Source organism: Schistocerca gregaria, chromosome 4 (genome assembly GCF_023897955.1).
Source record: "Schistocerca gregaria isolate iqSchGreg1 chromosome 4, iqSchGreg1.2, whole genome shotgun sequence".
NCBI classification, from domain to species: domain Eukaryota; kingdom Metazoa; phylum Arthropoda; class Insecta; order Orthoptera; family Acrididae; genus Schistocerca; species Schistocerca gregaria.
The window spans coordinates 263,555,287-263,699,465 of NC_064923.1; the positions used below are offsets into that span (position 1 = coordinate 263,555,287).

General features: G+C 43.1%; 1 protein-coding gene across 1 annotated transcript; it reads left to right on the forward strand.

Moving 5' to 3' along the window:
• Positions 1–13,874: 13,874 nt before the first annotated feature.
• On the forward strand, positions 13,875–117,962 carry LOC126267480 (facilitated trehalose transporter Tret1-like). The gene is made up of 6 exons (XM_049972764.1): positions 13,875–13,949; positions 39,053–39,109; positions 82,421–82,659; positions 87,752–88,160; positions 95,330–95,724; positions 117,372–117,962. Exons 2-6 carry the CDS (start codon positions 39,058–39,060, stop codon positions 117,675–117,677), a joined length of 1,401 nt encoding a protein of 466 aa, XP_049828721.1. The 5' UTR covers positions 13,875–13,949; positions 39,053–39,057; the 3' UTR covers positions 117,678–117,962.
• Positions 117,963–144,179: the final 26,217 nt, after the last annotated feature.

Consider the following 144,179-nt stretch of genomic DNA (forward strand, 5'->3'; position numbering starts at 1 on the left):
CCTCAACAGTTAAACTGACGTAGGGTCGTACGTAACCATCAAGGATTTTATCTCTGCACATATGCAAAGGCAACATTTCAGGGTCCGTAGTAATGAAATCGTTGCATCTCCGTCAAGATGTGTCAAACTAACACAGATGCAGCCTTTCTTTTCTTTTATTTTTTTAAAAATGTTAAGGAGTTCCGCATCTCTCCCAGACATACCTCGTCTTCTGCCACGTCGCAAGCGATACCGCGACACCTCTAAAGAACAAATCCCTCCATAGATCTACATTCCGCTGTGTTTGATGACACGCGTGATGCAACTTCGCTGTACTGTGCGAGCAGTCAGCGATAAACACGTGGCCCATAGCGTGGCATGCACATGACCTTGGCGATGCCCTCTGCACACAGTTACCGATAACATCAGATTTCATAGGAGAGCTCCATAGATAGATCGTTTTTACAATGAAGTCGCTGTTCTTTTGATGTGATGTTTAAGGAGAAATACAGTAATTCAACAAAAATGTGAAAAATACGAAGTTCAGAAGAACGCGAAATCCCGAAGGTGGGATAAAATTTACAGACGGGCGAAATTTGACACGGACTTCGATGCGAGATGCCTTTAATAGGTTCCACAACGAAACATTGTCTCGAAATTTGGTAGAAAATCCGAAGAAATTCTGGTCGTATGTAAAGTACACAAGCAGCAAGACGCAGTCAATACCTTCGCTGCGCAGTGCCGATGGTACTGTTACCGACGACTGTGCCGCTAAAGCGGAGTTATTGAACGCAGTTTTCCGAAACTCCTTCACCAGGGAAGGCGAATGGAATATTCCAGAATTTGAAACGCGAACATCTGCTAGCATGAGTTTCTTAGAAGTACATACCTTAGGGGTTGCGAAGCAACTCAAATCGCTTGATACGGGCAAGTCTTCAGGTCCAGATTGTATACCGATTAGGTTCCTTTCAGATTACGCTGATACTATAGCTCCCTACTTAGCACTCATATACAACCGCTCGCTCACCGATAGATCTGTACCTACAGATTGGAAAATTGCACAGGTCGCACCAGTGTTTAAGAAGGGTAGCAGGAGTAATCCATTTAACTACAGACCTATATCATTGACGTCGGTTTGCAGTAGGGTTTTGGAGCATATACTGTATTCAAACATTATGAATCACCTCGAAGGGAACGATCTATTGACACGTAATCAGCATGGCTTCAGAAAACATCGCTCTCGTGCAACGCAGCTAGCTCTTTATTCGCACGAAGTAATGGCCGCTATCGACAGGGGATATCAAGTTGATTCCGTATTTCTAGATTTCCGGAAAGCTTTTGACAACGTTCCTCACAAGCGACTTCTAATCAAGCTGCGGACCTATGGGGTATCGTCTCAGTTGTGCGACTGGATTCGTGATTTCCTGTCAGTAAGGTCGCAGTTCGTAGTAATAGACGGCAAATCATCGAGTAAAACTGAAGTGATATCAGGTGTTCCCCAGGGAAGCGTCCTGGGACCTCTGCTGTTCCTGAAACTGAAGTGATATCAGGTGTTCCCCAGGGAAGCGTCCTGGGACCTCTGCTGTTCCTGATCTATATAAATGACCTGGGTGACAATCTGAGCAGTTCTCTTAGATAGTTCGCAGATGATGCTGTAATTTACCGTCTAGTAAGGTCATCCGAAGACCAGTATCAGTTGCAAAGCGATTTAGAAAAGATTGCTGTATGGTGTGTCAGCTGGCAGTTGACGCTAAATAACGAAAAGTGTGAGATGATCCACATGAGTTCCAAAAGAAATCCGTTGGAATTCGATTACTCGATAAATAGTGCAATTCTCAAGGCTGTCAATTCAACTAAGTACCTGGGTGTTAAAATTACGAACAACTTCAGTTGGAAAGACCACACAGATAATATTGTGGGGAAGGCGAGCCAAAGGTTGCGTTTCATTGGCAGGACACTTAGAAGATGCAACAAGTCCACTAAAGAGACAGCTTAGACTACACTCGTTCGTCCTCTGTTAGAATATTGCTGCGCGGTGCGGGATCCTTACCAGGTGGGATTGACGGAGGACATCGAAAGGGTGCAAAAAGGGCAGCTGGTTTTGTATTATCACGTAATAGGGGAGAGAGTGTGGCAGATATGATACACGAGTTGGGATGGAAGTCATTACAGCAAAGACATTTTTCGTCGCGGCGAGACCTTTTTACGAAATTTCAGTCAGCAACTTTCTCTTCCGAATGCGAAAATATTTTGTTGAGCCCAACCTACATAGGTAGGAATGATCATCAAAATAAAATAAGAGAAATCAGAGCTCGAACAGAAAGGTTTAGGTGTTCGTTTTTCCCGCGCGCTGTTCGGGAGTGGAATAGTAGAGAGATAGTATGATTGTGGTTCGATGAACCCTCTTCCAAGCACTTAAATGTGAATTGCAGAGTAGTCATGTAGATGTAGATGTGGGTACACCGCGAGAAACACTTGAAGTCTGCAGGTGGCGCTGATCCATTTGATCACAACGGCACCTGTGCAACGTCCTCAATACGTTGCATAGTTTTGAGTGCGTTATGTCGGAGCTAAGAGGGGACGTGAGCAAATATTAATTTTGGTGCTTGTATAGTGCGTGCTTCGGTAAAAAACGTAACCGTAGCTTCTGGTGTTACGAGGGGCACCGGCGTCGCATACAGGGACAGCGGAAAGACATCATTCGCTACGTCACAACGCTGAGAATGTCCGTTGAGTGATCGTTATGGGCGGTCACTGAAAATATGATGACGGAAAGTATGAGCACGACAGCAGCAAAAGTGACTGAAAAACTGAATGCTGTACTCGTGAACGCTGTCGGCATCAAAACAACATGCAGTGTGCTCCACAAGCAGGGAAGTGCAGGGCATGCCGGAATTCCAAAACCACGCATCAGTGATGCAAATACCCTTAACTCGAAAATCTGGTGCCGAACGCATAAAACCTGGATTATGGAGCAATGGACATACGAGCCTTGTTTCACACTGTTTCCATCTTCCGACCGAGAGTCCCAAGAGTGAAACGTGGCGGCGTTCCGTTGTTGATTTGGGCAGCCGTACCGTGGTATTCCATACACTCTGTGGTTGCTCTGTATGTCGCATTACTGTGAAGGATATGTGAATATTTTGGCTGATCACGCCCATCCCATGTTACAATGTCTGCAACCCAATAGGAAAGCAGCAGGCCCCTGCTCACGCAGCTCGCACCGTCCAGGACTGGTTTCGTGAAAAAGAGGATGAATTGTCGCATCGTCCCTGGCGACCAGGCACCAGATCTCAATGTTATTGAGCATTTGTGGTGCTTGATCGCGATTCGTCTTCATCGTCGTTACCTGAATGTAGCACTATTCTGCAAGAAGAATGGTGTAAGATTCCATTGAAAACCATATAGGATCTGCATTTATCCAGTCCGAGACACGAATGGATGCAGCTTTGAATGCCAACAGGTTTCTCACATCGTATTACGCATGGTAATATGGTAATGGGCTGTGTTTTTTCTGCTTCGATATTTTTGTCCAACCCTTGTACACACACACACACACACACACACACACACACACATGCACACGCACGCACGATGCTAAATATAAGGTACGAAAAGAAGAATAACTGTAGCATTTGTAAAGTGTAGTGATGTTTTGACTACATCTGACTGGACTGAACACGACAGTATGTCAATAACTACTATTATAAAACTGAACATTATCCCTAGTTATCAGATTCCAGTACTGTTTGCTGCACTCGGAGCCTATAATGTTTCAAGGTATACCACCTGTAACAAGATCATGGAAGACGGAACACAAGCTGACTCGGCACAATCTGTTCCGACCTTTTTAAAAAGAAGAGCATCCAGCCATTTGCTTTAATTGGTATAGGACAACCATGAAAAATCTGAATCTGGTAATTATTTTAATTTTATTTGCTATCAAAGTTAGTTTTTGGTTACATAAAGCTTATTCTTTCAATGCCTGCTTCCCTTGACTCTAAACCACACGAATTCGTAGGTGATGCAAAACTTTATTTAAGCAGTTTATTTGACGCGACAGCACGTTGAAAACCTCTATACTGGGCCTCCCAATACCCCACTACGTCAGTCCACACATAATTCCGACAGGTTTCCCGATGTCACACGACACAGACTTTTCCCACCACCTCAGAGAGTGTTTTTCTATGCATGTGGATACGAACAATACTCTCATACTCACAAGCTCCTTCAACCGAACGGTGTGAGATGTAAAATTTAAAGATAGGTTCTTATGGTGGGAGACCAATACAATTCAACCAGTTCACCAACTGTACATGGTCATGTTACCAAGACATTGGTTTTCTGTCGACTCCTGACACAAATGCGTAATCCACAAACAAAACCAGTAACTTCGAGGGTAGGACACTGCACGAAAGCCAATACAAATACAAGGAAGTCCAGGTACAATGCAGGATCATAATCCAGTAAGCAGAACGACGTAATTGATAGTAGCTAATGCAACGGATTGTACCAGACTGACAGCTGCCTGCCAGGTCCCGTTCCTATGAACAACTCGGCCGACGTGACATGTTGCTCATGCCCCTGGTGGCAATCGTCCACTGCAATCTGTCGAGCCTCTGAGCCTCTATTGTCATTGGCCAATTGGCAGGGAGTCTAAAGTTACTATTACAGGTAATTTAGGATGTTTTGAGAACCATCAACAAATGTTCACAACCCACTGGGACACACACATTCGAGATAAGCTATCAAGGACATTAGAACACAAGAGTCGCATTGGTGAGAAGAACATTAATCACAATGAGTTATTCAAGGATTAGTAGCTCACAAGGAGGCATTCTGAAGTCAAACTAGGAAATTTATCATTTGATGCATGAAGCTCTTTGGCTAGAAAGCCTGCTAGTTATGGTTTTGATAGAAATGTGTCCGTCTTGGTCCTTCCCGACCACAGTCTGTGAGCTGTATGTGGCTGCTGCTGGATCGTGGATTGGCAGGACTCTCCAACACTACCAACGGCTTAAGAAGTTAATAAAGCGATGTGTGATCCCGCTCATCAGGAGGAACCGTTCGTTACGCATTCCTTGAAAGTGTCTCTACTTAAATTCTTGTCATTGTAAAACAGTGAGACCATTCTATTCTGAAAATACGTGACGAATAAGTTAAGTGACAGATTTGTTAGCTCCCATCAAGATGAAACGGCATGAGAAAGAAAAAAATGAGGGAATTTCTATGGGGCTCAGCTTACCTGCCTTTCCAGGCTAGTGTTCCTCCCTCCCAGGAAAAGAGGAGGCTGGTAGACAGCTGCGTGCAGCTGAATGAACAACCACTGGCTGGCTGTGATTCCAGTGGCCCCAATCTGGTGTGAGGAACCAGAGACACCAGTTGCAGAGGTGAATACTTGCTGGAATACGTATTGGAGAACAGTTTATAGTGGTATGGAAACTACCTTCGGGTATGGAAACTACTTACAAGAACAGAAGAAGGGGAGAAGGAACTGAATTTTGCGTTCATCTCAATTAGTAGTTTCGTCAAACAGTGATATGTTGCGATCGAGCCATCCTTATCTGACCATACGTGTGTTAAGTTTGTGGTTGAAATGGATGTTAAACAGACCATGACCTACAGGAATCTTAGGAAAATAGACTGGAACTCATATTGGAAAGATCTAAGCGAACGCTTAAATGAAGATAAAACTTCGGTAAGAAATCTATTAGATTTAGGGGAAATGGCAGATGAAATATCTACTTTTACAACCTCGTACTTAGAGAACTGTCCATTCACCAAGAAGTGTGCAAACAGGCATATACTTTGGTGGAAAAATATCGTGGAATTGCAAAAAGCAAGTAAGAAAACTGTTTCGCTTTTCAAGCAAGAAAGAACTTCGGGTAAAATACCGGGAGGCCCTTGCCAATAACCTCCTTGCTGTTAAACAAGCGATACTATCTTCCTGGGCAGTATTCTATAAGGAGATGGAAGGTACAGCCGCCAGAGCCGTATTTCATAAGAATACTAACAAATCCAGGAGGCACTTGAAGGAAACATGATGGTGGGTACTATACAAGGGCAGTGGGTAACACATCGGATGTGCTCCTCAACAATCACATCCCTAAATGCACTCTTGGCAGAAAACCCTGCCCAATATTCAGCTCCTCTGAGGTACAGCAGCGTGTTGTACCTGAGGGATACCATTCTTAGGAACATAAGAAGTTTCCTTGTCAGTGTTTCAACCCAGTTGCAAATTTTAGAATAACATGAAGAAACGCGCACTATAGACCGTCATAAGCAGTTCTGGCATTTTCTACAATTTTTCTTCCTTTTAGACATGAGGCTGTGTTCTGTGCAACGTTTGTACGAGTCCTACTTATGTTAGTGGTGTATAATACATTATGGATATTTTTAAGATACTGCTTATTTCTGAGTTACAGAGTTTTTTGGTCAGGAAAATTCTATATATTTTAAAAACTCATTACATAACGTGTGGAGGGAGAAGCCATGCGTGCTTCGTCAGTCGTACACTATTTTGGACTAGAAACGACAGAAGGTCTTCCACTATGCAACACGAGATATTTGCTAATGAAAAGCGTTTCTTTAATGTTTTAAAAATTTTCCCTGCCTTCAACATGGAAATGTGTGTTAGTTTCCAGTAGCTTCTATTTTGAAATGCATTTTACTTGCAAGTGGTTTTTGATACCACAACTTCTTAATTTGATTTCACTTACTGATTATTGGTGTGTAGTAGAGTAATAATGTATCTCATAGACTGTTACATACATAAAGTAGTGACAAAGTTTCCTAGATTGCAACACCCTTAAACCTGAATAGAATTTTTGTTTTTAGGTATGTGACTTTGTTGGAGCTTGTAACAGTTCTTCACATTTGAAAGAACCTTACTTTTCCGGAGTTTCGGTAATTTCATAAAAGATTGCAGGAAACACAACCTGAATGCTGTCATTTTAAATGGAATAAGGAAATATACACTCTCCGACAAAAAAGGAATAATGCACTACAAAGAAATTGTCCAAATGGGACAAAATCGGTAGATGTGATGTACATGAACACACAAAGAAATTATTAGAATTTCAGAAAACTGAATGATTTATTCAAGAGAAGAGCTTCACAAATTAAGTCATTAACGCGGTGGCCCATCTCTGTCCCTTATGCAAACAGTTTCTTTTCAAATGGTGTTGTACATTGTTCTTGTAAGCAACTTCGACGCATGAACTGTTAAGCTGTTTGTGTGATAATTCTGGCACTCGATAGCTCTTGCAGTCTTCGGACTTGTGTGAATGATATTTTGCGAAAGTCAGATGGTATGTCTCCCAGACTCGTACATTTTGCGTATCAACGTGAATGATTGTTTTGTTGTGTGTGTGTGTGTGTGTGGGGTGGGGGTGGGGGTGGGGGAGAGAAGGGGCTAGCTTCCACCCTGACAGGAAACCTAAGAGTTTCTGCAGCTCGTCCATCTAGCAGCTAGAGTTGCCTGCCTCTTTTACATGACGAAAATAAGTAGCGGCAGCCTCCTCTTGTTGGTCCAGTTATACAGCTTGATTTATACACTCCTGGAAATTGAAATAAGAACACCGTGAATTCATTGTCCCAGGAAGGGGAAACTTTATTGACACATTCCTGGGGTCAGATACATCACATGATCACACTGACAGAACCGCAGGCACATAGACACAGGCAACAGTGCATGCACAATGTCGGCACTAGTACAGTGTATATCCACCTTTCGCAGCAATGCAGGCTGCTATTCTCCCATGGAGACGATCGTAGAGATGCTGGATGTAGTCCTGTGGAACGGCTTGCCATGCCATTTCCACCTGGCGCCTCAGTTGGACCAGCGTTCGCGCTGGACGTGCAGACCACGTGAGACGACGCTTCATCCAGTCCCAAACATGCTCCATGGGGGACAGATCCGGAGATCTTGCTGGCCAGGGTAGTTAACTTACACCTTCCAGAGCACGTTGGGTGGCACGGGATACACGCGGACGTGCATTGTCCTGTGGGAACAGCAAGTTCCCTTTCCGGTCTAGGAATGGTAGAACGATGGGTTCGATGACGGTTTGGATGTACCGTGCACTATTCAGTGTCCCCTCGACGATCACCAGAGGTGTACGGCCAGTGTGGGAGATCGCTCCCCACACCATGATGCCGGGTGTTGGCCCTGTGTGCCTCGGTCGTATGCAGCCCTGATTGTGGCGCTCACCTGCACGGCGCCAAACACGCATACGACCATCATTGGCACCAAGGCAGAAGCGACTCTCATCGCTGAAGACGACACGTCTCCATTCGTCCCTCCATTCACGCCTATCGCGACACCACTGGAGGCGGGCTGCACGATGTTGGGGCGTGAGCGGAAGACGGCCTAACGGTGTGCGGGACCGCAGCCCAGCTTCATGGAGACGGTTGCGAATGGTCCTCGCCGATACCCCAGGAGCAACAGTGTCCCTAATTTGCTGGGAAGTAGCGGTGCGGTCCCCTACGGCACTGCGTAGGATCCTACGGTCTTGGCGTGCATCCGTGCGGGCGCTGCGGTCCGGTCCCAGGTCGACGGCACGTGCACCTTCCGCCGACCACTGGCGACAACATCGATGTACTGTGGAGACCTCACGCCTCACGTGTTGAGCAATTCGGCGGTACGTCCACCCGGTCTCCCGCATGCCCACTATACGCCCTCGCTCAAAGTCCATCTACTGCACATACGGTTCACGTCCACGCTGTCGCGGCATGCTACCAGTATTAAAGACTACGATGGAGCTGCGTATGCCACGACAAACTGGCTGACACTGACGGCGGCGGTGCACAAATGCTGCGCAGCTAGCGCCATTCGACGGCCAACACCGCGGTTCCTGGTGTGTCCGCTGTGCCGTGCTTGTACAGCCCTCTCGCAGTGTCCGGAGCAAGTATGGTGGGTCTGACACACCGGTGTCAATGTGTTCTTTTTTCCATTTCCAGGAGTGTATATCTCGAATATCACCCTCAGCAGTCCTTCATTGATTGCCGTTTCTTTGTAAACTGAAGGTGGCTCCCGGAGGAGCACCTCTGTTGCCTTCTCTTGCTGTTTTCTTCTTCACTGGCACTGCTACGATACGGGCAGTTACAACGCCCTTATGCACACGAAGGCTGCCATGCCTTCTGTCTGCATTTCGATTACGGAATCCGAGTCAACAGAATCGACTTCGAGTTTGCAGCAGTCATGCAGCTCTACCCATCCCACTGGATATACAGCAGAGGCACAGGCATATGATCATCTTCTGTGTTCTTGGACCAATCGTCTACGAGCACTAGCAAAAGCCCATTGGTTAGGTCAGCTACCCTGGCACCGTCCCATGTGGCCATGGTGTGGCGCAGACCACGACAAACTTTGCTGGCGTCATAAGTACGACACAGTGACAATTTTGCGTTCGCCACAGCACAGGCACACCTTCTCGGATCTCTTTCAGCCTCGGCAGCAGAGCACGCAACAGCATCACTGCACTGACTACAGCTCCTCAGACTGAACTCACAGCAGCGAGGTTGCAGCTTAAACGTACCCTAAGATTCTTCTACCGAACCTCAACCTGGCATTTACCTTTCTTGTAGTTATTTGTGGTCATTCTGCTTTACGTTGGCGCTGTGGATGGCTACACTCAGGTATTGTACGGTTGTTTCTGTTTCCAGTCATTTATCGCTAATGGTGTAATCCGACAGTGATGGAATTTTTTTCATTTCTTCATGTGCAGTATGTTATATTTAATTACTTTCGGGCTAAACTACCAGTCCACGCATCAGTTGTCGATCCTCCTCGGGTATTCCTGCATTCAGACTCAATCCTCAGGCACTGTAACCGTCCCATATACATCAGAATGGTTTGAGAATGTCCTCATGAGGTCTTCGACTTTATCCACTACATTATGTACGTATATACTTAACAGTAAACGCGCTCTAATACTCCCTTGGTAGATTCTCGTAATCGCTTTTGTATCTAGACCGATTTAAGGATCAACCCCAAGCGCAAACTTTGTACACTAGGTATATCACAATTAGTAGTGAAAGCAACCTATTTATCATACTCCCTAAATGTATATTTATTTTTAAAGATCATAAAAAAACCCAAGGAGCGGCAACTAATGTATGTAGCAGGGAGTCAGCGGTGCGGGAGGGGTGGGGGTGGGTGCCAAACGACGTGTGGGAAAACCTCGAGCTAGCCCTGTTTCCACGTGCCGATTACGTCTGGTTAACAACAAAGCGCTGAGTTCCATATGCAACTGCTAAATATAGTCACAAATCTGGCCAGGTACTCGATATTTTGTTCATTAAACCACCGTGCGGAAGTTTATCTAAGATATATACGATTGTTATCTTCTAGACGTTCTCACGCTGGTTCCTCCTTCATTCGCATTACTGCACTTTGGATGATTATCTTTATTGCAGTCTGCCAATTGAGCTTAGACTGCGTCATGCCTCTGGGAGTCCGTTTGGTCAGACATTGGAGTGGAGTACAGCAAGATTTCCTAGAAAGTACGCAATGGATTTTTGTCTGAGTTTAGCATCCAAACGAAGAGTAGGAAATGGATAAATGAGATATCAAATTGACCTGCGTGAGATCTATTTTTGAAAAAAAAGTACTCAGTTGCTTGAAAGTAGTCAGGATAATTAAGACATACTTAACTTGTGAAATGAGGGACAACAAATATTTCACAAACAGTTACTACTAGTTATATAAGTGAAGTGTCAGAAACCACACTGACGTTCAGAAAAAAAAAAAAAAACAGAACACCTTCAACGACTAGAGATAGAACGTTCATATTAACAGGAAATATACATTAATATGTTCTGGGGACAAGGACAACATCGTAACAATACTTACAGGTAAAATGTAACTGTGGCCATCGTTGTCTCTATAAATCGAAGGTAGTGGTTCAGTGTGACTTGAGCAGACGCGAAGGATGCCTCGTAGATTTATGGGCGAATCGTTCCGTCAAATCAGTGAGTTTGAAGAGGGCACATTATTGGAATGAGAGAATGTGATGCATACATCTGGGAAATTGCTGCTCACGTGGGCGGAATTGTTTCGGTAGTGCAACGGTAGTGGAACGGTTCACGGGTGCCCGTAGAACACAACACCACCCCGAGAAAGTCGGCACCTTACCCGAATGTTATTGCAGGACAGATCTGCGTCGTCCTCGGCTCTGTCGTAACAGTGGAATAATGGAACACATCGTGCACTATTAGGGGCGACAGTCCGTCGCCGTTTATTACGGTATGGATTACCTGCGCATCGTCCACTTCTCCGCCTACCTTTGACGAATGTACAGAAGCATGTTGGACGGCAATGGTGTATCGAACGACGTGACTGGGGACAGCAATGGCGTCAGTGTTTTCGGACAAATTCAGGTTCTGTTTGTCTGAAAATGATGGCCACAGGCATGGGAGCAGCATCACAGTGACTGCATTCACATGAGACATAGAGCGTCAACTCAAACCTTGTGGTATGGGGTGCTATTGGTTACAACCACAAATAACAGCTTGTGTGTGCCCATGGCACTGTGACCATTGTGACCTACGTGAATGACACTCTGCGACCTTTAGCCATATCCTTTCTGCACAACATCCCAGACGCCATTTTTCAGCAGGACAATGCGCTACCGTATGGTATCTCACGAACACATGCCTTCTTGGTATCACAGGATGTCAGCCTTTTGCCCTAGCACGCCAGATTACCAGTTGTTGTTGTTGTGGTCTTCAGTTCTGAGACTGGTTTTATGCAGTTCTCCATGCTACTCTATCCTGTACAAGCTTCTTCATCTCCCAGTACTTACTGCAACGTACATCCTTCTGAGTCTGCTCAGTGTATTCATCTCTTGGTCTCCCTCTACGATTTTTACCCTCCACGCTGCCCTCCAATGCTAAATTTGTGAATACCACACTTGTCGCCAATTGAAAAGATGTGGGATATGGTGGAAAGATGAGTGCACTACTGTGACCCAATGACAAACACCAGAGATGATGAACTTTGGAACCAGGTGAATCTAGCGTGGATGGCTATACCAGAGGACGCCATTTTCACCTTATACGCGTCGCTGCCATCACGCATGGAACAAGGTATCAGGGCCCATGGCGGGCCCTGCCCCTAGTAGGCAACAGGATACATGCTGAAGCGAGCCTGAAATGCTAATCATTTCTGCAGAACATACTAATGTACCTGTGCCGTAAATATGAACGACCTATCTCTAATCCTTCAAGGTGTTCCGTCTTTTCTGTACATGAGTGTACTTTACACATAAAAATTTACGTTGGTGTGATATTTAAAAGTCAACAAATGTTTGTGCGGAACGGAAGCAAGACTCCCCAGGAATTACACATAGTTTTTTGCCCGAATGTCCACAGTCAAACAAAGAGAAGGAAATGGTCAAATGAGGTATGAAAATGACCAGCTTGAGGTCCAGCTTTGCAAAGACAGATGTAATTGCTTGAAAGCAATATGGGTAAACAAGAAAAACTTAATGAGTTGACGGAAAAAGATTTGCCCGAATTTTCATAGCAAAACGAAGAGTGGGAAACGGACAAACGAGGTATCAAAATGACCTGCGTGCGGTTTACTTTTGTGAAAGAGATTTAATTTCTTGGAAGTAATCAAGGCAATTAAGAACAAAACTTGAAAATTTAAAAAAATGGAAATTATGTCAAATATTTCGTAAGGTGACTTATCTAAAAGTAAGAAATAAAATAAATTAGAGAAATATATCACACGCCTTCGAATGATGTTCGAAATCACGTACAGCAGATGAGGTGCCCATTGGAAGGGGATGACGTACTGATGGAAGTACACCTGTGGGGACGGATCGTGAGTCGTGTTTGAATACCTCAGTTGGTTGTCCTCCGCACCAAGACTCAGTTTTTTTTGTGAACCAGTAAAAAAAAAAATCTTGGCAGAGCACTTCCGCGCAAAAGACGCAGTTCTCGAGTTCGAGTCTCGGTCCGGCACGAAGTTTTAATTTACCAGGAAGCTTCAGCATACCAAAGATATTTGCCTGTTGAGTTTCTATTGTTACATATGTCTTAGAGCATTACATTCTATTTCTTACCTTTGGACAAATCGTTTCATAAAGCATTCAATAGGGTTTTTTTCCCATTTTCCCATTTTTTCCATATACACCTAGTGTACTTGTAATTTTCCACGTTATTGACCTCGACTTCTGAGAGAGGTATTATAATTTCTATTTTTCGAAGATGTGACGTACCAACGTACCTGAAGGTACTAAAACCGTACTGCAACTTGTGTATAACCTAAAGACGGAGATTTTTTTACCGCATGCATTACAGTAAACAGATGAATCAATACAGTGATTGTTTACGATGTTTTCTTCATGTATAAAGCATTATAAAATCACAGTCACGAATATGGTTTACACAACGAGATTATTTGTGAAAATCCTTTATACGATTTTCGAGTATTAGTAGGTTTACTGAGCAAAAGGACATCTTTCCTAGCACATAGTACCCTACGAAATTCACCCTAAGTGCAGACTTACAGACAAGTGTAATCTGCATATAGGAGAATGAGACGTGGACAAGCTAACCGGCTCCCCTTTTATAGGGCTCAAATAGTTCCACTTACGATGACATTAAACTCCGAAAACGGTTCTATAATGATGTGACAATTAGTTCTTAAGTTCAAAATGTTTCTTGTCGTTTTTGCTAATTATGTTCTTTATCTTCACATTGAACGTGAGAGACACCACCAGTGAGAAGAACCCAAAGTTCATCCAGACGATCGCGTAAATTATCACCTTCTAGTAACTTTCTGATAAGTATCAGTTTTAGGTGGTGGGGGCTCAAGGTTTACTTCAAAAAGGATGTGTCAGAAATCAGCTGTCAGTCTGCACCAAGCGTCCACTCTGAGAAGCACCCTTCAACGCCTCGTTTGGTCAAGACATTTCCAGTTGATTGGCTGTATCACCGGTTCCACTGAGCACATTCCTGCTGTGAGTTTCACTGGTTATCATACAACTTGCTTCTATCGGCTCATGAACTTAGATTAATATATAGCAGTAGAATACAATATTTCGTCAGTAAAATATAGTCTAGTGGATGACACAAATAACACTCATAGTGAGTGAGTAATGAGCATCGTAAGATCAAATGTAACCATACTGTTGGAGTATTTATTACAATAATATAATTAAAATTGAGGGATGTGCATATCTCATAGTGTGCTCTTCGGTTTCTTACAAACACATTACTCCGCAGATTTGCTTTAATCAGTCGCTTTAATCTTAGGTCAAGATTCTGAGCAGATAACAGTTATCGAGCAGAACAAGGACCACCTGTCATAAACACGTGACTTGCTTCCTCCCACTGTTCAACACAACAGCGATACCTCTTCCCTAGAACAGTTTACCGAATTCCAGTGCATATTTGTGACTATCAGTAGAGCGTAAATATCTGCGGAGTGAGAATTTTGATGCACAGAACGAGAATTCCATCCGCAACGTCTCCTGCCACTCAGGTCACGTGATTATGGGACGGTGCAGTTTAGCCCGTATAGCGCTTAGCGTATTTTGGGAGGTATTACTTCGCTGCTACAGGTAGATCACCTTTAGAAGTACAGTGAAACTTTGTAAATGGGTTTTACAGACATCTTAACAGTGTGATACCAGGAACTGAAGGTGACTTAAAAAGATACGAAGGGTAATCGTACTGTGCTTGTTCGATAGTGTATCACAGCTCAGATTCCACTTTATTTACTTTTTTCCGTAACGGGATAAGAAATGACAGCCAACAACATATCTTTAAGTTTTATATTACAGTTATTCATACTGACGAATGTCTATTCTACTTATGTTACAATGACACTGATTGTAGTCGGCACCGAAATGACAAGAAGAAACAACACATTTGGAACTACGAAATTGTTACAGTTAATACGGTAAGCGATTTCCACCTTCTGCTTGTCCATTATTATTTTCAATTTTTTTTATTTACCTTTCTACTTTTTATGGACAAGTAAGATATCTATAACGTTTTTTCGCCATCTCATCCGAATAGAGAAACCCTATACTACGCACACTAAATAAAGAATTCAAGGTCAATACCAGTATTTTGGAGTAATAACAAAACCAACAATATTTTTCTAGTTAGCCCATTGCACTGGTTCATACTGTCGATTCTGTTCTCATTAATTACGTTACAATGACAATTTATAGGAAATTGTCTCATGCAGAAATACTTATATACATAGAATGGTTTGCGAACCTACATAAACTAGAGTAAAACCAGACTGCCATATATAAATTTTATGGGCTTTTGAACATAGCACCGATATGTATACAGCGACTGGAAGTTTACTCAGACACACTTTCAAATTGATCTAGCACTTGTCTCATCAACACGTGGCCATAAAATCGCTGGAATTATCTCTACAATACAAGACTTTCCAGATATTTTGACTCATGTTCATATGACATTTACAATTATACATTTGTTGTACCCACATGTGAAAAGTAACTGGTCCTCCTTTCACATACTTCTCTTTACATGAGTAGCAACAACAGTACTGCACCATAGCTGTTACTAAACCTGCAACGTGCAGAAATGCATATAAAACAAGGTGAATATGTGTAACATCCAAATTTCGCGATTGAAGTGAAGCAGCTTCGTCCTAAAATCACTTTTGATGCGCAACAGACTATGTTCACTCCATAGAGATATATACTCCACGTGGCTATCTCTAGTGCTTTTACCGCCCACGCAGTGTGAAAGCAAATATCAGTGACCTGTCTCGATCAAGAGACCTCCTTATTTAAAGATGATAGCAATTAATAGAAAGTGAAACGAAATTTCAAAGAACGTTAGTCCACACACACACACACACACACACACACACACACACACACACACACACACACACAGGCTGTTTCTCGAGAAATCTTAAATACTGCAGGAAAGTGTTTATAAAAATATTCATACAAAACGGTGTTATTTGCGTGCTCGTGATCGTGTTTATAGGGTCTATTTGTACATAGCATTCAATAGTCTACACCTCTACACTTACTAAAAATATCAGCCACATTTATGCCAATTTCTTAAGTTTATAACTGATCACGCTATTGCCTCGTGAAAAAGTATTTTTTTAAGAAAAACCTTGCGAATCGAAGAATCCACTTTGATTTCTTTCGGTGTTGAACGATGAATAACGGCACAATTCTTTGTTAGTTCAAGAATCTGAAGCACCTTGTATTCGTAATCACAACTGTGCTCAGAAAGCGTATTAGTGACCAATACTCTCTTGTATTCATCATTCCATATCAAAGCTATTTAATTCCACTATTATCATATGTCTCGCTGTTTCAATCCGTCAGTTCTGTAACCATTTCTTTTAATGCGTATAAAGAAGGATTAAAATCCCTTATAGATGAGGTAACTGACTTGCAGAGTTTCGACTGTTTTTATTAATTTTAGTATGATCGTCACTATTTTTTTAAATAATATGATCGCAAATGGCACAGCTGTAGTGCTTACAAATTAAGAAACCATCAAAATTATCCTCATTTTCTGGTTACGAAAATTAACGCTTAGTGTTCAAAAGTCTCCGGAGATCGAAATGGACACTTAAATATCCTTAAACGAAAATAAATGAGAATGGATATGTGAAACATTAATGTAATTTTACAACTTTGGTAGTTTTGTAACAACATTTACGACCGTAAAGGATATCGAAGAATCCATTGGAATGGTATGAGCAACTACACTATTTCACATAATGGGCAAGTTACACTTTTTGCTGCAAAGAAATACGGAAAAAAAATTAATAATAACAGGCCGTTCATATCATTAAAGGAAAAAGTAGAATAGGAGGTAAAATTAACAAACATAGCTAAATATTCTGACAAAAGAGCATAACTTTAATTATAATAATAACGGAAACAATAATAATAATAATAATAATAGCATCAGTAATAATAACACAGATATTAACATTGTTAAATACTACTAGCATCAAAATTTTGGTACCAAAGCACGACAATTGTAAAATTTGTTAAATATGCTATCTGAACGAAAACTAAGCGCGTTTAAAAATTATGATTACTGTATGCAATGACGCAAATCGATCTATAGTTATAATAATCCATCTCACGATATATATGCACAAGTGACAGAGTGAAATTGTACTTTTAAATAAAATTTCCTAATTACACTTGTAAGTCACTACAGAACGCACTGAAAAAGTTTTATTGGTTGATGTTTGAAGAGCCAGTCTTTAAACAATGTGTGTCAACACGCACCTAGCTGCTCCAGGGTGCACATCAGTTCCTAAATTAAGCATACTCTCGCTTACCCACTAACATCTCGACTCTTAGCCAAATCTTCAGAGTTCTTATCGTTGTTGGATATATTATGGAGTTCATAAACAGTTCTAAATTGAGGTACCATTATCCATAACAGGAAAAGAGTATACCAGAATAGTTATTACTCTGTCAGATACAACTTTATTCTGGTAACAAATACTATACATTAACCTCGCTGACAGCTAACCGCAAGTTATCATTGCCAATTTAACTATGAAGTCTTTCATTACAAATTCTCTTTAGCACAACATGTGTTATGTGATTAATAGTTTGCATCCTGTGCTGGAAAAATTGACCAGTCATAAGCAATTAACACAAATATTAATTACTGATTGTTTACTACTAAGATATTTCAAATACAGGGTGATCAGAAACAGTCTGTAAGGGTGTTGCTGTGTGGTTTGTGTTGAGAGAAAATTTTTAAGAAAAAACTCGATATGTTGCACAATTTCCCAGTTGATTAGCATACAAGTTAACCAATCAGGTAGCTGAGCCCACAAGAGACAGTGTCACCAAACGTGTTCCTTGTTCGGTTTCCCGAACAAAAGAGCAATACAAAAATTGGGAATGGGGCAGTAATATGGATCGAGCCCCAGCCAACGGCTGAAAGTCAGTAACCGCGCAACTTATCGACTTTTTTTTCTTAACAATTATTTCTCAGCAGCATCTGCCCTGCAACACCATTACAAGTTTTCAGACTCTTTCTGAGCACCCCACATGTTATGAAAAAATATATCACTTTTTTCTCAAAAAAAGACGTGTGGATATATATTATATTATGTCTCCAGTTTTAATATCCTTAAAATACTCCCTTATTAATGATATGTGACCCATAAATAAACAACAATGCGATCTGACTACTTTCAGTGAAATATGAGGTAGTGGACAAACTTTGATAGCACAACGACCTACAAAGCTAAGCTAAATCAGGATAAATTCCAACCAAGATTCTCTAACTCTTCTAACAAGACTTATCGGTGTAACTGTTTTTTTCTTTAAGAAAGGTTACGAGCAATGCAGGTGTAACTGTGACGAGGGCTTACGGTACTTAGTGAATATTTCATACAAATCGGTAAAATATCATGACTGCTGAAATCAGTTTCTAGAAATGTTTTGTCTGCTCACTGCAGCCCACTGAAACACACGTGAACGCCTTGGGTTCGTGTACAAGTAAACGTTAAAGATCGAAGGATTGAAAAATTACTTCGCGAGGAAGAGAATTACGGGAAGCCTTGGATTTAAATTAAGAAAGTAGCCATAAAATCTGATGAATAACACGTGCAAATGTCCACTGGCAGACCTCGTGGTTGTACAGGAGCATACATTTACAAAGGACAGAAAAATATACCCACAGTCATAAAAAAAAACCGTAGTATTACTTCAAGTATGGGGAAGTAGTGTGCAAAGCGATCGATATCCTCGGATTTCAATGAGAAATAGATGTTGATCATCACATATGCTAACAAAGATGCAAATTGAACAACGCGCGACCATTGCTTACACCAATATACACAACTGCAAACTACAACACGTAATTCAACCTGAAAAACGGGAAACAAATCAGATTTCGAATCACAAGCAACAAAACAAAAAGAAAACTTCCATCTACAATACTTAGGAACTGACTACTACAGCATAGTGACAGACTGTAGGAATATTACCAACATGTAAGGTGGGTACTGTAAAATAATCTTCCTTCCCGAACAGTCTTTCCCTTAAAATCAGTGACAATTTGATATGTCTGTCAGAATACATCGACAAGCAGCTTATGCAAGAGATTATGTCAATTGGACTAGCCACAGAAATGACGGTGCAGGTATTTCAAAGTGCGTTTCTAACCACCCAGTTGGCCGCTAATGATAAAGAACTGAATGATGAAATTTCAAATAGTGATCATCAAACAGACTCCAATAGCAATCATGTATAACAAATACCATGGAGAAAACTATTATCAAGACAGCTCAGAAAGGTTTCCTTCTGCAATCCCCTACATTAAAAATGACGTAAAAAAAACATACGAATGAAACACACACATCACTGGTGTAATAATCTACAATATTTATTATCTGTCGCACGAGCCAGTTTACGGCTATTACTCCATCATCAGGTACAAAAATAAGTACGAATACACTACAGTGAAATTTTGTTAGATCAAAGACTCACAGCTAGCACATGTACAAAGCATCTCCATTCCCAGAGATGAAAAAAATTAATGATGAATTAGGAATAAGTCAAATAGGATTATTTCAGTATAAATGACATGTAAGATTATTTAACTAAGATACAATATATTACACATTAATTAGGAACTATAGACAAATTACAACAATTTTACATAAAAAACCATAATTGAACAATAACTTTCGTAATATATTCCAAACATAATTACAATGTGAAACATGAAGTATCGCATCATGTCCATAAAGCAAAGAAGATGAACGACATGTCCAAACCCAGGCTTAGTACTAAATGACTAGATACTCGCCACTGCTAACAACAAATTCTACTCATAATCCCAACCAGGTCAGGCTGTGACTTACCCCACTTAGTATTATGCCCAATTTTCGTTATTTCATTTACTACAATTCCTCTTGTTGTGATGAATAAAAAAGAATACCTTATATAATCACAGCAGCTTCACTCACCTGCTTAATATCACTATCATCTCTTATTTGTTTTTAATTTAGGATCTGTTGAAGACAACATTATTTTGTTCAGCCACATCTTTGGAAAATGTCACCAAAGTTCATCGTTCAATTATATTCTTTTATTTACAACTGTTTTAATTTGTCTATAGTTCATTAGTCAATTGTATAACATTTTATATTAGTTGAGTAATTTCACATCGCATTTACACTCAAATAATTCCGCTTGTATTATTCCTCGTTCTATCATCAACATTTATCATATCTCGAACTGGAGATGCTCTGCACATGCACTAGTTTAAGATCTTTGATCCATCGAAATTTCACTGCACCGTGTACTTACCTTTGCACCTGATGATGGCCTTACAGCTGAAAATCGATTCGTGCAACAAATAATAAATACTGAGCATGTTACATCATTGTTGTGTGAGTTTTGTTTATAATGAATAAAATATTCTACCAAGACCTGACGGAAAAATCAATCACTGCAATTAAAGGTGACAACACAGCACAATTATCCGTCATTTACAACAGCTTAATAAAACAAAAAGCAGTATCTGGTAAACATATCTGTTTCAACAATCAGTGTATCCAGAAGAATGTCGTTCAAAAATATGTGTGTGTAAGACTAAAATGTATGACTGCTGTTTCTAAAAACGCAGCAGAAGTAGCGCAAAAAAATGTACCAAGGAAGAAATAAAATATTGGTACAGCGCTACAGCATTGTGATCACGTGAGTACGCGTCTGAAATTCACGGACGTACGAATTTCGGCTCTTTTAGAAGCAGCTCAGTTCGATACTAGCACAAACAGGCAGCCTGGGTGGCTGACTAGAGGGATAAGAATATCTTGTAGAACAAAGTGGCAATTATATCAAAGCGTTAGAAACAGTCACAATCTAAATGCAGCATCCCATTACAAACAGTATTGTAAAGTGCTTAAAAAAGTTATTAGGAAGGCAAAAAGTATGTGGTATGCAGATAGAATAGCTAAGTCTCAGGATAAAATTAAAACCATATGGTCAGTCGTAAAGGAAGTGGCTGGTCTGCAGAGACAGGTAGAGGTTATAGAATCAGTGCGTAGTGGGAATGTCCGTGTTACTGATAAGTCGCATATATGTACAGTATTTAATACTCACTTTCTGAATATAGCAGGTGAACTAAATAGAAACCTACTCCCAACAGGGAATCATATAGCGCTTGTAGAATAAAGTGTTCCGAGACTGTTACCGGAAATGCTCCTCCATGATACTGACAAGAGGGAGATTGAGTTCATAATTAAATCACTAAAGACCAAGAACTCTCATGGATATGATGGGGTATCTATCAGAATACTGAAGTATTGTTCCATGTATGTTAGCCCAGTACTTAGCCATATCCGTAACTTTTCCTTTAGGAGTGGTCGGTTTCCTGACCGATTAAAGTACTCCCTTTATAAAAAGGGAGACAGGGATAATATTGACAATTATAGACCTATTTTTATGCCATCGGTATTTGTTAAAGTTATCGAGAAGGTTGTATATACAAGGTTACTGGAGCATTTAAATTCACATAATTTGCTGTAAAATGTACAGTTTGGTTTTAGAAATGGCTTAACAACTGAAAATGCTATATTCTCTTTTCTCTGGACGGATTAAATAAAAGGTTGCGAACGTTATGTGTTTTCTTTGATTTAACGAAGGATTTTGACTATGTTGACCACAAAATATTACTGCAGAAGTTGGACCATTATGGAGTAAGGGGAGTAGCTTACAATTGGTTCGTCTCTTACTTTAAGAACAAAAAGCAGAAGGTAATTCTCGGCAATATTGAGAGTGGTAGTGATGTTCAGCTCCAATGGGACACTGTTAAGTGGGGCATTCCCCAAGGGTCGGTGCTGGGGCCACTGCTGTTTCTTATTTATATAAATGATATTCCTTCCAGTATTACAGGTGATTCAAAAATATTTCTGTTTGCTGATGACACCAGCTTGGCAGTGAAGGATCTTGTGTGTAATATTGAAACATTATCAAATAATGTAGTTCATGAAAAAAGTTTGTGGCTTGTGGAAAATAATTTGATGCTAAATCACAGTACGACTCAGATTTACAGTTTATAACTCACAATTCAACAAGAACCGATATTTTAATCAGACATAATGGGCATATTATAAGCGAGACGGAACAGTTAAAGTTCCTAGGCGTTCGGATACATAGTAAGCTGTTGTGGAAAGCCCATGTTCAGGATCTTGTTCAGAAACTAAATGCCCCTTTATTTACCATTAGAACAGTATCTGAAATTAGTGACATTTCAACACGAAAAGTAGTCTACTTCGCATATTTCCATACGCTTATGTCATATGGTATTATTTTTGGGGTAATTCTTCTGTTTCAATAAGGGTATTTTTGGCTCAACAACGGTCTGTTCGAGTTATGTGTGGTGTAAGTTCAAAAACCTCTTGTCGACCCCTATTCAATAGTCTGGGAATTTTGACATTGCCCTCACAGTATATATTTTCTTTCATGTCGTTTTTTGTTAGCAATATTAGCTTATTCCCAAGAGTTAGCAGCTTTCACTCCGTTAATACTAGGCAGAAATCAAATCTGCATGTGGAATTCACTTCCTTGACTCTTGTGCAGAAAAGAGTGCAGTATTCTGCTACATCCATTTTCAATAAGCTACCACAAGAACTGAAAAATCTTAACAGTAGCTCAAACACTTTTAAGTCTAAACAAAAGAGTTTCCTCATGGCTCACTCCTTCTATTCTGTCGAGGAGCTCCTGGAAGAGCTAAAAAATTAAGCTAATTCCAGTGTTACATTGTTGATTTTCTTTATTTAAACTAACGACTTGTCGCCTGAATATGTTTCTTATATTTCATTTTATCTGTTTGTACAATCTACAACTGAATATGTTTCTTATAATTCATTTTATCTGTTTCTACAATCGTGTTATAATTACATGTATTGACTCGTTCCATGAGCATGGAGACTTCTCCTTAATGTGGTCCCACGGAATAATAAATAAATAAATATATTGGACAGTGAAGTGAGACAGGTAGTTGACGAGGTCGTGCACTCCCTGTACGAAAAACAGGAGGCTAAAATTAATAACTATTCAGTGGTAAATCTGTTCAGAAGTTAAAGTTTCCAGAACATGTAACTAATCTTGAGGGCATAAAAAGGACCAACGAAGAAATTAGTGTACTGGGAAAAGATTTCAAATGGGCTCCATGACAAAAAATTCCCGAATAACAACTGGAAATAATAAAAATAGAACAAGCATTCGTTGGGACATCTCCAATAAACATTCTATAGCTCATGAACTGGAAATATCTAACCTCGTTTCTGGTGCTCCACCACCTAACGAACAAGTATTAAACAGTTTCAAGAACAAAATGATGGACAATAATGTTATAACAATCCCATCAGACAAAGGAAATGCTACTGTCTTAACGAACAAATGTGACTATTTTAACAAAATCGAAGATTAAGTAAATGCTACCTTGCTCCAACAGATACAGAAAGACGCCTACACAATCCTATAATGATAAAATTAGTAGTGTTATCAAACTATGTAAAAGCATAATACCAGACTCTAATGCCTACTTCCTCACCAGTATGAATGCTGTAGCCCCGAGACTTTATGGCCTCTGTAAACTCCATGAAGATAATATTACAATCTGTCCTGTGGTGCTTTCATTCTCGGCTCCATATTAGAAATTGGCCAGAGGTTTAAATGACCTGATCAAGATCAAAATCAAGTTCAGATCTAGTCATGGATTCCTTAATTCAGCTGACTTAGTGAACAAGTTAAAAGGCATGCGAATCCGACAAAGTGCAAAGCTGATTTCTTTTTATGTTAACAACTTATCCATAATGGATCAACGAAGACTTATTTATTAATATACCTGTTCCGGAGTGCCTGAACATTGTCACAAAATTACTAAGAGTAGGTAATTCAGGAGTCACAGATGACATAAGGTTAGCTCCAGAAACTTGTGTAACATAAAATCATTTCCGTTTCAGTGATAGGATATACAATCAATTTGATAGTCTCGCCATGGAATCCTCACTCAGTCCAGTCCTTGTTGAAATCTTCATGGACAATTCTGAAAAACAGTTTTTTTGAGAATAATCCACCCTCTTACAAGGTTGGACAGGTATAGGTATGTTGATGATGTGTTGTACTTATGGACAGGTACTACCAGACAACTTCAAACATTCGTCAAAACAACTAAATTCTAAGCAGAAGAGTACAGAATTCATAATGGAGTTCGGGGGTAGCTGCATATTTAGATCTAACTACAGACGTCAGTGACCATATTGATACTTTCAAGATCTATAGGAGTCCTTCCACCACAAATATAGTAATACCGACCAGTTCTCAACACACAGTCATGCCTTTCATACAATGATACATCGCCTAATATCCATCATCATGAGTGATGACATCTTCCCAATGGGATTAAATCCAGTCAAAAGAATAGCGTCAAACAATGGCTGCCTTCCTATCTTAATGGACTCCTTAGTGAAAAAAGCAGAAAAAAGGTGTACTCTCATATTTTCCTTGTCCTTGACCAAAAACGTCAACAATGCAGTAAATGATGCACAGTTACATATTTAGGAAAAGTCTCATTGGATGTAGCCAGAAAGCTTAAATCTAGGAACGTAAAATCTGCCAGGAAGTTTCATATCAGTGCACCGCTGCAGAGTGAAACTCTCAATCTGGAAACATCCCTCAGGCTGTGGCTAAGCCTCTCTTTCAGGAGTGCTAGTTCTGCAAGGTTCGCAGGAGATCTTCTGTAAAGTTTGGAAGGTAGGAGACGAGGTACTGGCAGAAGCAAAGCTGTGAGGACGGGGCGTGAGTCGTATTTGGGTAGCTCAGATGGTAGAGCACATGCCTGCAGGAGGCAAAGGTCCCGAGTTCGAGTCTCGGTCCGGCACACAGTTTTAGTCTGCCAATAAGTTTCAACGTAAAAGTCTCATTTTATGCGCACAACACTGTTGGTTTTTTTTGCCCAATGGTAAAGACAGCTCTCCAGCTTTGGAAAAAAGAGGGATACATAAAATTTCTTGAAACTATAGCAAATTCTTTATAGGTCAGTCTCCCAGGGCAATATGTACTTACTTGAAAAAACACCACTGAAGTTGGAAACTATACTTTTGCAGATCATCTGCTTAAAGAAAGACTACTTGCAATGTGAATCATGAAGTACTACATTACACACATAAAGGAAAGAAGGAGAACTATCTTGAAATAATGGAAATTAATAAACAGATGCCTATCAACCCAAGCTTAGTACTGGATGACCAGACATTTTCCTTAACTTGGGACTTCTAACTACAGATTCTGTTAATAATCCGTCCCAGGCCACATTGTAAATTACCCCTCTTACTAACATGCTCCACTTTCCTTTATTTCAGTTACTCTATTTCCAATCGCTGTGATGAATAAAAGAAAATTACTTTCTATAATTGCCACAGGTTCACTCGCATGCTTAATATCCCTATTATATCTCATTTGTGTGTAATTTAGGATCTATTAAAGACAAGATTACTTTGTTCAGCCTCATCTTTGGAATACATGACCGAAATTTATTGTTCAATTATGTTCATTTATGTGCAACTGTTTTAATTTGCCTATAGTTCATTAGTTAATGTGTCACATATTTTATCTCAGTTAAATAATCTCATATCTGGAAATGGAGATACTCTGTGCATGCACTATACTCTGTTCATCATAAAATAAACCTGTTGTAAACATTATGAAATGTATCCTTCCGCGTCTGCTTCAATCCCATTGGATTTCGTTTCATGTGGAGCGGAAGCCAAGCTGTGGCCAATATGGTCAATTACGATTATAAGGGTACGTTTTATGCTGTTACACGCACATAGTATTCTAGTTAAAAATAAGAGTGATGAAAGTTCCTAACTTAAACACAGAGTAGTTTTTCTGAACGAGTTATGTATGATGCAAAAGCGTACTGCAGGGATTTCACTGTACTGTTGAATACTGAAGTCAATAAAAGTATTAATTACAGTCAGTCGTCAGGTAATCTCTTAGCTTCTTCCTTATCCGAATCCGAGAAATATGTTTCAGTTCTGGAACTGTCATCTGCTACGTTAAAAACGAGTCGATCAACAACAGAATCCACGAAGTCAACCAGGCGCCGCATTTTCTCTTCTTCTTTTACGACGTGCCGTTCTGCATCCATCCAGCACGTCTAACAGCTTAACAGTCTTGCTATTTCTCAGGACAAATCCGTTAACGTGGCTCCAGATCAGTTCTGTTGGGCTCATAATGTAATGGTACAGTGGCAAATGTAATAATGCAGCATTTGTATGGTGTGACCGATGCTGTGAAAATGATTATTTTCCATCTTTCTACGACACTTATTTACATCTGTGCTATAAAACAATAGACATAACGGTAACGTGGTATGACGCCATCCCAGAGCATAGACAGATTCATATTAATATTATAAATGTGCAAGTAACATTGTCTTACCTGTTCATGACCAAAACGCTAAACTGATTTCTATGAAATTTTGTGTGGAGATATCCTGAACCTTGTCTATTTTAGAAAGTCTGTAGAATATGCTTATCGATTTGAAAAATATTACCGGAATTAGGAAAAATTTGTACTCTTTGATAAAGCGTACATGCTCTTGGAGTTTTAAACTTTATCGTATTTGTAAAAATGTTGTTTTTGGTTGATATGTTGTACCTAATACGATTGAACCTAAGGAATATAGTGATTATACAATCCTCAACGTCTTTAATCCACACTTACATCCATATTAACATCATAAATGCGGAAACAGCAGTGTCTTAAGTTTTCATAACTAAACCGCTGAACCGACTTTGAAGAAATTTGGTATGGTGACAGCTTGAACCCTGTGCAAGAACATAGGCTACTTTAGGAAGTTGTACTAATTTTTCGTTATTATTAATATTTTCAAAATACGTTGTACGCAAGTGGGATGGAGACGACGCCTGTGCGGAGGTCGGCGACTCAGTGTTTATGGACTATCACTATACCGTAACAATGCGAATCCAATCTTTACTCGAGCATGGCATTTCTGAAAATTTTAAAACGATAGTTACTCCACCCGGCGACGATGGAAAGTCTTTAAGCAAAATATTATGGAGATGCAATACAAAAATCGGACGGTAAGCCCAAAAATCATATTTAAAATCATTACCTCGAGAAAGCCCCAAGAAACACATTACTATTTATTTTACGATACGCCCCACAATCTGATTTAGTGCATACTTCTAAGAGAGCTCGAGCAACAGAAGTTACTCGTACCCTGAGCTTACATATAGAACGTCAAGCCCCCTGAAGAGGTACAGACGACATTAGAACAGTCACAAGCCCGTGGCTTTTTAGACGCCTAGCGTCAAGAGTCTCTTATAGCTTCTGAGACGCTTCAAGACACACAACGGCGGCGTCATTTAATTAATGTAGAGCAAACAGGACGTCGTGCCTTTCCATGTAGAGCGAGGGTGGCTTTCAGTGAGCGTGTATATCAATATGATCCAAATCTAAAGCACTGGATACCAAAACTATAATATGCGAGCTCAACCGCGGCTGACAGCTAGTTTATATATGAATCCACTGATATTTTTAAAGGATGATAGTATTCACTCTGTTATCTCTGCCATAGCCCTCATGTTTACCCTAGAGCAATAACGCTTTTACTCTATCATCTATCCAATAGTCACATTTCTTTTTATACACCATTTTCTATGCTTTCTGTCAATACATACGAATATAGTCTCTCAATTTATATTTTTAATCGCACATAATACATCTGCGAATATTCAAAGGCGGAAAAAAATCCCAACACCGTGAAAGACTTGTGCGAGAGAAGTTGGAAGTTGGTCAGCAGGTGTGCAATCGGCAGGGCACGCATGTGGAGAGCGGTATTGGTGGGGGCTGTAGACAGATGCGGTGGGGGAAATGTCAAGTGCTGAAGGGGAAGTGCCGCTCTAAACTGACGTCTACCGACTTTTTTTATATTAAGTGAAGCCTATCCTCACCCACGCTTGCATGGTGACCATTCAAAAAGATCTACTGCCACGGCTGCTTTGGTTGGTATCTAGAAAGAATTCCACTGAAAATGCTTAAAAAGCAGCGATTTGTTTTAAGTCTGGCTTGTTAATCATTTGTAACTTTCAGAGAAGCGTCATGAGTTGTGAATTTGGAGTAAAACCTACATTTCTCTTGTTGCTATGTCAAAATTTGCTTCTTTTGCCAAAGCACTGTGGCGTTAACACAATGTCATCTCACTAACATGTTGTACAGGTGCAGTTGCTGGAGAATTGTGAAAGAGTAGTTTACTAAGTTAATTGAGGAACTGAGGAAAAGGAAGGTTTATAGATGATGAAACATCATATCCGCAGTGCAAAAAAAAATGTGTAATGTCTTTACTTATGTTGTTCCAAAACAACAGCACTTATTTTGTAACCAGCTATCAATGGCCCTAGCAAATTGCATTCTTTCATCAAAAAACTCTGTACTTTGTGGAGTAACATCATACATAATTAAGTTTTGCATAAGAACCATATGCATGCTATCATTTGGGAAAATCTCTTTTCGATATCTCAACCTATTTATGAAATATGATGAATGTTGCGGATAATTCAGGCTCGCATTATCGCTGGTCTGTGATATCGAAATGTAATATGCATCAAACGCTAAATCACAGTGATTCCTATTTTTCATTGCAAAGTTTTTCGAATATCTTGCAATGTTTTACTTAAATTCAGGTATCACAATAGCTATGACCATTATCAAAATGATGGGCACGTCATTATGAAGCTGGCATATAAAGCTGTAAGTAACGAAAAAAGTTAATTTTTTACCCATGCTTTTGACAATGATGACTGGAATACTCTCTTTGAAATTTTGAAGGTGGTAGTGGTAAAATACAGGGAGCGAAAGGCTATTAACAATTTGTACAGAAACCAGATGGCAGTTATAAGAGCCGAGGGACACGAAAGAGAATCAGTGGTTAGGAAAGGAGTGAGACAGCGTTGTAGCCTCTCCCCGATGTTATTCAATCTGTATGCTGAGCAAGCAGTGAAGGAAACAAAAGAAAAATTCGGAGTAGGTATTAAAATCCATGGAGAAGAAATAAAAACTTTGAGGTTCGCCGATGACATTGTAATTCTGTCAGAGACAGCAAAGGACTTGGAAGAGCAGTTGAACGGAATGGACAGTGTCTTGAAAGGAGGATATAAGATCAACATCTACAAAAGCAAAACGAGGATAATGGAATGTAGTCTAATTAAGTCGGGTGATGCTGAGAGAATTAGATTCGGAAATGAGACACTTAAAGTAGTAAAGGAGTTTCGCTATTTGGGGAGCCAAATAACTAATGATGGTCGAAGTAGAGAGGATATAAAATGTCGACTGGCAATGGCAAGGAAAGCGATTCTGAAGAAGAGAAATTTGTTAACATCGAGCATAGATTTAAGTGTCAGGAAGTCGTTTCTGAAAGTATTTGTATGGAGTGTAGCCATGTGTGGAAGTGAAACATGGACGATAAACCGTTTGGACAAGAAGACAAAAGAAGTTTTTGAAATGTGGTGCTATAGAAGAATGCTGAAGATTAGATGGGTAGATCACTTAAATAAGGAGGAGGTATTGAATAGACTTGGGGAGAAGAGGAGTTTGTGGCACAACTTGACTAGAAGAAGGGATCGGTTGGCAGGACATGTTCTCAGGCATCAAGGGATCACCAATTTAGTATTGGAGGGCAGTGTGGAGGGTAAAAATCGTAGAGGGAGACCAAGGGATGAATACACTAAGCAGATTCAGAAGGATGTAGGTTGCAGTAGGTACTGGGAGATGAAGAAGCTTGCACAGGATAGAGTAGCATGGAGAGCTGCATCAAACCAGTCTCAGGACTGAAGACCACAACAACAACAACCGAATAGTTTCTGTAAAATCGTTTGGGAAAGACGCCAGGGCGTGGGCATGGATTCTGTCATTGCAGTGCGTAACCGACCAGCCGAAAGCGGGTAAACAATGTTGATCTATGCTTCTGAACAAACGAATGAACTCGCCCAGCTTTTCGGAAGAAAATAGGTCACCGTGCACCGAATACCGTATCCTGCGCAGACTCTTAGCCTGTGGTCTGTGTCTGTGTTACTTTTCTTTCTGTGCCGTGTTAAAAATGGACACTGCAATAGAAAATCCAGCCATTTGCGGAGTGCGTTCTGTGATTAGCTTTTTGTTGGCAAAAAAACTCCAGACCAATTGAAATTGATCACTATTGTGATATGTAAGGAAAAATAACAATGAGTGAAATCCGACTGAGACAATGGTACACTGATTTTGAAAATGGCCGTACCAATGTTCACCGTGAGGACTGCAATGGCACGCCTAGCCTTGTGACTCACGACCTGTTAATGAAAATCAGTGACAAAATTAGTGAAAGTCGTCGTTTCATGACTAAATAACTTTTGCAAGATTTTCTCCAAATTTCAAGGAGTTTGGTGCATGGAACAGTGGCGGAGAACTTTGGTTACGACAAATTTTGTGGTAGGTGGGTTCTCAAAATCCTAACATAAGGCTATAAAAACGGTGGCTGGCTGCAGCACTGACCTCCTTCAAAGATTACGAGATCGTATCGTAGTAGGGAACGAGGTTTGGGTGAAACATACCAACTGCAAAACAAAAAGGCAGTCAGTGGAATGGACACCAATTCTCCCAAGAAAACACGAAAGTGATTGCAAACGCTACCGTGTTTTGGGACAATGGATTAACGTTGATTTCCTTGAACGTGGCACAACAGTTAACTCATAGTGTTAGACGCTGACAAATTTAAGGCGAGCGGTACAAAACAAGCGTTAGGGAAAACTTGGAGCAAAAGTTTTGTTTTTTCACGACAACGTACGCCCAAACACGGCCAACCACACCCAAAAACTCTTATGAGGTTTTCGATGGGAGGTGTTCGATCATCCACTGTACAGCCCGAATTTGGCGCCTAGCGAATACCGCATCTTCCCAGCAATAAGACATGGCTCGCTACACAACGCTTCGATGCTGACGCCAAACTGCATGCTGATATAAACCAGTGGTTGTAATCGTAGGAGGCAGATTTCTACGGAGACCGTACTGAAAAACTCGTGCCCGCTATGATTAAGTGCCGCAATTTGAATGTCAGTTCAGCATGTGCCGTCTTGTTAATTATTTATTTCAAAACGTCTGTTACATTCTGGATAATCCTAATACGAGAAATATTGAAAATTGGGCTGAACCTGTTCCGCGACGGTGGAATGTGGTACCGTATTCGGAATATTTGTTATACTTCTCTTTTGCAAAATCCTCTTTCACTTTGGCAGAAACGGTCTTGTTTCATTAAGTACGGAATGACAATGAAAAATACGGCCTTCCAACCAAGAGAAAAGTTGCTTCAGTCTGTAGTTTAATAAAACTGTTACAAGTTGCAATCAAGGAGTAAAACACCAGCTCATTTCTTCTTAAAGCATTGTTTTGATATTTGAGCCATGTATATCAAGTTACTTGGAGTACATTGTGAAAATTTATAATTAATTAATGAATAACATAGGTTTCTAATCCAAGTACAGTCTTTCTAGCGAACTAAGAACACGTTATTTGACCTCCGCCTTGGACTTCTCTTGTACAATTCCAGCAAACGACGGGGAAGTTTTTGTAACAGTTATTATTGTAGTTTAGATGATGCGTCAATTTCACGGTGTTCTATTACCACGTCAATTTTGATCAATGAATTAGACGTCATGAAGTTTCCACGACATAATATTAAAAATACAATAGTTAACGATTTACGTTCAGAGTTAATAACAAATGAAGGGTCCAGGAAAAGAAAGAACTAAGTTCATTAATTAGTTTTTTAGTTTTCGACAGTAGACGAAAAAATCGAAGAGACTCAATACTTTCTACTTTAGTAAGTGGGAGAGATAAGCTCGTCGTACTGTAAATGAGCTTTGAAGAAAAGCTGAACAGGGAAAGAAAGATCTCAGTCCACATGAAACACACAACAATCAAGCTTACTCCATTAAGTGCTGACCTAAATGAGACAGCTTGCTCCCCTAACAAACATTTGTCAAACGTTGTCGTAATTATGTGCACTGTTAACACATCAAACTTTTGTGTGCATGTCTTCATATAGTGCACCAATGTTTCTACAACTTTGTGAAAATACTGATATGGAAGGTGAGTCACTAAGTGATGTCTATAGAGAAAATATGAAAGAAGGTCACCAACGAACGAAGATAATAAAACAGCATGGCCACTTGTCCGAGGTAAACGGAAAGTTCAATTTAGTGTCTCATGAGAAGGGAGAAAACTGCATTGTAGGTTACAATGTTTTAACAAAGTACTGCAAGAAAAAGCAAAGTTTTAAAAGGAATCGGTAGATTTGCAGTATGCTTAATTATGTGGTCTCATTTCTCTACTTCCAATACAGCATAGAAGGCCTTGGAAAGATGAATGTGAAGCAAGACTTAACAATGCAAAATACGAGAACAGAGTCAGAGGACAAAAAAGGGATGCACTGAAAGAAATAGTGGGCATTTGTGGCAATGTACAGTATATCAAAAAGTAAGAGTCCATATTTAGTGTTAAATCTTCGAAGCTTTAAGAGAACTAGCCTTTATGGGTTAAAAAAATACAATTAAAGTATAACTTTCTGTGGAAATAATTATAAGTAAAATGTTCATTTTGTTCAAAGCGCCTGACACCAAAGTTAAGGCATCTTATGAAACGTAAAGACGCATATTTCATACGAACTTAAGTATTTCCTTGAGGTATCCTGCGACAGATACTACAGTACCTGGGACGAATAAACAGCCAAAGTTAAATGCCTGGAAATGGAAAAACAAAAGTGCACTGAACTAGCAGAAATATGGGATATTGAGACTCACTTAAGGATTTGAAAACTTGAAATGATTTTTACAAGTTGCAGGTTAACACGTCTTATGAGAGGAAGAAAAACGGTAAGAAGAAAAGCTGAAAGAACATAGAAAAAAAGCCACGTTTATGGATCCTGGAAGAATCTACCGCTGCCTAAGACAACTACCTATATATACTATAAACGGCAATTATCTGTGTATGCTTTTAACATCCACTGTTTATCAAATGCAGAGGGTATATTTTTCGTTTGTCTTAAATGTGTTGTCAAAAAAGGTAGTGATGTCTATTCAGTGATTCATACTTTTTCTTACAGTTATCATGACGTAGAGCTTCGAAATGTTAATATGTTTTCTGATACGTGTTCTCGATTTTTCCAAATTTGGTTTCAACAGAGGGAAGATTCTTTACTGTAAAAGTAACATTTCCAACAAGAGGATATTCATGTCTTGAATGTCATAAACACATAGGGCTTGTGAACCAGAAAGCTCACATAGAAATTCCCGAACATTGGATAGTGGTGTTCACATCAGCTCGGTCAAAGCCTTCGCTATTTAATATTGTTGAAGCTACATCTCAAACTTTTTGCTAATGGACAGCATTCTTTAGGCACTTTTAAAGGAAGAAGTGTTTCTTTCCTACAAGTCCAGCTGGAGGATTCGTCAGAGACAGAAATCACTCAAGACTTGTCAAATTCAGGACGACTTTGTGAGCTTTTAATAACGTGCAAACCTAGCAGGAGATGCATCTGCAGCACACACACACACACACACACACACACACACACACAAACAAGGAGCATGGAAGCAATATTCATGGGCAAAGAAAACATTTCGCGTATGTAGCACGTCATCTTCGTGGTGTAGCAATGTTAATGCCCAGTAGTGTAGAATACGATAACCAATGCAACTCGCGATACGACTCAGAGGCAATCTGTATTGGTGGAGCATGTATAAATATAGCTACGCTACTTAACTGGTTCACGGAGGGACGCACTGAAACAACACCAACATGATTCTCTGTCGTATAGTCTGATGCAACATTAAGTGTTGGTTGCTCCACGCAGATGTATTGTACGATACATGGGGAGCGAAACTTAAAGTCATCTGAAGCGTAATTTTTTTTTTCATGTAGATGAAGCAAAACTACATCCGATTCTGTAGGTAGTTTCTCAGTAAAACTTTTACATGACACACAAAAAATTAAAAACCGTTGCTTTGAGCCGGCCGCGGTGGCCGTACGGTTCTAGGCGCTGCAGTCCGGAACCGCGGGACTGTTACGGTCGCAGGTTCGAATCTTGACTCGGGCATGGATGTGTGTGATGTCCTTAGGTTAGTTAGGTTTAAGTAGTTATAAGTTCTAGGGGACTGATGACCTAAGATGTTAAGTCCCATAGTGCTCAGAGCCATTTGAACCACTTGAACCATTGTTTTGATATTTCTGCATGTTCTCTGCTATACAATCTTTCTCATTAGTTTCTGAGGTAATTATTCTATAAACAAATGACTTTTTGCGTCTTAAAGGCTGATAGCGCAGCATGATATTGAAATGGTTTTCATTACGCTATTGCCCATAACTATTGAGTTATTTCTAAATTAAGTAAACACAGCACGTATTTTAAGTAGGCTGTTTAGGTTTTTATGTTGGTAACGCCACGTAGCGCTCTGTATGAAAATCACTGACTGTACTGTGTGCAGTCTGTGGCTGATTGGCATTGTTGGAATATTTGGTATTGTAGTGTTGGGCAGTTGGATGTGAACACCGCGTAGCGTTGCGTAGTTGGAGGTGAGCCGCCAGCAGTGGTGGAAGTGGGAAGAGAGATGGCAGAGTTTTGAGAGCGGACTATCTGGACGTGTGTCCATCAGAAAGAGTAAATTTGTAATACTGGATATATATATACCGGGTGAGTCACCTAACATTACCGCTGGGTATATTTCGTAAACCACATGAAATAGTGACGAATCGATTCCACAGACCGAACGCGAGGAGAGGGGCTAGTGTAATTGGTTAATACAAACCATAAAAAAATGCATGGAAGTATGTTTTTTTAACACAAACCTACGTTTTTTTAAATGGAACCCCGTTAGGTTTCTTAGCACATCTGAACATATAAACAAATCCATAATCAGTGCCGTTTGTTGCATTTTAAAATGTTAATTACATCCGGAGATATTGTAACCTAAAGTTGACGCTTGAGTACCACTCCTCCGCTGTTCGATCGTGTGTATCGGAGAGCACCGAATTACTTAGGGATCCAAAGGAAACGGTCATGGACCTTAGGTACAGAAGAGACTTGAACAGCACATTACGTCCACATGCTAACACCTTTTTATTGGTCTTTTTCACTGACGCACATGTACGTTACCATGAAGGGTGAGGTAAACGTAGACACGTGGTTTCCGTTTTCAATTACGGAGTGGAATAGAGTGTGTCCCGACATGTCAGGCCAATAGATGTTTAATGTGGTGGCCATCATTTGCTACACACAATTGCAAATCTCTGGCGTAATGAATGTCGTACACGCCGCAGTACATCTGATGTAATGTCGCTGCAGGCTGCCACAATACGTTGTTTCATATCCTCTGGGGTTGTAGGTACATCACGGTACACATTCTGCTTACAGGAAGAAGTCCAGAGGCGTAAGATCAGGAGAACGGACTGGCCAATTGATGCGTCCTCCACGTCATATGAAACGCCCGTCGAACATCCTATCAAGGGACAGCCTAGTGTTAATTGCGGAATGTGCAGGTGCACCATGATGCAGATACCACATACGTCGACGCGTTTCCAGTGGGACATTATCGAGCAACGTTGGCAGATCATTCTGTAGAAACGCGATATATGTTGCAGCTGTTTGGGACCCTGCAATGAAGTGAGGACCAATGAGGTGGTCGCCAATGATTCCGCACCGTACATTTACAGTCCACGGTCGCTGTCGCTCTACCTGTCTGAGCGAGCGAGGATTTTCCACGGACCAGTAATGCATGTTCCGTAGATTCACTGCCCCGTGGTTTGTGACACCCGCTTCATCGGTAAACAGGCAGAACTGCAACGCATTCTCTGTTAATGCCCATTGACAGAGTTGCACTCGATGATTAAAGTCATCGCCATGTAATTGCTGATGTAGCGACACATGAAACGGGTGAAAGCGGTGACGATGCAGTATGCGCATGACACTACTTTGACTCAGTCCACCGACGCACGCAATGTCCCGTGTACTCATGTGTGGGTTCATGGCAACAGCAGCTAACACACCAACAGCACCCGCTTCTCCTGTGACGGGCCTGTTACGGACCCGTTTGCATGCTACGACCGTACCTGTTGCATACAGTTGGCGGTAGGTGTTTTGCAATGTGCGGCACGTTGGATGCTCTCTGTCCGGGTACGGTTCTGCATACACCCTGCAGGCTTCAGCTGCATTTCGTCGACACTGGCCATAGATGAGTATCATCTCCACCTTTCAAAAATGGTTCAAATGGCTCCGAGCACTATGGGAATTAACATCTAAGGTCATCAGTCCCCTAGAACTTAGAACTACTTAAACCTAACTAACCTAAGGACATCACACACATCCATGCCCGAGGCAGGATTCTAACCTGCGACCGTAGCGGTCGCGCGGTTCCAGACTGAAGCGCCCGGAGACGCTCGGCCACTCTGGCCGGCTCATCTCCACCTTTACAGAGTTCGAATACACAATGGTCACAGTTCCTACAACACTACACTATCACAGACGTCTGCTAAGACGATGTGCCACAGTTGGTCTACGTGCGGAGACGAATGCAGAATAACAATAGCAGCAAGCGCTACATGCGGACACTGCGACAGCTAGACCAAACCACAACAGTGCACTACAGCCACACTCGTAAACACGGTCGCCATCGCAAACATGTCCCTGCAGATGCTGCTCGCCGACCGTCGCCCGTGTTTGTTACAACACACAATTGAACGTCGGGGGTTTCAAGCGTCAACTTTAGGTTACAATATCTCCGGATGTAATTAACATTTTACAATGCAACAAACGGCACGGATTACGTATTTGTTTATATGTTCAGATGTGCTAACAAAACTAACGTGGTTCCATTTTAAAAAACGTAGGTTTGTGTTAAAAACATACTTCCGTGCATTTTTGTATGGTTTGTATTAAACAATTACACTAGCCCCTCTCCTCACGTTCGGTCTGTGGAATCGGTTCGTCAGTATTTGATGTGGTTTAGGAAATATATCCAGTGGTAACGTTGGGTTACTCACCCTATATATAATCACTTTTGAACATTATTAAGGTAAATACATTGTTTATTCTCTATCAAAATCTTTCATTTGCTAACTATGCCTGTCACTAGTTAGTCCCTTCAGTTGTTAGAATCCTTTATTTAGCTGGCAGTATTGGCGCTCGCTGTATTGCAGTAGTTCGAGTAAAGAAAATTTTTGTGGGGTAAGTGATCCATGAAAGGTATAGGTTATTGTTAATCAGGGCCATTCTTTTGTAGCGATTATTGAAAGTCAGATTGCGTTGCGCTAAAAATATTGTGTGTCAGTTTAATGTTGATCAGAATAATATAAAGAGAGAAATGTCTGAGTACGTTCAGTTCTGCTCAGCTGTTTGAAAATCAAATAACGTAAGAGGTTTACCATCACAGTAACTCACAAATTTTTCTAAGGGGAGTTTTCAGTATTTTGGAAACTTCGCAGTAGAAAATTTAGTTCAAATGGTTCAAATGGCTCTGAGCCCTATGGAACTTAACATCTGAGTTCATCAATCCCCTAGAACTTAGAACTACTTAAACCTACCTAACCTAAGGACACCTCACACATCCATGCCCGAGGCAGGATTCGAACCTGCGACCTTAGCGATCGCTTGGTTCCAGACTGAAGCGCCTAGAACCGCTCAGCCACACTGGCCTGCAGAAAAATTAGTCACTGGCCAGTTTATGTTTTGTGTATTTTAGGTCATACATCGCTGTGTACTAAAACTAGCTAACACATCGAAATTGTTTTTAACACTGCAATTAGATCCGTATCTCTTTCTAGTCTCAATTAAATGTGTGATATAATGAGAGGTTGTCTCCATCGGGGCTAGCAGCAGTACGCCACACGTCAGGCATTTCCGCCTTCTGTGCCTCGTTGTACCGCTCCTGTGGCACCATGAGTGCCTCACGGATAAACGTCGCGTAACTTTTATTGCAAATGTATTGTCGTATCGCATTTGTATCGCTTCAGTGGGATCTAATGTTAGTGATCCCCCAACAAAAGCTTAGTTACTGGGCGCGCTCTTGCCTGATAATTTCTATCACTTCCCTCAAATCTTTTTCACGATAAAACTTAAACAAGACAGTATCCGTCTATCCTTCTTTAACTCAAACCTATACTGGCCACATACTTTAATCCATCTCAGCTTTCATGCATTACTTGACTGACTTTGTAATTATCCTTTTAAGGATTTCGAGTACAGTTTTTATACCCAACACTGTCGATCGTTTCCGCAGGTTGACAAATAGTACAGAGGTAAGTCGTCATTTCTTTATCATTCCTGGTGTTTCAAAATTCAATGTCAGGCATTTGTAAGGCCGTTGGTGAGCCCTTTCTGAAGACTGATAAAAAACTGAAAGAAAGTTTACACAACAGTTAACACGATTCACAGGAAAAGTGCTTCCTGAATTAGGTGTTATTGCATCCATGCACAGATACTGTTGCTGTATCCGCAATGATGAAATATCGATATAGTGCATTGGCGCTTGGTTAGCGTCAGGAACAATAAAATTAATCACCTTTCTTTCTCTGTCCCTGTCATTAATGTTTCACTACAATCTGGTATTTCATGGTCTACGAACATATTTCCTTTTTATCGACCTATTTCACTTAAAAGCAAAAATAAAGTACATTGCACATTTCAACCAAAACTAAAATGTTTTCCCATACTTGTGTCAAACAAGCAGACACACGTTTACACAGTTGCGTTGGTCTTGTACGTCACAGTCACCTACCACTCCTTTCAGTTAAAGAGAGGAGCTGAAATGAGTCTGTCTTGCTAAATGTCATGAGACTGTTTACACTATTTCAGAAATATGTTGTCTTGTAGAATTATTAGCTTTACAACACTCTTCATGAATCCCTTAAGATCTTCGTGACTCATTTAGATTGTTGCAACGCTTATCCTACGGCGTTGATGCCTTTTATCCTGCAAATTATCTAATTCTCTTTTTGTTAAACAGGTAAGATGCGGATACCGTTCGTCACCACAAACCTGCAGTATCTCGCTGCCTTCTGGGGTGAGTTTACCAATTTGAATCTTCTTGTGGCGGTATGGTTATTCCAAGTGTTACGGCTATAAGTGCAAGAGACGGCTAAAACAAAATTAAGTCACCGTGAAAAAACAGTCTCGTTCATAGGTTAAAACACCTGCACAAGCCTCTATAAAAGATTCAGTTTGCCCTGGCAATCGTGTAATATTTCTTATGTATGAAACAACAAGGTCTAACCACTTCTGCCATGGTAATTTGGCAAGGATAGACAGGTGCACTGATCTAGTCTCTGGCGTTCTAAAATATTTTTTTAGATGTGATTCAGCTCCACGACTTTAGTTACCACACCAAACAGGTAGAATGATCCTCAAGCCAGTCATACGAGGGCTATCCGGGAAGTAACTTCCATTTCCATGTATAGTTTTGCCACGATAAGTTGACTCCTTTCAATGTGCTGCTCCAGCGGAGCAAAACAGCACTAGCTGGAGAATATTCGTTTGTCTACGGACGCTACCAGTATATCCGTATGTTCACCTCTGTTTTGAAGTAAGCTCAAATTACAGATAATGGTGTCAGCACTGCAGGAAGGAGTCGGTGCTACCTTACCCTCCTCCTCTGTCCTCGCCAGTCATAATGTCGGAGCGAGGTACTCCTCCAGAAGTTCCCGACAGCCATCGCTATAGGGAAAGGGGGAACAGCTGCTACACTTACTGACGCTGTAGGATAGTGCGCATAGGACGCCACAGCGAGAAACCTCACTGCTTCTCTTTCGTCTACAGTAGCCATTCAAAAGGAGCGCTGCAATACAAAAAAAGACGTTTGGAAGATATTCTATAATACGGAAGGCTGTTGACATTCATCGCAAAATTTGTGTAACTGGATGTCCTACATAAGACCGGCACGCCTCACATATCGGTTAATCATCTTTATTCCAACTGCTTGTGAAGTGGCGAAACTGTTCGAAAGTTGGCTACACTGTATTTTATCGGAAAATTGAGCGTAGATGCGTAAGTTGATGTGAGAAAATGATATTCTTAAGATGTTACACAAATCGGGCAATTTTTATTAGAACAGTGTATTGATAGTGTGGAGTGTTACATAAAGACAAGCTCCATCAAGGAATGTAAAGAAATGTTCTACGTGACGTGTCCTGGTAGGAAATTTCCCACGACCAGCACCACTGAAGATCTGTACAAGAAATGTTGGGCTGTAGGAGTCGCTCAAAATGTGCAGAGGAATAGGTGATCGACAGTGAGGACAATAAACAGAATTCGCATGGACGTTACGAGAATTCCCTGCAAGTCAGTAAGGACGTTACCATAGCAGGTTGGTATATCTGGTACCCCATGTACTAAAATATATGAAAATAAAAGCCTGTATGGTGAGTCTGGAGCAACAGTTGAGATTTGGCGATCAAGAAAAAAAGAGTTCATTATTGTAACTGGCTGTTAACATCGATTGCTAACGGTTACTTGGACACCTTGCTTTACTTCATGTCAGACGGGGTCTGATTTCATTTGTCAGGTAACGTAAAGCCCAGAATTACAGACAGACACTGATCCTGGAACAAACCATATATCCTGCATGAAGAACCTCTCCACGCAGAGAAGATAGGTATTTGGTGTGCTTTGTCAGACATGCGCATTATTGGCCACGTGGTTTTCAATTAAACTTTGTCAGTGCCAAACATCCAGAAATCTGTGACCCTTTGTGTGCACAGTTAACAAATGCAGATAATCTGTATGCAGTATTCCAGCAAGATGGAGGAACCACTCATACATATGACCCACATCATCAATGTGATTCTTGAGTTTCTCCCGGCGTATTTGATAATCAAAATATCCACGGGCGTACTGCCGGTCTATAGTGTCCAACGGGCACAATATTTCGATGATCAAACATGTCGCCATCATCAGGTGAACTGACGGACTGAGCTACTGTGAACGTGCCGGCACGGAGATCCGTACGCTATGGCTGCTCAGGGGGAACTGGGTTCGGTCGCGGCGGCGGACGATTTAAATACCCTCCGCCCGCGGCGCGCTCCCTCCGCCGTCCGCGCCCCGCGCCACGGTAGCGCGGTGCAACAGATTGCGACGGCGTCTGAGATGACGTCGGTGTGATGGCTCTGTCCGCCGTGGTCGTCACAACTATACGTTTGCTCGATTTACTCTTGATTAACCCAATCGCTGGTTCCCAAGCCCTGCTAAGATTATAGCCACAGTCACGGTTTATGAGGTCGTCATTGGTGCGAATTTCGATTGCCTCTCTAACAACGCTGTCCCAGTATCTCGACGTCTGTACCAGAATCCTCGTGCGGTCATACTCCATAGCGTGATTTTCCAACAAACAATGTTCAGCGACCGCCGACTTGCTCGGATACATCAGTCGAGTGTGCCTCTGGTGTTCACGGCATCGATCCTCGACGGTACGCATCGTCTGACCAATATACGACTTGCCACATTGACACGGAATCTGGTACACGCCGGCCTTCCTCAAACCGAGGTCATCTTTGGGGCTCCCCACCAGTGCACGAGTTTTATTCGGAGGACAAAACACAGTTCCGACCCGGTGTTTCTTCAGAATGCGGGCGATTTTCCCCGAGAGTGCGCCTGTGTATGGAATAAATGCAGTGCCTACCTCCTCCCTCGCGACTTCATCCATCTCAACAGCTTGTGCTGCAGTGGTTGGGCGGAGAGCACGTTGGATATGCCACTCTGAGTGCCCATTTTTTCGAAACACAGTTCTCAGATGTTCCAATTCCTGGGGTAGACTCTCTGTGTCAGAGATAGTGCGCGCCCTATGTACTAGAGTTTTAAGTACCCCATTCCTCTGTGAAGGGCGGTGGCAGCTGTCTGCGTGCATAAACCGTGACTGTGGCTATAATCTTAGCAAGGCTTGGGAACCAGTGATTGGGTTAATCAAGAGTAAATCGAGCAAACGTATAGTTGTGACGACCACGGCGGACAGAGCCATCACACCGACGTCATCTCAGACGCCGTCGCAATCTGTTCCTCCGCGCTACCGTGGCGCGGGGCGCAGACGGCGGAGGGAGCGCGCCGCGGGCGGAGGGTATTTAAATCGTCCGCCGCCGCGACCGAACCCAGTTCCCCCTGAGCAGCAATAGCGTACGGATCTCCGTGCCGGCACGTTCACAGGAGCTCAGTCCGTCAGTTCACTTGATGATGGCGACATGTTTGATCACCGAAATATTGTGCCCGTTGGACACTATAGACCGGCAGTACACCCGTAGATATTTTGATCACATCATCAATGTTTTCCCTGAAGGCAGACCGGTCAGTATAAGCCTTTAGCCCTAAGGTCCCCGCACTTAATGTCATGTGATTTTTATTTATGGGACACACTAAAAAGCAAACTGTATGTCGACAATCCTCGCACAAAAGATGATCTTCAACAGAACTTTACTAGAGAAAGTAACAACACTACGCCTGCAGAATTACACCGTGTTGCTGTTAACATCATCACACGAAATCAACGATGCCTGGATGCCGATGGTATCCACTTCCAGAATCTCTTATAAATAGGTAACAACATGTTTTTTAACGTTACTATGAGGGTCACTCCAAAAGAAATGCACACTATTTTTTTAAAAAAACATCTTTTATTCTACATGGTTGAAAGTTTTACAGTGTGTAGATACATCCTTTAGGAACAATATTTTCATTTCTCCACATAATTGCCATCCCTCTCAACTGCCTTACGCCATCTTGGAACCAGCGCATGTATACCCACACAGTACAATTCTGGACCTACCTGTTGGAGCAACTGCTTTGCAGCGTGCACAAGGAAGCCATCATCTTCAAACCTTGTTCCACTAAGAGAGTCTTTCAGTTTCCCCAAAAGATGATAGTCACATGGAGCCAGGTTAGGATTGTAAGGCGGGTGTTTCAGTGTTGTCCATCCGAGTTTTCTGATCGCTTCCATGGTTTCTTGACTGACATGTAGCCGTGCACTGTCGCGCAACAGCAAAACATCCTACTTTTGCCTATGTGTTCGAACACGACTCAGTCGAGCTTGAAGTTTCCTCAGTGTCGCCACATATGCATCAGACGGTATGGTGGTTCCACTTGGCATGATGTCCACAATCAAGAGTCCTTCTGAATCGAAAAACACCGTAGCCATAACTTTTCCAGCAGAAGGTGTGGTTTTGAATTTTTTTTCCTTGGGTGAATTTGCATGATGCCACTCCATTGTTTGCCTCTTCGTCTCTGGTGAAAAATGATGGAGCCATGTTTCATCACCTGTGACGATTCTTCCAACAAATGGATCTCCACCATTCTCGTACTGCTCCAAAAGTTCGCTGCATACCGTTTTCCTTGTTTCTTTGTGAGCCACTGTCAACATCCTGGTAAGCCACCTGGCACAAACCTTTTTTAACGCCAACACTTTCAGTATTCTGTAAACACTTCCTTCCCCTATCCCAACGTACCGTGACAATTCGTTAACTCTCTGCACATTGTCTGGAGTGTGTATAGTACGAGGCCTGCCGCTGATAATACATGAGAGCGGACTGGAGTAGGTGGTGAGAGGATGTGTGAGTCAGGTCTCGCATCTAGGTCTATTACAGGTATATGAGCCAAGAGGCAAGGTGCTGAGAGCAGGAGCTGACTAGAGATGGATGACAATATTGTGTAGGTTCAGTGGGCAATGGAATACCTCTGTGGGAGGAATGGAAAGGGAGTGGGTAGGACGCCTCTTTTCAGGGCATGTTGAGAGGTAGTCAAAACCCTTTCAGAGAACAAGATTCAGTTGTCCCAGTCTTCGGTGGTACTGAGTCACAAGGGGGATGCTCTTTTGTCACCAGAAAGTGGGACTTCCGGATGTGACTGGTGACTGAAGAGGTAACGCATAGGAGATCTGTCTCTGTACAGGGTTGGGAAGGTAATTTTGGTCTATGAGTGATAACATTTGTATATTTCGAGAGGGGCTGCTCATCGCTACCGATGCGATGGCCCCTGGTGGATGGGACTTCTTGGTATGGAATCAATAGCAGCTATCGAGGAAGAGGTATTGCTGGTGGTTGGCAGATGTAACTTGGATGGAGGTATTGATGTAGCCATCTTTGAGTTGGAGATTAACATCGAGGAAGGTAAGTTATTGGTTTGAGGAGGACCAGGTGAAGTGAATGGGGGAGAAGTTGTTTATCTTGAGGAATGTGGATAGGGTGTCGTCATCCTTGATTCAGATGATGAGGATGTCATCAATGAATAGGAACCAAGTAAAAGATTCCGACTTCTGGATGGATGGGAACGATTTCTCTAGACAGCCCATGAATAGGTTGCCACAGGATGGTACTTTGCAGGTGCCCATTACTGTACCCCCAATTTGTTTGTAGATAAAGCCTTCAAAGGAGAAGTAATTGTGGTTGAGCATATAGGTGGTCATGGCGACCAGGAAGGCGGCTGTAAATTTGGAATCCATCGGACATTTGGAAAACTAGTGTTCAATAGTGGTAAGGCCATTGTCATTAAGGATGTTAGGAAAAAGAGAGGTGGCATGAATAGTGATGAAAAGGGGCACAATGTGGTAAAGGAACAGGAACTGTGGGGAGCTGGTGGAGGAAATGGTCAGTGTCTTTTATATAGGAAGGGAGGTTGTGGGTAATAAGATGAAGGTGTTGGTCTACAAGACCAGAGATTCTCTCCCTGGGGCACAGTAACGGTCCAGTAGGGTGTCCTGGGTAGTTGGATTTATGCACCTTATGAAGCATGTTGGAGGTAGGAGTGTGAGGAGGTGGTAACATTGAGGAGAGAGAGAGACTATGGGGAGAGGTTCTGGGATGTGTCGGAGGGTTTGAGGAGAGACTGGAGATCCTGTTGGTTTTTTTGGAATGGAGTCATTATGAAAGGATTTGTAGGAGGACGAATCTGACAGCCAGTGAAGCCATTCTGCCAGGGAAACCTTGTGGTTCAAAACCACACTTGTGGAACCTTAGGCAGGAGTAAGATTATAAGGTAGGGATCAGTTTTTAAGACATGAATTGCAGTTCTTTCTACGCATGTAAGGTTAACTTGTACGCTTTGGGATTTGGGGAATGATGTCGAGGCAAGGTTTGAGATTACGAAATTATGCAAATTTAATATGGGGTGATTTAGAGGCAGTGGGGGTGTATCACAGTTGAGTGGAGGACTGACGTGAGTCAGCAGGATTCAACATTGGTTTTGGGTTGTGTCTGATTAGTAGGGCTGGTGGCGAAGAGGACCAGGAGAAGGAGAGAAGGTTTTTAAAAAGTCCAACATGACTGAATCTGGGAATGGGGCAGAAGTTAAAGACTTTGAAAGAGAGTGATACTTCTGTGGGACTAAGGCTTTTGGAGGAAAGATTCCTGACTATGTATCAGGTCTGCTTAGGTTCTTTATTTTGTATGGTGATGGGAGCTTTCTAGGGTGTGGTAAATGTAGCAGGTCTACGAGACAGGGTTTGTCAGTTTTAAGGGGATGTGGGGGAGGTTTTGAGGCTGTTGTACAGGTGGCGGATATTGATAGTCAAAGGCGAAAGTACGATGTGCACAGGTTGGAGTACTTTTTGAGGTGGCGTTCTGCATGCTTCTCTAGTTTTTGGAAGACAAGAGTTTCAATGTGTTAGACAGGATACAGGAATCTGGGATTGCACAGCAAGAGAATTTTATGGATACAGAGGAGTTAATGGTAATCCAAGGAGGTTTGAACCTGATTTACATAGTTTTGCAGGGCTATGTTGATGAGGGTTAAGGACTGGCGGAATGTGAGCAGATGAAGGTCATTGTGGAAGAAGGGATTGCTACTGGAGACGAGTAATTTAATGGTAAGGCCATCTGTGGCAGTTCCATGAGCCAGGTAATAACGCAAGAACAGTACGAGGGTTGGGTTCTGGGTTGGCATAAGAGAACTTCTCTGTATTTGAGCAGATGGAAGAAGTAACGATCAATGGTGCAGGACAAAACCGCAAAGAAATACGTAAATAACGCAGAAGGAAGTGCAAGCAAACTCGAAAAAATACGCCAAAATACGTGGGAAAAATATCAAAAAAAGACAGAATAGATGAAGTACAAACAAGATGAAAACTGAGGGAGTAGGTCGATAGTTATGGCGAAAATGAACGTGAAAACACAATGAGATCAAAAACAAATATAAATAAAAACACTATAACGTAAGTTGTAGCTTAGTGGATGGATATGTATGAAGGAGGGGATAGCAGATGTGATCAGATTAAGCGAGCTTGGATTGTGAAAATTAGAATAAGAGAGGAGAAAGAGTGAGGAGTGGGGAAGGGTTTGTAGGTTGTTGTACAAGTCCGTACGGCACACGAAGATATGGAAAATAATATGCAGAAATATATGAGAGTTACACAGGAAGAGTGATCAACTGGAAAGTCTAGGATTAATGATATCAGCGGTAGTAATGTGGGACATGAGACGCCACACCAACAACAATTACAATCACATAGCTGTGTGTTGTGCATGGATGAGATGGTTGATAAACTGTGGCTCATAAGTCACAATGAGTGGTGCGTTTTGAAAAACGACGTGTAAACCACAGGAAATGAGACAAAGACAAGGACAAACACAAAGTAATGGGTTATGAACAGTAACAAAGGAAAACAACATTGGGTTATAGGATGGAAAAAAGGCTGCTAGGCAAAATCAAAGAATGGAAAGTCCAGAACAGAATAACAACAATATTATGAAACACATAGTGGAAACGTTGAGGCACAAATAGCTGCAACAAAAACACTGCTAGACAGGTAAGGTTTTGGCCAAACGGCCTTGTTCTGAATTAGACAACATATGCATACACAGTCATGCAAACGCAACTCACAAGCACATGACCACTGTTTCTGTCTGCTGAGGCTAGACTGAGGGCAACATCACATTATGGGAGTGGCAGTCCAGGTGGTGGGGGTAAGGAGCAGACAGGGGCAGGGAGGGGGAGGGATAGAATGGAAGGGATGTCAGATGGTAAAGAAGAAAGTAAAAACACTGTGGATGTGTGTGTGAAGTAAAAGACTGGGTAATGCTGGTGTGCGAACAGGGAAGGGATAGGTAGGTAAAGGGCAGTTGCCAAAGAAGGATGAGCCCAGGAGGGATAAAGGAATGTAGGACATACTACACGGAGAGTTCCCACTTGCTACAGCTCAGAAAAGATGATGTTGGTGAGAAGGGAGTTTCGTTGGTGTGAATGTGTGTGTGAGTGTATGTTGTCTAATCAGAAGAAGGAATTTTGGATGAAAGCTTCCTTGTTTCGAAGTCTTTTTGTTGCACCTGCCAGCGACTCAGTGTCTCCACTATATAGTGAGTAGCAATCTATCTTTACGTAATGCTGTCCTTATACCATCCTGGGTTCTGCAAAACTCTTTCTGAGAACAATAGTAGAGTATGTTTTTTTTGGGGACAGAGTGCATTGTTGCCAGATGTATCCAAGATGGCGGCAATGACGTCATGCAAGATGGCGGCCTGTAGACTTGGCAACAATGCATGACATCATTCAAGATTTCGGCCGCGACGTCAGCTGATGACACAAGTACCCCCCCACCCCCCCTCCCACCCCCTTGCATGGCAGGAAGTATGAATTGGAAAGAAATTGAATTGTGTCCTTCTACAGGTCACGTTATCCTCTTGCAAAATGGTTGGGAATTTCGAATTTTGGAGGGACTTTTGCTCTAAGAGCTTACTCACACAGCTGAGGGGAGTTAGTATGGTGTTGCCCCCACTAGAGACTGCTCGTGATGTCATTCAATTCGAATATAATTTGTTTAAATGTGTTGAAATTTGTTTAAATTTATTATCTACCTACAGCAGTAGCAGCTTAGTGTGGTGTTACCAACACAAGAGGCTGAGATATTAGTGCTTGTTGAGCTGTCGGTATGGGAGGAGCATGCGTGCATTTAGCGAGATTTTGATGCCAGACAGGGGGAGTTTTAATACCAGTGTTACATGCACAGATTCAGCCAAGAAGTTCATCCACAGCTCACTGCATGAAGAATGGAAGCGAGCGTTAATGATAGAACACGTGAAGAGGAATAATATGTTCTGCAAATAAATGCTTTGCATCAAGATGCATTAAATATGAATTACCCAACTCATGGAAACATCTGTCTCTGCTGGAAGCGTCTGTCATTTCTAAAACCTACACATAAGATCCCACCCAACAAGAGATAAGTGCCTCCGACCCAGCAGGCCAAAGAACTGAACTGGTTCGCGAGTTCACCTCTAGAGGGCGCCGCAGTGGGTCATCTGATCACGCAATTCAGTCAGTAGGAGCACAGCATCATGATGACATCACGCGTTTTTCTCAGCTGCAAGTGTGCCCCAGCCTCCACATCCCCCAGCGGTCTGGAGGGGAGAAATGTTGGGAAAAGGACTCAGCCTGTTCTGTGTTGCTGGAGAGTGGAGGGAGTGTAGTTTTTTTTATTTTTTGAACAATTTATTTAGGGACGGATTTCACCTAGGTTATTTATTACGCTAATACAGAACTCTCACCCTGACGTGCTTGGGGTCACAATATCAGTTTACAGACCTGGATACTAATCCTAAATAATGCAGTACGCTGATGGGCAGAGACACAAACAACTCGTAAATTACCGAAATAATCCAGTACACAGGATACAGACGTGCAAACTACTTGTAGATCACCGAAATAATGCATGTGTAACGCTATGCAAACATGCTCACAAAGCTTAAACACCCAAAAAATAATGCAGTGCACATAAAAAACGCAGTATAATAACGACTCGAACCCTGCTTCTACTGCATGGAAAGCCTAAGGGCAACCCCTAACACATCGAAATTGTCCAGAAGTGGGAAAGCGAGGTTAGGTTAGTGTACTTCATTAATTTTGTTTAAGAAACTGACGCAAATATCGTCCTAATTACGTAATTAATCACAAAGATCGGTCCTAATTACACACCTATAAAATGGTTCAAATGGCTCTGAGCACTATGGGACTTAACTGCTGTGGTCATCAGTCCCCTAGAACTTAGAACTACTTAAACCTAACTAACCTAAGGACATCACACACATCCATGCCCGAGGCAGGATTCGAACCTGCGACCGTAGCGGTCGTGCGGTTCCAGACTGTAGCGCCTAGAACCGCTTGGCCACTCCGGCCGGCTTACACACCTATATGCAAACCGCTGCACAAGGACGGCATAAAATCCTGCTGCGAAAACATTTCGCAGTACCACTCGAAACTCATGAAAATATCGATTCTCATTAGGTAATTACTCACAAATATTGGGCTTAATTACACAACTATACGCATAGCGCTACACCAGGACAGCAAAAAAGCTCAATACAGCGCAAAAACTGATGATACCATACAACTGGTGTCATCCTGCTTGGGAAAAATTTTCGCTGCACCACGCGAAACCAGCGATAGAAACACTCAAACACTACCCTACACCTACAATCTGGCAGGAAAAACGCCGGGGTGTAAGGTACTACCTTTATTATTTTTAGTGGGAAATATATTCAACTGTCGAGATGCTGGTGTTGAACAGAGAGGAGTTTAAAAAGTAGATTACTTGTAAGCATACAGCATCTATCGCTGTTTGACATTGGAGTTCGCTACAGACGCCTACAAAAAATCACCCTACAGCCCAGGTAATCAAAGCCACTACACACTATCACAATTGATGGAAAAAATGCGTCACAGTTCTAATTAAACTTCGAAATTGTTGTGAAAAAGCCATCAGTTGAAACAAACGGGTCATAATGCAGCACATGTACAAGGAGAAATCGTCGTCCTAAAAGACTGCAGAGTTGGCTGTAGTTGAAAGGGCTTTGTCCTCGATGTACAGTCACAAACTGCCGAAAATCGAGGCTCTCTCTCCACCTACAGGGTTGATGGACCGAGAGAGGGAGCTACTTCACCAGCAGCCTCACGACACGTGCTGGCTGCTGTCTGCCTTCAGACAATGGTCTTTCACCAACACAAAAGGAGGTATAGTCAACTAAACGATAGTAGATAAAAGAACGGCTGTCCAGAATGCATCTTGGTTGTCTAAAGCATAATAACACAGCTGACCCTAATGGTTAGGGAACGCACCTGCACCGACCAGCTGTCACAGGCTAGACAAGTCCTCAATGCCTCCAATAGGCCTCTCGTTCTGGGATGGAAAACACTTTTGTTTAACGTTACATACGACGCTCCAGCTGGGACCGGGGCAGACCCACAGTCTCGTAGAGAAGTCGCCTGCCGTTCTGCGCTGGACTATTTAACATCAACTCGAATCCTATAATAAAGCAAGTATTGAAAAAGAGGCAAAAAAAACATTCACGACGTGTTAAATGTCCTCGTTCCACGAAAATAGACAAAGCCCATTTTCATTTAGTTTTATAAGCAAATTTTGTGACGTCCAGCGAAGTGTACCGCCACCGATCACAAATGATCAGCAGAAACATACCCACCATGCGTAAAATGAGGTAAAAGCTTCGAGCATTTTTATGCGAAAACTAATTTTTGTTTTTGTTTCTTCTATAGATGGATTACAGTCACCAAGGAGGTCAAATGGGATCTGTGAAGGGGACACAATGTTCTTTTCGAGGAATACTAATTAGAAATGACATCTGAAGCTGACCACAGAGGGATTCTACGGCCCACAACATACATTTTGCGTAAGTCCGTGCTATTAAAAACGCGATCATCGTGACTACGTTACCATCACCATGAGTCTACAGGTACACACACGAGCCACTGATCATGTTATGGTTTCTGGTAGGAATGCTGTCAGGGATTTGGAATCAAATCTATCCATTCAACCACTTACTTGCGTTGGATTCTGTAGAAACATTACAGCCACTGGTGAATCATATTCGTGGCACTCTCATATCTTGAAATGATTCACTTTTTATCTGTCAGGGTGCATTCTTGTTGTCACCCAAACATATGTGGCGATCCTTTTAAGTATACATTCATTGGAGCACATGGTTAATGATCAAAGTCACTTCCACAGACTGGTACAAAGTTTCATCACCTGTACTGTAGGATGACCATACCCAACAGACTATCAATCACATGAGAGGGTTCCTTCATTGCTCCTTCATAAGCAGTGTAATACATTTTTTTTGTTGTAACTCACCCAATCAGTGTACACAGGCATACACTTTGTTTTTTTCTACCATGACTCAGAGACCCATGTCAGCTGCTGCTAAACCAACATTAACACACTTCAATCCTCTGGCTCTCACAGGAAACTGAACATGGCGTGACATAAACTTTACAGCTACCACACCACGGGCTGATAGAGATAAAACTCAGATGTGATGTTTCTCATTGACAAAAATGTTGAACGCTTCGCAACATATGGAAACCGGTTGAGTCTGCGGTATTTCAGAGCGCTTCCAACAACTATTCGAAGGTGATTACTTGAACAGTTAATCTCATCTTACCATCAAAAGGGTAGCGGATGTGTCGATGCTCCATTTCGAAAAGCACTGTTCCTTCATTTTGCTGTCGTGTAAATGTTTACTGTTCCGGTGTCGACCATCGCCGGAAGGTGCTGTTTACAACACGTGTGAGGTAGCACAAATAAAAAGAGGTACTGTTATCTTATTGGTGAAAAAAAAACGTGTGTACGGTATCGCAGCATACGATCCGGTAGGTATGAGGAACGCTTCCAAACAACTGTATTAAGGTTATGACCTCTACATTTAATCCCATGTACCACAGCGACAAGTAGCAGATATCCAGCGTTCATCGAGGATCCCTCCATCTCAATGGAGTGGTGTCACTCAATAATTATGCTGTGATCAACAGCGTACCCAGTGGATGCTCGGGATTAGAAAGACGCTGTTGATATGAATCTATGTACTGTAACACACGCCGCAGCTGATAGCGACACCAATTTTAGCAATTCTACTCCAAGTCGGTGAGAGCAATATCCACCATATTCTGCAGTCTGTTTAGAAACAGAGCGAACTGAGTTAATGCTATAGGAGCGTGTTTTGACCACTCGGTGCAAATGGGAACATGTTCTCGTAGCTCCATCACCTGCGTGTGATGTTTAAAGTTAATATCAAATGACGCCTGCTCCAGCAACACGACAACAGTACCAACTGTTATATTGGTGTTTCTTGCTGGGAAAATTAGAAAGACTCAACATCGAAGCAGATCAGCGTCCCTCAGAATCCATTCACGTCTATCACCCAAACATTCTATCATCGCTATTCTGTACCATCCAGCAGAGAAAAACTACAAACTATATGCATGCCCGCATCGAGCACAGGTAACGATCCTATTAAATGTACAGACCACTGTACAGATCAGTGTAAAGTTGTGTCGCCTGTGCTGTAGAAGGATGGCCGTATCCCACAAACTATACAAGAAGTCGCAAGAGATGCTCCCTGTGACCCTGAGTCGTTGTTTGAAACATTGCTTTTTCTCCTGTAACACGCTTTGTACACTGCCATACGTTTTGTTTTTTACTGCCTAGACTTCGAGTTCCATGTCAGCTTCTAAACTGACATTAACACATTCTGATCCATTGCTTCTCGCAGAAAACTAGACCTCGCATGGTATAAATCATGTTGCTACTGCTGCTACCATAATACACTACAAACACTGGATGATTTTAAGTAAAAGACAGTTACAACATAAGGAAACTAGAAGGGTTTGGTGGCGTTGTGGAGAATCCCCAAACTACTGTCCGAAGGTGACTGACAACCTCTACATTTAAAATCATCTGCCACAGTGATGGAATAACTGAAGGCTTTGCATTCTATTGCGACTGATTACTCGTATTGCAATCATATACGCGATCACTGTTTCAATGCTACTCATCTCCAGGAGGTGTTGACCTTTCACCAAAACTCTTTCTCCACCTCAAACAACCGATGTCAGTCAATCATTATATGGTAACCAACAGCGTACCATTGGGCGGATGGGGTGAAAAAGACACTGTCGATATACTGTAATAACAAACATCACAATTGATAGTGTGAACAATTTGAGCAATTTCACAGTAATTTCAACACTGACCAACGATGTGACAGCATGTTTCCCAATTTCCGTATAATTGCTAAACCGTCCCTTCTCTACTTTGCGAGTGTCATTGCGAATGTGGATAGATGACTGTGCAGTACATCCATTCATTGTTAGTTCCTGAACATATACATCATTAAAGTATACCAGACAGCACTCTACATATCTATAGCACAGTGCATAATTTACGATCTAGCTCTATGTGGATAGGAGTCAGGCCATTCTCGCAGTCTTAGGATAAAACTGGAGATCTAAAGACCCCCTAGCACTGCCTTTGCCCAATCCACCCTGCAGTCGTGCTACCGAGTTAATGTGCCGCTGACCGGAATGAGACTGCTACATCCCACGTTTCATGAATGAATGGAGCTTGCCGAGTCCCCGGTCATCCAAGTGCACAAGATTTCTCCAGACGCGCCCATGTCGAGGAGGTTAGCATCCAATATCGGTGTACAGTAGAATATTTGAAAGTGCTGTGATGTAATAGCAGACGATTAAGAGGAACAAGAAACGGGTGGTTTTTATGCATGATTTAGCTCCAGAAGGATGGAGTTCGAAGAATTTTATGTAAATCAACTACACTACCAATTTTAAAGTATTGTTCTCGTGTCTGGGATCAGTACCAGGAGGGTACTGGTAAGAGGGAACATAAACACACACACTCCTCAGGCTACATGGTTCTTCACTTGAAGCAGGCTATAATATTAGATCACTTCAGTTACAGCAGCGCTGTTACCTTACCATTGTAAGAAATATATTTCCTGCGCATGATATACATCGTTCCTGTAGGTTTCTGTACTGTGAACTACGGTAACAGGATATCTGTCAAGCAAGTGTATACATGGGGATTGCAGTGTCTCACAAACACCAATCTTTAACTTAGAATCATCTTAGTTATGAAACTGAAGTATCGATTATATACACAAGATGAGACAAGGCAATGGAGTACATCGCATAAATCTTCATTCATTTAGAGGACTGTGTCGAAACAGAATGGTCAAGTTTCATCACACATGAGATGGAAGTCCTTTGATGATGGAGAAGTTTCCTGCTAACGATCGCAAGCAGGCATTGCTCTAAGTCAAATACAGAACACGTGGTTGTATACGATTAGAACGCAGGCTATGCCACGCGACTGAAGCATCCTGACAGAACAGTGGAGAAAATGGTCAAATGACCTCCACCAACATATCCCTCTCTCTCTAGAATGCATCGTCAGTCTGCCATTAAATCGTACATCGTTACAGATCCATCTCAATCAATCGCCCCCTCCACACTCTGTTATCCTTTAATGCAGATGCATGTAAGTTTAGAGAAGGATGGTTCTCTGTTTTCCTGAAAAGCGTCAAATACAGTAGTGAACTCGCGTGTACCACTGTTACCTCAATAGACGTACAGTACAACGCCGCCTAGACGGAAAAAAGTGATTATTTCCATGGCCCCCTTCGCTTCTATGTCGACGTTTTCTCGGATTCCTCTTGCAGTCACATGCTTATTGCCACGTACAAAAATTCTTCTGCGCCAACCAGAACACACGCAATTACTTCCTCAATTTCCCCGCATTCCACAGTATTTTCGCTCATTTTGTACATATTTTACATCGTTCTTCAAATCCACTGTTTTTCTGGTCGGGAGGCTTAGTGTATAGCACTGTTCTCGACTGCATCGAATCGACTCCACCCGTGTATTCCACATTTGCGGTGCATTTTCTCTGTTTTCTGTATGTCTGTACATGTGCAAGTGTCGTGGATGGCTCTTTCCAACCTCAACCGTCCACTGGATATGCCGTTGATTATCGCATAATTATAGAGTGACATCACTCTATCGAGATGAAGGGAACCTTGATGGAACTCTGGATATCTGCTACTTGTTACTGTGGAACATGGAACTAAATGTAGAGGTCATCACCTTAATACAGTTGTTTGGAGGCATTCCTCATTCCTAACGAATCGTCATACTTACATTAGCTGCCATACCGTACACCTGTTTTTTATTTTTATGTTTATTTTTTTCACCTATATGGTAACTTTACCTCTTTTTATTTGTGCTACCTCATGTGTGTTGTGAACAGCACCTTCTGGCAATGGTCAACTGCATAACAGTAATCATGTACATGACGGAAAAATGAAGGAACAATGCTTTTCGAAACGGAGCATCGATACATCCGCTACTCTTTTGATGGAAAGATAAGATTAACTGTACAGGCAAGCACCTTAAAATCGTTGTTGGAAGCGCTCTACAATACTGCTGACTCTTCCAGTGTCCATATGTTGCGCGATGTATTCCACGTTTTTGTCAATGAGAATCATCGCATCTGTGTTTTATTTCTACCAGCCTGTGTTGCGGTAGCTGTACAGTTTATGCCATGCCATGTTCAGTTTCCCGTGAGAGCCAGAGGATTGAAGTGTGTTAATGTTGGTTTACCAGCAGCTGACATGGGTCTCTGAGTCATGATAGAAACAGCAGTTTACACTGATTGGATGCTATGCAACCGAAAAAGACATTGTATTAAATTGCTTATGAAGAGAAATACAGGGACCCTCTAATGGGTTTCGTAGTCTGTTAGGTATGGTCATCCTACAGTACAGGTGATGAAACTTTACACAGGTCTGTGGAAGGGACTTTGATCACGAACCATGTGCTCAAATGAACTAATACCTGTATATTTAATAGGATCGTCACATATGTTTGGTGGCAGAATGCACCCTGAGAGACAAAAAGTGATTCATTTCAAGATATGAGAGTGCCATTAATATGATTCACCAGTCCCTGTAATGTTTCTACAGGATCCAACGCAAGTAAGTAGTTGAATGGATAGACTTGATTCCAAATTACTGACAGCGTTTCAGAAAGCGTAGCACTATCGGTGGATCGTGTGTGTACCTGTAGACTCAAGACCGCTTTTTATGCATGGTGACTGTAACACAGTCTCGAGGATAGCTTTTCTAATAGCATGGTCCTTAGGCGAAATTATTTTGTGGGCTGTAGAATCCCTCTGTGGTCAGCTTCAGATGTCATTTTCTCAGTACTGTTCCCCAAAAGAACATTATGTTCCCTACGCGGATACCCATTTGATCTCCCTGGCGAGTGTAATCCGACTACACAAAAAACAAAAGCAAAAACTACTCGCCATGCAAAGTGACTCTCATGATCAATTTAATTTCGAAATAATGAGGACATTCTGTGGTGATCGGTAGTTTTCACATAAAAATAGTGAAATTTTCCCTGTTTTAATGCATGGTGGGTATTTCGCTGCTGATCATTTGTGATCGGTGACGGTACACTTCGATGCAGGTCATAAAATAATGAGATGCGAGTGCAGTCAAACGTAAAAAACTATACCGATTTGGCTCATAGAACTAAATGAAAATGGGCTTTGTCTGTTTTCGTGGAAAGACGACATTTATTATCGTCGCAAATGTTTTTTCCTCTTTTTCTATAGTTGCTTTATTATAGGATTCGTGTTGATGTTAAATAGTCCAGCGCAGAACGGCAGGCGACTTCTCTACGAGTCTGTGGGTCTGCCCCGGTCCCAGCTGGAGCGTCGTATGTAACGTTAAACAAAAGTGTTTTCCATCCCATAACGAGAGGCCTATTGGAGGCATTGAGGACTTGTCTAGCCTGTGACAGCTGGTCGCTGCAGGTGTGTCCCGTAACCTTTAGGGACAGCTCTGTCACTATGCTTTAGACGACCAAGATGCATTGTGGACAGTCGTTCTTTTATCTCCTATTGTTTAGTTAACTACCGCCTCCTCTGCAGTCTTTTAGGACAATGGTTTCCCCCTGTACCTGTGCTCCATTATGACCCGTTCGTTACAAGTGCTGTTTTTTTTAAAACAATTTCGAAGTTTAATTAGAACTGTGATGCATTTTTTTCCCATCTGCTGTGATAGTATTTGCTTTGATTACCTGGGCTGTAGGTTGATTTTTACTAGGCATTTGTAGTGAGCTTCAATGTCAAACAGCGATAGATGGTGTATGCTAACATGTAATATACGTACTTTTTAAACTCCTCTGTGTTCAACACTAGCATCTTGTGAGTTGAACATATTTCCCACCAAAAAGAATAAAGATAGTACCTTACACCCGAGCCTTTTTCCTGCCATCTTGTAGGTGTAGAGTTGAGTTGCAGTGTCTCTGTTGATGGTTTCGAGAAGTAATGCAAAATTGTTTCCCAGCGGGATAACACTAGTTGTATGGTATCATCAGTTTCTGCGACGTGTTGCGCTTTTTTGCCATCATTATGTAGCGCTATGCATGTAGTTGTGTCATTAGGGCAGATCTTTGTGATTAACTACGTACACTCCTGGAAATGGAAAAAAGAACACATTGACACAGGTGTGTCAGACCCACCATACTTGCTCCCGACACTGCGAGAGGGCTGTACAAGCAATGGTCACACGCACGGCACAGCGGACACACCAGGGACCGCGGTGTTGGCCGTCGAATGGCGCTAGCTGCGCAGCATTTGTGCACCGCCGCCGTCAGTGTCAGCCAGTTTGCCCTGGCATACGGAGCTCCATCGCTGTCTTTAACACTGGTAGCATGCCGCGACAGCGTGGACGTGAACCGTATGTGCAGTTGACGGACTTTGAGCGAGGGCGTATAGTGGGCACGCGGGAGGCCGGGTGGACGTACCGCCGAATTGCTCAACACGTGGGGCGTGAAGTCTCCACAGTACATCGATGTTGTCGCTAGTGGTCGGCGGAAGGTGCACGTGCCCGTCGACCTGGGACCGGACCGCAGCGACGCACGGATGCACGCCAAGACCGTAGGATCCTACGCAGTGCCGTAAGGGACCGCACCGCCACTTCCCAGCAAATTAGGGACACTGTTGCTCCTGGGGTATCGGCGAGGACCATTCGCAACCGTCTCCATGAAGCTGGGCTACGGTCCCGCACACCGTTAGGCCGTCTTCCGCTCACGCCCCAACATCGTGCAGCCCGCCTCCAGTGGTGTGGCGACAGGCATGAATGGAGGGACGAATGGAGACGTGTCATCTTCAGCGATGAGAGTCGCTTCTGCCTTGGTGCCAATGATGGTCGTATGCGTGTTTGGCGCCGTGCAGATGAGCGCCACAATCAGGACTGCATACGACCGAGGCACACAGGGCCAACACCCGGCATCATGGTGTGGGGAGCGAACTCCTACACTGGCCGTACACCTCTGGTGATCGTCGAGGGGACACTGAATAGTGCACGGTACATCCAAACCGTCATCGAACCCATCGTTCTGCCATTCCTAGACCGGCAAGGGAGCTTGCTGTTCCAACAGGACAATACACGTCCGCATCTATCCCGTGCCACCCAACGTGCTCTAGAAGGTGTAAGTCAACTACCCTGGCCAGCAAGATCTCCGGATCTGTCCCCCATTGAGCATGTTTGGGACTGGATGAAGCGTCGTCTAACGCGGTCTGCACGTCCAGCACGAACGCTGGTCCAACTGAGGCGCCAGGTGGAAATGGCATGGCAAGCCGTTCCACAGGACTACATCCAGCATCTCTACGATCGTCTCCATGGGAGAATAGCAGCCTGCATTGCTGCGAAAGGTGGATATACACTGTACTAGTGCCGACATTGTGCATGCTCTGTTGCCTGTGTCGATGTGCCTGTGGTTCTGTCAGTGTGATCATGTGATGTATCTGACCCCAGGAATGTGTCAATAAAGTTTCCCCTTCCTGGGACAATGAATTCACGGTGTTCTTATTTCAATTTCCAGGAGTGTATTTAGGATCGATATTTGCGCCAGTTTCGAGTGGTACTGCGAAATTTTTTCTCAGCAAGGTGTAGCGTGTAGCGTGTCGTCAGTTTTTGCGCTGTATTGCGACTTTGTGCCGTTCTTGTGCAGCGCTATGCATATAATTGTGCAATTAAGACCTTTTTGATTAATTACGTAATTAGGATTCATAATTCCGTCAGTTTCCCGAACAAAATAAATAAAGTACACTACCCTAACCTTCCTCTCCCGCATCTGAGCAGTTTTCATGTGTCAGGGAATGCAAAAATGGTTCAAATGGCTCTAAGCACTATGGGACTTAACATATAAGGTCATCAGTCCCGTAGACTTAGAACTACTTAAACCTAACTAACCTGAGGACACACACACATCCATTCACGAGGCAGGATTTCAAGCTGCGACCATAGCAGCAGCGCGGTTCCGGAGCGCCTAGAACCACTCGGCCACAGCAGCCGGCTAGGGAGTGCACTTACTCTTTCCATGCAGTAGAATCAGGGTTCGAGTCGCTATTATGCTGCGTTTTTTATGTGCACTGCATTATTTTCTGGTCATTAAGTGTTGTGGGCGTGTTTGCGTAGTGTTACACATGCATTATTTCGGTGATTTACGAGTAGTTTGCACGTCTGTGTCCTGTGTGCTGGATCATTTCGGTAATTTATGAGTGGTCTGTGTGTCTGTCCATCAACGCACTGCATTATTTAGGAGTAGTTTCCAGGTCTGTAAACTGATATTGTGACCCTAAGCACGTCAGGAGGAGAGTTTTGTATCAGCGTAATAAATAAACTAGGTGAAATCCATCCCTAAATAAATTGTTAAAAAAATTAGTTAACTACACTTCTTCCTCTCTACAGCACCAAACATCAACGTGAGTCTTTTTCCCACCGTTTTCCACCTCCAGACTGCAGGGGGGTGAGGAGGCTGGGGCACAAATAAGCTCAGAAATAACACGTGACATCATCAGGATGCTGTGTTCCTATTGACTGAACTTCCCGCACATAAAATAACTTTCGGTACAAAATAGACTGAGAATTAAAAGTGATGAATTTTGGACTTAAGCAGCGCTACGTCATGGCCTTGTGAAATCAATCTGAATAAACTGAATAATTCTTACCTCATAATGGTGTCGCCATAGAATGCTGTCTGTATATCTGCTCCTAAATGGCACAGCTTAGTGCAATGCTGGCCTATCGAATACAACTGACCAATATTTGTCTGAGATTTGCATCAGTAGAAAAAAATGACTTTGCTTGTTGACATAGCTGCATGGCTGGTCGTCTGATTATTAAACAACACATGACTACGATCTGGGAAAATTTGTAAAATATATAATTTTAAGTAAATGACTGGTAAGAATTTATGTTCTGAAAAACCTTTTTATTGAAAGCATTTCCGCAAACCATTACTCAATATTTGAACATTATAAGTCTGATTTAAATAGTTGTGACAAATCACAAAAAGATTGAAACAAAACCGTATTAACATCTCAGACTACAAATTTAAGTACACTCTTGGCGATGAAGAATAACAAAGTTTACCTTAGACTACCTGGCAATGAACTGCACTGCACCAGTGGTGACTGAGTTTGCTCTTACATGGGTAGCAACTGTACTGTAGCGGTGAGCTACTATGATTTCTCCGTAACAGCGAGCTATTGCGACTGCTCCATAACAACAAACTATTGCGACTGTTCTATGGGAGCTAGCGATTATTACTGCTGCCAACACTGCTCTGAACTGGGATTCTATTGCAGCGGAGATGTGTTATATCGCAGGCAGCGCGTGGGCAATACATCGAAATTACATTTGCTCCAGTAGGGTAGTGAACAGTCAACCTCTTACATAATGAATCCCTTACATAACCATCCAATGGGGGTAAAATTTTGACCACAATGGTGAGTCAATTGGGCTTGTCATGAGCATCAAATATTTCTATTGCAAATAGATACGACATATTTAGTTTACTGAGTCTACAGAATGAGTTCTAACAATTAATATACATATGTTTTACACAATTACAGAATATATATGAAATCATTGACAGATTAAATAAGTACTGAATATACAAAGGCAGTTATGAATATTAAGTATGAGATAAGGTGCACATGCACTGTTTAAGTCTTTACCGTCTTTATAAAAAGAAGGTAAGGAATGGAAACGATAGCATCATGGTTGGGTTGCACATAGTGGCCCTGAAAAGTCTGTACCTTTTCACAGAAGCACAACACCAAGTGCGACAATCTGAAGTTCTCTTTCCTGAAGCACTTATCAGTGTAGTCAAGACACTGTAATGTAGTATTACTATTGTATGTTGTCCATTTGGTAGTACATTAGGTACACCAAATAGTAGGTCCATAATAACACCTCCAGTGGTCAGGATGGTGTACAGCTTGATATGTCAACACCACATTCTCGTAGAATCAATAATCTTACATCAATGCAGAATTAGTGCAAAAACCAAATAGAGTGCTCCATGACCATGAGGATTGGCATGACATAGGAATGTCTCATTAATTGGTGATAATTGAGTCAGAGGTTGAAAGATACATTCAGTCTTATAACATCTTGTAAAAAAAATACGTTATTGACATCAATTCAAAGTTACAAAGTATAAGTCGAATTACTGTCACATAACATATGTAAGTTAAACTAACATGAGCGTTTCATGTGGCTTCAGGGAAGCTTTACATGACAATTTTACAAAATGTTGTGGCGTAAAAGAGCAACTCATAAAATCAAAACATTATATAATTGTAACACATAAATTATCATTAGTAATCTTACGTTCTTAGCTGGAGAAGTGTTGGCACTCAGTGGTCTTCATGCATTAAGTTGAAAAGGGGGGAGGGGGGCGGGGCTTCCAGGTGACCTGTAGAAGGACATAATTCGATTTCCCACCAAAATTCAAACTTCCTGCCAGGGGGGAGGGTGTGTGGCACTTTCACATCAAAAGCCTCCATCTTTGATCATGGTACTCACGTCATCAGCGGACGTCACGGCCGCCATCTTAGATGACATCATGCGCTGTTGCCAAGTCTACAGGCCTCCATCTTGGATGATATCATTGCCGTCCTCTTGGATACATCTGGCAACAATGCACTTTGTCCCAAAAACCCCACCACCCTACTACTGAGAACAACTGAACCTAATTGATGGCAGTTTCTCTAGACTTACCTTTTCGTTACAGTGTGGAAGAATAATATATTGAAGAAACAGCCTCAGTTGCGCAAATTTTCTGGTCTTTACCTTCTTCAGAAGCACAAAATTACTATAACATGCCAGAGTAAGGCACAAGAAACATTAAAATTAAAACCTATAGTACCGTGGTACCATGTAGAATTAAAACTACTTAACTGAAGTCCAGCCCTGGCATCTCTTCACCACATCGTCGGTTGGCAGTGGCAGAATCGTGACAAAAGGCGGGCTCTTGCATTAATGTGTAGCCGAAACGTCAGTCAGTTGTGTTGATCCATCCTTCCTAGCCCAATAAACTAAAGAAACCACGTCAAAGGTGATGCTCACGCTTTTATAGGGCACTCAAAGAATGTTGTTTGTGGATTTTATGGAATGTGGAAGCTCAATCAGTGACTATGAGACATTAAGAAAACTGAAACAGCCATTCGTAACGCTATCTCTTGACTAACGGTGATGTGCCTTTGCGCAGCAATGCTCAGCCATACTATCTTCTGCAATCACTGCAAGAACTGTAGCGCCAGGTCCAGCGATTTCCAATTATTCACGAACATGAAAAAGTGGCTTAGCTTCAAACTCTTCGGCTCCAACGAAATTGCAAATGCTGGCACAGGTTCGTTGCAGTCTCAGATGGCAAAATTTTATGCAGAGGGCCCTGTCGGTAATGTATGAAATGTGGTAAATTACAAATTGCAATAATAATAACAATAAAGAACTGGTCAACTGAACGGTGCAGTGATAAAGTATGTCTCTACACTCGGCTTCAGTATCTCAAACAAACCCGTTTGATCTGACGATGGTTGACATCTTGCCTTCATATAAAATTCATTCAATTCACGACAATGTTCATTATATGAAGAAACTCCACAGTTTCAAGTCACATTGCTTCCTGCTAACTGAAATACACTCCTGGAAATGGAAAAAAGAACACATTGACACCGGTGTGTCAGACCCACCATACTTGCTCCGGACACTGCGAGAGTGCTGTACAAGCAACGATCACACGCACGGCGCAGCGGACACACCAGGAACCGCGTTGTTGGCCGTCGAATGGCGCTAGCTGCGCAGCATTTGTGCACCGCCGCCGTCAGTGTCAGCCAGTTTGCCCTGGCATACGGAGCTCCATCGCAGTCTTTAACACTGGTAGCATGCCGCGACAGCGTGGACGTGAATCGTATGTGCAGTTGACGGACTTTGACCGAGGGCGTATAGTGGGCATGCGGGAGGCCGGGTGGACGTACCGCCGAATTGCTCAACACGTGGGGCGTGAGGTCTCCACAGTACATCGATGATGCCAGTGGTCGGCGGAAGGTGCACGTGCCCGTGGATCTGGGACCGGACCGCAGCGACGCACGGATGCACGCCAAGACCGTAGGATCCTACGCAGTGCCGTAGGGGACCGCACCGCCACTTCCCAGCAAATTAGGGACAGAGTTGCTCCTGGGGTATCGGCGAGGACCATTCGCAACCGTCTCCATGAAGCTGGGCTGCGGTCCCGCACACCGTTAGGCCGTCTTCCGCTCACGCCCCAACATCGTGCAGCCCGCCTCCAGTGGTGTCGCGATAGGCGTGAATGGAGGGACGAATGGAGACGTGTCGTCTTCAGCGATGAGAGTCGCTTCTGCCTTGGTGCCAATGATGGTGCGTGTTTGGCGCCGTGCAGGTGAGCGCCACAATCAGGACTGCATACGACCGAGGCACACAGGGCCAACACCCGGCATCATGGTGTGGGGAGCGATCTCCTACACTGGCCGTACACCTCTGGTGATCGTCGAGGGGACACTGAATAGTGCACGGTACATCCAAACCGTCATCGAACCCATCGTTCTACCATTCCTAGACCGGAAAGGGAACTTGCTGTTCCCACAGGACAATGCACGTCCGCATGTATCCCGTGCCACCCAACGTGCTCTAGAAGGTGTAAGTCAACTACCCTGGCCAGCAAGATCTCCGGATCTGTCCCCCATTGAGCATGTTTGGGACTGAATGAAGCGTCGTCTCACGCGGTCTGCACGTGCAGCACGAACGCTGGTCCAACTGAGGCGCCAGGTGGAAATGGCATGGCAAGCGGTTCCACAGGACTACATCGAGCATCTCTACGATCGTCTCCATGGGAGAATAGCAGCCTGCATTGTTGCGAAAGGTGGATATACACTGTACTAGTGCCGACATTGTGCATGCTCTGTTGTCTGTGTCTATGTGCCTGTGGTTCTGTCAGTGTGATCATGTGATGTATCTGACCCCAGGAATGTGTCAATAAAGTTTCCCCTTCCTGGGACAATGAATTCACGGTGTTCTTATTTCAATTTCCAGGAGTGTAGTTTATACCGCATTTTTCCTTCACAAAGACACTCCTCAGACAATTTGTTAAGAAAGTGACAAAGCCTTACAAATACCCACCCATTTTGGCGGTTGTGGCCTCAAAATGAAGACTGTCCCGTAGCCAAGTTCATGTTGTCCACAGACTCACATTTCCCTCAGAAATATCAGCCTTGTTGTCATGTAAACCAGGGGTACCATATCTAACAGCTTCTCCATAAATTGCAGTTGCATGTCCACACCACGTTCGAATTTATCTGTCCTGTCATCGAATGCGAGTGAAGAAGCTGTGAAACTCTGAGTTTTATTAGTGAGTTGTGCCACCAATTCAGGATTTGCAGGACACCGTTTGCTCTGAGAGACAAATGCTTCCAAAAATTGCTAATTCCCTTGACCTATGCATTCTGCAACTGCTACTAGACATGATTCAGAGAGAGGTGCCAAAGAGAACGATTTGCCAGTGAGCGCTATGATGTGATCTACTTCTTAGTTTGCAGGAATTACAGCTTCTTTTAGGTTTTCATCAGCATCAGCATAGCTCAAATGAATAAACATATTACAGCAATGCAAAAAAAATTTCCAATTCTAAATAAATTATAAATCACAATATTTTTTAACTTACATCTTTCAGTTTGTTCCCTTTAAATTGGAAACCAGTTACTTGTGACTATCCTCTTGAATTCGCTGCAAATCTACTGTATGACGGGGAGTGTAACGACGCTGTAAACTGTATTTCTTTGGAGAAGCAAGCGATTGGTGACACATCAGGCATCTGGACGTCTGTCTCTGTCACTGACAAGATATGTTTCTCCTAAATGAAGCAGGCAGTATGCTTCCTCGATTAGACATTTTACACTGACGGAAAAAATTGCAACACAAAAAGTAAGTAATACATTTGTCTAGGTAACATAAATAGGCGATTAACATTCCAAGATCACAGGTAACCGTAAATGCAACATAATCTATTGCATATGTTGTTAAATGCTGGCACATTAATAGCAGGTGTAACAGGCAGAATGTTGCACAGAGGCCAGATCTACATCTACATCTACATGACTACTCTGCAATTCACATTTAAGTGCTTGGCAGAGGGTTCATCGAACCACAATCATACTATCTCTCTACTATTCCACTCCCGAACAGCGAGCGGGAAAAACGAACACCTAAACCTTTCTGTTCGAGCTCTGATTTCTCTTATTTTATTTTGATGATCATTCCTACCTATGTAGGTTGGGCTCAACAAAATATTTTCGCATTCGGAAGAGAAAGTTGGTGACTGAAATATCGTAAAAAGGTCTCGCCGCGACGAAAAACGTCTATGCTGTAATGACTTCCATCCCAACTCGTGTATCATATCTGCCACACTCTCTCCCCTATAACGTGATAATACAAAACGAGCTGCCCTTTTTTGCACCCTTTCGATGTCCTCCGTCAATCCCACCTGGTAAGGATCCCACACCGCGCAGCAATATTCTAACAGAGGACGAACGAGTGAAGTGTAAGCTGTCTCTTTAGTGGACTTGTTGCATCTTCTAAGTGTCCTGCCAATGAAACGCAACCTTTGGCTCGCCTTCCCGACAATATTATCTATGTGGTCCTTCCAACTGAAGTTGTTCGTAATTTTAACACCCAGGTACTTAGTTGAATTGACAGCCTTGAGAATTGCACTATTTATCGAGTAATCGAATTCCAACGGATTTCTTTTGGAACTCATGTGGATCATCTCCCACTTTTCGTTATTTAGCGTCAACTGCCACCTGACACACCATACAGCAATCTTTTCTAAATCGCTGTGCAGCTGATACTGGTCTTCGGATGACCTTACTAGACGGTAAATTACAGCATCATCTGCGAACAGTCTAAGAGAACTGCTCAGATTGTCACCCAGGTCATTTATATAGATCAGGAACAGTAGAGGTCCCAGGACGCTTCCCTGGGGAACACCTGATATCACTTCAGTTTTACTCGATGATTTGCCGTCTATTACTACGAACTGCGACCTTCCTGACAGGAGATCACGAATCCAGTCGCACAACTGAGACGATACCCCATAGCTCCGCAGCTTGATTAGAAGTCGCTTGTGAGGAACGGTGTCAAAAGCTTTCCGGAAATCTAGAAATACGGAATCAACTTGAGATCCCCTGTCGATAGCGGCCATTACTTCGTGCGAATAAAGAGCTAGCTGCGTTGCACAAGAGCGATGTTTTCTGAAGCCATGCTGATTACGTGTCAATAGATCGTTCCCTTCGAGGTGATTCATATCTGAGTATTCATATCTGAGTATGATGGATGGAGATCTATCGCTGTTACACTTGGTCGGTCAATACAGGGATGGTTAATGGTAGTTGTGGATAATGCTGGAGCTGTTGTCAGTTGATCTCCCATATGTGCTGGTTTGGAGACAGATCTGGCGAGCAAGCAGGCCGAGGTAACAGGAAAACACTCTGTAATCATGTTGGCTTACAATAGCTGTATATGGGCAAGCATAATCTTTTGGAAAACACCTCCTGGAAAGCCATTCATTAATGGAAGCACAACAGGACGAATGACCACTGGAGGCAGAACCACACAATAACCCTGCGTTCGGTGTGTGACGTCGGTAGGGTGAGTGGACTGCTGTGGCCTGTTGTGGGGCTGTAAACGGCTGAGAGCTGCGCTGGGGCGAAGCCTCGCTGTCGTTTCTAGGTCCCCGGTTCAATACACACACACACGCACACACTCACACACACACACACACTCACTCACACACACACACACACACACACACACACACACACACACACACACATGGGTATGGAGATAACTTCATGAATCCATGGACCCTGCATGTCAGCTGGGAACTTTTCAAGCTGGTGGAGACTCTGTAATGGTGTGGGGCGTGTGCAGTTAGAGTGATATGGGACCCCTGATACATCTAAATACGACTCTGACAAGTGACACGTATGTAAGCATCCTGTTTAATCACCTACATCCATTCATGTAGATTATGCATTCCGACGGACTCGGACAATTCCAGCAGGGCTACGGGACACCCCACACGTCCAGAATTGCTATGGAGTGCCTCCAGGGACACTTTTCTGAGTTTAAACACTTCTGCCAGACACCAAACACCCCAGACATGAACATTATTGAGCATATCTGGGAGGCCTTGCAATGTGCTGTTCAGAAGACATCTCCAGCTCCTCGTACTCTTACAGATTTATGGAGAGCCCTGCAGGACTCATGGAGTCAGTTACCTCCAGCGCTACTTCAGGCATTAGTCGAGTCCGTGCCACGTCGTGTTGCGGCACTTCTGCGTACTCGCAGTGACCCTACATGATATTAGGCGGGTGTACCAGTTTCTTTTGCTCTTATGCATATTTTAATGAGACAAAGAAATTATAATGTATTACAGAGGGAATGTAGTGGGGAAAAATGTTGGCAAAGGGCTTTGGGGTCTGTTCATAATGTCAATACCTGAACAGGATAAAATCCTGAGTCATGTCCACTGATATAGGTGAAGTGTCAGAATTTGAAGACTGAAGATTCAAGTCAGTTCTGTGCACAAATCATACTTTCAAATCCAAGAAGACATGAGTCGTGTACCCTTTGGGCAATCTGTAGTGTACAGTGGATATGTGTTATGCAGCTAATGGGTATTGGGACGTCAGGACTGTACCCTGTCAACTGCAAAAAAATTAGAATGTAAAATTTCCTGTCAAAATGGCTTCAGGCAAGTTGGTCTTTCTGGAGAACGAAGTTCGGCACGGACAAGGACAATGAATATCGGTACATGGGACATTTAGTTGATTCTCACAAAAACTGAAGAAGTGTTTAATGAAGAGAGGAAATAGAGTATGGACACAATAGCCCTAACTGAAACAAAGATAAAGGGCAAAGGTACAGAAGAACTGAATGGTTCTTTACATATCTACAGTGAGGCGCCTCAAGAGGAGAGAATCAGAAGTGAAGCCTCCGTAGCTATTGAGTAAAAAAGCAGGAAAGATATAAAATCCTGAAATCAGCTTAGTGATAGGATGCAGTTGCAAATAGAATTATTAAGCCACTCAGTTGCGATCATGGCATTGTATGCAGCACATGAGCTGCGCCGTATGAGGCGCCATGTCACGGATTGCGCCGACCGTTGTGGCCGAGCGGTTCTAGGCGCTTCAGTCCGGAACCGTGCGACTGCTACGGTCGCAGGTTCGAATCCTGCCTCAGGGATGAATGTGTGTGATGACCTTAGGTTAGTTAGCTTTAAGTAGTTCTAAGTCTAGGTGACTGATGACCTCAGATGTTAAGTCCCATAGTGCTCAGAGCCACCCGAACCACCTGAACGGATGGCGCGACCCCTCCCTCCGGAGGTTAGACTCCTCCTTCGGGCATGGGTGTGTGTGTTGTTCTTAGCATAAGTTAGTTTAAGTAGTGTGTAAGTCTAGGGACCGATGACCTCAGCAGTTTGGACCCTTAGGTATTCACACACATTTAAACATTTTTGCAGCGAATGACGACGCTAAGATGGAGGAAAGGAAATTATTTATGGGGAACTGAGGGGATAATAGGAAAAGCTAAGTGATCGAAAAGAAATTTTAGTTATAGGGGACATGAAGGCACATACTGGGTAGAGACGTAACAACCCCCCTTTGCTCACTATAGGAAAAATGTGTTAAATGACAATGGCGACAGGCTAGTAGACTTATGCTAGCAAAATGCTTTGAAGATAATGAGTGGATGGTTTAGGCATAAGTCAATACATCAACATACGTGGGAACAACTGACTCGTAAGTTAAGACCGATAATTGACTATGTGATAATACAGCAGAAAACAAGGCTATTTATTAAAGACGTGAGACTTTTATCGGACCTCGAATGGGAATCACACCAACACCTACTGCTGCCAAGGAACTATTTTCCCTTTAGATGGAAAGAAGTAGCAGGTGAAAAAGTTGGCAAGTGTGGAATCTTTGGAGGTCCAATATAATCAGTTAAGTCTGTAGGAAGATTCAACACGCGTCCGCTTCAGTTTATACTGGCACAAGGCCATCACATATTAAGGATGATACCGTAGACAATATGTATCAGTCTGGTAAATCAATGAAACATGAGGCGGCCTTTGAAACTCTGGGGAAACCGAGCGATGTGGCGCAGTGGTTAGACACTGGACTCGCATTCGGGAGGACGACGGTTCAATCCCGCGTCCGGCCATCCTGATTTAGGTTTTCCGTGATTTCCCTAAATCGCTCCAGGCAAATGCCGGGATGGTTCCTTTCAAAGGGCACGGCCGACTTCCTTCCCCGTCCATCCCTAATCCGATGACCTCGCTGTCTGGTCTCCTTCCCCAAACCAACCAACTAACTCTGGGGAAGAAACAAATTTGGGAAAAGAAACTGCTGGTTATTGGGAGCTCCAACGTTAGGCAGGTGATGGAGCCCCTTAGGGAAATAGCGTACAGGGCTGGAAGGAATTCCAACGCACTGACGGGGGGCCTCATTCAAGATGTGGAGGCGGCCTTGCCTGCGGCTATCGAGCGTACGGGGTGCAGTCGTCTGCAAGTAGTTGCTCACGTCGGCACCAATGATGCCTGTCGCTTGGGTTCTGAGGCGATCCTCAGATCGTACAGGCGGCTGGCGGATTTGGTGAAAACCGATGGCCTCGCACGCGGGGTACAAGCAGAGCTCTCTATTTGCAGCATCGTTCCCAGATCGGGGTCCTTTGGTTTGGAGCCGAGTGGAGGGTCTCAACCAGAGGCTTCGTTGACTCTGTGACGGCCTTGTCTGCAGATTTATAGATTTGCGCTATTGGGTGGGGAATTGCAGGACTCCCCTAGATATGTCAGTGGTGCCCTACGCAAAGGAAGCGGCTACTCTGGTAGCAGAGTACTTGTGGCGTGCACATGGGTTTTTTTTAGGCTAGCGAGGTCTCCTGATGAACACTCACCAGTCGACGTGCAGGAAGGGAAATCAGGAAGCGCTCAGTGTAAAGACACTTCAGGTATCAAGATATTGGCAGTAATTTTCAGAGTGTTCGGAATAAAGTTCGTGAGTTTACTGCCCTCTAGGAAGCGTGTGGCTCCCAAATTATTCTCGGGACTGAGACCTGGCTGAACCCTGAGATAGGAAGTTCTGAAATATTTAGTGAGGGTTGGAACGTGTATAGGAAAGACAGATTAGACACCGTAGGAGGTGGTGTCTTCATTGCAGTTGACAAAAATATCGTGTCTACTGAGGTGTCTGGACACGTTTAACAGAGGTGGGAGAAATAAAGTTAATTTGTTGGGTGTTATTATCGGCCACCAGGTTCCACCGTGGCAGTTCTAGAATCATTCAAACGGAGTCTACACTCTGTATCGCAGAAGTACCAGGGTCATGCTATATTAGTCGGAGGCGACTTAAACCTACCTAGTATAGACTGGGATGTCTATGGATTCATTATCGGTGGTTCAGACAAGCCGTCGTGTGAATTACTTTTGAACAAATTATCCGAAAACTGTCTTGAGCAGCTAAATCGACAGCCAACGCGTAATGGAAATATTTTAGATATGCTAGCCACGAACAGACCAGACCTCATCGATGGTGTCAGTGTTGAGACAAGGATTAGTGATCATGATGTTGTCATTACTATTATGGTTACGAAAGTTAAAAAGTCGGTCAAGAAGGCTAGGAGAGTATTCTTACTAGAAAGAGCAGATAAGTAGTTTGTAGCATCCCACTTAGTAAATGGCTTGGCTCTGAGCACTATGGGAATTAACATCTCAAGTCATCAGTCCCCTAGACTTATAACTACTTAAACCTAACTAACCTAAGGACATCACACACATCCATGCCTGAGGCAGGATTCGAGCCTGCGACCGTAGCGGTCGCGCAGTTCCAGACTAGAACCACAAGCGGCCTTAGTAAATGAATCGACTTTTTTACTTCCGGTACGATGGACGTGGAAGAATTATGGGCAAATTTTAAACACATTGTAAATCACGCATTAGACAAGTATGTGCCGAAAAAGTGGGTTACGGACGGAAAAGACCCACCATGGTTTAACAGCGTAATTCAGAGGATGCTCAGGAAGACAGTTGCACTCGCGGTACAAGAAAGATCGGGAGAATGAGGACAGGCAAAAGTTATTAGAAATTAGTGCTGCTGTAAAAAGAGCGATGCGCGAAGCATTCAACCACTACCACCGTCATACCTCAGCAAAAGATCTTGCTGAAAACCCAAGGAAATTCTGGTCTTACGTAAAATCGGTGAGCGGGTCGAAGGCTTCCATCCAGTCACTCACTGATTAGTCTGGCCTGGCAACGGAAGACAGCAAAACGAAAGGTGAAATTTTAAATTTAGTACTTGAGAAATCTTTCATACCGCCGTTTTAGTCTCGTACAGTTTCCCGTATGGAGGACATAGTGATAGACATCACTGGGGTTGTGAAGCAGCTGAATGGGTTCGAAATTAATACATCGCCAGGTCCTGATGGGATCCCAATTCGGTTATACAAGAGTACTCTGCTGCATTGGCTCCTTACTTAGGTTGCATTTATCGCGAATCTCTTGCCCAACGTAAAGTCCCGAGCGACTGGAAATACGTGCAGGTGACGCCTATATATAACAAGGGTCGAAGGGCGGATCTTCAAAATTACAGACCAATATCCTTAACATCGGTTTGTTGCAGGATTGTCGAACATTTTCTTAGTTCGAATATAATGAATTTCCTTGAGACAGAGAAGTTGTTGTCCATGCAACAGGACGGCTTTAGAAATCATCGCTCCTGCGAAACGCAACTCGCCCTTTTTTCACATGACATCTTGCGAACCATGGATGAAGAGTATTAGACAGATGGATATTCCTTGACTTCCGGAAAGCGTTTGACTCGGTGCCCCACTGCAGACTCCTAACCTGGGGTACGAGCAGATGAGATTGGTTCCCAAATATGTGAGTGGCTCGAAGACTTCTTAAGTAATAGAAGACAGTACGTTGTCCTCTATGGTGAGTGCTTATCGGAGGTGAGGGCATCATCTGGAGTGCCCCAGGGAAGTGTGGTAGGTCCGCTGTTGTTTTCTATCCACATAAATCATCTTTTGGATAGGGTGGATAGCAATTTGCGGCTTTTTGCTGATGATGCTGTGGTGTACGGGAAGGTATCGTCGTTTCTACACCTACATCTATACTCCGCAAGCCACCCAACAGTGTGTGGCAGAGGGCACTTTACGTGCCACTGTCATTACTCCCTTTTCTGTTCCAGTCGCGTATGGTTCGCGGGAAGAACGACTGTCTGAAAGACTCCGTGCGCGCTCGAATATGTCTAATTTTACATTCGTGGTCTCCACGGGAGGTATAAGTAGGGGGAAGCAATATATTCGATACCTCATCCAGAAACGCACCCTCTCGAAACCTGGCGAGCAAGCTACACCGCGATGCAGAGCGCCTCTCTTGCAGAGTCTGCCACTTGAGTTTGCTAAACATCTCCGTAACGCTATCACGGTTACCAAATAACCCTGTGACGAAACGCGCCGCTCTTCTTTGGATCTTCTCTATCTCCTCCGTCATGCCGATCTGGTACGGATCCCACACTGATGAACAATACTCAAGTATAGGTCGAACGAGTGTTTTGTAAGCCACCTCCTTTGTTGATGGACTACATTTTCTAAGGACTCTCCCAATGAATCTCAACCTGCCACCCGCCTTACCAACAATTAATTTTATATGATCATTCCACTTCAAATCGTTCCGCACGCATACTCCCAGATATTTTACATTCCGCTATCAGATAATCATACAATAAAGGATCCTTCGTTCTATGTATTCGCAATACATTACATTTGTCTATGTTAAGGGTCAGTTGCCACTCCCTGCACAAAGTGCCTATCCGCTGCAGATCTTCCTGCATTTCGCTACAATTTTCTAATGCTGCAACTTCTCTGTATACTACAGCATCATCTGCGAAAAACCGCATGGAACTTCCGACACTATCTACTAGGTCATTTATATATATTGTGAAAAGCAGTGGTCTCATAACACTCCCCTGTGGCACGCCAGAGGTCACTCTAACGTCTGTAGACGTCTCTCCATTGATAACAACATGCTGTGTTCTGTTTGCTAAAAACTCTTCAATCCAGCCACACAGCTGGTCTGATATTCCGTAGGCTCTTACTTTGTTTATCAGGTGACAGTGCGGAACTGTATCGAACGCCTTCCGGAAGTCAAGGGAAAAAGCATCTACCTGGGAGCCTGTATCTAATATTTTCTGCGTCTCATGAACAAATAAAGCGAATTGGGTCTCACACGATCGCTGTTTCAGGAATCCATGTTGATTCCTACAGAGTAGATTCTGGGTTTCCAAAAACGACATGATACTCGATCAAAAAATGTGTTCTAAAATTCTACAACAGATCGACGTCAGAGATATAGGTCTATAGTTTTGCGCATCTGCTCGACGACCCTTCTTGAAGACTGGGACTACCTGTGCTCTTTTCCAATCATTTGGAACCTTCCGTTCCTCTAGAGACTTGCGGTACACGGCTGTTAGAAGGGGGGCAAGTTCTTTCACGTACTCTGTGTAGAATCCAATTGGTGTCCATTCAGGTCCAGTGGACTTTCCTCTGTTGAGTGATTTCTGTTGCTTTTCTATTCCTTGGACACTTATTTCGATGTCAGCCATTTTTTCGTTCGTGCGAGGATTTAGAGAAGGAACTGCAGTGCGGTCTTCCTCTGTGAAACAGCTTTGGAAAAAGGTGTTTAGTATTTCAGCTTTGCGCGTGTCATCCTCAGTTTCAATGATGTCATCATCCCGGAGTGTCTGGATATGCTGTTTCGAGCCACTTTCAGATTTAACGTAAGACCAGAACTTCCTATGATTTTCTGTCAAGTCGGTACATAGAAGTTTACTTTCGAATTCACTGAACGCTTCACGCATAGCCCTCCTTACGCTAACTTTGACATCGTTTAGGTTCTGTTTATCTGAGAGATTTTGGCTGCGTTTAAACTTGGAGTGAAGCTCTCTTTGCTTTCGCAGTAGTTTCCTAACTTTGTTGTTGAACCACGGTGGGTTTTTCTCGTCCCTCACAGTTTTCTCGGCACGTACCTGTCTAAAACGCTTATTACAATTGCCTTAAACTTTTTCCATAAATACTCAACATTGTCAGTGTCGGAACATAAATTTTCGTTTTGATCTGTTAGGTAGTCTGAAATCTGCCTTCTATTGCTCTTGCTGAACAGACAAACCTTCCTCCCTTTTTTATATTCCTATTAATTTCCATATTCAGGGATGCTGCAACGGCCTTATGATCACTGATTCCCTGTTCTGCACTTACAAAGTCGAAAAGTTCGGGTCTGTTTGTTATCAGTATGTCCAAGATGTTATCTCCACGAGTCGATTCTCTGTTTAATTGCTCGAGGTAATTTTCGGATAGTGCACCCAGTATAATGTTACTCGATGTTCTGTCCCTACCACCCGTCCTAAACAACTGAGTGTCCCAGTCTATATCTGGTAAATTGAAATCTCCACCTAAGACTATAATACGCTAAGAAAATTTATGTGAAATGTATTCCAAATTTTCTCTCAGTTGTTCTGCCACGAATGCTGCTGAGTCGGGAGGTCGGTAAAAGGAGTCAATTATTAACCTAGTTCGGTTGTTGAGTGTAACCTCCAACCCATAATATTTCACAGGAACTATCCACTTCTACTTCACTACAGGATAAACTACTACTAACAGCGACAAACACGCCGCCACCGGTTGCATGCAATCTATCCTTTCTAACACCGTCTGTGCCTTTGTAAAAATTTCTGCTGAATTTATCTCTGGCTTCAGCCAGCTTTCCGTACCTATAACGATTTCAGCTTCGGTGCTTTCCATCAGAGCTTGAAGTTCCAGTACTTTACCAATGCAGCTTCGACAGCTTACAATTACAATACTGATTGCTGTTTGGTCTCCTCATGTGCTGACTTTGCTCCGTACCCTTTGAGGCTGTTGCCCTTTATGTACTTGTCCGAGGCCATCTAACCTAAAAAAACCGCCACACAACCCCTGCTACCCGTGTAGCCGCTTGCTGCGTGTAGTGGACTCCTGACCTATCCAGCGGAACCCGAAACCCCACCACCCTATAGCGCAAGTCGAGGAATCTGCAGCCCACACGGTCAGAGAACTGTCTCAGTCTCTGATTCGGACCCTCCACTCGGATCTGTACCAAAGGTCCGCAGTCAGTCCTGTCGACGATGCTGCAGATGGCGAGCTCTGCCTTCATCCCGCTAGCGAGACTGGCAGTCTTCACCAAATCAGATAGCCGTTGGAAGCCAGAGAGTATTTCCTCCGGTCCATAGCGACACACATCATTGGTGCCGACATGAGCGACCACCTGCAGATGGGTGCACCCTGTACCCTTCATGGCATCCGGAAGGACCCTTTCCACATCTGGAATGACTCCCCCCGGTATGCACACGGAGTGCACATTGGTTTTCTTCCCCTCTCTTGCTGCCATATCCCTAAGGAGCCCCATTACGCGCCTGACGTTGGAGCTCCCAACTACGAGTACGCCCACCCTCTGGGACTACCCGGTTCTTGCAGACTGAGGGGCAACCTCTGGAACAGGACAAGCAGCCATCTCCAGCTGAAGATCAGTATCAGCCGGAGGCAGAGCCTGAAACCGGTTCATCAGACAAACTGGAGAGGCCTTCCGTTCAGCCCTCCGGAATGTCTTTCGCCCCCTGCCACACCTCGAGACGACCTCCCACTCTACCACAGGTGAGGGATCAGCCTCAATGTGGGCAGTATTTCGGGCAGCCACAGCCGTAGTCCGATGGGGGGATGTGTGGGACCAGCTGGCCGTCCCCGGCAAACCCCCGTCCGGACCCCCACAGTGATGCCCATTGGCAACAGCCTCAAGCTGTGTGACCGAAGCCAACACTGCCTGAAGCTGGGAGCGAAGGGATGCGAAGTCAGCCTGCATCCGAACACAGCAGTTGCAGTCCCTATCCATGCTAAAAGCTGTTGTGCAAAGAACGTCTGAATTAATCTACAGAGAGCACAAACAAATTGACACAAAATTTAAACGGTTATTAAAATACAAGATTGCCTAGTGAATGCAGTAATGCTGCTACTTGCGCACTGCTGACACACTGCTTGGCGGCGGTAGGAGGCTACGCGATTTTACACTATTCAGGTACTAAAGCGCAATGCCACAACTCTCAAATACTACACTCCTGGAAATGGAAAAAAGAACACATTGACACTGGTGTGTCAGACCCACCATACTTGCTCCGGACACTGCGAGAGGGCTGTACAAGCAACGATCACACGCACGGCGCAGCGGACACACCAGGAACCGCGGTGTTGGCCGTCGAATGGCGCTAGCTGCGCAGCATTTGTGCACCGCCGCCGTCAGTGGCAGCCAGTTTGCCGTGGCATACGGAGCTCCAACGCAGTCTTTAACACTGGTAGCATGCCGCGACAGCGCGGACGTGAACCGTATGTGCAGTTGACGGACTTGGAGCGAGGGCGTATAGTGGGCATGCGGGAGGCCGGGTGAACGTACCGCCGAATTGCTCAACACGTGGGGCGTGAGGTCTCCACAGTACATCGATGTTGTCGCCAGTGGTCGGCGGAAGGTGCACGTGCCCGTCGACCTGGGACCGAACCGCAGCGACGCACGGATGCACGCCAAGACCGTAGGATGCTACACAGTGCCGTAGGGGACCGCACCGCCACTTCCCAGCAAATTAGGGACAGTGTTGCTCCTGGGGTATCGGCGAGGACCATTCGCAACCGTCTCCATGAAGCTGGGCTACGGTCCCGCACACCGTTAGGCCGTCTTCCGCTCACGCCCCAACATCGTGCAGCCCACCTCCAGTGGTGTCGCGACAGGCGTGAATGGAGGGACGAATGGAGACGTGTCGTCTTCAGCGATGAGAGTCGCTTCTGCCTTGGTGCCAATGATGGTCGTATGCGTGTTTGGCGCCGTGCAGGTGAGCGCCACAATCAGGACTGCATACGACCGAGGCACACAGGGCCAACACCCGGCATCATGGTGTGGGGAGCGATCTCCTACACTGGCCATACACCTCTGGTGATCGTCGAGGGGACACTGAATAGTTCACGGTACATCCAAACCGTCATCGAACCCATCGTTCTATCATTCCTAGACCAGCAAGGGAACTTGCTGTTCCAACAGGACAATGCACGTCCGCATCTATCCCGTGCCACCCAACGTGCTCTAGAAGGTGTAAGTCAACTACCCTGGCCAGCAAGATCTCCGGATCTGTCCCCCATTGAGCATGTTTGGGACTGGATGAAGCGTCGTCTCACGCTGTCTGCACGTCCAGCACGAACGCTGGTCCAACTGAGGCGCCAGGTGTAAATGGCATGGCAAGCCGTTCCACAGGACTACATCCAGCATCTCTACGATCGTCTCCATGGGAGAATAGCAGCCTGCATTGCTGCGAAAGGTGTATATACACTGTACTAGTGCCGACATTGTGCATGTTCTGTTGCCTGTGTCTATGTCCCTGTGGTTCTGTCAGTGTGATCATGTGATGTATCTGACCCCAGGAATGTGTCAATAAAGTTTCCCCTTCCTGGGACAATGAATTCACGGTGTTCTTATTTCAATTTCCAGGAGTGTAGAATACGCCCGAAATTTACGAATTAAACAATGCAAGTACCAAAACCACGCAAAGAAATTAAGAATAAACTATGTAACAAATGAGTGAGCTAGGATTATGCGATTTTCTGCAGGCAGAAGCTTATCCAACGGCGGCAGGGAACACACAGTCACATCGATTAAATATTTGGGCGTAACATTGCAGAGCCATATGAAGTGGGACAAGCATGTAATGGCTGTTGTGGGGAAGGCGGATAGTTGTCTTCGGTTCATTGGTAGAATTTTGGGAAGTTGCGGTTCATCTGGAAAGGAGACCGTTTATAAAACACTAATACTACCTATTCTTGAGTACTGCTCGTGCGTTTGGGATGGCTATCAGGTCGTATTGAGGGAGGACATAGAAGCAATTCAGAGGCGAGCTGCTAGAATTGTTACTGGTAGGTTTGATCATCACGCGAGTGTTACGGAAATGCTTCAAGAACTCGGGTGCGAGTCTCTAGAGGAAAGGAGGCGTTCTTTTTGTGAATCGCTGCTGAGGAAATTTAGAGAACCAGCATTTGAGGCTGACTGCAGTACAATTTTACTGCCACCAACTTACATTTCGCGGAAAGACCACAAAGATAAGATAAGTGAGATTAGGGCTCGCACAGAGGCATATAGGCAGTCGTTTTTCCCTCGTTCTGTTTAGGAGTGGAACACGGAGAGAAGATGCTAGTTGTGGTACGAGGTACCCTCCGCCATGTACCGTATGGTGGATTGAGGAGTATGTATGTAGATGTAGATGTAGAACCGATGGTGGAATAAGATAGTTGAGGAATTGGTGAAGGTGAGAAATGAACCCTTTAATAAATGGCTGAGAACTAGGCTTGATGATGACCGTTAAACATTGAAGCTAAATGGGAAAAAGCACAAAGGGCCATTACTTAATAAACATTGGAGCTAAACACTGGAGCTGAATGGGAAAAAGCACAAAAGGCCATTACTACAGTAAGAAATGAGGCGTGGGAGAAAGTTGGAGAGGATGTAGAAGAAAACTTTGGTGGTACTAGACCAAATAGAATGTCGAAGTATAACGTGAAGACCATGAGATTTTGAAACAATAATACTGCTGGGATGACTATGATAACCATGAAGTAGTGAGTAAAGTATTAGAAAGCCTTGCTCACGGAGAAGAGAAAGAAACCTATACAAGAGACGTTAAATTTGAAGGAAGAGGATGAAGGTCCATGTCCACGACCAATAATCTCGCAAGAAATGTGTAAAGCAATGAAGCACATGAAAAAGAGAAATCACTGGGTCGAGGTGCAATAAATATAGAATCAATAAAGGCAGCTCCTAGGGTTGTGTATAATATCTTGGCCAAGCTGTATGTTAAGTTTTTGGAAGGAGACCAGGTACCCAAGGAATGGAAAAAGTCTATTATTACTTCTTTCTATAAGAAAGTGACTAGACAGGAGAGTGAAATTACTGGGGCGTGAGTATGCTGCCATCAGTAGCGCGATTATAAGGGAGCATCTTGAAAGAAAGAATCAAAAGGACTGCGTGAAGGGTGTGCTATAGCACTGGCGCTATTTAAAATCTATGAGGAGGATGCATTTAAAGCCAGGAGGAACAAATGTGGAGGCATAGGCGTCCTTGTGAGGGATGAAACCCTACACATATTTCTCTTCGCTGATGACCAGGTCATCGTAGCAGGAGGTCAGGATGATGCTGAGCACATGCTTTGGGATTTATTAGAGAATTATGAAAGATGGAGCCTCACAATAATCATGGCAAAAACTGAAGATCTGAGGGCTGACAACAGTACCATAGGGGATCTCTAAGTTGAAGCCAGTAGAATCAGGGAATGTAAGCCTTTTAAGAACCTGTGAGTTATGATGCCATCAAACTGAAAAAGTGAAAATGGCATAAATAATAAAACAGGGCAGGGCAGAAGGACCACACGACAATTCACTCAGTACTTTGGAATAACAAAAAGGACCAAACAGGTGATACGTCCTTCAGTTGTTGAAAACATTGCTACTTATGTGGCGGAATGTGGGCAATAAACAAGCATCAGAGAAACACGTTGCTTACATTAGAGAAGTTGTGGCCTCTTCTGGCTGAACCGCGCACCGTACAGCACCATAATAGAGGCTACGGAGTCGATAAATACCACAGAGATGAAACGCTTAAAATGGTTCGGACCTCTCGAAAGAATGGAGGATAGCCGATGGCCAAAGAAAGTGGAACATACAGAGTGGAGAAAAATTGTGTCACAAAATTTTAACCCTGGATAGCTGATGCCAGTAGAAACCAAATTACTAATGTTGTGTGGGTCGACAATGCACCATTTTTAAACTACGGAAACTTGGCTCCACGTGCTCCGATTGGCTGCAGGGTTGCCCTGTTGCCGGATGCTCTGGATGCTTTGCCTGCTGGAGACAGCGATGTATCCAAGGCGGCCCACACGCCCGTTGGTAGCGCGCCAGTCTTCCACTCTGGGGGCCTGGGGCCGAATCCGCCAGGGTCCCGACGTCTCTGGTGTGAGGTAGAGACAAACAGCGAGAGCTATTCGTCACGTGTGCGCATCACGTGGGGCAGTTACACTGAGCTTTGGACGACACTTTTGATGTGAAAGCAATAGGCCTCTCTTTATCACCAAACCTGAGCGAAAGCACTGCACCGACTCCATAAAAGGAAGCTTTCTACTTGCAACAGAACTGGTTTCTCAGGATCAAAGTGAACCATACATCGATCACTAAGCAATGCATCTTTAAGTGTTTGAAACGCTCCTTAGCACTCATGTTTCCAAGCAAAGGGAACTTTCTTCCGACTCAAGGGATGCAATGGAGCAGCGTTTTGTGCAGCATTCGATATGAATCGAATATAATAGTTAATATTCCCCAAGACTGACTGCAATTCTGTGACATTGCGAGGAACTAGCAGGTCTCGAATGGCTAACAAATGTGACTAAAGGGAATGTACACCTTGGCTGTTTATGACATGACCAAGATACTGCAACTCAGGTTTAAAAAAATCACACTTGTTCAGTCTATACTTCATTCATGCATCAAATAACACACGAAACAAATAAAGCAAATTTGCAATGTGTTCTTCAGGTGTACGACCTGCTACGACAAATATTTTGAGAAGTTCTGTACTTGAGCACTCAGATGTTCAAAATACCGTTGGACTGTTGGAAAATGGCGGGTGCGGAAGCACTGTCAAAATGCAAACGCAAATATTTAAACAAGTCAAAATTAAGTGTTCACAACACACAAAGTTTGAGATTCTGCATTTCGTGGTATTTGAAGATATGCGTCACATAAATCAATTTTTGAAAAGAAGCAACCAGCGCCTAATCTGTCCATGAGATCCTCTAGGCATGGCAGTGGGTAAGTGAATCACCGTTTTGGTTAAAGTCAACACAGGGGCGAAAGCGACCTGAAGGTTTGGGGAGCAAAACCGATGGAGTTGCCGACTGACTAGCTTGTATGGTAGCAATAGCTCCGCTGTCTTGCAATTCTTAAAGTTCAGCAGCCACATAGTCCTGTAATGCAATTGGAACAGTTCTGGCCAGCCAAAATTTCGGCTGAGCATTGTCTTTCATAGTAATATGTGCAAGAAAATTGTTAGCCTTGCCTAAACCTGCAGAAAAGGGTTAAGGAGATTCTTTAAGCAAGCTAGCTACACTATCTGTGGCACTGAATGCAATCACTGACAACACATTTTCCTGCATTTGAAAGCCAAACAAATCAAACGAATCAAGGCCAAACATGTTCTCACAATCGCAAAGGGTGACATACAAAATAATCAGTCTTCTTCAGAAAAGACAAACATGAGTCTGTGCTACGTAGAGATTGCTAATGATAGAGGCTACCCTGCGTCGCCTAACAAAGAGGCTAACGCTGAAGCTGCTATCGAAGTGGGCTGCCATCAGTCGGGTGCAGCGTTTGTGCCCTCTTCACCGAAGAGCCGCTGCTGCCGCGTTATCATCCTGGAGGGAGGTCGGTCAGCGTGCGATTGGCTCACCTCTTCTCACAGCCTTCTCTTCTCTGTCGTTCCCGACTGGCGTGCCGGCGCCGACTTTACGCGGTAACATAGTAGGCCTTCACAAGTGCTGTTCACTGAGGCCCGCTGTATGTGGCATTTTCACATGCAAATGACCAACAGCAACAAGGTGCGTGCACAGACACAAACTAATTCCCATCGTGCCCCGTGGCCCACCGTGCGGTTTCGACGTCCTAACGCAAACCGTTCAGAAGTTATGACGATTTTATTTAAAATTGTTCAATAATAGTCACCCTGCAGCTAACAAGGTGGTGCTGTCATAGCGCACTGGACTCGTATTTGGAAAGACAATGGTTCAAACCCTCATCCAATAATCCAGAGTCAAGTTTCCCGTAATTCCCCGAAATTGCTTAAGGTGAACGCCAGGAGTTCCTTGAAAGGGTATGCCCAATTCCCATCTCCATCATTTCTCAAAGTGAGCGTGTGCTCCATCTCTAATAACACCATCTTGGAGGAGACGTTGAACTCTTAATTTTGCTTGGAGCTGTGTTAAAATGGCGCATTCCAACAGCGGCGCTGACGTACCTGATGAGTGGCATGATCTCTGGCTGGGTGTCGCCCATCCTGCCGCGCCTCCAGGAGCCGGGGTCGTGGCTGCCACTGACGGCAGACGAGGCCTCCTGGATCGTCTCCAGCATGACCATCTCGTGTGTGCTGCCCATCATAGGTGTGCCAATTATCGTCGACATCGTCGGCCGCAAGGTGCTGTTCATCGCATCTGGATTGCCAGTGTTTGCTGCCTGGCTCATGGTTTGTACTGCATTTAATACCTGCTTTTGGTTGAGAGGGACAGAGGCAGGAGTGCATGTTTTAACAAGAATATTCTTTGTGGAGTTTAATTGCACATAAAATTGTAGTGTAGAGGAATCAACTAAAAAAAACAGCTTGCTTACATTTCAGTTCGTTTTGAATAATTCCATGTTATGAAGCGAAGAAACTTCTGCTGATATTTACTGGAACTTAGACTTTGCGCAATAAATGTAACAGGATTGTAAGCTAAAGTTTTGCCACGTGTAGTAATGCATGTACAGAACGTTCTTCTTAGCTAGAAAAAGTTTGATATGTATTTTGTTGCCTGGTCAATATTATTGTCGTGCTAGAGCTCGGAACCAGATATCCACACTTTATCTCTGATGCTACATCAGGCAAATGCTTTTTGAAAACTAACTCAGATTGTAATCTTGTGCATAAGTATTACATAAGGAAATCATCTCCATCGAAATATTGAAAGAATAAGAACAGTATCACACACGTTAATTTGGCAAAGAAAAATAGTAACTGAGACCCATAGTCCATTTGACATACTTAATTACTTAATCACTCAGAAGAAATAAGTTAAATAATAGAAAAATATGAATAAGCTTCATAAAAAATGCTGTGATGCACCTGTGCTGCCTTGGCATTGATTGTATGGTTTTAATAACAGAATGCTTAAACTCTGGAAGTGTTGGTTCACATGAATTTCTCTCTCTCTCTTATTCAGTGTTGCTCTAATCACTCCACAGTTAACATATGTCTAATTCCGAGGTGATTGATTTAAAATTTGTGGAAAAAATTGCAATATGAACGCTTGGAAGCAGCAAAATGAATATAGTGAATTAGATTTCTGCGCGACATTTGCCAGTCAGTAGCACTCAACTGCTCTTCATGGTGGACGAGGCGGTTTCTGTTGGACCTCGGAAATGAATGAATAACTCACCGCCGGCCGCTGTGGCCTAGCGGATTTAGGCGCTGCTGCTACAGTCGCAAGTTCGAATCCTGCCTCGAGCATGGATGTGTGTGATGTCCTTGGGTTAGTTAGGTTTAAGTAATTCTAAGTCTAGGGGAGTGACGACCTCGTGTGTTAGTGCTTACAGCCATTTGAACCATTAACTCACCAACAATTTCCTCTTCGAGTTTATGGCTGAAGTGACGCCAAGGTAACCCCACCACCAAGTAGCATTCTTGCATCAGAGAACTTAGTACACCAACTACCTATTCGCCATAAGTTCAGATAGGGAGAAATTTATCAAATACCTATATGGACACGATGGAAAAATGTAAGAGGTGATTAAAAGAGAAGAGTTAAGTAGACTCCCTAGACACCCTTCAACATGATATTACAGAGTGAATATTTAAGTCAGCCCATGAGACGTGGTCAATAGTTCATTTTAAAGTCCAGGCAACTAGACACAGCACTTTGGATCATAGACCTGTCCTGATATTACAGTGTTGATGTGCCACAAGAGTCCACATAGCCATTTTATAAAAGTGCACAGTGATACCACGTCAGACTATCTGGCCTCCGTTTAGGCCGGACTCATGTAAGGGAATTGTAGTCTGATTTGCAGTATCTGCTTCATAAACTCCAATCAAAAAGTAATGTAGGATGCTAAGCAGTTGCTACGTGTGTTTGGTGTGTTATGCAGTGCTGCATAACGTTTACCTCAGTTCTTTCATTCTGAATCACAAAAATTATTTGCCGTTCTTTAGATGGGCTTGGGTGAATAGCAAATTCCATGCTCTTTCAGTAGCAGTCTCACGTAGCAGAAGAGTGGGTTTTAAAAAAGAAACCAGTTAGTCTGGGAATATGACAAAGATCTGTCTTTTCCTATACTGTAAAAATAAACGATAATACATTAATATAAGTCCAATGTTAAGGAGGAGCAGAATTCTTTATTTGTTTACGGATTGTAAATGGGAAAATAAAATACTGAGACCAGTCTTCCACACTTATCTTACCGTTTAACTAATTCAAGCTATGAAAATACTTTAACTCAAAAGAATTTCGAAATATCCTTTTTTCTTGGCTTAAAATCTATGAAATTGTAGTACAGAAGAAGAGTTGTAAAAAATATGGAATTTTTTCGAAATAGTCATTGAGAATTACAAGAAAATCTCATATACAGTTGAAATAGAATAATGACGCTCTCCTAGAACAGCTACAGCCTTTTTGTATCACTACTGTTTGAAGATGACGTTAGTGTGGAGTTTCTACATCTAAATTGTTGAATAATATGTGAAGTTCCAGAAGAAAATTGGCAAGAGATATCAACAGCATAGTCTTAGTGGTCAACAAGAACTGGAAATAAGCGAGTAGCACTTAGGTTAACGTCTTGCAGGAACAGACAAGTGTAGTATCTGTTGTAGTTCCATTAGTTAAGATACAGTTTGGTCTCCATTACCTGGAACTTAGACGACTGTTAAGAAGCCACTGACTAACCGATAAAGCTAGTTACTAATCCAAAGAATAGAAATAATGCACCTAACAGCTTTTAAGTTCCCCACTATCTGTCTCTGTATGAAATTTAGCCCAAATATACCTCCCATTCTACAAAAAGTTTATGTATTGCCAAAACTATGTACCCACAAACTGTTATCCTACTTAAAATTCTTGCTGACCTTTGACTAAACAGAACCTGATTTGAATTGAACTGTAACTGGTCTTAATACAACTTATCTTTATATTAAATGCGCAACTAAAGTAAAAGAATCATCAGGGCCTAATCAAAATTTCCAGTTCTCTCGCGTGCTGCCGACGTTGTTGCAGATTTCTTAAAAGCGCAACAACAAACAGCAAGGTGTTAGTGCCTAAGTTAGATTCCTATTCTTAAATAAAATTTCCAAACAATATTCAAACTTTTGCGTACCATATAGTGCATGTGGTAATGATAAACCTTCTTTAATCAGTGGGATGGTGACAGTAACTATTCCTATGCAATGATATTGCAAGATAACGATTTTAGAATGAAGTATGTATTCGAAAAGACAGAGTAAAACTTCTCTTGATCTACACACATAACTTTGGTCTGAACAATACTATGCCTAACAAAGTGCACAAAGATCTAAAAAGAGTACAATGCTAACAGAGAAATTCTATAAAAACCAAACAACTTAATCAGTTGATACTTTATGCATGACTCGGGGAACTGGGGTGGTTTTTGTCTCAGCTCTGAGCGAGTGAAAAAAATTAACTACCTGACAATAATCATTCTGACATATTAGCTGCTCAGTGCTACAGTCTTACATCGAGCTTCTCCTCTTCACAAAAATAGAAACGTTACTCAAAATTTATATTAATTTCGTCTTTCAGAACATACTTCGTGTTCATCCTTGATGTCCTTTACAATAAACCTTTCAGATACAACCACAACTCAACACAGCACTACTGAATACGTCTATTATCTACAACACTTCAACTAAGAATGTATTAGATAGCGCAGAGGCAAAGACTGTGCCACAGCAAGACCAAAGAATGTTTATCAGTAACGTAATTTGCTCTCACTCTGATGTGCACATCTACCTGACAGACTACACTCAGCTATGAAGTAGAAAGCACATGGGACACAAGTTGTTGAAGTGATCGTGGAGCCACGCCAAAGATGCTACATGACTGACACAGGGTGACCTATGAGGAATGGTCTGTATTCAAGCATATGACAGGAACGACCATTTGAAGCAAAAAGCTTAATATGTACAAATGCCCTATTCTGAGCGGTTTCTGAAACTGAACACATTTAATGTACACTGTTATTTATTTTCGTATTATTTAGTGAATTGTCCTTTTACCCATGTTCAACAGTTATTCAATAATACAACGTGTGTTGTAGACAATATTAACTGAAACACTATTTTTAACACATTCACCTGTAAGCATCATCATACTTGTCAGTATGCTGCAGCATTTGCACAACATGTTGTTGTTCCTGCAAAGGTTGTTGACCTATACGTTCAGAAGGATAATGGGAAATTGACAGAATACCAGTTTCATGAATTGGGCTGAAAACTCTGGTTAACACTTTACAACTAGGACTTTGATGTGCCAGAAACTGTCAAATGGTAGTTTTTGGCAGCAGCAGGAGCACTACCAACGCAGAAGCTGTAAACATACCTTTTTCTGTTCAGTCCCCCTTACTACTTCAGTCACAACACATTGTGGACGACTGTGCCTTCAATGGTCTAGTATAATGACAGAAAGACATCCTGAGGAAAGAGTTTGCAAACAGTGAGGTATGTGAGCGAGAATGATACTTTAGAGAGATTGAGTGGGTAAGATACATATGTGCACATCACCAGCCCAAAAACAAATGTATATTTAATGTGCCCTTTGTCCAAAACCAGTCCGAATAGGCCACACATCTCTACCAAGTTTATTGCTTCGAAGTATCATTCCTGCCTTATTCCTGAATTTTGACAATTCCTTCTGGGATATCCTAAATAAAAAAATGCTCTACAGAAGCTGTGTTGTTGTAATATGAAGATGCCTCGCCCGGTTGGCCGTGCAGTCTAATGCACGGCTTTCTGAGTGGGAAGAAGCGTCTGGTCCGTGGCACGAATCCGCCCGGCGGATTTGTGATGAGGTCCAGTGAACCGGCCAGTCTGTGGATGGCTTTTAGGCGGTTTTCAATCTGCCTTGGAGAATGCTGGCTGGTTCTCCTCATTCCGCCTCAGTTACACTATGTCGGCAATTGCTGTGCAAACAAGTTCTCCACGTAAGTGTACACCACCATTTCTCTACCACGCAAAGATAGGGGTTAAACTCTTCTGGTGTGAGACGTTCCCTAGGGGGGGAGGGGCCACCAGGGGTCGAACCGCACAATAACCCTGGGTTTGGTGTGGGGCGGCGGAGGGGTGAAGTGGACTGCGGTAGTCGTCGTGGGGTTGTGGACCACTGCGACTGCAGTGGGGACGGAGCCTCTCCATCGTTTCTATGTCCCCGGTTAACAAACAGTACAATACATACACTATGAGGATACCAGGTCCAAAAAAAGTCTGGCACAATCGTCCTTCCAACTTGGTGAAAGGAGCAAGCAGCATGGCAAGAGGTAACAGAAATGTGCTGAAAGGTGCTGTCGGCCGACAGGTGCTGTTCGCTGACTCGGCGGCCATGCTGATAGCATCGCGGCTGGTGGCTGGTCTGGGCATTGGGGCCAGCATCTGCCTGTTACCGATGTACGTGGGGGAGGTGGCCGAGGCCAAAGTGCGGGGTATGCTGGGCACCGTCTTCCAGTTCGCCATGAGTGCGGGCGGGCTCATCTCCTACTGCATGGGGCCCTACATGTCCTACTCAGCCGTGGCCATCGTGTCCGCCGCCGTGCCCGTGGTCTTCATGGTGGGCTTCCTCTGGATGCCCGAGTCGCCCTACTTCTTGGCTCTGCGTGGCAGGGATAAGGATGCAGAAGGAGCCTTGAGGCGGTTGCGAGGTGCCGTGACTGAGGAAGCCATCCAGGAGGAGCTCGACATTATTCACAAGTACGTCAAGGAGCAACGAGGTGAGTAGCCCCACATTACTTTGCATCTCACATCAGGTAGCGGTACTTATAAGGGACATCTTGTTTCATAGTACAGAATAGTGTGACGACACTGGGTAAATACACGATGAGGACTATTCAGAAAATAATTTTCCCCCACCAGCAGAATATACTGTTTTGAGTTCCAGAGACTGTTTTGACACAGTTCTCCACACTTGTCAATCCTGTGCTAGACTCCTCTTCTCTGCTCAATTATTGCAGCCTACACACACTTAAACCTGTTTATTGTAGTCCAGACTTGATCTCACTACGTAAATTTTATTCTCTGCCAATCTCTCTCTCTCTGTCTCTCTCTTACAAGCACACACACACACACACACACACACACACACACACACACACACACACACACACTCACTTATCTTCGTTTCCAAATAGAGGATTCCTTGATACTTTTGGATGCATTCTATCAACTGACCCCTTCTTTTACACTACTGGCCATTAAAACTGATACACCAAGAAGAAATGCAGATGATAAACGGGTATTCATTGGAAAAATATATTATACTAGGACTGACGCGTGATTACATTTTCACGCAAGTTGGGTGCATAGATCCTAAGAAAACAGTACCCAGAACAACCACCTCTGGCCGTAATAACGGCCTTGATACGCCTGGGCATTGAGTCAAACAGAGCTTGGATGAGTTGTACAGGTACAGCTGCCCAAGCAGCTTCAACACGATGCCACAGTTCATCAAGAGTATTGACTGGCGTATTGTGATGAGCCGGTTGCTCGGCCACCCTTGACCAGACGTTTTCAATTGGTGAGAGATCTGGAGAATGTGCTGACCAGGTCAGCAGTTGAACATTTTCTGTATCCAGAAAGGCCCGTATAGGACCATCAACATGCGGTCGTGCATTATCCTGCTGAAATGTAGCATTTCGCAGGGATCGAATGAAAGATAGAGCCACGCGTTGTAACACATTTGGAATGTAAGGTCCACTGTTCAAAGTGCCGTCAATACGAACAAGAGGTGACCGAGACGTGTAACCAATGGCACTCCATACCATCATACTGGGTGATACGCTAGTATGGCGATGGCGAATACACGCTTCCAATGTGCGTTCACCGCGATATTGCCAAACAGGGATGCGACCATCATGATGCTGTAAACAGAATCTGGATTCATCTGAAAAAATGACCTTTTGCTATTCGTGCACCCAGGTTCGTCGTTGAGTACACCATCGCAGGCGCTCCTGACTGTGATGCAGCGTCAATGGTAAACGCGCCCATTGTCTCCGAGCTGATAGTCCATGCTGCTGCAAACGCCGTCGAACTGTTCGTGCAGGTGGTTGTTGTCTTGCGAACGTCCCCATCTCTTGACTCAAGGATCTAGACGTGGCTGCACTTTCCGTTATAGCCATGCGGATAAGATGCCTGTCATCTCGACTGCTAGTGATACGAGGCTGCTGCAAATGAACCATCTGCAAAATTTAATCATGAATGTATCTAGAATGCGATGACACGAACCGTTGTTACTTTCTTGTCTCATTTCTACCACAACGCCTGATAGGTATGTGTGGTACAACTTGCTGCCAATGTTAGCAGTGTGAGAGACAGAGGAAATCTTTTCTCATGTGTGTCTGTATACTTCCTGTTACTTCTTTTAATGACTATGTACACACATGATTTTTTGGTGCACGTCTACGGCAAACAATCTTTGAATTATATATGTTTCATAGGTCTCCTTGTGTAACTAATTTTAAAAATCGGTAATTTAGTTTTCGAAGTTCATGTATTAAAAATATTATCGTTCAATCAAACAGTTGCATTATTATTATGAATGTCCACATCCCCATTAATTTCTCTACTCAAAAATTGTGTCTGACCATTTATGCGTCTTCCGCTCTGACCCGTTATCGTTCTTCTTCTTGGCAAAGTCTAAAACAAACATGGTTTCCGTATAATAAGAGAAGTCGGAAGCCATAATTATTCAAAATAAAGAAATAAAAAATTAGAAACTTACTTGAAATTTGATGGTAACGGCAGCAAATGACCACAAAGTTACTCTTACAGAAAATTAAGCAAAGTAACGATTCCAATATACAGACTTTGTTACTATGATATTTTTATTTCCACTGCTGGCAACTTCCTCGACCTGTCGCTCGCTGGTATGCGTGTATTACTGCGAATGAAGCACATAAACATGAACGTCCCTAGATTGAAATTTGAAGAAACGCTGTTACTTCCATGTCTCATTTCTGCCGTAGCATCTGATCGGTACGCCCGAGAGATTTTGGTACCCCTCCAATCTTCGATGCACACTTACTGGCGATTTTAGTGCGTGATAGAGAAGGTGTCATCAGAGTTACTAATATGACACTATCCCCTTCATTTCCACACTCTTAATGACTACGTATATATACACTTTTTTTCTTTGTGCACATCTATGGCAAAGTATCTTTGAAATTGTGTTAGTTTCGTTGGCCTACATGTATAATCAATATTAAAAACTGTCACTTTAACTTTTGTGCTCACGTATTAATATTATGAATTCCGTATCTATACTAATGTATTTCGATTCGCTGCTTCGGGATTGTTTACAACAATTGCCTAGCAACTGGTTCAAATTTTGGAAACAGCAATGATGGGTCTGCAATAAAATGCTTGTATGTGAATAAAAAATAGATTTCATAGCAATACACCAAACTGATGTCAGTGAGATGATATGTACAAAGCTTTGTGAATGTGTCCCACAATCCTTTTTCAAGAGCTGGAATAATCTATTCCTTTTCCTAGACACGAGAGATCTTCAGCTGTTGCAGCTCATTTTTAATCTCTTCTCTTTCATAAATACGATCCCTTTAAAATTAAAAAGCAATGACAATTCTTTTTGCAGCTCACTTAGGTCGTTTCTACTGTTCATGCAACATATGACACGAACTAAGGGTTGTAGATACCTCTCTTATTTCGTAATTGTTAGTTTATCCCCCGTACCTAGTTCGTTAATGCGGTGGGCTGTCAGTGGTATAATTTTCACGCTTTTCATCTAAATGGGTATTATAACACATACAGTTGGTGCGTCATACACTACCTCGCAAAAAAGTGAAGTACCCAAAACACATGGTCGACTGTCAATGAAACTTTGTACATATATGCAGCATCAGTGGGTATGTAAATGATAATAATGCAGTTCTCTGTGAAAGGTAGAATGGCAACCAGCTTTCAATAGTGTTGTTCATTTTCAGTGTTGTTACCAGACCTGATAGCGTATATAATGATCACTGCGAAGGGCACAGAAATGCCTTGTACTCGTTCAAGACAGCGTTATCAGCCTGTAACAGAGTTTGAAAGACGTCTCGTCGTGGCTCTCCATTTCACAGGCTGGTTGAATCGTGCACTACCCATCTGTATGTTGCATTCGGATGTGGCAGTCGCCCGACATTGGATTGCACGTGAAAGTGAGGGCAGATACTCTCCTCGTCTATGTTACTGTACCCCAAGTAAATCTAACCCTGCAGTATCTGCAACTGTTATTTGAGAACACATAAAATACTGCCTATAACATCAGGTATGAATTCAGGTCATGGTTGGTAGTGATTGAGGGAACTTAAAGCACCACGGTATGTCACAGAAATCCCACACCCTTGTATGTTACATCCCATGTGGCCATTTTTCAAAAGGACAGTACTTGTCTTTGTGAACTGTCTGCATGATGATGAGGTACTCCCATGACCAGCAAGATCACCAAATGTGTTCCAAACAGATATATGTGGGACCATCTCTAGCATCAACTCAGTCCCGTTTCCAGAATCCAGGATATCAAGGACAAGTTACACCAATTGTGGGCCAGTTTACTTCATGAGAGGTTACAATGGCTTTATAACCCAGCCAGTGCATGCATTCAAGCCACAGAGCATGCAACGTCATACTGGAAAGTGGGCTCATTCTGCCAAGTTTTCCGTAAACCTGACTCAGTTTTATAATCACTGAAATAACTTCACATACAGTTACAACCTGTGAAGTTTCGTTCTGTTTTCCCCTACCATTCAGGATGCTCAATACTTTTGTCAGGCAGTGTAATGAAAAAAGTGAGATATTTACATGGTTTCTAAAGATTATTGAAGTATGTTGCCCCAGATGGTATTTAAACAGACGTTGACCACTTTTTCATTTTCAATTTGTAATTAAAAGTAAAATGGCGCAGAAAGATAAAGATCTTAAAAAGGAGCCCTGAATATTCACTGGAGACTGATGAACTTCCTTTGGGTAGTGATAATTAGAAGATGGAAAATTAGACATTCTGTAGGTCATAGAGTGTCAGTATAAAAGTAACTAGTCCAGTGGGTTGCAACAGCGAGGTCATCAGTCCCATCTGATTAGGGAAGGATGGGGAAGTAAGTCAGCCGTGCCCTTTCAAAGGAACCATCCCAGCTTTTGCCTGTAGCGATTTGGGAGATCACGGGAAACATAAATCAGGATGGCTGGAAGCACATTTGAACCATTGTCCTCCCGAATATGAGTCCAGTGCACTTACCACTTTGTCATCTCACTAGGTGATGGAGAAGAGGTGGCCACCATGATGTTCAGAGTAGAGTATAGAGGGAAGGGAGCTGTTGGCATGAATACATATTGGTGTGGATCCCATTGTTTAAGAGAGTGAGGCAGTTGCATTTAGAAAGAGAGTATGCAGATTGTTTGTAGATGCTGGACTGGTTGTGAGTCAGTATAGGAGTGGCAAGAAACTGGGACTGAAAATTAGAGGAGTTGTGGGCAGTATATCGAGATGTTAGATGTGAATCAGGGGGAGAGGTATTTGACTAGAAATTAGAGGATTCATGTGTGGAAAGATAAACAAAAGTTAATTGTCACACAAAGTACAGTGGTTCAAGGATACAGAAGCAGTGATGGAACTTTGCTGGAGCAAATATCCAGGCAATGTTGGCATAGTAGAGCGCTGGTAAGATCTAGGTTTAGTAGGTATGGAGGATAGTGGAAGGGATGCAATCAACATGCTTGGTCTGTTACAAATGGCCGAGCAGTTCTAGATGCTTCAGCCCAGGACCGCGCTGCTTCTACGGTCGCAGTTCGAATCCTGACGTGGGCATGGATGTGTGTGAAGTCCTTAGGTTAGTTAGGTTTAAGTAGTTCTAAGTTCTATGGGACTGATGACATCAGCTGTTAAGTCCCATAGTCCTCAGAGACATTTGAACCATCAGTTACAAATTTTAGGCTATAGTGGTCATTGTGTTGTGTGTTTAAGAGTTGAGATTTTCATGTTAGTTTACAGTGGAGTGTTAGTTTGAGGTTTTAGTGTGTTAGTTAGAAAAACATGGCAGTCTTAAGTGGTTATGTAGGAATCATGAACATCGAATCTGGTGGTGGTGTGTCCTAGAATTATTACCTGGGTTTTGGAAGGGCAAATCTTGAGGAGCCATTGGTTTCATCAGGTTGTAACCTGGTTAAAGAGGAAGTTGGAGTAATTGTTAGGATTTTTGGAATCTAGGTTTGAGGATTAGGAAAGTGGAGTCATCCGACATTACCTTTTATTCTTATCGTTCTTTTATTGCCTCACTCATCAGGATGAGGTTGAAGTGATAGCAGAAGTGTTAATAAATCATGGAGCGCTCCAAAAAATTTTTGGAAGGTAAAAGATATGTGTGACATTGTTTCCGCTCCAGTTTGACTGTCTGGTGCAGCAACTGGTTATGAATATTTTTAAATGAAACCAGTCACATTTGCAGAATTTTTTTATTACTAATAATTACATGTTTTGGCTTCCTAAAGCGTCATTACATCATCTGACGATGACTTTCAATGGCAAAACACCTAATTGTTATTAATAAAAACAGTTATATATATATATATATATATATATATATATATATATATATATATATATATATATGTGTGTGTGTGTGTGTGTGTGTGTGTGTGTGTGTGTGTGTGTGTGTTCTTTAAAATTATTAAGATAGTCTCTACGTAAATATAAAGCAATTCACTTTACTGGGCTAGATTGGTGGAAGGGGGATGAGGATGAGGAGGATTACAGGAGGGGATGTTTTTTAGAAGGGATTTTGGGTAGAAGACTTTGGGAGGAAGTCCCTGGTCAAAGTGCTGTAGAGAGAGTGTGGAAAATGTTGGAGAAGACGATGATGAGCCCTGAACTGGAAAGAAATAGGCGTATTATGTTAAAGGAGGAAGGATGGGTGCACATTTTACTGTAAGATAGAGAAAATTATCAGATGTGGTGAGACTGAAGATGTTAGGTTGGTGGAACGTATTGGCACAATAGATTTCTAGGGTTAATGGACAAGAATGAAATGATAGAGTTGTTGGTACAAAGTTTACAGCAAATATGGCAACTTGAAGGTGTTCATTGTGGGAGAGGAGAGAGCCAAATAAGCTCATACGGAATCATAGCAGAGGACAGTAGATGAGTTAGGAGGTGAGGCAGGGTGCATGGCATTCGAGGAGTTGGACAGACTGTATAGGTCATGCAGAGCAGAAATCCTTGTGAAACTGACCATAGAGTGTTTAGTTGGATTATGGTATTGTGCATATGGCATATGGTGTGGTATACAGTCCCCATGTTTAGCCGTTTAGTTGTTTTAGCAGTTTTGGTCCATTGTAGAACCAAAGAGAGAGGGGAAATTCAGAAGCTCATATGAGATCACAGTGGGGGATGTTACACAGACAAGGAAGGCAGGGTTTAGTGCATGGTATTTGAAGATTGAAGGAATTGGTAGAGTCTATATAAAGTGGAAATCCTTGTGACATTGGCTTAAAAGAAAGTTTGTTTGATTAAGGCTTTGTACGTGTAAAGTAATGTGGAGGTAAGTATTCCCCATGTTCAGCCGTTCAGCAGTTTTAGTGGCTTCAACTTCTGAAGGATTCACTTGAGGGGTTAGTATGTGTAGTTTGTATGTTAGGTCACAGTGGAGGTCAGTTTGAGGCATTTTAATCAGACAGGATGATTTTAAAAGATGAGGTCAAAGTTATGAAGATGGAAGCTGTTGATAGTTCATTCTAAAATTATTGCCCCCTTCTTGGAAGGACTGGCTCTGAGGAGCCACTAGTTGCTCCAGGAGGTACATTGGTTGAAAGAGCTGTAATGTCAGAGGTTATATTTAGGAATTGTTGATAATTATGTGACACAGTAGTGCAGCTGCGTGCTTTGTTGGGGCAGAGGCCAGGCAATCGCGGCTGGAGCTGCTGGGTCAGCTGGTGCGGAGACGTGGAAACCGGCGGGCACTGGTGTTGTGCGTTGTGCTGATCGTGACACAGGTGTTCACGGGGCTGGCTGTGCTCTTGAGCTACACCACTGACATCTTCCGGCAGTCAGGTGTGGCGCTGGATGCAGATGTGTGCGCCATCATCGTGGCAGCAGTGCAGACAGAGACCAGCGTTGCCACATCGCTGCTGGCAGACCGTGCTGGCCGGCGGCCACTGCTGCTGCTCTCGTTCGCCGGCTGTGGCGTCACCATGGCTATGCTTGGTACCATCTTCTACCTCAAGGACGTGGTGCACACAGACCTCACAGCTGTGCAGTGGCTGCCACTCGCCGCCATGGTCGTTTTCCTCGTGAGTATCTACACAGCTCATATGCTCAGCAGCTGCCCCCCACCCTTCAGTGCTAAAACAAAAAATCGCTGCAAGAGCCAAAACTATTCTGTTATTCTCTAAGAAACTAATATCAGCTCGGGTATGGTGTGTGCTCTTGCTGTGCAACTTACTGTTACTACACGAAATTGAGAGTGGTGCAGATGACAGTGCCCACGTTCATGCTTTGGTACTACACTTTCGGAGGGTTTGATGTAGTTCCAAGCTGTCACTAAATACCAGCTTATAGATACACAGACCATCTGAGAAAGTTATTAGATAGCCCTTCGTTAAATAACTTCTGGCAATGAGTTTTCTGTGATGAATTTGTATCCAAGCCTAGTTTTTTAACTATCATAGTTTTATCACAATATGACTTCCTTACAAACTAGAAAATCTGTGAAAGATATGTAACAGGAATGAAAAGTAATTAAATTTTTTGATAAGAACAGAAATTTGATTGATGTCAAAGGTGCAGCTGTCGTCGATCTGTAGGCCGGTATGAAGTGCTCCATTAGCCATGGTCGTATTAGAGGCTGTATGCCAGTGCCTTTCTCTGACGTCTGAGTTGACTCACCCAGCTGGTTATATAGGAACCTACAGTTCAACTTCCATAGGTGAGTGCTCAGTGCTGCAAAATGTCTTGTGAGGGACATGGGTTCAATTCCTGGTACCGCTAGATGTTTTTCCTTGCTGAGAGGACTGGAACAGCACTCAACTTTACGATTCCGATTGAGGAACTACCTGACCGAGTAGTAACAGCAACAGTTCATGAAATCTGACAACATTTGGGAGGGCCGTGTGCTGGCGCAATGCCCCTCCATATTGCACCCAATGACGTCTTTGGGAAAGGAAAGATAGTCAAACTAGGATGTAAAAAAGGTATTCGTCTGCGGTATTGAAAATGACACTCTCAACATTGAACTTTATGGTTAGTACTTAGTAGTCCTTCCTTTCCTGTATACAGGGTAGTCAATTGATAGTGACCGCGCTAAATATCACACAAAATAAGCATCAAACGAAAAAACTACCAAAAACCAAACTCGTCTATCTTGAAGGGGGAAACCAGACGGCGCTATGGTTGGCCCCCTAGATGGCCTGCCATAGGTCAAACGAATATCAAATGCGTTTTTTTAAAATAGGAACCCCCATTTTTATTACATATTCGTGTAGTACGTAAAGAAATATGAATGTCTTAATTGGACCACTTTTTTCACTTTCGGATAGATGGCGCTGTAATAGTCACAAACGTATTAGTACGTGGTATCACGTAACATTCTGCCAGTGTGGACGGTATTGCCTTCGTGATACATTACCCATGTTAAAATGGACTGTTTACCGACTGCAAAAAAGGTCGATATCGTGTTGATATATGGCTATTATGATCAAAATGCCCAACGGGCGTGCCCTATGTGTGTTGTTCAGTATCCTGGACGACATCATCCAAGTGTCCGGACCGTTCGCCGGATAGTTACGTTATTTAAGGAAACACGAAGTGTTCAGCCACATGTCAATCGTCAACCACGACCTGCGACAAATGATGATGCCCAAGTAGGTGTTTTAGCTGCTGTCGCGGCTCTTCCGCACATGAGTATAAGACAAATTGCGCGAGAATCGGGAATCTCAAAAACGTCGGTGCTGACAATGCTCCATCAACATCGATTGCACCCATACCATATTTCTATGCAGCATGAATTTCATGGCGACGACTTTGAACGTCGTGTACAGTTTTGCCACTAGGCACAAGAGAAATTACGGGACGATGACAGATTTTTTGCACGCGTTCTATTTTGCGACGAAGCGTCATTCACCAACAGCGGTAACGTAAACCGGCATAATATGCACTACTGGGCAACGGAAAATCCACGATGGCTGCGACAAGTGGAACATCAGCGACCTTGGCGGGTTCATGTATGGTGCGGCATTATGGGAGGAAGGATAACTGGCCCCCATTTTTTCGATGGCAATCTAAATGGTGCAGTGTATGCTGATTTCTTAAGAAATGTTGTACCGATGTTACTGCAAGATGTTTAACTGCATGACTGAATGGCGATGTACTTCCAACACGATGGATGCCCGGCACATAGCTAGCGTGCGGTTGAAGCGGTACTGAATAGCATATTTCATGACACGTGGATTGGTCGTCGAAGCACCATACCATGGCCCACACGTTCACCGGATCTAACGTCCCCGGATTTCTTTCTGTGGGGAAAGTTGAAGGATATTTGCTATCGTGATCCACCGACAACGCCTGACAAAATGCGTCAGCGCATCGTCACTGCATGTGCGAATATTGCGGAAGGCGAACTACTCGCTGTTGAGAGGAATGTCGTTACACGTATTACCAAATGCATTGAGGTTGACGGACATCATTTTGAGCATTTATTGCATTAATATGGTATTTACAGGTAAGCACACTGTAACAGCATACGTTCTCAGAAATAAAATGTTCAAACGTACCTACGTTTTGTAATTTAATTTAAAAGAACTACCTGTTACCAACTGTTCGTTTAAAATTGTGAGCCATATGTTTGTGATTACTACAGCGCCATCTACCACAAAGCGAAAAAAGTTGTTCAACTAAAACATTCATATTTCTTTATGTACTACACGAATATGTAATAAAAAGTTGGGGTTCCTATTTAAGAAAAACGCAGTTGATATCCATTTTGACCTATGGCAGCGCCATCTAGAGGGCCAACCATAGCGCCATCTGGTTTCCCCTTCAAGCTAGACAATTTTCGTTATTTGTAATTATTTCGTTTGAGGCTTATTTCGTGACATATTTGGCCCAGTCACGATCAATGGACCACCCTATATAATCTCTTGCAGTCTCCTTGGCATGGACTCCACCAGAGAATTTGTTGTTTTCAGTGTCATTTTCAGCCATTCCTCTAGTAGAGTTCTTTAGTTCATTTCTATTGCACATCTGAAGACTCCTCATACTCCTATAGAGTACATTCCACAAAATTTCTGTTGGAGCAACGTCTGGGCATTCAAGTGGTGTCAGCATCAACTGGAAAGTGTTATGCAACAGCTAAAGCCTTGCATCTAGGCTGTATGCTTTGGATTATTGTCTTGTGTGAAAATATAGCTCTCAGAAAGACCCATATTGTTCACACTTCTGAGTAGAAGTGTTTTTAGGATCTTTATGTAAACCTTGTGGTCCATAATTCCACCATTTGTACTCATTCAGCTCCAGGCAAATACTGAACATCCTCTAAGTCTAATTGAGGCTGTTGTATTTCTCTCTTCACGATTTCTTTGTCTCCACTCTGTTTCTTCCTCATTTCACTGGAACAGCTAAAATCGACTCTCGTCATTAAGTACACCCTTCTTTCAGAAATCAAACCCGTCCAATTTATATTATCTTCCTTCCTTTTGTTGATTTTATGGTTTTCTACAGGCTGTTTTCCTTCCATACTCAGCTACATAAAACACACTTCTTACAATCTGTGCTGAAACAGACTTTCCTGTATGCGTCTAAACTGCAGTAACAAGTTTTGGAGCGCTTAGTTATGCATTTTTCTGATTTCTCAAAGTAGCTATCGTTTTCCCATCTCAGATAGAATTACAGGACGACCGCTTCGTTATTGGTTTTCGTAGATTTTGTTTTGATTAAACCTGTATATAATAATCTCCACTGTTTCTCCGATTCTTGAAAAGATTTTACTTTTTGAATCAATTTGACACAGATATTTCTCTCACCAGTTGTAGTTTCGCGACGTTTTCGAGCAATAATACTTAAATATCACTCAATGGTTTTAAAAACAGGCAAAGAACTATCCTCTCCAGCGTATGAAACGCAACTGCTTTAGGAAAGGGAGAGAGAAATGTTTCAGTGTGGATACATACTTGGAATCTTGTTTATTAGACGAATGTTTATTTGACATGAATTGGGGCATGATTTTAAATAACGTTGGTATGTTCACAAATGAAGCAACATATGAACCCAAGTAGCGTTTTATTACTTAATGTAATTTAACCGATGTAAGGAAAGAGCTGTTGTTAGTTTCTGAGCTCTGTTTTTGTGATTGTCGTTCATATATGCGCTACGGTCGGACGAATACTTTTTGGAGTCACCGTAATCTGTTAGCATCACACTGTGGCAGTCCCAAAATACACCCTGATGCCTCACCTTGCCTGACGATGTTTGTGTTTCCTCCTTTTCCGGTGGTAGAGAATCCACATTCTTCCGATACTTGGTGTGTTCCTTTGCCTCAGGGTCATAGTGATTCACACCCACCATTCGTCCGTGGTGGTTAGGTGGCCTGGCGCAGGTGAAAAATTTCTGCGAAGTGCCTCGATTCCGTGGGCTTTTTGATTGGTGTAGGCCAACGGAGGACAACCGCTGGCCTGCTGACAGGATGTTGCCCGCGATTAGCCTCATTCTGCTCCGAGGAAGAAATTCGTGAGGGAGAGAATGAGACACTCGGAGTTGTACTCCTACTGGGACGTAGTTTTGGATGTTTCCGCAGACAGTTTTCAATAGCATTTCTGGAAAATATTTAAAAATGCCTGCTAATAGAGTATATTAATACATTGAATTCCAAACACTTGGATGAAATGTCGCCAAACATTTCGATCTTACTATTTGTTCCCTGTCGATGGAAATCTGTTTTTCTATTGTTTCTCGTATTAATATTAGCAAATAATTCTTTTTCGTTGTGGAAATATTAAAACATTACAATTGTTGAATTAACTGTAACCAATTGCTTTTGTAAGGATTCATTTTTACTTGGTAACATTTTATTAAGATGCCTGGCATCCTATCTTCAGATTATTATGTTTGTTATAAACATTGTTTCTTGCAACGGAAATTTTCAGGAGAGCTATAGTAAAACATCATAAGTAAAGAAACAATGGTCCCGAAGCATAAACAAATGTTAACATCTGAAGGGGGGAGTATTGGGGCAAGGGGGACACGACCCCAAAGTACCGTTATCTAAGATGCTGGCGATTGCATCATCCAAGATGGCGGCGATGACGTTATCCAAAATGGCGACAGTGACATGATCCAAGATGGCGGCTCTTGGATGGAAAGTTTGAATTTTGGAACAAAGACAGGTCAATTGGGGAATCTCCACTAACCTAACCCCCTCCTCTCCCCTTCCCCCAGAAAAATGGCGTGAAGTTCAAATTCCAACAGGATAATGCATCACACCACGGTTATCTCAAATAACCTAAGAAAATTGCGGGAAAATAGGTTACTTGGGCTACCTCCACTAACCTAAGACATACAATCACCACCTCTTTCTAGGAACTGGCGCCAAGTGTGAATTTTGGCGATAAAGAAAGGTCAATTTGCATTTCTCTACTAAGCTAACAAAATGGTGTGAGAGAAAGGACACTTGGACTACTTCCACTAACCTAAATCACCCAACCACCACCTCTTCCTAGGGATTGGTAGGAAAAGGACTTAGAACACAATGGGATGCTGGAGAGAGGAAGAAGTGTACTTTATTTATTATGGAACAATTTATTTAGGGATGGAGTATATTTGTCACAGTGATAGAGAACATACGCTCTGATATGCCACACAGCATACAGACCTGCAAACTACTTTTAAATAACTCAAGTATAATGCTCCACACATGTGCTTGCTAACTGTAAACTGCCAAAATAACGCAAAGCACAGCCTACAGAAATGCAAACCACTCGTAAATAATGCATTACATTTATGTCCAGAGAGCCAGACAACTCGTTAATCATCAAAATAATAATCCATCTAAAAGACTGTCTAAATCATGCACCAGTCGTTATTTAGACAATTGGAGGCAGCACCACCATCCAGTGTGTTCGCCATGTGGTCCGCAATCCAACTGAGCTAGTACACAGTACCACTACCAGAGGGCACTGTTGTCTGTTCCATTGTGTAATCCAAAATGGCAGCCATGACGTCAGCCGATGACGCAAGTACTATAATCCAATATGGTGGCAAACAGTGTGTTCATCACAAGGTCTCGACCTAGTACACAGTGCCACTACCAGAGAGTGCTATCGTCTGTTTAGTGACATAATCCAAGATGGTGGGGAGAAATGGTGGCTGGACACAATGGCTGTGCTAGACATAAGTTTTTATTTTGCATGCAATGTCTCTACCACGATATCTAGACGACAACTGACCTAGTACAAAATTCTACCACCAGAGGGTGCTGCCATCCATCTTGTGACATAATCTAAGATGGTGGTCTAGGGCGGGAGAAAATGGCGTGAAAATTACTCAGCCTGCACTGGGCTGCTGGAGAAGGTAAGGAAGGAGTGTACTTTACTTATTTTGGAACATTGTATATAGGGATAGAGTATATATATCACACTGACACAAAACACATGCTTGGTGTCACAATACATAGCCCACAGACCTGTAAACTAGTCTGCTCTGCAAACACACTAATTCCTCCTAAATTACCGAAATAATTTCAGAACAGACATGCAAACTGCTCCTGAATAATGCAATACACAGACGTGCAGACACGAAATCCTACACTATCCAAATAACACATAGCACAGCCTACAGGCCCACTTGCAAAATAAGGCAACAGACACGCAAGCACCCTCCGCCACCATCCGTCCACTGGGCCGCACAGGAGGTTAGTGGCAGCCCCGGGGAAGTGACGTGGCTGTCAGCTGTCAAACAACGCACAGATGCCCGCATGCATGAGGTGGCGACATCGCTTTCCTACTTGACACATGAGAAATTACTCACGAAATACATGTTCACCTAGACACCATTGCTGAAGTCATCAGACGGGAGCGATGACTTATTTACAGAGCTCAGACGCTCCAGTGGCATGCGCCGCCCCAGCCACAATTTGCCGCTGGACACAGGGGAAAGTTGCCTGTGCTTTCGGGCATACAGTCAGTGTTATACTGACGTCACAGAACCCCAAGGTGCGCTCACGCCGCTCTCATTTGTGAGACCACTCCAGGCAGCACGTGTCTTAACCGTTGATGACAGAGTAGCACAAGCTGCCTTATCCCTGCATTGGAATTCTTGCCCTTTCAGTATCTGTTTACGAAAATAGCGTATAACGACCCCGTCCATCACCTGTTACCCTTCCTGCTCTCAACATACGCAAATGTTCTCACATCTATGCAGAGACACCTGTATCCCAGAACAAAGAATGTCATGGGAATGAATCGAACATTATGGTTGGATCTTACCGAACATACCCTCTGTATTACTGATGGAACCATAATCTACCTTTTTTTTCCTTTCTGCAGATGAGACTTTTTGCTGTACAATTATTTGGCACAGGTCACTAAATTGCACTGACAGTTAAACCTGCAAAGCTGTCTACAGATCATCAAATACATATGACACTCACAAGAATACTGGAAGCAAGGAACATACGAAAAGAGCATATAACTACAAATAAATATTACGATTACTACTACAGTCTGACACCAATGGATCTACAGGAAATGTCTCCTCATGGTAGCCGTGCTTCTGGAACGAATATCAGTATCTGTAGCGCACATAATTTTCCATGTAAAATATCTCTCTTGTACCCTCACGGTTACTGATGTGCTGAATCTATATTTCCATCACGATTGGACACACAGTCAACTTCTCTAGTCGTGCCACAACATAAGCCACAGTACCTTTACAATGCAATACATACACATTTTACACAACATAAGCCATAGTAACTTCACAATGTAATATATACACATTTTACACAAGCAGTACAGTTATCTTTTATATGTGTACATCACCCAAAAAATGTATGGTATGCCCACACATACACCAGCTATACGTCACGATTCTCCTCAGCCCTAGGGAAGCACCGTCCGCCTTTTCTTTCTGTCTACAGACGTGCCGTTAAGCTGCAAAAAACTACTTTACACTGATCGCCATATTGCACTGCCAACTAAACCTTGCAAAGCGCCATACGTATCATCAGATATGGATAGTCTCTTACTCAATTGCACTGCACTCCCACTGAGGACTGGAGCCTAAATATTACAGCGTGAAACCGATCTCCAACCTAAAAATATATCACCGTGTTCTATGTCTTGTGTAGTAAACATACAGTTCATATCCTCTCTCATACAAAATCATCCCTTTTACATCAGAAAGACGTCAGTGGATCGAAAGTGGATCGAAGTCACTATCAGAACTGTTGTGCAAAGACTTGCTCGTCCCCCCCCCCCCCCTTTGTACAAATGCGTTACTGTTTCTGGCCCGGACCTGCCTGCTTGCTCGTGTTTCCACACCTATATCCAGACTCTGGCATTACAAGAACATATCTAATTTCGCACTGTGAAGACATTTACTCGGAAACTCGAAACAAATAGAGGAAACTTATATTTACACTGCCGAATGCCAATGTCAGTGATGTAACAATTTAGATACCATCTCTACAATGCACAAGGTCAACTAAGCTGTTTCTCATGTCTAGAGAACCTGTCGGTGTCTTCCACATGCTAGATGCACACCCCACAACCTCTCTTCTCCCAACTAAATAAATTCGTGAAATGGGCTGAAGCAGTCAACCAAACAATTTTCGCTGTTTTGTCGTCTAGAGTACAACACAGTTAATTCATCTACATTCTTACAATCTAACAGGCACTTCCAGTCTGACAGCTCCTACCGTTAACGGTAAACGTGAACGATTCCCGCACATGTCACAGCGGTGCTGGCCGAGCACACACAGGTAGAATGTTTATCATAAGAAGGCATTCACATATACACTCCTGGAAATTGAAATAAGAACACCGTGAAATCATTGTCCCAGGAAGAGGAAACTTTATTGACATCACATGATCACACTGACAGAACCACAGGCACATAGACACAGGCAACAGAGAATGCACTATGTCGGCACTAGTACAGTGTATATCCACCTTTCGCAGCAATGCAGGCTGCTATTCTCCCATGGAGACGATCGTAGAGATGCTGGATGTAGTCCTATGGAACGGCTTGCCATGCCATTTCCACCTGGCGCCTCAGTTGGACCAGCGTTCGTGCTGGACGTGCAGACCGCGTGAGACGACGCTTCATCCAGTCCCAAACATGCTCAATGGGGGACAGATCCGGAGATCTTGCTGACCAGGGTAGTTGACTTACACCTTCTAGAGCACGTTGGGTGGCACGGGATACATGCGGACGTGCATTGTCCTGTTGGAACAGCAAGTTCCCTTGCCGGTCTACGAATGGTAGAACGATGGGTTCGATGACGGTGTGGATGTACCGTGCATTATTCAGTGTCCCCTCGACGATCACCAGAGGTGTACGGCCAATGTAGGAGATCGCTCACCACACCATGATGGCGGGTGTTGGCCCTGTGTGCCTCGGTCGTATGCAGTCCTGATTGTAGCGCTCACCTGCACGGCGCCAAACACGCATACGACTATCATTGGCACCAAGGCAGAAGCGACTCTCATCGCTGAAGACGACACGTCTCCATTCGTCCCTCCATTCACGCCTGTCGCGACACCACTGGAGGCGGGCTGCACGATGTTGGGGCGTGAGAGGAAGACGGCCTAACGGTGTGCGGGACTGTAGCCCAGCTTCATGGAGACGGTTGCGAATGGTCCTCGCCGATACCCCAGGAGCAACAGTGTCCCTAATTTGCTGGGAAGTGGCGGTGCGGTCCCCTACGGCACTGCATAGGATCCTACGGTCTTGGCGTGCATCCGTGCGTCGCTGCGGTCCGGTCGCAGGTCGACGGGCACGTGCACCTTCCGCCGACCACTGGCGACAACATCGATGTACTGTGCAGACCTCACGCCCCACGTGTTGAGCAATTCGGCGGTACGTCCACTCAGCCTCCCGCATGCCCACTATACGCCCTCACTCAAAGTCCGTCAACTGCACATACGGTTCACGTCCACGCTGTCGCGGCATGCTACCAGTGTTAAAGACTGCGATGGAGCTCCGTATGCCACGGCAAACTGGCTGACACAGACGGCGGCGGTGCACAAATGCTGCGCAGCTAGCGCCATTCGACGGCCAACACCGCGGTTCCTGGTGTGTCCGCTGTGCCGTGCGTGTGATCATTGCTTGTACAGCCCTCTCGCAGTGTCCGGAGCAAGTATGGTGGGTCTGACACACCGGTGTCAATGTGTTCTTTTTTCCATTTCGAGGAGTGTATATTTTACACCTGTACTTACAACTAAATGTTACGGTGACGGTCTCAGTTGAACGACATTCGACATGAGTGAAACATTGGAAATACTCTCTGTTGATGGCTGTGGCACTGGAAACAGAAACATCAGTGCCATTCTTATGACTTGACATATTCGTCCCATGCTATCACAGTCCCCCATGTCAAATCCATACCTTCCTTATGACTGGACATAGTCATTTACTTTGCATATGTCAGAACACCAACACATACTTTATAAGCCTGATGCTCAAGGTGAACCTGTCATGCACCCCCCTACTACGTATAATACTTTGTCAGTAACTGATCACTGGCGATACGAAATAATACTGAGAGAAAATGAACCACACTTGGCCAAAGCTCATACGTTTTTCTTGTACCTATTCCCTTGTCATTTTTCGCAATTCTATCGAGTTTATGTCAGATCTATCCATGCGATCATGACATAACCTCTCGTTCTGTGTTCTAAAATTGCTTGTAAATGCAGCACAGTTGCCAACATCTAGCCCAAATTCACTCATCAGGAGCCATAATATAGCACTGTACTCGACTGTACCCAGTCATCTCCACATTTGGAGAGCGTTTGCTCTACATTCTGTATGTCTGTGTATATGAATGCCTCGTGGATGGCTACCAGGATCCAGTCACCTCAGCTGGTGGACCAAACTTTTAACACAGAATACGTGTCCAGACGTAATGTGTGGTTGGGCCACTTGCAAACCCTATCGCAGATGTGACGTATGCTGGATCCGCCTTTGAACATAAGTCCGGATATGCAGTCCACTGCAGATCCATGCTCAAACGCTCTTTCGGATGTGTTGTATTGTGGATCTGCATCCCACCACCACTTTGTACACTGCGCATGGCGGATCCACTGTCAAACCCTATCCTGTGCATAACATATTGTGGATCCGCATCCCAACACATCTTCGTACATTCTGCGTGTTGGATCCACCTTCAAACCCTATCCCATTCACTACATATTGTGGATCCACATCGCAATATCGCTTAGGATATAACGCGCGGCAGACCCACATTCTAAAAATAACTCGCGTTTACTGCAGATCCTGGGAGCCATCTCCGAGGCATGCTTATACACAGACATACAGAAAATAGGTCAAACGCTCTCCGAATGTGGAGGTGACTGGATTCAATCAAGTACAGTGCTATATTACAGCTCCCGATTAGTGCATTTTGGATAGGTGTTGGCAACTGTGCTATTTTTACAAGCAATTTTAGAACACAGAACGAGAGGTTATGTCATGATCGCATGGACAGATCCAACATAAAATCGATAGAATTGCGAAAAATGATGAGGGAATAGGTGTAAATTGTCCGAATATACACCGAAATGTGGAAAATTCGAGGAAGTATTTGCGTATCTTCTGGTTCGCGGCGAACAATTTGTACGTGGGAACAAGTATGTGGCAAGAAGAGGAATCCAAGGGAACATTGACATATAAACAAAGGGAATCATTGAGGCAGTCAATTACTTTCCGTTGAGGCAGCATTATACTGTATGTCTATTGAAGTACCAGTGATACACACAAGTTGATTACTGTATTTGATGCTTTTCAGGAAGACAGAGAACAATTCACCTCTAATCTTACTTGCATCTGCGGTAAAGGATAACAGAGAGTGGACAGGGTGATCGATTGAGATGGAGCTGTAATGATGTACGATTTAATGGTTGACTGATGCATTCTAGAGAAGGAGAAGTTGCTGTATGTCAATTTTTCCGCTGTTCTGTCTGGATGCATCAGTCGGGTGACAAAGCCTACATTCTACTCGTATACAGCCCCATGTTCTGTATGTGGTATAAAGCACTGTCGACTTTTGATCGTTAACAGTAAACCTCTCAGTTATCAGAGGACTTATATTTCATGTCTGACGAAGCTTGACACTTTTCTCTAAACGAAATTTGATTAATACGATGTAGTCCATCCCCCATGACACATCTTGGGTGTAAAATAGAGACTTCAGCTTCATAACAAAGTTAGCGATAGGTGCTTGTGAGGAGCTGCAATCCCCATGTACACATTTGCCTGACAGATGTGCTGTTTATGGAGTTAGTGACGGAATGACTTGCAATTTTCACATGTCGGACGCTGATGCCATGCATTTATCTGTTTCCTTGTAGGAGGTATCCCCCACTCCTAACGATCATTTTATATAGACCTGATGCAGGCATCGTATAATTTCTGAACCATGATTGGATGTTAATCATGGACACCATACGTCTCTGGAAAGCTATAATGTGCTCGTATCATGGAGAGCAAGTGGAAGTAGTTTTTTCGTTTTATTATTCGATAACATAATTTATCGTAGAGAAACCGGGAAGAAGGATGTATCTCATGCGCTTAAAATATATTTCTCACATTGGAATAATAACACCGTTACATTCCATATGACTGATAGGTTGGAACCACAGCCGATCTAACGTTAGAGACTGTTTTAAGTGCAGAACGTTGTAGCTTTAGGAGTGCATGTGTTTCTGTTCTCTCTTACCAGTACCTACCAGCTACCGATCCTACACTCTAGAACAATTCCCTCCCGTGTAAATTGTATGGTTGACTGCTTCAGCCCATTTCACGAATTTATTTAGTTGGGAGAAGAGTGGTTGTGGGGTGTGCATCTAGCATGTGGTAGACACCGACAGGTTCTCTAGACATGAGAAACAGCTTAGTTGACCTTGCGCATTGTAGAAATGGTATCTAATCTGTTACATCACTGACATTGGCATTCGGCAGTGTAAATATAAGTTTCCTCTATTTGTTTCGAGTTTCTGAGTAAATGTCTTGACAGTGCGAAATTAGATATGTTCTTGTAATCTCAGAGTCTGGATATAGGTGTGGAAACACGAGCAAGCAGGCAGGTCCGGGCCAGAAACAGTAACGCATTTGTACAAAGGGGGGGGGGGGGGGGGGGGGGGGGACGAGCAAGTCTTTGCACAACAGTTCTGATAGTGACTTCGATCCACTGACGTCTTTATGATGTAAAAGGGATGATTTTGTATGGCAGAGGACATGAACTGTATGTTTACTACACAAGACATAGTACACGGTGATATATTTTTAGGTTGGAGATCGTTTTCACGCTGTAATATTTAGGCTCCAGTCCTCAGTGGGAGAGCAGTGCAATTAAGAGACTATCCATATCTGATGATCCGTATGGCGCTTTGCAAGGTTTAGTTGGCAGTTCAATATGGCGATCAGTGTAAAGTAGTTTTTTTGCAGCTTAAGGGCACGTCTGTAGAAAGAAAGAAAAGGCGGACGGTGCTTCCCTGGGGCTGAGGAGAATCGTGACGTATAGCTGGTGTATGTGTGGGCATACCGTATATTTTTCGGGTGATGTACACATATAAAAGATAACTGTACTGCTTGTGTAAAATGTGTATATATTACATTGTGAAGTTACTATGGCTTATGTTGTGTAAAATGTGTATATACTGCATTGTAAAGGTATTGTGGCTTATGTTGTGGTATGACTAGAGAAGATGGCTGTGTGTCCATTCGTGACGGACATAGAGATTCAGCACATCAGTAACCGAGAGGGTACGAGAGAGATATTTTACATAAAAAGTAATGTGCGCAATAGATACTGACATTCGTTCCAGAAGCACGGCTACCATGAGGAGACATTATCTCTAGATCAATTAGTGTCAGATTGTAGTAGTAATCGTAATATTTATTTGTAGTTATATGCTTTTTTCGTATGTTCCTTGCTTCCAATATTCTTGCGAGTAGCATATGTATTTGATGGTCTGTAGACAACTTTGTGGGTTTAGCTGTCAATGCAATTTAGTGAACTGTGCAAAATAATTGTACCGCATAAAGTCTCATCTGCAGAAAGGGAAATAAAGGTAGATTGTTCTTCCACATGGGTAGCTTCAGTAATTCCAAGGTTAAATTCGATAAGAGCAAATCTTAATGCTCGATTCATTCACATGACATTCTTTGTTCTGGGATACAGGTGTCTCTACATAGATGTGAGAACATTTGTGCATATTGTGAGCATGAAGGGTAACATGTGATGGATGAGGGTTATTATATGCTATTTTCGTAAACAGATCCTGATAGGGCAAGAATTTCGATGCATTCAAGTTGAGACATCATGAAAACTACTACAAAATATCATGTTAAGTATTTCTGGGATACTATGCAATCTACTGGAGTTCGACTCTGTTCTTATTTTAGATAGCCATGTGGCTTCAATATAACATTGAGAATGTTGCTAGATGTGCTTTTAGTTACACGTGGCGATGCATCAGCCACATGTCACGAATGGTCCGTTAGAATAGCTATGGAGAAAGGAGCTTGTGCTACTCTGTCATTAATGGTAAAGACACATGCTGCCCAGAGGTGTCACATGTATGAGAGGAACGTGAGAGGGTCTTGGATTTCTGTGACGTCAGTAAACATTGACTGATACCGGAAAATAGATGGAAGGATCACCTGGATCTGGCGGCGGCTCGCGCCTGTGACGGTGCATGCCCCTGGAGTGATTGAGCTCTGTAAACAAGTCTTCGTACCCGTCTGATCACGTCAGCAATAGTGTCTAGGGGAACACGTATTCCGAGAGGAATTTCTCAGGTGTCAAGTATGAAAGGGACGTGGCTACTTCATGCATGCATGTGCGCGGTTTCACAGCTGCCGGCCACGTCACTTCACAGGGACTGCCACTAACCGCCTGTGCATTCCAGTGGACAGGGGGTGGCGGAGGGTGCTTGTATGTCTGTTGCATTATTTAGTGAGTGGGCTTGTAGTCTGTGCTATGTACTGCGTTATTTAGGAGTAGTTTGCATTTCTGTATTGAAATATATTTCGGTAATTTAGGAGGAATTTGCGTGTCTGCAGAGCGTTATTTAAGAGTAGTTTACAGGTCTGTGGGCTGTGTATTGTGACCCCAAGCATGTGTTTTGTGTCAGTGTGATATATATACTCTGTCCCTAAATAAAATGTTCCAAAATAAATACACTCCTTCCTTACTGTCTCCAGCAGCCCAGCACAGGCTGAGTAATTTTCGCGCCATTTTCCCCCTCCACAGACCACCGTCTTGGATTATGTCATAGGATGGATGGCAACACCTTCTGGTGGCAGTATTGTGTACTAGGTCAGTTGGAGTGTAGATATCGTGCTGGAGACATTGCTTGCAAAATAAAAACTTACGTCTAGCACAGCCATTATGTCCAGCCGCCATTTCTCACCACCATCTTGGATTATGTCACAAAACAGACAGCAGCACCATCTGGTGGAGGTACTGTGTACAAGGTCCAGACGTTGTGATAAACACACTGCTTGCCACTATATTCGGTAATGGTATTGTGTCATCGGTTGACATCATGGCTGCCATCTTTGGATTACATCATGGAACCTACAACAGTACCCTCTGGTAGTGGTACTGTGTACTAGCTCAGTTGGATTGCGGACCTCGTGGCGAACACACTGGATGGTGGTGTTGTCTCCAATTGTTTACATAAAAACTGGTGCATGATTTAGACAGTTGATGATTAGCAAGCATGTTTACAGAGTCTTTTAGATGGATTACTATGTTGACAATTTAAGAATTGTATGGCTCACTAGACGTAAATGTATTGCATTATTTACGAGTGGTTTGCATTTCAGTAGGCTGTGCAATGCGTTATTTTGGCAGTTTACAATTAGCAAGCACATGTGTGGAGCATTATACATGAGTTAATTAGGACTAGTTTTCAGGTCTGCATACTGTGTGGCATGTCAGAGCGTGCGTTCTCTATCACTGTGACAAATATACTCCATCCCTAAATAAATTGTTTCAAAATAAATACACTCCTTTCTCTCTCCATCAGCCCAGTGCAGCTGAGTCCTTTTCCTATCAATCCCTGGAAAGAGATGGTGGTCGGGTGACTTAGGTTAGCAGAGGTAGTGCAAGTGTCCTTTCTCTTACGCCATTTTCTTAGCTAGCAAAGTTTACACTTAGTGCAAGTTCCTAGGGAGAGGTGGCGGTCGGATGACTTAGGTTAGTGGAGGTAGCCCAAGTGGCCTATCTTCCCGCGATTTTCTTAGGTTAGTTGAGATAACCGTGGTGTGATGCATTATCCTGTTGGAATTTGAACTTCCCGCCATTTTTCTGTGGGAAGGGGGGAGGAGGGGGTTAGGTTAGTGGAGGTTCCCCAATTGACCTGTCTTTGCTCCAAAATTCAAACTTCCCATCTAATAGCCGCCATCTTGGACCATGTCACCGTCGCCATTTTGGATAACATCATCGCTGCCATCTTGTATAAATCATTGCCGCTACTTTGGAGAATTGTACTTTGGAGTGATGTCCCTTGCCCCAGTACTGATGGGGTGAATATAAAATGAATATACCCTCAAAAACGCAAGATTTTTCGCATAATTTGTTGATGAGTAGTGTCGGGAAAGGGGTGCCTTTCACACCATTGCATTACCCCATAAACATTAAATGCTACAGAAAGTACAGTTTTGATTTTACTCGCTAGGAGCGCAGACATTGCGTCACGTGATGAGGTTTCCTGCCACATTTAAGTATGTGTGTGAATGAGGATTGCAAGTCACCAAACGTTCCCTATGATAGTGTAGGCAGTTGCGGAAACCAACAATCAGGTACTTCGATCATCTTCAAAATATGGTGGTCTGTAGTTCTATTTAAATCAAAATAGCGATTTTCAGTTTACCACTATCGCCTCAATTGTGATGCACAGGTCTTGGAGCACTAGGGCCTCAGTCTCCCTTGCGATTACTGCCCCTTCACAGACAGGTGGTCTGCTATTTCCTTCTTCGACAGTTTTGTTTGAGCATAATGGAAGCATCTTCGCCAACTAACCACTGCTTCATATGGTCGTGTGTTGTTGACATATACTTCCAACATCCTAACAAGGACTCTTGGAGTGCTATTCCACTCAAAAAACACTCCATTTAAACAATGGGACGCGCCGTTTCTATTTTGCTCACTCTTATGGTACTATAAAGGAGGTACCTTATCATGGGTACAAACATTATGTAATCAAAAGTACCGGACATCTGACTGAAAGTGATTTAAAAGTTCGTGGCGCCTTCCATTGGTAATGCTGAAATTCAATATGGTGTTGGCCCACCTTTAGCCTTGATGACAGCTTCCACTTTCGCAGGCATACATTCAATCGGGTGCTGGAAGGCTTGTTGGGGAATGGCATCCCATTCTTCACAGAGTACTGCACTGAGGAGAGGTATCGATGTCGGTCGGTGATTCCTGGTACGAAGTCGGCGTTCCAAAACATACCAAAGATTTTCTATAGCATTCACGTCAGAACTCTGTGCAGGCCAGTCCATTACAGGGATGTTATTGTCGCATAACTACTCCACCACAGGCCGTGCTTTATGAACAGGTACTAGATCGTGTTGGAAGATGCAATCGGCACCCACGAATTGCTCTTCAACAGTGGGAAGCAAGAAGGTGCTTAAAACATCGATGTAGCCTATGCTGCGATAGTGCCACGAAAAACAAGAAGGGCTACGAGCACCCTCTATGAAAACACGATCACATCATAACACCACCGCCTCCAAATTTTACTGTTGGCACTAAATACTCTGGCAGATGACGTTCATTGGGTATTTGCCATACCCATACCCTGCCATCGGATCGCCACATCGTGTGCCGTGACTCGTCAGTCCACGCAACGTTTTACCACTGTTCAATCGTCCAATGTTTACGTTCCTTATACCAAGCGAGGCGCCGTTTCGCATTTACTGGCATGATGTATGCCTTATGAGCAGTCGCTCGACCACGAAATCCAAGTTTTCTCACCTACTGCCTAAATTCCTGTGTGTTGGTCTGGATAGATGTCTGCCTATTACACATTACGACCCTCTTCAACTGTCAATGTCAGTCAACATACAAGATCAGCCTGTACGCTTTTGTGCTGTACGTGTCCCTTCACGTTTCCACTTCACTATCACATCGGAAACAGTAGACCTAGGGATGTTTAGGAGCGTGGAAGTCTCGCGTACAGACGTATGACATAAGTGACACCAAATCACCTGACCACGTACGAAGTCCCTGACTTCCATGGAGCACGCCATTCTGCTCTCACACGATGTCTAATGACTACTGAGGTCGCCATGGGGAGTACCTGGCAATACGTGGCAGGACAATGCACCTAATATGAAAACTTATTCGTTTTGGGGGTTTCCAGATACTTTTGGTCACATAGTGTATCTCAGTCCAGAGGCGTACTTCTGATCACATATTGTTAAGTGTAGCCTCACGTCTATTTCCCAAAGGTTCTGTGCGGTTAACCACATTCTAAGACAAAAAAAAAAAAAGACGAGCCACGAAGAAATTATCGGAATGCGACGGAAACTGTACTTGAGTTCCAGTACAGCAATCGTGGCTGCCGCATCGTGGTCGCGAAGTGGGGCCGAGGCAGTTTCAGATACGTCTTTACAGTCTGACGACAATTTATGGATTTGTAGTTTTAGCTTGACGATGTCCACTGTGGACAAACGGTAGTTACTGTTGTTCTGCAGAAAGTTGGGTTATCCCGACTGAAACCTAGGAAAATTCTGGGTAAACGGTGCAACTGAGGCTGTTGATTATTAAAATTAAAATTAAGATGATGCAACTGATGATTGACACACAACACCCAGTCCCCTGCCGGTAATTGAACCCAGGCCCCCTTGCGGCGTAGGCGGTAACGCTACCGCTGCGCTATGAAAGTGTACTCCGAATAGAAGTTATAATTTGTGAATACCTGATTTGCCTTCCTGATGGTTTCACGTACTGTTATATGATACATTTCTACTGGAAATATACTCATGATGATGCCTTTTATAGAAAGACATTTTGTTGTTCTTGTTGGACCAGCCCGTTCCCACAAAATATTATGCTGCAGCAACTTTCTTGTCCCAAAAGGTTCCTTATGCCATTTAGTTCCATCTTTACCACGTAGAGTACCTGCAGAAGAGATAATCGCTTCACCGTCTTCGTCAGCTCTGTGATTTTCATCGCTGCTATATCACTTGTCTCTCTTTCAACTTCAGTATCATTACAATAGCATCTTCCGTATCTGAAGCAGCACCATCTTCCTTACTCGGAATCCATTCGTCTGTAGAATTTTCACCATTGAAATTTGTAGTGTCACCCTCTTCTGTACATAAACAATAACTTTCTAATATACTATCCTTCGGCTTCATCGCTTAATCTGCTGTATACAGATTTAGTGAGTTACAATTTATCATCCATGAGAACCCGGAGCTGAGGCTCATAGTAGCAAACCTTACACAGTAATGATCAGCTCATTACGTTGTGCGACAGAAGCAACAGTAGCCGGCAACAATTAGAATGCCTTGTTGCAACGATTTCGTATACACCCAGAGTTGAGTGGTGTCAACCGTAACTGTGCAACAGTAAATTCGTTAGGTTGCCCTGGTAACTTGGTTACAGAACAAAGTATAATTTTTTGAGTGCGGATACAAGGCATAAACATTATCACTGGCGCGCAGTTCGCGCTTGGCGTAACATTATTTAACTTATTTCCGTATTCAAAGGGCATGGCGCACGAAAACCTGGCCTCGAGTACTAGACCGCTCATGGTTGCCTACCTATTGTCGTCGATTCAGTAAATATAGACTTTTTCATTAGCTTCTTTATTATATCTTCATTGTCTAATTATTAAATCTATTTGTTGTTGTATCAGCTCGTGGTGGACAACGATCTGTGCGTAACTGGCGAGCAGTCTGTGCTCGGGGCCGGTTTTTCGTGTGCTACCTTTTGGAAAAAGGTGTAGTGCAGACAGGGATAGTACAATGTATTAAATTTTTTTGTGAATAACTAGTCGTATACCCTTGTCTTAATCATAAATAGAATGCAGTTTTATATCGCTGAATGAAGAGGATTGTATTCATGTTAGTTTTAATAAAACAGAAAGATGTGCATTGCCTATATTACGAGGTGCATTCAAGTTCTAAGGCCTCCGATTTTTTTCTTTTCTAATTAACTACTCACCCGAAATCGATGAAACTGGCGTTACTTCTCGACGTAATTGCCCTGCAGACGTACACATTTTTCACAACGCCGACGCCATGATTCCATGGTAGCGGCGAAGGCTAATTAGGAGTCTGTTTTGACCACTGGAAAATCGCTGAGGCAATAGCAGTACGGCTGGTGAATGTGCGGCCACGGAGAGTGTCTTTCATTGTTGGAAAAAGACAAAAGTCACTAGGAACCAGGTCAGGTGAGTAGGGAGCTTGAGGAAACACTTCAAAGTTGTTATCACGAAGAAACTGTTGCGTAACGTTAGCACCTTGGGGTGGGGCGGGGGGGGGGGGGGGGGGGGGGGTGCGTTGTGTTGGTGAAACAGCACACGCGCAGCCCTTCCCTAACGTTTTTGTTGCAGTGCAGGAAGGAACTTGTTCTTCAAAACATTTTCGTAGGATGCACCTGTTACCGTAGTGCCCTTTGGAACGCAATGGGTAAGGATTACGCCCTCGCTGTCCCAGAACATGGACACCATCATTTTTTCAGCACTGGCGGTTACCCGAAATTGTTTTGGTGGCGGTGAATCAGTGCGCTTCCATTGAGCTGACTGGCGCTTTGTTTCTGGATTGAAAAATGGCATCCACGTCTCATCCATTGTCACAACCGACGAAAAGAAAGTCCCATTCATGCTGTCAACATTGCTTGGCAACATGCCACACGGGAAGCCATGTTGTCGTCCGTCAGCATTCGTGGCACCCACCTGGATAACACTTTCCGCATTTTCAGGTAGTCATGCAGGATTGTGTGCATAGAATCCACAGTAATGCCAACCCTGGAGGCGATCTGTTCAACAGTCATTCGGCGATCCCCCAAAACAATTCTCTCCACCTTCTCGATCATGTCGTCAGACCGGCTTGTGCGAGCCCGAGGTTGTTTCGGTTTGTCGTCACACGATGTTCTGCCTTCATTAAACTGTCGCACAAACGAACGCACTTTAGACACATCCATAACTCCATCACCACATGTCTCCTTCAACTGTCGATGAATTTCAATTGGTTTCACACCACGCAAATTCAGAAAACGAATGATTGCACGCTGTTCAAGTGAGGAAAACGTCGCCATTTTAAGTATTTAAAACAGTTCTCATTCTCGCCGCTGTCGGTAAAATTCCATCTGCCGTACGGTGCTGCCATCACTGGGACGTATTGACAATGAACGCGGCCTTATTTTAAAACAATGCGTATGTTTCTATCTCTTTCCAGTCCGGAGAAAAAAAAAAAATCGGAGGCCTTAGAACTTGAATGCACCTCGTATTGAAATTTGCTTACTGTTTAGGTATGAAAATAATCTGCCATAAAAAATTGAGTAGATGCCTCGCGTACAACAATTCATTGTGTTTCCGGTTAAATTTAGTTCTTTTCAATGATATGTTTCCAAACTCAATGAATCAGTTATATAAAAAGGGGACAAATTTAGAATATTGCCTCCCTCCCCTTCCCGCCCTTGCATAGTTTTCTGCAGCCCCACTGTGGCTCTGGCTGATGGGTCGCTTTGCCTTCGCAGGTGTTCAACATCCTGGGGATCGGCCCGCTGCCGTGGGCCGTCGTGGGCGAGGTGTTCGCGTCGGACGTGAAGGGCGTGGCTACATCGGTCGTGGCGGTGGTGCAGTCCGTCCTTTTCACGGCGCTCAGCAAGCTCTTCCAGGTGATCAGCGACGCCACGGGCGTCTACGCCGTCTTCTTCCTCTTCATGGCCAGCGCCGTCGTCGGCCTCGTCTTCACCTTCTTCTTCCTGCCTGAGACCAGGGGCCGCACCTTCATCGAAATCACGCGGCACTTCGAGGGCGGAGAAGACGAAGAAACAAAGTAGCCATTTTTCTGACTCTGGCTGAAACAAAGAACTCAAATTCGTCCGAGTGGGACTAAAATTCATTTGGAAATTTAAATTACCCACAATTCATTGAATTAACATTTCAGCCATAGGCAGAGAAACATCTGGTAGTGTCTCTGCATCGATGCAAAGAGTACGTCAGTTGCTTGTGTAGTCAGCCATGTGACTGGTTTGATGGGGGGCAGACGCAGTATTCTCTCCATCGCTAATCTCTTTGTCTCAGAGTAGCATCTCTGCCAGACGTCTTGAATTATACGGGGTGTTGCAAAAAAGTACGGCCAAACTTTCAGGAAACATTCCTCACACAAAGAAAGAAAATTTGTCTGTGAGGAATGTTTCCTGAAAATTTGGCCGTACCTTTTTGTAACACCCTGTATTTCATACGTATTCTAATCTCTATCACTAGTACCGTGAATGCGATAACATGTGTACTATCATCCTGTCCCTTCTTTAAGTCGTAAATGATCGTATGGCATTTATTGACCGGGATATCCCATTCGGGGTTCGGCCACCGCATCATTTTCCACATATGATTTTTATCGTCGATTCTGTGGAGAATCTGAGTACCTCCTCCGTTCTTATCATAGATGTCCACCTAATTTTCAACATTTCCCTGTAACAATACATATTAAACGTGTTGGTTCTCTTATTTTTCTGTATTTCCACCGCCAAAGATTCACTTTCATAGAACGCTGCGCTCAAGACGTGCTTTCTTATAAATATCTATCTATTTGTCTATGTTTGATACTAGCAGCCCTATTTCGATAATGATGTTCCCTTTTCCGCTTGTAGTCTGCTTCTTATATGTACATCCTCATTCACTTCATCTACTACATTTTACCTAATTTTGGTGTTACGTTTATCACTAATTTCGTTCCTGCTACTCCTCACTACTTTCGTGTTTCTTTGGTTTAATCGCACTCCATATTATGTGTTTATTGTAGTGTTCAGTCCATTCAGTAGGTACTATAATTCTTCTTGACTTTCACTGAGTACACCAATATCATTAGCTAATCTTATCAATGATATCGTTTCACCCAGAAACCGAATCACACTTTTGAATCTGTCTTACATTCTGTCATTGCTTCTCGCACCAATTTTAATTCAGTTCTCTTGCTTGGTCTTCCTTTCTTATGAGCAGTCTTACAAACTGCAAACACAAGTTTTACAAAGCCTCTTCCACACTCTTACCTGAAAGTAACAAAAGCATTACAAAATTTTAATAATTTACTATTTTTTGTTATGAAATGTTTTTATGTAACCAATATTAATATACAGATCTACATTATATGTTATGGTATTACTACTATTCTAAAATAAGTTTAAAACCTATTTATATACATATTTTAAAAAATTCTTAACTTGAAGCTTGTATATGTTGAAGGTTTGTGTATGTTTGTGATGTCAGTTGTTCAATTTTCGTATGATAGTTGTTATCTGAGACGTTATGTTGTGTTAAAAGATTGATTATGTATTCAGTGTAGAAATGCAAGTTACTCGATACTCGATACAAAAGATACAAGAACTGATAACATGACTAAGGGATCGCTTACAGCAGTGTTCTTTTGCCCAAGAGATTTTTGGCTTTGAATAGTGTCCGTACACTGTGACAAGTTTCATCAAAATTGACCAGCTCAGAGGCAGTGGATCAGTTCTAGCCCTCCAACACGAGATGTTTGAACGAAACGTAACAGAAAAGGTTTGACGCAAATTCTGAAAATTTGATTACTGTTTAATTAGTGGAGGTCACCTTCATAGTAGGAACCGTTTGAGTTTACACAGGTCTATATAAGAGATACGCAAACTCGTAGATTTTTGGGAATTTGACCGTTAGTGAATGGCACTTTCAGGCAACTGCTCATTTTCATCGCTCTCTGCCCCTTTCTTATCTAATTGTGGAATGTTGTATGGTTTTAAAACAATAAAAATGGAAAGCAGAAACGCTATACCCAGTAACAATAGCGAATCCAAGATCTGAGATGGGTGGGAGGTCAAGGATGAAAATCATTACTTTTGCTGTGAACGATGAAATACGTAGTTTCGAGATTTCACGACAAATGTTTCTCGGTACCCTTGCCTACATGTTGGCCTTCTGGTACTGAATTGATAGTGTACATCCGTCTGCGTGGCACTGGTTACATTTGTGAAATTCATTATTACTAGGGGGAGGGAACCACGTACACCCTTTGTCTGTTCCCGACCACCAGAAGGTAGTCTCAAGCAGAACTTTCTTAAAAACAAAATTCATCTAATCTAATGAAACACGTGCTCTACTCCAACTACAAAGTAAATATAAGTAAGTAAATAAGTTGTAATTTTAAAAATGGAAATATTTTGATAATGTCTGTATGTCAAGCACAAGTGGGATCGAAAATTTTCCAAATTCTAACTGAAAAAGGTTGATGACTTGAGCGAACCAAAGTGAGATTAGAGCGGCCCCTAGGTACCTTGACGGTACTTTAGTCCTTTCAAATGATTACCAGCTGTGTCTCAGCACATAAATACCACCAGATTTTCAGAAGACAGCTGTATGAAGCTACAGTATTTACAGAAAATAGATAAATGTCAGTGGATGGAGTATTACCGCCCCCCCCCCCCCCCCAATAAACACCTACGTGACAGGCGCTCGATACGGACATAGTTTGTGTCATAGAAAAAGTCTGTTGGTGAGTGCAATTCATTGAAGTTCCTGACATAAATTGCTTGAGAAGGCACGCCACCTACCTACTTTGAAGATCTACCCACTGGTTTACCTATCGGCAGGAATAAACTACATTGTCCAGTCAAAATAATGTGAAAAACCTGGATAACCATCTTTTTCAGCGCGGGCCGCTGTGAGACACGCAAGAAGAGGGCCAGTGGGGTTCTAGAATGTACTGACTCCAATGCCGTGGCCTGCTGTGCTAGGTGTCTCGGTTGAGGATTCTTGGTTCAAACAGCCCAATCGGGGTGGTCTCGCAGATTCTCGATTGGGAAAAATCCGGGGAGTTCGATGGCCTGGGGAATATGGTAAACTGACTCTGGTGCTCTTTGAACCACGCACATACATTGCGAGCTGTGTGGCACGTTGTGTGGTCTCGCTGGTAGTTACCACCGTGCAGAGGTAAAAACAACCTGCATTTTGGGGTGGGAAGATGCATACTTTTGTTGGTACACTGTGCCTTTCATAATGACAGAATCACCCACCGAATGCCAACAATACATTCCCCAGACCACAACGGTCCCCCTGCAGCCTGGACCCTTCCTTTGGTTGTTGTAGGGTGTTTGCTTTCAGACGTTTCACGCCATACACACAAGCGGCCTTCTGTTATCAGCGGGCGTCCAGTTCAGATACTGGGGTACATGTTGCAGCTTTAGTCATCTGTGAGCAGCAGTTAACGTGGGTACACGAACCGGGCACCTGCTGCGGAGGCCCGTATGCAGCACGTTCGTTGAACAGTCGTTGAGGACAGGCTGTCGGTAAGCCCTTGCGTCATCTGGACGGTCAGTTGCTCAATAGTTGCACTTCTATTCACCCATACACCGTCTCCATAGCCATTGTTTACCCCTGCCAGCTATGGCCTTGGTGAGCCACAGTTGCCTCGGAGCCAGGTTGGATAGCACTATTTTGCCACGCAAGATATTCCTTAAGCACGGTGTAAAGCGAACAGTTATAAACTTAGTTGTTTCGAAAATGCTTCGACCCATGGTCCAAAGACCAATAATCATGACTTCTTGGACATCAGATACATCCCCCCTTTCTGCAATGGGACAGCGACTGCACTGTTTTCCGCTTCCTCCAACACGCTTCATATAATCTCCACTGCTAGTATGTGAGTGATTATTGCACTTTGACGTCTAACATAGACGGTGGTCACATTATTGTGGCTGGACCATTCAGTGCGACAATACAGAGCGGATGATATGCCGACATGCTGTGACATACCTCCTACCTAGTACAACTATTCCATGCACAATATTACCAATCGAAACTTGGAAAGATGCTCTGTCCACTGTTTCGTGTATGTCTTCTAGCTTTCGCTCAGGCGTCTGGACATACACTTGAATAACCCTGTATTTACCAACACTGGCACTCATAAAGATTATTTGTGAATGTCAAAGTGAAAATAATGAGCACTTTGTTTTCAAAACATAGAATAGGCTATCGCAAACCGAGTTCTAGCTGACTGGAATTTCTTGTTTTAATTTTAGTACTCAATTATAAGAAAGCTATAAATTACCCATCGTGGACACTGGGCGGCAAACGCATAGAATTCAAAGTTACGATTTCGAGAATGGTTTGCAATTGTAAGAGGAAGGAAAATGCCAGGTATGAAAGGGACAACAACTCGGTTGTGAACGACTAACAATGGAACCGGAGCGGAGAGGGAGTGACCATCGGAAACAGAACGAGACTGAGGGGCAGGAACGAGGAACGGCGAACTGGAATGAGGAATGAGTGACTGCAAAAAAGGAGCGAGACCGACGGTACGAACGGAGATGGAAACGACACCTACCTGAAGAGAATAGTGAACAACCATTGCTCGGAAGTCATTCCTCAGTCTTTCCGCTCAGTTTAGTGAACCGTTCCTTTGGACCTGTTCCTTCTAAAACTACGGGCAACTAGTCCATATTCCTACCTTCCAGTGCTCGAAACATTTACGTATGTCGTTTTACGTGTGGGTGAGCGGGACCTGCGCTCTGTTTTATTTCAGTTGGAGCGGAATGTTAAGTCTACAGTAAAATGGTCGTCCATAGATACTGAATCAATCGACTTTGATGAAACTTTTGACGCCAAAAGCATACAGTTCAAAGTAGAATAGCGGTGGAGCACGAAGACGTCGCGACATACATACTTGGGTCGTTTTGTTTCTCGTGTGGCAGGTGGCTAAAAGCCACAAGATAAAATAAAAAATTCACTTCGCACCTTGAGACACCTCTGACTAAGCCACAGCCTAAGTTCTGAAGTTCCTCACCTCGCAGACAGCAATGCGCATTCGGTTGTAATGCTCGAGATGCGAGGTCACTTACTGGTTCTCTGCGGTATCGTATCGCTGTTTATTATTACAAAATGATGACATAATGACATGAATATGTCCAAGATCTCGTGTTTGGAAGGCGAACATGGCGATGTTTCCGACGGCAATCTGGCAAATTGTTGTGTAATCTTGCTGCGCATCCTTTCATACGTGACAATGACTCCCTCCTTTTATACATTTGACACGTGTAAAAGAAAGACGTCAGGGAGATCCTCATAATGACAATGAGCTACATTGTGGAAATATTGCGCTAAGAAGATACAACAGTTTGCTAGCAGGAGTGTGTGTGTGTAGTATTTGCTCACAGCATCTTCGTACTATGTAAGCCGTCTCTGATAGTACCAGCGCTTCAGATGTTTAGTAAAGACATGTGCTGTTACTCGCCTTTCCTTCACACGCTTGTGAGACAGTAGACGATACACTAGTCTTAATTTAGTGACTCTAAAGTGATATACGTGTATAAATTAAGAATTTTGAATAAATTTATTTCACATAATTCAGTGCAACACTCAGTTCCCCACGACTCCAGCAAGGAAATGACCAAAAAAAATTCTGGTCGAACATATTTTTGTGGTAGTTACGGATGGCCCTTAAAAGAATCAAAGACCAGTACAACAGCACTTAGTTCACAGAGGAAACCACAGTACGTACTCTGTAGCAACCCAGTGACAGACAGTTATTACATTTCTTTCGGTCCTTAGAAAATCGAAGAAAGCATTATTTTGTAATGTCATAGACAGATCTCAATGCGGCAGAAGTATACACCATACTGAGCTAATGGAAAACAAATACTATTCTAATTTAGTTAACAATTCAACTAAACTACGTGTGCTTAAGAGATTATCTATGATACAGATGTTCACATTAGTATACAAACGTAGTGCAATAGTTTTGCAACATTTGTAATATGGCCATAGGAGAAGTTTAACAACAGAAATTTGAGCGTACTAAAATTTGAGAAAATTACTACACAAAGAAGAATACCACAGATAAAAAGAAACAACATAACAGCGCCCTAATATTTATGTTTGTAGAACTATACAAATTCTACATCGTTAAATGGTAGCTCACTTGATAAGTGTCAGATTATTTACCTGGTTCGGCCTTCAGTCTTCAGTCAGTTCTAGGATTTTTTTCTGCCTTTTATCGCTTGTTTCGCCTTTGGCAATGATTTGTTATAGTGAAGAACCTCGACTTACACTATTGCTAGGAGCGCACATTGAAGTGCAGCCATAACTAGCTGGATAGGTCAGTTCCAAAGCATGAGCAATGAAATGGGTACATCTTTCTTCTGGTTTCTGTGCAATACGATTAGTTAAACAGAGAAGCAGATTCCCACATTGCATACGTTTTTTTCAAGAAACACATTGCAAATCCCAAATAATGTCAACAAAGGCCTATGGCCTGTTTATTGGTCGTGGGAATTGCACAAATCTTTTCCAGCATTCAGCATGTGCTGTAAACGTGTTGCTTGTTACAGATATGTTCATTGCTGTACAACTGTTGCTTGTTACAAAGATCTTCACACATGCTGGATGCTGGCAAAGTTTCGTTAATACAGTGAATGATGTGGCACAACTGCCTATCACAACGGGAGCAGGCAGATGCATATTAACAACAAATCCCCCCCCCTTAGTAACGCAGTAAGTACTTAAATTTTGGGTCCAAATTGGCACATAAACGATACTCATGGCGATGCATTAAAGCGTGTTCCATCTTCTTGTCACAGAGCCAGCACCCAGCATTACTCTTTGATAAAGCTATGTAACCTCTTGTACACCACACGAAGATGGGCCCGGAAACGTTCGAAAACTGTTCCATGCAATAAATAACTATTTCAAAAAAGTGACTCGTTGTACTTTTCAGTATTCATATTAAACGAAAATAACTGTTGATTTTTTCCAAAAGTACATTACGTTCTTCTAATCTCATACGAGTAATATTAACCATTGTCTCTATAGGAGGATCAGTTCACAAGATTCCTTGTTTGTTTGTAAAATCCTAAAGATTCTACTTATGGCTCAAAAACAGACATTTTTGTAAATTGCAATTTTGCTAGTATACGATAGTCGTAACCAAAATTACTTCTTGGTGTGATCTGAATAGCTTCTGGCTAAGGTAAACATATTGGCTGAAGATGGCCATCTTCATAGACATATTGCAGTGCAGGCAGTGGCACTGTTTGACCTGAAGTTCCTATTTACAGCAGACAGCAATTCTGCTGACAGAATAGTGGGTGAAGGGGAGTATGGGGAAAGACAGAAATATTTAATCTATATCCAGCTCCCCTACTCACTCCTATCTTGTCTTCCCCTCCCACCTTCCCATCTTCCCCCTCCACCTCCTCTCCATCCATTTTTCCCTTTCCAAAACAAGATGCTGGAAATAACAAGCTTGCTCTAGTAATTCAATGAACAATTGCAATTATGTTGAAGCAACGACTTATTTATTCATGTAAACAATATGGCGTTATTCCATAAACAAATCTACTATTTTACTGGCCATGCAGCGCTTGAGACGTCAGCAGTGTGTGCTTCGCCACGTGATTTTTTGCTGCCGTCCTCATGCAGCACTTGAGATGCCATCTATGTGTGCATGGCCAGGTGATTTTGTGCTGCTGTCCTCTCTTCCTGCTGCATTACAAAGCTGCAATGCATGCCATAGCCGCAGGAGTTTCCCCCTAGGCTGTACCTACATCCTCACAAACACCCCATAGAACAGTAGGACTCCACCCACCCACCCAGACTCTGTCCTCACGGCAGCGACAACTGTACCCAGATGTATGACGGTGTCAACCACCCCAGACACTCCCTGCTCCCCCTCCCCCCACCAATTCCCACCCATGCTTGCCCAGGAGCCACCCCCCCCCCCCTCCGAGACCTCCTGCTGAGAGACAGATGGTAGCTGGCATGCCCTGATATCATTCCAAGGCTGCCGACATGGCACAGATGGTCGTCTAGGTGTAGAATTCATCTCCCTGGTTGTACAGACACTTCCTGTAGAGAGGATAACGGTAGTCAGCATTTCTTGCCAGCTGCCCAGGGCTTCCCATATGTGCTGTTTCCTGTTGATGAGAAGCTTACAATTTGCTCTCCCAGGGCTGTGCAGGAGCAGCTGCTCAAATGACCTCTTGCGGAGGTTGTGGAGGCCATGGCAGATATATCATCCAGATGCTATGTGTGAGACTCTGAATCATCTATGGCCAGCATAAAACTATTTATATGTCTGTTTTTTTTTAAGTTACACACACTGCAATGCAACAAGCATATTAGTTAACGGCAATCAAAAAACATTTTCAGTTACATATGGGTGGTCGAGGAGCAAACATGAAGTGTTCACTGACATCGTCATTTACATCACTATAGCAACAAAACAAGCTGTCATGTAAATATTGGCGATGATAATACATCGCATGCATGTGACTACGTATGTGAGTGTGCACATGTGTGTGTGCAAGTATTTCACTCAATACTGTTAAACAGACAACACTTTCGGTGAAAACCAAGATCGCGCACTGCCAGGAAAATTAAAGTGTAATACTTTGCTCATCTTTGACAATATTGCTATGGAAACTTAGGAACAAATACTAAAATACACTACTGGAAATTGAAATAAGAACACCGTGAATTCATTGTCCCAGGAAGGGGAAACTTTATTGACACATTTCTGGGGTCAGATACATCACATGATCACACTGACAGAACCACAGGCACATAGACACAGGCAACAGAGCATGCACAATGTCGGCACTAGTATAGTGTATATCCACCTTTCACAGCAATGCAGGCTGCTATTCTCCCATGGAGACGATCGTAGAGATGCTCGATGTAGTCCTGTGGAACGGCTTGCCATGCCATTTCCACCTGGCGCCTCAGGTGGACCAGCGTTCGTGCTGGACGTGCAGACAGCGTGAGACGACGCTTCATCCAGTCCCAAACATGCTCAATGGGGGACAGATCCGGAGATCTTGCTGGCCAGGGTAGTTGACTTACACCTTCTAGAGCACGTTGGGTGGCACGGGATACATGCGGACGTGCATTGTCCTGTTGGAACAGCAAGTTCCCTTGCCGGTCTAGGAATGGTAGAACGATGGGTTCGATGACGGTTTGGATGCACCGTGCACTATTCAGTGTCCCCTCGACGATCACCAGAGGTGTACGGCCAGTGTAGGAGATCGCTCCCCACACCATCATGCCGGGTGTTGGCCCTGTGTGCCTCGGTCGTATGCAGTCCTGATTGTGGCGCTCACCTGCACGGCGCCAAACACGCATACGACCATCATTGGCACCAAGGCAGAAGCGACTCTCATCGCTGAAGACGATACGTCTCCATTCGTCCCTCCATTCACGCCTGTCGCGACACCACTGAAGGCGGGCTGCACGATGTTGGGGCGTGAGCGGAAGACGGCCTAACGGTGTGCGGAACCGTAGCCCAGCTTCATGGAGACGGTTGTGAATGGTCCTCGCCGATACCCCAGGAGCAACAGTGTCCCTAATTTGCTGGGAAGTGGCGTACGGTCCCCTACGGCACTGCGTAGGATCCTACGGTCTTGGCGTGCATCCGTGCGTCGCTGCGGTCCGGTCCCAGGTCGACGGGCACGTGCACCTTCCGCCGACCACTGGCGACAACATCGATGTACTGTGGAGACCACGCGCCCCACGTGTTGAGAAATTCGGCGGTATGTCCACCCGGCCTCCCGCATGCCCACTATACGCCCTCGCTCAAAGTCCGTCAACTGCACATACGGTTCACGTCCACGCTGTCGCGGCATGCTACCAGTGTTAAAGACTGCGATGGAGCTCCGTATGCCACGGCAAACTGGCTGACACTGACGGCGGCGGTGCTCAAATGCTGCACAGCTAGCGCCATTCGACGGCCAACACCGCGGTTCCTGGTGTGTCCGCTGTGCCGTGCGTGTGATCATTGCTTGTACAGCCCTCTCGCAGTGTCCGGAGCAAGTATGGTGGGTCTGACACGCCGGTGTCAATGTGTTCTTTTTTCCATTTCCAGGAGTGTATTTGTGTCGTTTGCCACAAAGAGCAGACGTTTTTTATTTGAGGCCAACATACTTAGGAGTCGAAAAGAGTTGGTAAGGAATAATACAAACCTTATTGTGGCTTTCAAACAGTACAATATGATTTCAAAACACACATGAAGCACATATAGGAACTAGTATGGCATCCAATGATTTACAGTTGCATGCAGAGATTGCTGGAATCACTCACCGAATCTGTTTTTTTGTTATTTGTAAAAGGTGATAGTTGAATGATGGACGATACAGAAGAAATTTCCACGAGTTTTTCCTAAAGAGGTAATGTAGCTACATAGCACAACATAGACAAATACAGACATATGGCACATTCTCACAAGCAAATGTCTGAGTATGCAACTGTTAAATATATAAATAATTGAAAAGCAACGATCGCTTCGATATCGTTTACTAGATGACTGGTTTCAGCACTCTGAAGGTGCCACCATAGGATCTGAAACGTTGATTAACATTTATAAAACCATATGGACATCGTGGCACATGAGTAGACCATCTGATAAAAATCATTGTCACAACCAATAAAAAATAATAAAAAACTGCTCTCATGGTCGTTCTTTCCATAAAATATAAAACTGAAGTCACCACATGGAACTACCACTGCTCGCCTAACACCGATCGGCATCGTCAGTGCCCTATTCCTATTAAATATATATGAGAAGAAGAATGTAATATGGATGATGCATCACTAGCAAGAGGTAATTACGCAGTCATACTTCACACTACAGACAAATTTGCGTGCACATAATGGATTCAGTCTGACAGACTGCATGGACATAACATGCAACCACATACTGACGTGAAAATTGAAATGATCAATGAGAAGCTATAGTACAAAAATTGAACCGATCAGCTAAAGTGTTAATGATATAAATGGTTGAACATAAAGCCATACTGAGATGGTTGACACAAAAGTCATGGAATCCTGGTGGTCAGTCAATATGGTAGCTGCAAAATATTCAGAATTTGAAACTGCGCTAAGAAAGCTGGAAAAGCCCTCCATCACAGCTAGTCTGAGAGTATATAACTTATATACTATCTCAGAGTCTGTTTAGTATGCAACATATCACAAATTGCAAAGTTATTGAGACATGTAAGGTGATTCCACAGATATTATGATTGCTATGACTGGGGTAGTTGCAGAGAGATCAGTCTCTCAGAGAAATCGTTAAGCTGTTACTGAAACATTTGAACGGCTTCTGCAAAGAACCAATAACACAAATTGTAGTGATGAAGAAGAGAGAAGAAGAAAACACACTTTGATCATTTCAATAATCATCACAGTGGTGAGACAGATGCAGTACATGGAGAGAGCAATGAAGAACCTCATGTTCTAGATACATAATTTACTAGTTCAACCAGACGTGCAATATAGCTCAGTGATAGAGAATTTTAAAGAACATCTGGTTTACTGAACCTGCATTAATGTTCGTAAGAATTTCAAACTGTCTCACTTACTGAAGGAACCAAACATTTATGCAGATATACTATATGTACATCGAAAAAAAGAAAAAAAAACAAATTCCCACAGGACGAATAACAAGCCGCTCCGAACTAAAAAATGAAGAGTCAGTCCCTGCAACACAAAGGGTGTTCGTAATTAACGTTCCACTTTCAAAATAATGTACAAAGAGAACTACTGCTCAGAATGGAATAAAATTTGAACAGCATATTATTGATTTGGGGGGAAAGGTCATAGAACAAAAATGTTAAAAAAACTTGACCAACAGAGGGCGCTGCAAGCATCAGAATACGTACACCGACAGAGGCATTGGCACTCACCTCTTCAGTTTGCGTCCAAGACGCTCAATATGTCTTCTCCATGAAGTATCACGTGCTACTGGTAAATCTCTTTTACAAGAACGGTGACTGTGTGCCAGTAGCCATACAGAAGTTCTGGACACTGAAGGATATGAAAAAAGGCATTGGTCCGATATCCGGCAAGGATCTACAGAAAAGAGTACAAAATATGAAAAGACAGGTTATTTTGAAGTGCAATGTTACAGAGGGAGGAAAGCAGTTGATCCGACGTCAGACAAATATGTGGCCACAGCACTGCAGGAGGGGTTGAGGTGTGTGTGTAGACATGAACTGCACTGGGAGTTACCCAAACACTGGACGTGCCTACGAGTACTCAGCATGAAATCCTATGAAACATCCTGAATTAACACTCATACAAAATCACTCATGTTCAGAAGTTTCTTCCTGCTGATCTGCCAGCAAGACAAACGTTTGCCTCGTAATTTCTTGCTCGCCCAGAAATGGACAATGAATGGTAACGACCATTTTTTGGACAGACAAAGCCAATTTCCATCTCCAATAACATTTCAGTAAGCAGCACTGCAGAATATGGGCAATGTAAACGCGCACACACACACACACACACACACACACACACACACATATACCTCAGCCAGAACCACTACACTCTGCGAAGATGACTGTGTGTTGTGCGTTGACAGTATCGTTTATCATAGAGCCGTATTTTTTTGGGGAGATGAGTCTCGACGGTCCTGTTACCTGCATCATCTTCACTCATAAACGCTATGAGAGTCTTTTGAGCACCAAAGTCATTTCAACTTTCCAAGTGGAGGTCTGGGTAGGATCATTATTATGCAATATGGCGCTTCTCCACAAAATTTAGTTTCTGCAGGGAATCATATAACTTAATTGTGAAATGCCTTTCCGAGACTAATGTCTGAAATACTCCTCTGTGATACAGACAAGAGTGAGATTGAGTCAATAATTAAATCACTGAAGACGAAGGACTCTCATGGGTATGATGGAGTGTCTAGCAAAATATTAAAATACTGTGCTACACACGTTAGCCATGTATGTAGCCATATTTTTAATTTTTCCTTTGGGAATGGTCGATTTCCTGAACGATTAAAGTACTCAGTAGTAAAGCCGCTTTATAAAAAGGGAGAGAGGGATAATGGAGATAATTTTAGACCTGTTTCTATGCCATCAGTGTTTGTAAAAGTTATTGAAAAGGCTGTGTATGTAAGGATAACTAATTACTTTATATCACACGATTTGCTATGAAATGTACAGTTTGGCTTTAGAAGTCGTTTAACAACAGAAAATGCTATATTCTTTTTTCTATGTGAGGTACTGGATGGGTTACACAAAAGGTCTCGAACGTTTGGCATATTTTTGATTGAACAAAGGCATTTGATTGTGTTGATCACAAAATATTGCTCCAGAAGTTGGACAATGGCGGAATATGGGGAGTAGCTCACAATTGGTTCACCTCTTACTTTATCAACAGACAGCAATAGGTCATTATTCACAATGCTGATAATGGCTGTGATGTGGGGTCTGAGTGGGGTACAGTCAAGTGGGGGATGCCCCAAGGATCAGTGTTGGAGCCACCCCTGTTCCTTATTTATATAAATGATATGCCCTCTAGTATTACAGGTAACTCTAAAATATTTCTGTTTTCTGATGGCACTAGCTTGGTAGTAAAGGATGTTGTGTGCAACACGCTCAGTTTCAAAGAGTGCAGTATATGACCTAAGTTCATTCCTTGTAGAAAATAAACTAACGCTAAATCAAAATAAGACTCAGTTTTTACGGTTTCTAACACACAATGTTTTATTCCACAGAATTGGCATATGATTAGTGAAACTGAACGGTTCAAATTTCTAGGTGTCCAGATAGATAGTAAGCTGTTGTGGAAAGCCCACGTTTAGGATCTTGTTCAAAGACTTAATACTGTCATTATTAATATTCGAACGGTATCTGAAGTGAGCGATCGTTCACACGAAAATTAATCTACTTGCTTATTTTAATTCGCTTATGTCGCTTGGTATTATATTTTGGGGTAACTCCTCCCATTCTCAAAGAATATTTTTGGCTCAGAAACTGGCGGTTCGGGCAATAGGTGGTTAAGTTCACGAATCTCTTGTAGGCCCCTGTTCAGGAGTCTGGGTATTTTGACATTGGCCTCTCAATATATACAGGGTGGTCCACTGATAGTGATCGGGCCAAATATCCCACGAAATAAGCGTCAAACGAAAAACCTACAAAGAACGAAACTCGTCTTGCCTGAAGGGGGAAACCAGATGGCGCTATGGTTGGCCCGCTAGATGAGGCTGCCATAGGTAAAACGGATATCAACGGCGCTTTTTAAAATAGGAACCCCCATTTTTATTACGTATTCGTGCAGTACGTAAAGAAATATGAATGTTTTAGTTGGACCACTTTTTTCGCTTTGTGATAGATGGCGCTGTAATAATCACAAACATATGGCTCACAATTTTAGACGAGCAGTTGGTAACAGGTAGGCTTTGTAAATTAAAATACAGAACGTGGGTACGTTTGAACATTTTATTTCGGTTGTTTCAGTGTGATACATGTACCTTTGTGAACTTATCAATTCTGAGAACGCATGCTGTTACAGTGTGATTACCTGTAAATACGACATCAATGCAATAAATGCTCAAAATTATGTACGTCAACCTCAATGCATTTGGCAATACGTGTAACATTCCTCCAGTACAAACGGTATTTGCTCCGCGATAAATTACGGTGTTAAAATGGGCTGTTTACCAATTGCGTAAAACGTCGGTATCGTGTTGATGTATGGCTATTGTGTTCAAATTCCCAACGGGCGTGTGCTATGTATGCAGCTCGGTATCCTGGACGACATCATCCAAGTTACAGGACCGTTGGCCGGATAGTTACGTTATTTAAGGTAACAGGAAGTGTTCAGCCACATATGAAACGTCAACCGCGACTAATAACAAATGATGATGCCCTAGTAGATGTTTTAGCTGCTGTCGCGGCTAATCCGCTCATCAGTAGCAAATTGCCCGAGAATCTGGAATCTCAAAAACGTCGGTGTTGATAATGCTACATCAACATCGATTGCACCCCTACCGTATTTCTATGCACCAGGAATTGCATGGCGACGACTTTGAACGTCGTGTACAGTTCTGCCACTGGGCACAAGAGAAATTACAGGACGATGACAGATTTTTTGCACGCATTCTATTTAGCAACGATGCGTCATTCACCACCAGCGGTAACGTAAACCGGTACAATATGCGCTATTCGGCAACGAAAAATCGACGGTGGCTGCGACAAGTGGAACATCAGCGACCTTGGCGGGTTAATGTATGGTGCACAATTATGGGAGGAAGGATAATTGGCCCCATTTTATCGATGTCAATCTAAATGGTGCAATTTATGGTGATTTCCTAAGTCATGTTCTACCGATGTTACTACAAGATGTTTCACTGCATGACAGAATCGCGATACCGATGTACGTCCAACATAATGGATGTCCGGCAGATAGCTCGCGTGCGGTTAAAGCGGTACTGAATAGCATATTTCATGACAGGTGGAATGGTCGTCGAAGCACCATACCATGGCCCTGACGTTCACCGGATCTGAAGTCTCCGGATTTCTTTCTGTGGGGAAAGTTGAAGGTTATTTGCTATCGTGATCCACCGACAACGCCTATCAACATGCGTCAGCGCATTGTCACTGCATGTGCGAATATTGCGGAAGGCGAACTACTCGCTGTTGAGAGGAATGTCGTTACACGTATTGCCAAATGCATTGAGGTTGACGGACATCATTTTGAGCATTTATTGCATTAATGTGGTATTTACAGGTAATCACACTGTAACAGCATGCGTTCTCAGAAATGATAAGTTCACAAAGGTACATGTATCACATTGGAACAACCGAAATAAAATGTTCAAACGTACCTACGTACTGTATTTTAAATTAAAAAGCCTACCTGTTACCAACTGCTCGTCTAAAATTGTGAGCCATACGTTTGTGACTATTACAGCGCCATCTATCGCAAAGCGAAAAAAAGTGGTCCAACTAAAACATTCATATTTCTTTCCGTACTACACGAATATGTAATAAAAATGATGGTTCCTATTTTAAAAAGCGCAGTTGGTATTCGTTTGACCTATGGCAGCGCCATCTAGCGGGCCAACCATAGCGCCATCTGGTTTCCCCCTTCAAGCTAGACAAGTTTCGTTCTTTTTTAGTTTTTTCGTTTGACGCTTATTTCGTGAGATTTTTGACCCGGTCACGATCAATGGACCATCCTGTATATTCCTTGCTGACATTTTTTATTAACAATATAAGGTTATTCCCAAGAATAAGCAGCTTTCACTCGGTTAATACTCGGCAGAAATCAAACCTGAATTTTGATTGGACTTCTTTAGCTCTTGTGCAGAAAGATGTGCAGTATACTGCTGCATCCATTTTCAATAAGCTACCACTCGAATCTTGGCAATAATCTACGCGCTTTCAAATCGAAACTGAAGAGTTCTCTCATGGGTCACTCCCTCTGTTCTGTCGAGGAGTTCCCAGAAACTTTAATCTGATCCTGAACTTATGGAGTGACGTTATTCGGGTTCATAATCATTTGTTTTTTTTCTGTTATACTTTTATGTTGTAATTTCATGTACTGACTCGTTACATGACCTGGGAGATTTGCTCCTCAGTTTGGTCCTACGGAACTTGATGTGTAAATAAAATAAATAAAAACATTGCACATCTAGTGAAGAGGGTGCTGCAGACGCATTTCGGAAATTTTATAACTATCAACCGTCATTTCCCTAAGGCAACAGCCTTGCCACGGTAGTAACAGCGTTTCCAGTCAGATCACTGAAGTTAAACACTGTCGGACTTGGTTAACTCTTGGATGGGTGACCATCTGGGTCCGCCTAGCGCTTTTCGCAAGCTTGGTACGCTCGATCCTTTTAAGGTCAATTTAGGAGATACTTGACTGAGAAACAGCAGCTCTGATCACGAAAGCTGACAACAGCTGGGAGATTAGTGTGCTGACCACATGCCCCTCCACATGCGCGTTCTGTGACGCCTATTGCCCATCGGCTGACGGTAGCACGGCGGTCACTCGCTGCTGTTGGGCCTTCCAAGGCCTGTTCGTACGGAGTTTTTAGTTTATTTCCCTGCAGCCTGGCCCTCCAGATCACTTGATCTTACTCCGTGTGACTCCCGGCTGTAGCATTATCTGAAAGATACGTTCATTGCTTCAGTTACGAACCTTACTCATTGAAGGCACACACTGCGCAATGCATTCTGAATGTGATTCCCTCGAGACACTCCGATCTATTGTAGAACATGTTGTTTCTCGATTTCAACTTGTGGCAGGAACCGGTGAACGCCATACTGAACATGTCTTGCACCAGTCTCACGACAATAATTGGAAATCGATGTCATTTGGTTTTTTCTCAGGTTTTTGGTCCTAGGACAACAGAAATCGATTTTTCCCATCCTATGTGGTGTGTTGGATTGGCTTACCTACCTAACAGTGCCGAAATTGTTGACTGCCTACCTTGTGCAGTCATTCACATAGAACAGAATGGATGGTGTAATGTGCAGCTCAAACCATAGCTGTTCCATTACGTTTCTAGCCGAGCCCATTTACGTTAAGACGCTTACAGCGCCTTCTATTGGTAATTTTTTTAATTTTTTTCTTCCGCGATGTTTTCCCCTGTGTAATAACATTCTGTTCAAATTTGACGCCATTCTGAGCAGTGGATCTTTTTGTACACAGTTTTGAAACTGGACATTTAATTATGGACACCCCATATATACATAATGACAATCGTAGCGAGTTAGTGGAATGATTAAGACTTCTGGTAGCATTGGCCTCCACAGGAAATGTGGTTAGTATGAACAAAGTCATATTAGTTGTATTAGAGCTCAGGGAAAGATGCATTATCGAATAATTATAGAGAAAGTCGTCTAAGAGCACTACAAATCAATTTGCGAGTATAAAGGGCTAGTTGTGTTTCGCAAGAACGATATTTTCTCAATCCGTGATGGCTACGTGTCAATAAATCGTTTTCTTCGAGGTACTTCATAATGTTCCAATACAGTATAAGTTCCAAAACGCTACAGCAAATAGACGTTAGTGGCATGCGCCTGTAATTCAACGGATTACTCCTACTTCCCTTTTTGGGTATTGGCGTGACTTGAGCAATTTTCCAGTCTTTAGGTATGGATTTTTCTGTAAGCGAGCGGTTGTATATAATTGCTAAATATGAAGTTATTGTATCAGCATACTCTGGAAGAAAGCTGATTGGTATAGAATCTGGACGGGAAGCCTTGCTTTTATTAAGTGATTTAAGCTGCTTTGCGACACCGAGGATATCTATTTTTATCTTTCTCATCTTGGCAGTTGTTCTTGATTGGAATTCAAGAATATTTACTTCGTCGTCTTTGGTGAAGGAGTTTCGGAAAATCGTGTTTAATAACTCTGCTTTAGTATCACTGTCGCCAGCGACTTCACCGTTGTTATCGCACAGTGAAGGTATTGATTGCGACTTGTTACTGGTGTGCTTTATGTATGACCAGAATTTCTTTGGGTTTTCTGCCAGATTTAGAGACAGAGTTTAGTTGTGGAAATTATTGAAAACATCTCGCATTTAAGTACGTGCTATATTTTGAACTTTTGTAAAACTTTGTCAATCTTAGAGACTTTGCGTTCTTTTAAATTCAGTGTGCTTTTTTCGCTGCTTCTGCAACAGCAATCTGACCCGTTTTGTATACCATGGGGAGTCAATACCATCACTTATTAATTTATGTGGTAAATAAATCTCAGTTTCTGTCGATACTATCTATTGAAAATCATTGCATAACTTTTCTGCGCCTACTTGATCAGATCCAAAGCAGTGCAGACTGTGTTAAGAGCATCTTTATCAGCTTTTTAAAATACACTCCTGGAAATGGAAAAAAGAACACATTGACACCGGTGTGTCAGACCCACCATACTTGCTCCGGACACTGCGAGAGGGCTGTACAAGCAATGATCACACGCACGGCACAGCGGACACACCAGGGACCGCAGTGTTGGCCGTCGAATGGCGCTAGCTGCGCAGCATTTGTGCACCGCCGCCGTCACTGTCAGCCAGTTTGCCGTGGCATACGGAGCTCCATCGCAGTCTTTAACACTGGTAGCATGCCGCGACAGCGTGGACGTGAACCGTATGTGCAGTTGACCGACTTTGAGCGAGGGCGTATAGTGGGCATGCGGGAGGCCGGGTGGACGTACCGCCGAATTGCTCAACACGTGGGGCGTGAGGTCTCCACAGTACATCGATGTTGTCGCCAGTGGTCGGCGGAAGGTGCACGTGCCCGTCGACCTGGGACCGGACCGCAGCGACGCATGGATGCACGCCAAGAACGTAGGATCCTACACAGTGCCGTAGGGGACCGCACCGCCACTTCCCAGCAAATTAGGGACACTGTTGCTCCTGGGGTATCGGCGAGGACCATTCGCAACCGTCTCCATGAAGCTGGGCTACGGTCCCGCACACCGTTAGGCCGTCTTCCGCTCACGCCCCAACATCGTGCAGCCCGCCTCCAGTGGTGTCGCGACAGGCGTGAATGGAGGGACGAATGGAGACGTGTCTTCAGCGATGAGAGTCGCTTCTGCCTTGGTGCCAATAATGGTCGTATGCGTGTTTGGCGCCGTGCAGGTGAGCGCCACAATCAGGACTGCATACGACCGAGGCACACAGGGCCAACACCCGGCATCATGGTGTGGGGAGCGATCTTCTACACTGGCCGTACACCTCTGGTGATCGTCGAGGGGACACTGAATAGTGCACGGTACATCCAAACCGTCATCGAACCCATCGTTCTACCATTCCTAGACCGGCAAGGGAACTTGCTGTTCCAACAGGACAATGCACGTCCCCATGTATCCCGTGCCACCCAACGTGCTCTAGAAGGTGTAAGTCAACTACCCTGGCCAGCAAGATCTCCGGATCTGTCCCCCATTGAGCATGTTTGGGACTGGATGAAGCGTCGTCTCACGCGGTCTGCACGTCCAGCACGAACGCTGGTCCAACTGAGGCGCCAGGTGGAAATGGCATGGCAAGCCGTTCCACAGGACTACATCCAGCATCTCTACGATCGTCTCCATGGGAGAATAGCAGCCTGCATTGCTGCGAAAGGTGGATATACACTGTACTAGTGCCGACATTGTGCATGCTCTGTTGCCTGTGTCTATGTGCCTGTGGTTCTGTCAGTGTGATCATGTGATGTATCTGACCCCAGGAATGTGTCAATAAAGTTTCCCCTTCCTGGGACAATGAATTCACGGTGTTCTTATTTCAGTTTCCAGGAGTGTAGATATACTTTGCGTTTCTTTTTAATGGTTGTAGGAGTTACGGTATTCAGCCTAGCAGCTACTGCCTTGTGATCGCTAATCCCTGTATTGGTCACGATACTCACTATTTGTCCAGGATTATTTGTTGCTAAGAGGTCAAGTATGATTTCGCAACCATTTACGCTTGAGTGGGCTCAAGAACTAATTGTTCAAAATAATTTTCTGCGAAAGCATTCAGTACAATTTCGGATGATGTTTTATGCCTGCCGCCGGCCTTAACCGTATAATTTTTCCAGCATATCGAGGGTAGATTGAAGTCACCACCGACTATAATTGTATGAGTGAGGTATCTATTTGAATCGAGACTCAAGTTTTCTTTGAACTGTTCAGCAACTATATCTTGTGCATCCGGTGGTCGGTAAAACGACTCAATTAATGTCCGATTGTCAATTATAACCTCTACCTATACTATTTCGCAAGAACTATCTACTTCAATTTCACTACAAGGCAAACTACTTATGACAGCAATAAATACTCCACCACCGATTGTATTTAATCTATCCTTCCTGAACACTGTTAGATCGTTTGAAAAAAATTCTGTTGAACTTATTTCCGGTTTTGGCCAGTTTTCTGTACCTATAACTATTTGAGCTTCAGTGCTTTCAATTAGGGCTTGGAGCTCTGGTTCTTTCCCAAGACAGCTACGACAATTTACAACTACAATACCGATCGTTTCTACAATAAACTTACTGTGTTTTACCTGCCCCCTTTTAGACAAACGCCCTTTCTGTTGTTCCCTGAGGCCCTCAAACCTAAAAAACCTCCAAGTCGCTTCCACAAGCCCCCGCTACCCGTGTATCCGCTTCCTGTGTGTAGTGGACTCCTGACTTATTGAGCGGAACCCGGAAACCCACAACCACTGGCACAAGTCAAGGAATCAGCAGCCTACACGGCCACAGAACCGCCTGAGCCTTCGATTCAGACCCTCCACTCGGCAGATGGTGAGTTCTGCCTTAATCTCGCAAGCAAGGCTGGCAGTCTCTACTATTTCCGCTAGCCGCCCAAAACCAGAGAGAATCTCCTCCACACGTCATTAGTACCGAACTTTTTCGGTGATTTGCCGAGCTCGTCGTTTATCACGTCAAAATCACCACTTTTGAATTTTTTGAACCACTAGAAACAGTGTTTCCCAAAGAACTTGTTCGCCGAAAGCTTCAACAACCATTCGATGAGATTCTGGAGCAGTTTTCTTCAAATGATAACAGAAAACCAATCCTGTCCGCAAATCGTAGTTCATGATTACGTGGCCCCTTCCGCCGTAGGTTCGAATCCTCCTTCGAGCATGATTGTATGTTGTTCTTAGCATAAGTTAAAGTAGTGTGTAAGTCTAGGAACCGACGACCTCAGCAGTTTGGTCCCTTAGAAATTCACACACACCCAAATTCATAGTCACAAAACTCGACATGTTTACGGATTTGAAACAGATAGCGATGTAGGGAACTTGGGCTACTGTGTTTTGACAATCGCCGTCTGCCGTTATAGGAAGCAGATGACTCTGTAGATGAGGTCTCACAGCCTCTGAGTCACAGGCCCTACACTGACGCTAGCACCATCTATAGGGAACTTCTTGTTTCATACTTCTACACCTGGTACGTATAGATGAGAATCTTAATTGGAAAATTCATATTTTGGATGTCCGAAAGTGACTAGGTTCAGCAATTTTTGTAAACAGGATAATTGCTAATTTTGAGGATATAGAAATTAGCAAGCTAACATACTTTGCATACTTTCACTCTCTGATGTCATATGGAATAATATTTTTTTGGGTAACTCAACAGTTAGGTAAAAAGTATCCACTGCTCAAAATAAATGGGCTAGAATAATGTGTGCGGCTCATAGTCGCATATCCTGTAGGCATCTGTTTAAATAATTCTTACAACAGCCTCACAGAACATTTACTCAGTAATGATATTTGTTCTCAACATCGACCAGTTTAAAAATAACAGTGGCATTCTTGATTATAATACTAGAAGAAAGGACGACTTACACCATCCTCTTAACCTGTCTTGGGCACAGAAAGGGGTAAAATATGCTGCTGTAAAACTTTTCCATAAATTACCAGATGAAATAAAATGTCTGACAGGCAGCAGTAAAAGTTTCAAAAGTAAATTTAAATCATATCTTCATGACAGTTGCTTCTATACTATAGATGAATTCTTGAACTGGAGTAAATAAATCTAATGCAATATACGCGTTTTGTGCCATTTAAGGGAATGGGGTCAGCAATAAAAATTTTAAGCTTTTTTTACAAAAAATCTTGATTCATCTGTCAATTCCTTATGCACTTGACACGTTCCACATCATAACGGTTACCGTGAGATTGATCAACGGAACACGTAACTAACTAACAAACTAACTATTAGAGTTGGTTTTCTTCATTATATTTTTGCATTTCCATCTTCGTGATCAAGTAACATTTATTCCTTAAACTTAATTCGATAACGATTTCTCTGACCATTGTCACCCCTATCTGTGGGCGCTGCCGGTCAGTACAGTACTTTCATTTGATTTACTTTGTACCCGAGAGCAAATAAATAATAGTGGAAAACAACATTGTTTCTAAATTTACGTATGTCAGTGAATATAAACATGCCATTTAATAAATAAGCATGCAAGTTTTTGATATTCTGATTTGGGCTTTTCCTTAAGTGACCTCCATTTCCTCTACACAGTGTGTTTCTCAATCAGAAATCACATTTACTCATAGACGGTGGCTGTTTGTGAGGAAAGCGTATTATGCCTCGTGTAGGAAGGAGAAACATCTGCCAGCGCATGTCGGAATCCGAACCATCAGGAATGTGGCTTAGCTAGACCGGTTTACCAATCACTGATACAAAGTGTGTCCCAGGAGAAATGCTCAACGTTCAGGGATACGATAAGAGCGTTCTATCGAAGCAAAAAACTCCAGTAAACACTGGTTCCAAAATACCCACCTTCAGAGCTATGAGCACTTCTTCATCTATGGTACTGTGAAACACGTCTTTTCTACTGCAAGTTCTTCGCTTTCCATATTTTGAGAGGAGGTAGTATGGACCAAAAGAAGAAAAAATTCTGCAGTAAATATGGACTCTAAAATGCATTTCTTAAGAGCTTCAGTAGAAAAGTTGTGTTTCACAGTAGCGCAGATCAAAAAGTACTTATTTATCTTGAGGTACGCATTTTAGAGTCAATGTTTATTGAACTTTTTTTCTTGCTTTGGTCCATACTACCATCTCTCAAAATATGTAAAGTAAAGCTTGTAGCAGAAAATATTTATTTCACACTATCGAAAACGAAGACGTGCTCATAGCTCTTAAGGCAAGCGCCTGGAACACCCTAAAGGTGCTCATTTTTGTCATGATCACATGACTGTCACGCTAATATGATATAGTAATGCCATGCAGTATCTCTAGTGTCTGAGAGGGCAAACATACACCTATGAGCCAGAACATTATGACAACTACCTTAAAAACTTGTAAGTCATTGGAACGAAATATATCACTAATTCTGCTTATCAGGGTTCCGACAGTTTATTGGTAGGTTTGTGGAGGTATGCGGCAGTAGATGTCTGCACACAAGTCATGTAATGCAAGTAAATAATGGGCCACTGATTTGCATGCAGTGTGGTTGTGCCCAATAGCGACCCACATCGATTCTCTAGGATTTTCATCAGGCGAATTTGGTCACAAAAACATCAACGTGATTTCACTACAATACTCCTCAAGCAACTGTAGCACTGTTCTGGCTACACGGACAGCTATACTGCTTAAAGATGATATCGCCGTCGGGGAAGTAGAGATGGGCAAACTCGTTTATCATTGGGAGCTAGTTCACTGCTGATCGTTCTTTTTTGGGAACCGTTCGTTTTTACTCGTTCACCGTTCATTTGTGCTTGGTATATAGTTCTTATGAAAAACTGAAAACTAGTGGTGTAGGTGACTGAAGGAGGGAGGGCACCAAGAGGGGGCACTTGCCTCCCCCCTGGAGTATAGAGTTTTTATTCATTACAAAATTCTTACACACTTTTAGAAGTAATTTCTGTGATTCTGCACTACCTCTCGTTTAGCCAACCGCAGCCTTGTGTGGCTGATTGCAGGGAAATAATATAGGATGGCGCACGGAAAACCGGCCCCCAGTATAGACTGCTCGCCAATTACGGACGATGTGTTGCCCGTTACGAGCAGATACAACAAACAGACAAACATGTAATAATTAGGCAGTGAAGAAATAACAAGCTAATGCAAGCAACAATTGCGAAACAGTCGATGACGATGTGTAGAGAGCTGGAGAAGAGAACATGAAAATCTCACGCGAGGCGCATGGGCTGTAGATCATGCAGTCTTGTAAACCTGTTGGTTGCTGTTTCCCAACTTAATAGACCACAAGTGTCTTGTATGAAATTCTTTTGTTTCCACTACATAACTATGCTAAGTTGTAAACAATAATCGTTTACACTCTATGCATACTTCACGTTGTCTCTGAGTTCGTAAGCGAAGTAGAGACTTTATGGAAGCATAAAATAAAATGTGGTTTTCTCATACTTGCGTCACACGCTTAGTAAAAATTAGGTTTTTATGTTGGATTATTAAAGTTAATGCCGCAATAATAATAATTAAGTTCTCAGTAATAAAGTTTTTGGTTTGAAAGCTCCTTCTGAACAAATGTTTTTGAGATAATAAGTAAATACGATTTTATGGCAATCTATGTCTTTTCAGATGGAGAGGCACCGCTTTTCCTACTGAGCCAAAATGAAGCACGACCCACTTTTTTCCAAAGAAACCAAACTAGCAGGTAATTCAAATTGGAAACAACCAAACTTAAAAATAATTAGAGCCTTCTTAATGTAATGTTTTGTATATGAAAGGTACACGAAATTCGTTTTATATGAATTTTCTTACACTAAAAATTAAGCAAATTGTTGAAAGTTAACTGCTACATCAAGTAGATGAAACCAATAAATATATGAATAACAAAAAAAACTTGCCTTGTTATAAGTCTGTCTTCTGCTGTTCATCGATATAATGAAGTGAGCTGATATGCCCTTTTGTTGCCTGAAAAGACGTACCTACTACATAAAACGTAATTTTTATGTAATTTACGTAACTATAAAACACTTTTTGATTACCGGTCGTGGACGCTGAATTGCCAGACCCAAGTGCAAGAACAGTTTGGAACACATGTAAAATGGGCGAGCGCAGTGAGCAAAACGAACAACTGGATACTGAACTAACTAGGATCAGTCGGCAGTGGAACTGAGACAGGTGGTCGTGCGAAGAACGACGAGTGGGGCCGAGGGAGACCGAGACTGAGACGAGCACGCGGCCGAGGCTGGAACGAGAACTGCCGAAGTGACCGCCGCGACCGAAGTGAACTAGTGAACTATGAACCGATCGTTCCTCCTTCCCGAGAACTACAAGTAGGCCACCGCGACTGAAGTGGACTATGATCCGATCGTTCCTTGGAATTCGTTCCTAAGTCCTTTCGTTCATCTTGGTGAACCGTTCCTTTGCACCTGTTCGTTCGCGAACTACCCATCCCAACGTGGAAGACATCAAGCATGAAGGGATGCAAGTGGTTCACAGCTGACAGCGTGTCTTCGATTACTACCACAGGTCCCATGCTAGACCAGGAGAATATCTCCCATAGCATAACACTGCTCCCACGTGCCTGCGTCCTTGGCGTACTGCACGTTTCGAGCCGTATTTCACTTCGATGACTGCGTTTGCGGAGGCGACCATCGACCTGATGTAGCAAAAATGTATTTCACTAGAAGAGCCAATACGTTTCCATTTATCGACCGTCGAATCTCGATGGTCCCGTGCCCACTGCCACCGTAACTGAATACGGCGTTGGGTCAACATGTGAACACGTAGTAATAGTGTGTTGCGGATCTTCATGTCCAACAATGACCGATGAACTGTGTCCTCCAAAACACTTGTTGGTGCACCAGGTTGTGCTCTTCCGGCAGAGATGCCACAGATCACCGTCTATCCTCTGAATCACACTTGCCTCTAGAGGTAGTTTAATTGTCCTATCTCTTTCCGTAAATGCTCACAGATGGTACCACTTGAACATTAGACCAGCTTCGCCCTTTCCGAGATACTCGTTCACAGACTCTGCGCAATAACAACCTGCCCTTTGTCAGAGTCGCTTATCTCGTTGGATTTCCCCATTTGCAACCCATACCTCTCGCTAAAGTGATCGCTGTCCGTGTCTGCTACGCTTCCATTCTTTTGTTACAGCGTCACGTGCCCGTAACGCCA

Bases quoted from the DNA above. Each gene is read 5' to 3' on its own strand.
- LOC126267480 (XM_049972764.1), top strand. From the start codon at position 39,058: ATGCGGATACCGTTCGTCACCACAAACCTGCAGTATCTCGCTGCCTTC. The intron at 82,660-87,751 runs GTTTGTACTGCA...GTCGGCCGACAG, and splicing joins TGTTTGCTGCCTGGCTCATG to GTGCTGTTCGCTGACTCGGC. The intron at 95,725-117,371 runs GTGAGTATCTAC...TTGCCTTCGCAG, and splicing joins CCGCCATGGTCGTTTTCCTC to GTGTTCAACATCCTGGGGAT.